Source organism: Borostomias antarcticus (assembly GCF_949987555.1).
Source record: "Borostomias antarcticus genome assembly, chromosome: 21".
NCBI lineage: Eukaryota > Metazoa > Chordata > Actinopteri > Stomiiformes > Stomiidae > Borostomias > Borostomias antarcticus.
The window spans coordinates 9,705,461-9,849,639 of NC_140254.1; the positions used below are offsets into that span (position 1 = coordinate 9,705,461).

The 144,179-nt window shown below is 45.2% G+C and overlaps 8 protein-coding genes across 8 annotated transcripts; 3 read left to right on the top strand and 5 right to left on the bottom strand.

Annotated features, from left to right (window-relative positions):
• Positions 1 to 594: 594 nt before the first annotated feature.
• On the bottom strand, positions 595 to 22,537 carry smarcc1b (SWI/SNF related BAF chromatin remodeling complex subunit C1b). The gene is made up of 28 exons (XM_084454916.1): positions 22,360 to 22,537; positions 21,962 to 22,081; positions 21,616 to 21,701; positions 21,271 to 21,352; positions 20,994 to 21,086; positions 19,193 to 19,262; positions 18,564 to 18,633; positions 18,390 to 18,465; positions 18,146 to 18,271; positions 16,118 to 16,203; positions 15,201 to 15,307; positions 13,873 to 13,932; positions 13,137 to 13,171; positions 12,770 to 12,885; positions 12,486 to 12,557; positions 12,021 to 12,134; positions 11,083 to 11,236; positions 10,042 to 10,152; positions 6,277 to 6,336; positions 5,814 to 6,072; positions 5,528 to 5,608; positions 5,190 to 5,245; positions 4,764 to 4,880; positions 4,502 to 4,633; positions 3,840 to 3,974; positions 3,470 to 3,602; positions 1,509 to 1,595; positions 595 to 847 (listed from the first exon to the last, which is right to left on the bottom strand). The coding sequence occupies exons 1-28, from the start codon at positions 22,516 to 22,518 to the stop codon at positions 774 to 776; spliced, it is 2,871 nt and encodes a 956-aa protein (XP_084311042.1). The 5' UTR covers positions 22,519 to 22,537; the 3' UTR covers positions 595 to 773.
• Positions 22,538 to 23,642: 1,105 nt separating this feature from the next.
• On the top strand, positions 23,643 to 28,696 carry aste1b (asteroid homolog 1b; the record flags this gene model as incomplete). Its single annotated transcript, XM_084454917.1, has 6 exons — positions 23,643 to 23,880; positions 24,440 to 24,706; positions 25,505 to 26,568; positions 27,354 to 27,564; positions 27,722 to 27,914; positions 28,136 to 28,696. The coding sequence occupies 6 exons, from the start codon at positions 23,643 to 23,645 to the stop codon at positions 28,446 to 28,448; spliced, it is 2,286 nt and encodes a 761-aa protein (XP_084311043.1). The 3' UTR covers positions 28,449 to 28,696.
• Positions 28,697 to 36,635: 7,939 nt separating this feature from the next.
• Positions 36,636 to 49,567, bottom strand: LOC311323523 (SH3 domain-binding protein 5-like). The gene is made up of 9 exons (XM_084455763.1): positions 49,254 to 49,567; positions 48,583 to 48,645; positions 45,628 to 45,756; positions 39,970 to 40,134; positions 39,008 to 39,138; positions 38,372 to 38,414; positions 37,994 to 38,216; positions 37,545 to 37,871; positions 36,636 to 37,385 (listed from the first exon to the last, which is right to left on the bottom strand). The coding sequence occupies exons 1-9, from the start codon at positions 49,332 to 49,334 to the stop codon at positions 37,210 to 37,212; spliced, it is 1,338 nt and encodes a 445-aa protein (XP_084311889.1). The 5' UTR covers positions 49,335 to 49,567; the 3' UTR covers positions 36,636 to 37,209.
• A 4,861-nt stretch (positions 49,568 to 54,428) lies between these two features.
• On the bottom strand, positions 54,429 to 59,137 carry LOC311322801 (low affinity immunoglobulin gamma Fc region receptor III-B-like; the record flags this gene model as incomplete). The annotated part of the gene is made up of 6 exons (XM_084454919.1): positions 54,429 to 55,494; positions 56,156 to 56,538; positions 57,723 to 57,772; positions 57,962 to 58,055; positions 58,605 to 58,850; positions 58,978 to 59,137. 5 exons carry the CDS (start codon positions 59,135 to 59,137, stop codon positions 56,471 to 56,473), a joined length of 618 nt encoding a protein of 205 aa, XP_084311045.1. The 3' UTR covers positions 54,429 to 55,494; positions 56,156 to 56,470.
• A 455-nt stretch (positions 59,138 to 59,592) lies between these two features.
• LOC311322802 (neurofascin-like) lies at positions 59,593 to 79,359 on the bottom strand (the record flags this gene model as incomplete). Its single annotated transcript, XM_084454920.1, has 24 exons — positions 59,593 to 59,608; positions 60,274 to 60,346; positions 62,174 to 62,344; positions 62,555 to 62,677; positions 63,277 to 63,487; positions 63,798 to 63,913; positions 64,030 to 64,252; positions 64,600 to 64,670; positions 64,850 to 65,044; positions 65,965 to 66,066; positions 67,514 to 67,638; positions 68,725 to 68,872; positions 70,213 to 70,373; positions 70,521 to 70,632; positions 71,106 to 71,249; positions 71,668 to 71,799; positions 71,963 to 72,144; positions 72,611 to 72,710; positions 73,626 to 73,676; positions 74,826 to 74,996; positions 75,787 to 75,909; positions 76,442 to 76,626; positions 77,543 to 77,648; positions 79,266 to 79,359. The coding sequence occupies 24 exons, from the start codon at positions 79,357 to 79,359 to the stop codon at positions 59,593 to 59,595; spliced, it is 3,135 nt and encodes a 1,044-aa protein (XP_084311046.1).
• Positions 79,360 to 89,558: 10,199 nt separating this feature from the next.
• ptpn2b (protein tyrosine phosphatase non-receptor type 2b) lies at positions 89,559 to 112,375 on the top strand. The gene is made up of 10 exons (XM_084455475.1): positions 89,559 to 89,693; positions 90,336 to 90,426; positions 91,385 to 91,485; positions 96,326 to 96,424; positions 98,613 to 98,750; positions 100,411 to 100,620; positions 101,634 to 101,795; positions 105,923 to 106,131; positions 106,299 to 106,400; positions 110,526 to 112,375. Exons 1-10 carry the CDS (start codon positions 89,637 to 89,639, stop codon positions 110,545 to 110,547), a joined length of 1,191 nt encoding a protein of 396 aa, XP_084311601.1. The 5' UTR covers positions 89,559 to 89,636; the 3' UTR covers positions 110,548 to 112,375.
• Positions 112,376 to 113,341: 966 nt separating this feature from the next.
• On the bottom strand, positions 113,342 to 116,707 carry psmg2 (proteasome (prosome, macropain) assembly chaperone 2). Its single transcript, XM_084455084.1, has 7 exons — positions 116,565 to 116,707; positions 116,143 to 116,314; positions 115,973 to 116,031; positions 115,638 to 115,756; positions 115,182 to 115,355; positions 114,571 to 114,691; positions 113,342 to 113,891 (listed from the first exon to the last, which is right to left on the bottom strand). Exons 1-7 carry the CDS (start codon positions 116,619 to 116,621, stop codon positions 113,811 to 113,813), a joined length of 783 nt encoding a protein of 260 aa, XP_084311210.1. The 5' UTR covers positions 116,622 to 116,707; the 3' UTR covers positions 113,342 to 113,810.
• Positions 116,708 to 126,156: 9,449 nt separating this feature from the next.
• ncaldb (neurocalcin delta b) lies at positions 126,157 to 143,510 on the top strand. The gene is made up of 4 exons (XM_084455727.1): positions 126,157 to 126,311; positions 139,572 to 139,969; positions 142,190 to 142,295; positions 143,340 to 143,510. The coding sequence occupies exons 2-4, from the start codon at positions 139,592 to 139,594 to the stop codon at positions 143,432 to 143,434; spliced, it is 579 nt and encodes a 192-aa protein (XP_084311853.1). The 5' UTR covers positions 126,157 to 126,311; positions 139,572 to 139,591; the 3' UTR covers positions 143,435 to 143,510.
• The last annotated feature ends 669 nt before the right edge of the window (positions 143,511 to 144,179 follow it).

The window sequence follows — 144,179 nt, forward strand, 5'->3', positions numbered from 1 at the left end:
GAGAGAGGGGACTGATTATCGCGTTGGGGCTAGCAAAAGGTAAAGCACATTAATATATCACTACAAAACGAAAATGAACATGTTTACTAATGTTAGCCAGTGGTCACATACCTGTAACATGCCCGTGTCTGCCTCAAAAAGACATTTACTCAACTGACTGACTCTCACAACTAGCAAGTGCTTGTCGCGTGCGCTTTGCAGGTGCGTGTATTTCGTGAGCAGGCGCATTTGTTTCGCTCACAGTGCGCGCGGTGCGGTAGCTAGGGAAACAAGAGAGGGTAGGTAGGGCATCGCACGAGAGTAACAAATTGTTTTCCAACCTGATATTTTGATTCAATCAAAATCTGCTCAACAGGAATTTATTTATTCAAAAAAGGTTTAACCTGCAGAAAAAAGGCACTTCTCTATGAGAGGCGAAAAAGGCAGGGTCTCTCGCAGCCCCCTTTGAGGTCTATGAGTACATGTGCCTGAACATCAACTTTTCCTTTACCCGGGCCATGGACTAGAAAGAGCAGACACAAAGTAACAGTTTCATATAAAACAATTTTAATGAGCTGAGTTCAATCCACAAATCTGGACAGATACAGACAGCTACATATACCGACAGGCCGAGCCACGGATGGCAAACAGAGTTAAGAGTGTGTGTGAGAGAGTTTGTTTATATGTGTGTATGTTAAAACATGGATACATGGACATCATGACAGCGACCAGTCACAGAAGAGACCTTTCAGATGGTGTGTGTGTGTGTGTGTGTGTGAGAGGACGACAAAGCCTCATGTTTCTCCCCGGTGTGACGTTGGAGGAGCGGTCTGTAGCGCCGTGGTCCCGTCCGGCTGTGACGAGGGGTCTGTAGAGACATGGTTCACCAGTAAGACACCAACTCTCTAGACTCAGCAGCCAGTCTCTTAACGCTGCACTATCGGACTTGTTCCAGTGACTGGCTTGTTTTTAAGGTCCCTCGAGCTAACACAGAGCTTGGCAGGACAGCGTTCTCGTATGCTGCTCCAAAGTCTTGTAATGACATTCAGTCTCAGTTGAAGATGGAGGTTCTCCCTTCAATCAGAGTAATTGTTTTATTTGATGTGCGATGTGATGTTTATTTGATGTGTGCACTGTTCACTCGGTGATGCTGTAAATGAGGTGCACGCACCTCAGTGTCCTTTTGAGTTTAAATAAAGGTTTGAATGAATGAATGAATGAATGAATGAATGAATGCACTCAACTAGAGACTGAAGACTTTCGTCCAGATACCTTCGCTACAGTAAAAGTGGGTGGAAACAATTTGAGATTGAAAAAACAACAATCCAAAGTCTTTAGGGCGGTCCTTCTTAATGGGGTGGTGAATGTTTTATTTTGATTCCCCACTCCAGTTTGTGGATACCAGGTAGAGACGTGGTTTATCAAAAATATTGTTATAATATCTTATCGATATGATGAACCCAATATGGCATATTGTCTGGTGAGATGAGTGTATAATCACGCCCCTGGCTGGGATAGGTGTTACTTACACATGCCGTTAGGGGCTCCAGCGTGGCGGGGGGCCATGGTCTGGCTGTTCCCCCCAGCGGGCATCATCCGACCGGGCATGGCCTGACCTGCCGAGGAGGGAGAGGGGAGCACTTACAACATGTGTGTGTGTTCCAACATGTTAAGTTGTTGTGTGTTTATATGTTTACTGGTGTGTGCGAGTGTCTGTGTTTTTGCCATGATTTTGCCGTGATGTGTGTGTGTGTGTTAGTGTTGCATGATGTATCGATACTAGAAAAGTACTGCGATACTCTGTCGTCAAAAAGGGTACAATACCCAACTTTAAAGTATCGATACTTTAAGAAAGACAGTGTTTTAATAAGAGGCGTATATATTGAGTCGCGTTCATGCGACAGTGAAGCCGTGTTTGTTTGTAGGCTAAGACCAAGGGTAACCGAGCTTTTGCGGTGGCTGGCCCAAAGCTCTGGAACAGCCTCCCTCCACACATTAGACACACACAGAACCTAGGGCTCTTTAAGTCTCAGCTTAAAATGCACTTGTTTTCACTGGCTTTTGAGGCCTGATAGCCTACATCCCTTGTCCCGTTTTGTGTCCTGTCCTTTTATTGTTCTGTGATTATGTGCACTTTATTCTGTTTTTTGTTTTAGTTTATTTTATATATTGTACAGCACTTTGGTGCAACTTCGGTTGATTTTAAACGTGCTTTATAAATAAAGTTGACCTTGACCTTGCTAATAGCGCTCTGCTTCTCTCTCCCAAGATCCCCGAGTCGCGGGGCAGTGCGTGTGTGGGTGTGCGCGCGTTCTCTCTCTCTCTCTCCTCGCTCTCTCACTCTGCAGCGAGCAGCGCAACAGTTTTTCCCCCTCATATGCACGCAGCATGTTCAAGAGGACGGTAGCTAACCTGAGATGGCTACAAGTACAAATGTCGACCATCCACAGCTTGTCGATAAAGCTGATGCAAGCAGCGAAATCTGGCATTATTTTGCTTACAGAGCCGACAGTGAGGGCAAGCCCACGGACATTACAAAGCCCATCTGTAAACGATGCTACAAATCTATACAAACCAAGGGAGCTAATACGACCAACCTGGCAAAGCATCTTGCAGACAGACATGCCGACTTACACAAACAATTCAAAGAGCGACAGGTTAGCGAATGTGATAGAAGATAAGACACACACAGCAGCAACACCAGTACTGTAACTGAATACAACCGAAGGATATTTAGCCTACCTTATGTTTGAATGTATGAATGCACAATACATTTATTTCACCAGATGATAGCTAGAGAAGCTAATTTTCTTCCGTAGCATGAGACTTTTAGCAAGCATAGCTGCAGCCTGGCTGCAAGCCTAGCTCTCTGCCTAGCGCACGTGTGACAAAAAAATCAATACCTGCTACGACCTCCTAGAGCGAGAGAACTGTTAACCGTGAGACAATTATCTCTTCTGATAATTTGGAATAGCAAAAATGCTTCAATAGGCCTGGGTTAATTAATAATAATAATAATAATAAGCTTTTCAAGTTCTTCTGATTATCTCACAGTTTGCAACAACATAGGCATAATTTATTGATTTCTCCCCACACAGACAAACAGACAGAAGCCAGCACAATCCCAAACCACCCAGTCGAGGCAGCCTTCCCTTCCAGCTGTGTTTGAAAGCTACAGGAAATATGATAAAGACTCAAAAGATGCAAAAAGACTGAACAGAGTACAAAAAAAAAGCCTACAATTTAAAGTTCCATGTTCTGTCATCTATTATTCCATTACTTTTCCTTATGTTTTAGATTTTCGCCGTGGTATCGTTTCGGTATCGGTATCGAGATATTTTGGGCAGATATCGTATCGAAGTCATAATTTTGTTATTGTGACAACACTAGTGTGTGTGTTGTGTGATGTGTGTGAGTGTGTTGTGTGATGTGTGTGAGTAGGTGTGTGTGAGTGTATGTGTGTGTGTGTGTGTTTGTGTGTGAGGCAGACCTGCGTGCTGTAGCGTGTACGGTGCTTGGCCCTGTGTCTCCCTCTGCTGGCGAACCTTCATCTCTACATGCTTCAGCTGCTCTGCATGGAAACTCTGCCTCTCCGATAGCAGCTGCTGACGCTGCTGCTCCAACTACACGCACACACACATACACACACGCACACACAAACACACACGCACACACGTGCTCACACGCGGACACACACAAGAAGAAAAACAGAGTACGTTAAACCAGAGGTCATTCATACAGTACATTTCTCTGATCACTTTTGAATCGATCACTCGGGACTGGATCTCGTCAGACCGGATCGCTCAACGACTGGCTCCCATAAACGGAGTTCCCCAGGCGGACGGACGGACAGGACTCACAGCCTCCTTCTCGCGGTCCATGATGGTCTCCAGCTCCTCAAAGTGTCTCAGCTTGATCTCCAGCTTCTTCATCTGGGTCTCCACCAGCAGGGCCACCAGGGACTTGATCTTCCTCTCCTCCACCGCCGCCAGGTGCTAGGGAGGGAGGGATGGAGGGAGAGAGGGAGGGATGGAGGGAGAGATGGAGGGGAGAGGGATGGAGGGAGAGAGAGGGAGGGATGGAGGGGTAGAGGGAAGGGAGAGGGATAGAGGGAGAGAGAGGGAGGGATGGAGGGGAGAAGGATGGAGGGAGAGAGAGGGAGGAGCAGGAAGAGATACGGAGAGGGGAAGAGAGAGAGATTAGAGGTCATGATTTAGAGATTAGAGGTATGATTTAGAGATAAGAGGTCAATATTTAGAGATTAGAGGTCAATATTTAGAGATGAAAGGTAAAGATTTAGAGATAAGAGGTCATGATGTAGAGATTAGGGGTCATGATTTAAAGATTAGAGGTCAAGATTTAGAGATTAGAGGTCATGATTTAGAGATTGGAGGCGCCTCATGCTGGAGAGTGTTTGCAGTAGACTCAGCGTCGACAGAATCACCCTACACAACCTTTGACCTTTTAAAACTCCTCTCGCTCTCAGTGTGTGGGCGTCACCGTTGGGGGGGGCGGGGCTTACCTTTGCCTTGGTCGCAGCCGAAGCCAGCGCGGCCGCCGCTGCCGTGGCGACGCTCGCCTCCACTAACTCTGCCTCCCCTCCTCTTGAGTCGTCGTCTTCTCCCGCCCTCCGCCCCACCCCCTCCTCCTCCTCCTCCTCCTCCTCCCGGCCTGGAGAGACCACAGAGAGACCTTCCATTAGTACCACACACAGCATCTGTGTGTTAAGTAAGAAAACAACCACACACACGCACACACTCACACACACTCCCACACACTCACACACCTCTGTCTCTCTCTTCCAGGACGGATATTTCGGCGCTCTCTCTCTTCACTCCTTGCCCCTCCTCTCTCTCTCCGCCTCCGGGCTCTGAGAGCTGCTGTCCGTCCATCCCTCCAACCTGGACCACCACAACACACACACACGCACGCACGCACACACAGACACACACACGCGCGCGCGCACACACACACACGCACACACCACAGATACATGCATACACACGCAGACGCACACAGACACACACACGCACACAGACACACAAACACGCACTCACACACGCATGCGCACACACACACACACACACACACACACGTAGCTTTAGCAGTGTGACAGAAGTTTACCACAGACTGAGTGGACAGGGTAAGCTATGAACTGCAGCGGCAGGACAACCAATCGGAATGTGCAACGAGTGGGGCAACTGTGTCACCTGCAGAGGTTGCTGGGAGTCGGAGTTCGTCTCCATTCTGTCAGCGTCCATTGATTCTACCGGAGAGAGAGGTCAAGTTTAGTAATGGTATTCTTTAATACTGGAACTCTTTAATACTGGTACTCTTTAAGAACTGGAACTCTTTAATACTGGAACTTTTTAAAACTGGAACTCTTTAAAACTGGAACTCTTTAATACTGGAACTCTTTAAAACTGGAACTCTTTAGTACTGGTACTCTTTGCTATTTGCAAACAAACACATTTGAACGCCAGAACACACACACGCACCACATACGGCCACACGCACGCACACACACACTTTGCTGCTGCCAGTCTACCTGTCTTCTCAGGCTGAATGGAGCCCTGGCCGGCCTCTGGGACTTTCTCAAAGGTCTCTTCCTGCACACGAGAGAACTCCTCTGGAGAGAGTGAGAAAGAGGGTTAACACACACACACACAAGCGAACACGCACGCACGCACACAATTCCACAACCGTATACAACCTCCTTCATGGCCAGCCATACCGGACCGGACAACCTCCTTCATGGCCAGCCATACCGGACCGGACCGGACCGGACCGGACCAGACCAGACCAGACCAGACCAGACCAGACCAGACACTCACCCAGAGCAGCCTTGGCGGCAGCGGAGGCAACCCGCGGGTCCACCACGGAGGCCAGGAACGCCACGGTGCTCATCACAGGATTTTCTGACTGGCTGAAAGGCACGGGCTGGTAGGCCAGCGGGCCCAGCGAGGAGGAGGAGTCCTCCAGGTAAGGGTCCTCTATCGGCAGACGCAGGAAGTGAAGGATACACTCGTCCTGGGTACGGGAGCCCACATGCTCCGACACCTTGTTCCAGTCATCTCTATATACCTCCAGGGCCTGATGGAGAGAGACAGAGAGACAGAGACAGAGACAGAGAGAGACAGACAGAGAGAGCGAGACAGAAACAGAGAGATAAGAGAGAGAGACGGAGAGGGAGAGGGAAGGGCGATGGCGTGAGTGGACACTGGACAGCATGTTATCAAACAGATCCATCCTGATTGGTGGAAGGGACAGTGGCGTCGTTCTGGTTGGCTGGTTCACCTCAAGCAGTAGCAGTGTCTCCTGTTCCGTCCACTCCCTACCTGCGCTCGCTCCCTTACTCTGAGAGAGAGAGAGAGAGAGAGTATTAACAGATGGTGGTAATACTGTTGTGGTTATAGGACTGTGCTGGAAGCATCAGAAACAGTTTAGAGAACTAGGCGGATGAAAACAGTCCAAACAGTCAGAAACACAGTGAACAACAGACTGGCTGAATGGCCTAAAAAATGTATTTGTCATGTCGCCAAGAGGATAATGGAAGGGAAATTATATTCGACTTTCTCTCTTAAATAGTTTCCAAAATAGAATATATTTGATTATTGGTATTTTTATATAGAAATTTGCATAGAAAATTATGCATATAATGGATGTAATCAGTAGCAGTACCAGCCACAAAAGGGCGCTCACCACCTGTCAAGAACAAGACAGACGGTAAGGTGAACTAATATAAACTAATATTTAGTGTCCGTCTCTGAAAACATTCAAGTGTTCATGGGATTCAAGTAACAGCCAGTCACCATGGGTGACAATTACTGAAAACAGGATCCCTTTATTAGGCCTATAGCCAACTGAAAACAAAACAAGAGGAATAGCCTATGCCCTATAGTTGGTCCTCTTGATCTGACTCAGGTACTAGCTAGTGTGTGTGTGTGTGTGTGTGTGTGTTTGTATGCGTGTGTGTGTGTATGCGTGTGTTTGTGTGGTGTATGTAGTGTGTGTTTTTATGGGAAAAACGAGTACATGTTTAACAGAACTGGTTTTGCAAGCACTTGACCGTTTTGCACACTGCCATTTTCTCAACAAGCAAACTTGTGAACGAGTGTGCAAGGCAATAAAATAACAGCGGTTGGCATGCAATTCAATTGAATTCAAAAACTTTATCAATCAAATGTTTGTGCACCACGATCGGACAGGACAGATAATGTGGGTGACCAGACGTCCCGATTGCCCGTGTCAAGCCGGTTGTACCGAGAAATATCTGTAGAACACTCGTTTTCAACATTCACTGCCAACGGTTTGTGTGTGTGTGCGTTTGTGGTGTATGTAGTGTGTGTGTGTGTGTGTGTGTGTGTGGTGCATGTAGTGTGTGTGTGTGTGTTTGTGGTGCATGTAGTGTGTGTGTGTGTGTTTGTGGTGCATGTAGTGTGTGTGTGTGTGTTTGTGGTGCATGTAGTGTGTGTGTGTGTGTGTGTGTGTGTGGTGCATGTAGTGTGTGTGTGTGGTGCATGTAGTGTGTGTGAGTGTGTGTGTGTGGTGCACAAGGCTCCGAACCGGTTCAAGGAACGGAAACGAAAACCGAAAACGAACGGTATTTTACGAGGAACAGAAACAGGAACGAAAACGAAATGGTCTTTAATTGTTCCAGAACAGAAACGTTAATTTGAAATCTTTAAAACCGGTTAATAACGTTATTTTTTCGTTCTTTCGTTCTACATCTTGTCCTGTTTTTGTAATGTAGCCTAGGCCCCTAAATCTGTTATTTCACAGTCAGGATCTTAAATGCTTGCTTAGCGAAATGAAGATATTTAGATGTTACAACACACCATAGCCTAGTTCAGACTAGGGATGTGCGCAGCGACTATTTTCACTGACGACTAGACGGTGGTTTTGTAACCGATTACATGACTAGTCTAAAAACAGGATTCCCAAGTTTCTACAACAAGTGCTATTTAGAAAAATTGAGGATGTTTCTCAAACTCTGTTAAGATGCATGACTATTCTTGATGTTTCCCAACCACTCAGCGGCAGACAATTTGCACGCGTTGCGCAGGGCTGTCACACACTCTCCTTTGTTTGCCAGTGCAAAACAGTAGTTCAGCCCGTCCTTACAGCTTATTACTTAGCAAAGATATCAATGTGATTTATTTTGTTTAATTGAAGAAGAGTAGGCTAGCCTATAGCCTGTGATGTTTCAGTAGGCTAAAACTAGATTTCACATAAAGACCGCGGATGTCAGAGTGGGCAATAACGTTCGAAGGCAAATTTATTCCAACATTGGTCCACAAAGAATGATGCAAATAATAAAGTGAAAGAAATAATAGCCTACTGTGCAATTATAATGTTTTATATGGACCTGCGTGTCTGCAATAAAGTTCCTCTATCTGTATAACCAACATTCAGCGGAAGCCAATTTTCACTCGTTGCGCATCTCGCTCCAAGTATGGTTTGGCTATTTAAAACACGGAGTACTTTGTGACAGTTGCTTGGATGTATACTAGTATGCATAAACCTATGTTTTGCGAATTTAATGGTCTGCCTCCTTCAGAGTTCTACTCGGCAATTAGGCTGTGAAAGCGAGCGCGCCTCTTGGAATCTAGTCATAGCCTATTGTTGCACAGATTTCCGTCACGTCTTGACTTTCACAAACCAAATGATTAGGCTACATTAAATAATATGAGCACACTTTAGTGACAATGTGCCGTGCAACCCTGATCATTGAATAGCATAAGTTAAATTACTATAATATTAAAGACCGCGGATGCCAGACGATAGGCTACGTATTACGCGTATAGGCGCCAAATCCGGAGCTCCCATACAAAAGGAACGCAGGATAAACATTAGGGATTGCGCAGATGAATGAATGAGGTGACTAATTATTTATAAATAACATAAAACATAAAACGAAATAAAAACAAACAATAGGCCTACAGGCGCAGAATAAAATAGCTTGCAGCAACAGTACAAGAAAATATTTTAAAAAGGATGATGAGCTATGATGAGGACTTCAGATAGATCTGCGCATAGTTTACGGTGTGGATTAAGGGCATAGGAATAGGACTAATGTTGCGTATTTCTTGTAAAATAATCAACAAGGCTACACTACAGCACACATCACCAAGGCTAATATTGTTGGCAATAAGGCCACCACAACCCTAGACTTGTTGATTAGGTTATAGCCTACCTTACAAGAAATACTGTAGGCCTATAGAGTCTTAATAGGCTAACACCCCCGGAACGGTGAACGGAACGTTATTTTTCGTTCTTAACCGGTTCAGGAACGCTATGTTGGTGGCGGAACACGAGAACGGAAACGTTAAATATGCTGGTTCTGCTCGGAGCGAACCGATTGAAAAATAATTTCGTTTTTAAGCCCTGGTGGTGCATGTAGTATGTGTGTGTGTGTGTGTGTGTGGTGCATGTAGTGTGTGTGTGTGTGTGTGTGTGTGTGTATGTGGTGCATGTAGTGTGTGTGTGTGTGTGTGTGGTGCATGTAGTGTGTGTGTGTGTGTGTGTGTGTGTGTGTGTGTGTGGTGCATGTAGTGTGTGTGTGTGTGTGGTGCATGTAGTGTGTGTGTGTGTGTGTGTGTGTGTGTGTGTGTGTGGTGCATGTAGTGTGTGTGTGTGTGTGTGTGTGTGTGGTGTATGTAGTGTGTGTGTGTGTGCGTGTTTGTGTGTGTGTTAGTGGTGTATGTAGTGTGTGTGTGTGTGTGGTGCATGTAGTGTGTGTGTGTGTGTGTGTGTGTGTGTGTGTGTGGTGCATGTAGTGTGTGTGTGTGTGTGTGTGGTGCATAAAGTGTGTGTGTGGTGCATATAGTGTGTGTGTCTGTGTGTGTGTTTGTGGTGTATGTAGTGTGTGTGTGTGTTTGTGGTGTATGTAGTGTGTGTGTGTGTGTGTGTGTGTGTGTTTGTGGTGTATGTAGTGTGTGTGTGTATGTGTGTGTGTGTGTGTTAGTGGTGTATGTAATGTGTGTGTGTGTGTGTGTGTGTGTGTGTGTGTGTGTGTGTGTCTGTGTTTGTGTGTATGTAGTGTGTGTGCGCCGGCCTCACCTTGGGGTGTTTCCTGGCGTAGATGTCGTTGCGGAGGCCAAAGCTCTGAGTGTCTGATGGCTTCTCTCTGCTCCTCTCTGGGAAATGCAGCATGTGCTGGGAGGCAGACACCTGGAGAGAGAGGGGAGGAGGGAGAGAGAGGAGGAGGAGGTGAGAGACAGGAGAGAAAGAGGAGGGGGAGAGAGAGAGAGAGAGAGAGAGAGAGAGAGAGAGAGAGAGAGGGTATCAGAGGGTAACTGCTCTGAACTTTATGCTGGGTGCAGACTACAGGATTTTAAGCCCGATTTTAGCTCAGATTCACCCCTCCCGACAATCAGGGGGGGGCGTTCCCGAATCAAGGCTTGTCGGAACCGATTACCTGCCCAAATAATCCTGTAGTGTGAGGTGTTTACCGATCTCATCTTAACGTTCTCGACTGATCGGAGTCTCACCGATTTTGAATCGTAAATATCAAACATGTTTGATAATTATCCTTGGGACAGCGATGGAATACTGAGTGGAAATCCACAATAGCCAATGAGAGAGCTGACTGGGAAGCGTCACCAAGATTGTTTGTAGCTAGGCGATAGAAGCATGGATGCCAATAACAATAACAAGAGAAGCTCTGTCTCTGTCTCCCGAGCTAGGTGGACAGTCCAAATGGAGGACAAGCTTGTTGAGAGAGAACACGAGTGCTTGTTCAACGTATCCTGCAAAACATACCATAACAGGACTGACAAAGAAGAGAGTTGGGCCGAAATATCCATGGTTTTGGATGTACCAGGTGAGCTAGCAAAAATGCTAAAGCTAACGTAGCTTTAAACGTTTAGCGCGGCAACGTTATGTGTGGTAGAGAGACATTTGTGTAAAGCCTTTATTACAAAACATTTCATTGCAGTTCAGGAAGTGGTTCAGATTTGAAAATCCTCTAGTCTGCACCCGGCATTAGATACAAAATAAATATTGCCAAATACTAAGAAAGGTTCATCATCCTAAACACCTTCTGTTTTCATGCTAGGACACACCAGTGTGTGTGTGTGTGTGTGTGTGTGTGTGTGTTACCTGCAGAGGTTTGTGCTGTAGCGGGGCCAGCCCGGAGGTGGTGTCGGACAGGACGTTGAAGTGTGGGGTGGGCGGGGGCCCCATGGGGAGGGGCCGGCTCTCGGCGTCCACCTGGTAGTTCACCAGGCCCCACTGCTCCAGCAACGCATGGACCCTGCACAGACGTAGGGGTTACACACACACACACACACACACACGTGCGCACACCAAGGTTATTATAGTTAACGAAAACTAACAAAAAAACGAAAACTAGGTGTGAAAAAGCATTTTAGTTAACTGAAATAAAAATTAAAACTAGGCTTTACAAAAAAACGATAACTAACTAAAACTGTATTGTGTGTTTACAAAACTAACTAAAATAAACTAAAATTATTGAGAAAATGTCCTTAGTTTTAGTCTTTTTCATTTCATACATAAGCCTAGTATTTTGGGTGGATATGAAATCTATGCTCCATTTTTCTTTAGCTGTGTCCCTGCGCAGAAGTAACCTGACGTGTGCGAGATGGTTTGTTTCACACGGAGTAAAATAATGTGAGCTCACAAGATCAGGATGGTCTCACGAGGCTAGCGCAGAAGAAAAAAAAACTCAAACTAATACTGAAACTAATAAAAACGAAACTTAAACTAAGCATTTTCAAAAAATAAAAACTAAACTAAACTAGCAAACCTGCTTTAAAACTAATCAAAACTAAACTGAAATTGAAAACAAAAAGTTAAAACGATATAAAAATAAAAACTAATGAAAAAAGCAAAACTATTATAACCTTGGCGCACACACAGACACACGCACGAATATACACACACACGCATATGTACACACACACACATGCACGCGTACACACACACACACGCACGCGTACACACACACACACACACACACACACACACACACGTGCGCACACACACACACGTGCGCACACACAGACACACATGCTTACCTCATGACTGCGCAGACATCTCCCGTCAGGTTGCGTCTGCAGGATGTGGAGCTGAGGTACTCTTGGGGGTTCAAGCGGTACGTGTCGATTATGAAGTTACGGTACGCCAGGTATCTGCGACAGACACACACACACACACACACACACACACACACACACACACACCCCACATCTACATGTAGTAGCAAAGCTGTACTGAAATGTGCAAAATAAATTATTACACACAGCAGTGGGATTAATCTCAAAAGCCATTTAAAGACCAGTGTGTGTGATATTAGTCCTAACTGACCAGTGTGTGTGATATTAGTCCTAACTGACCAGTGTGTGTGATATTAGTCCTAACTGACCAGTGTGTGTGATATTAGTCCTAACTGACCAGTGTGTGTGATATTAGTCCTAACTGACCAGTGTGTGTGATATTAGTCCTAACTGACCAGTGTGTGTGATATTAGTAACTTTACTCACATTTCTGGCGATTTGGATTTATTCTTTCCATTGAAGAATTCAGGCAGTGCTCGTTTCTCGATCTGGTGAATACTGGAACAGGTGCACACGCACACACGCGCGCACACACACACACACACACACACACACACGCGCACACACACGCGCACACACGCGCGCACACGCGCGCACACGCACACACACACACACACATTTAGGTTTAAAGCTGGCATTAATGGCATCATATACTCTATCTTAAAGGCTTAACATTAGTAAAAAAAGCCTGTGTGTGTGTGTGTTCTGACCTGTTGTAGTTGAACCAGGAGGAGTAGCTGGGTATGATGATGTGGTGAGTCTGTTCTGTGATGCTGTCCTCTCCCTCAGAAAGACGTGACATCTCTGCTCTGCCCTCTTCCTCTTCCTATGCACGCGCACACACACACACACACACACGCGCACACACACGCACACACACACACGCACGCGCACACACGCGCACACACGCGCACACACGCGCACACACGCACACACACGCACACACACGCACACACACGCACACACACGCACACGCACACGGTTCAGAGGGCGACATTTTTATGCCTGTGCAGTGTGACTGGGAACTGGACACTCGAAAATGACTGGTGAAATAGGAGGAAGTGAGGTCACGGTTACCCTTCCTCCAGGAAGTGGAAAGTCATCCTCTTCATCTGCAAGAGAAAGAGGGAGAGAGAGACAGAGAGGGAGGGAGAGAGAAAGATGATATCACAACGCCACACACATTGTACTGTACATATAGAACATCGCACACACATCACACTACACTCTGCGCACACACATTGTACTGTATATACTCTCACCACACCACACTCTGTATATATTGCATATTTTGCATGTGTGCTTTTCTTTTTATTATGGCTATTGTGGTTGTATTTTGTATTTGCACTGTCAAGTCTCTGACCTGCCCTGTCCTGCACCGTCTAATGTCTCCATCAGTGTATGCACCATCAGTGTATGCACCATCAGTGTATGCACCATTACCATAAACAAATTCCTAGTATGTGTGAACTATCAACTCTGGTTGTGGGCAGAAATAGGCTCTGATAGGGCGCTGTGATAGGGCGCTGTGATAGGGCGCTCTGATAGGGCGCTCTGATAGGGGGCTGTGATAGGGGGCTGTGATAGGGGGCTGTGATAGGGGGCTGTGATAGGGGGCTGTGATAGGGGGCTCTGATAGGGCGCTCTGATAGGGCGCTCTGATAGGGCGCTCTGATAGGGCGCTCTGATAGGGCGCTCTGATAGGGCGCTCTGATAGGGCGCTCTGATAGGGCGCTCTGATAGGGGACTGAGGGGCCGAGGGCAGCACAGCCGGACACGCTCGAGTCAGACAGACAGACAGGCTGGCACTCACCCAGGTCAGCCATGGTTCCTCCTTTGACAGGCGTGTTCTCACTGTCCTTCTTCAGGTTGACTGCAGAGGAGGAGAGAGGAACACATCAACCCCATCACACACTAGTTTAATACATCAACCCCATCACACACTAGTTTAATACATCAACCCCATCACACACTAGTTTAATACATCAACCCCATCACACACTAGTTTAATACATCAACCCCATCACACACTAGTTTAATACATCAACCCCATCACACACTAGTTTGCACCAACAACTGCATCAGTTGATGAAGTTTGTGTGTTAACCTGTGGATTATCACACATGTAAATTCACCCAATCAGCAGCGAGCTGGGCAGCTTCCTTACTTAATTGTGTAGCCTATCCAAAAACCATTGCACATTGCTGTCAATTTGAGGATTTATAATACTACTACTACAACTACTACTACTACTACTACTAATAATAATAGTAGTAATACATTATTTTACCTTCCATACAGAAACATTTATTATTGTGACAAGAAATTACCAAGTAACAAAATCTCATATGAGAGCTAACGCCTGTGTGAATGTAAAATATCCTATTTCAACCAGTAGGCCTATAGAACTGGTGTGTCAGGTTAAAAGCCTACCTCGCTCGCCCACTCCTCTCACCTCGGCTGAACTATAGTACGTGCATAGGACACATCTTCTAGAGCAGGGCACCAATATGACTGGCAAAGCTCTTATTTAAACAGCCTAAGTGACTGAGGCCTACCCATTGCTTTTCATTTGTTAATTTTAATTGCTAGTAATTATGTCGCCAGTACATTGATTGATTGGTGTAACATTCATTTTGCTTTCAGACTTGAAAGGCTGCATAGTCTAAGTAGGCTCAAAATGAAAGTGAAATTACTCTTACACCAAACACCTGTTTACCCCGCTACTTACAAACAATTGGAAAATACCCATTTATGTTATGGGATATATGACACATAGAAGAGGCCTTTACAAAATATAATATTTTTCCATAGGATGGGCTCCATATTGAAGTGATGAACAGGCTTATGTGGCTGCGCTGTATTTAGATGCCAGTCAGAATCAGTCTCATATTCTCAATCTTGCCACACGGTCTGAGACTTGTTGTGAGATCTGGTCTCAGTCTTTGCTCACGTCCAAATTGATAAATGTTGAACTTGGCGTGAAAATGACCGTACGCCCAGTTTTCTGTCCTACGATCGCTTAGTAAATGACGGCCACTGTGTTTGTGTACGTACACGTGTGTGTGTGTGTGTGTGTGTGTGTGTGTGTGTGTGTGTGTGTGTGTGTGAGTTTGTGTGTGAGAGAGAGTGTGTGTGTACCATTCTTGGGCAGTATGACCTCCTCCATGTTGGGTACAGGCGTGGGATCCTCCATGTCTTTGGTCAGGTCTTCCTCTAGCTCCTCCTCCTGATGGCCACGCCTCCTCCTGCAGATGAGACACACACACACACACACGCACACGAACAAACGTGCGTGATCAAAAACACATTGCTTCTCAATGATCTTAAACTAGTAATGAATGCACATAAAACCAATGTATGCTGTTCCCTAGCGCTAGAGGTGCGGGTAATAATAGGAACTTTCATATTTCCACTTCACAAGGATCCTATATTAAGCACGTTACTGAATATAAACACCTGGGTATTTGGATAGTCTGTATATCTATAAAGCCCTGATTGGAAAATGTACCTTCATATATCTCATCTAATTTATATCACAGTGGAATCTTTCAACTGGCTCTATGACAGACTGGTTCTTCAGTTACCTCATGCCAGGACTGATCTTGGCTTTTGGCATCAGTGCAGCTAATGTTTTTTATTTATTTATTGATCAGGAATAATACAATTCATGGAATCACTTGCAATGTGACTTAATACTGAAAGGGGCTTAATAGCTGTCCATTGTCTACCTGGAACTGTTTTCATTGATTTTGTCAATTAATCTGTATGATTTTATGCAATAACAGCTATTTTAACTTTTTTTTTTTTTACCCAAGTGTTTTTAATTGTATTCATACATATCTCAGCATCGATGTTGTAAATAAAGGTCACCCTCAATGATTTTCAGAGAAGCATAAATAAAGGTTGAATGAATACAGCCTATGAGCACTACCAAGCCACTAGAATAAATGATCCACACATATTTAAGCTCTACGTAGTGCGAGGATGCGTATATTAGGGGGACAGCCATGTGTGTAAGAAAGGCAGAAAGAGAGGAAGAAAGGTTTGAATTTTACCCTTTTTTCCCTCCCTTCTTTCTTCCTTCGGAGGGAGGAGGAGAGGGCGAACGTCTTCTCTTCTTCACGGGCGTCGATTTTCGGTCCTTGAGGGGCAGAGAGAGGTAAAAACACTTCCTGGATCGTGTGTGGGGATTCCAAAATGTGTATAGTTTATGAACTTTCACACATCTAACTAGGCTCATGAGTCAGTCTCTAAACGCTGTGCTCAACTAGAGACTGAAGAAATTCCTCCAGGTGTTGTTGCTAAAAGTGAGTGGAAACAATTTGAGAGATTGAAACCAGGCTTGTTTCTGTTCAGGACTGGTAGGACGGAAGCTAGTCATGCCACTGAAATAACTGTGAATTGAAATGACATGAAATAATGTCTGATAAATTAAGACATCAGTTCCAATGCTTCAAATGCTAATCCAGCACAATGAGAGCGGGATAGCCAGTAAGCTCATGAGCTCACAACAACTAGCAGCAGCTTCCATAACATTAATGGTAGCGGTCAGTGGCTAAACCAGTTACACTGATGATTCCTGTAACGCTATTTTGCTGCAATTGGTTCAACTTCTGTTTCTGGACAAAAGTCATTACCTGCTGTATGCACTTCCCTTTAGGTGGTGAATAAGTAGACAGTAATCTCTGAGAATGTCCCACGTGGGAGTCCAATGCTCTGACCACTACTCTACTTGTGGAATTTAGGTAAGGGATAAAAAGGTTGGAGTGAAAGATTGAACGTGTGGAGGCTTGGGGTATAGTCCCATAAAGTCATCCCCACCGGGTCGTGAACCCCGGTCTCCAGGGTGGGAGTCCAATGCTCTCACCACTACTCTACTTGTGCAGTGGAGATCGGCGGGTTGATTTTGGTGTCCTTCTTGATTTTGGTGTGCTGGCACTACTGCCTCTTGTGGTGCCAACAGAGAGATGCAGGCCAACATTGTCGGGTGGGAGGGAGGGAGTGAGTGAGGGAGGGAGGGAGGGAGGGAGTGAGGAAGGGAGGAAGGAAGGAAGGAAGGGAGAGAGGGAGGGAGTGATAAACCGACAAATGCTATACTAGCTGCGCGGCTTCCAGCCAAGCACAAGAACCTGCATTGCAGAACCAATCCAAAGTCTTTAGTGCGGTCCTTCCTGATGGGGCAGTGAATGTTTTGTTTTGATTCTCCACTCCAGTTTGTTTGGAGGACATCATTTCCGGTATCGTGGGCGTTTCACCCTATTGGAGTTGTTGTGTTTCGTAGCGTCGGTTTTCGGTGCTGTTCTAACAACGATTTTCAACAGCGATGTCTCCAGACTTTTGGAGGCGGAGATCTTGAAAGTCTGGTATCGCTAGACTAACATCTAACCTACAAACTACCCTACTGTGTATATATACACAAGATGATGAAGGTAGACTAACTAACCAACAGACCACCCTACTGTGTATATATAGAAGAAGATGAAGGTAGACTAACTAGAAAAAACAGACCACCCTACTGTGTGTGATGACTCCCAGTCCCCTGCTGTGGGTTGGGGGTAGGCTTGACCCCTTGAATCCAGCAGGGGGGGGCTGGAAGGGTCATCTCGGACCAACAAGGCGCACCTCTGGGGGGGTGTGTCTTGGCGGATAAGAGGCCAGACCAGCGAGCACTCGCTCTCTTCCCCCTCCAGCAGCATGTTGATTCTGTTCTGTAGTTTGATTTCCCACCATACAACACCTACACCCACTGTACCGTTTCCACTACATCCATGCACTGCTCTACACTACTGATTCTCTCATTATCACGCCACATCTTCTGTATGGTTCATTTGCTTAGCATAGGTTTATACTAAATTAATAGTTACATCTTGCTTTGGGCGGGGCGTGCGACTCCCTATTTGTTGAGGTCCTAAAGCAAGCTGGGCCTTAACATGTGTGTGTATATATACAAGAAGATACAGGTAGACTAACATGTAACCAACAGACCAGCTTACTGTGTTTCTACATATAAGATACAACTCTGTTCCTCTGTTGTGCCTTCTTCACATTAACATGGAGGTTGCTAGGTGACGGTGAACACACACCTGGTCGTCTCTGAGGCGGACACGGCGACGGAGCGCGAGCGGAGTGTGTGTCTCGTCCACCTGATAGTCTTCCTCATTCATCCACTCGTTGAACACACCCGTGTCCAGCACCCACCCCGCCTGAACCTGGACGCACACATGGCAAAACAGACAGAGCAGTTATGAACCGGGACATATGGAGTATTTTCTTTTAGAGTGCGCTGTGTGTGTGTGTGTGTGTGTGTGTGTGTGTGTGCTTGCTCACCCTCCAGGGTCTGTCTACGTGTGGCTGATCCTCCACATCCCCCTCCACATCACTAGAGGGCAGCCAGCTGTCATAGCTGCAGGAGAGACAAACATACTGTAGATCCAGATGCAAACAGAGTGTGTGTGCGCACGTGTGTGTGTGTGTGTGTGTGTGTGTGTGTGTGTTCCTCACCTGTCAGGGTGCATGCCCCAGTGCACTAGGACATGCTTGTCCTTCCTCATGATCGGACGCACCCATTCATCTGAAAACAAACAAAAGATCATAACCACAAACACACACAGGGTGAGAATTTCTTATTACTTGTATTTCTTTGATTTATTTATTGCTGACTGTATGTGAGGAGCTCTAATGTACGCATGACATTGTACCGAATGACAAATAAACCTACTTGAACTATAACGAGTTAACTACGACGAACCACACACAGCACCGCGACATATGACTTACACACACACACACACACACACACACACACACACACACACACACACATACACACATACACACACACACACACACACACACACACACACACACACACACACACACACACACACAGTAAATGGACTGCATATATAATGAAGGCCTCACATCCACCCATTCACACACCAATGGATGCAAGGTGCTAGCATGCTCATTGGGAGCAATTTGCGGTTCAGTGTCTTTGCCCAAGGACACTTCGGCCTGTGGAGAGGGGGAGGCGGGATTCGAACCGCCAACGCTACGATCACTGGACGACCTGCTCTACCTCCTGAGCCACAGCTGGCCCACACACACACACACACACCACACTCACTCACCTTGGTTAGTGGGGGCTGGTGGGGGGTAGAGAAGGTGAGTAGCCTGGGTCTGGTCCTCGGTCACGGAGCCCTAGCAGAGGCAACGACGTCACCACTACATCACAGCAGCACCACAATAACATTGTTATTATCCTTACTGTATTACTTTATTGTTTGTAAGCAGGGCACATCTGTAAAAGAAACATGGTCTCAGTATGTTCTTCCCTGTCTGAATAAAGGCATCTGCCTACCTACCTACCAACCTACCTACCTATCCACCAACCTACCTACCAACCTACCTACCCATCCACCCACCCACCCACCCACCCACCTACCTATCTACCTACCACCCACCAACCTACCTACCTACCCACCTACTTACCCACCCACCAACCAACCTACCCACCTACCTACCCATCCACCAAGCTACCCACCTACCTACCCACCCACCCACCTACCTACCCACCAACCAACCAACCTACCCACCTACCTACCCATCCACCAACCTACCCACCTACCTACCCACCCACCCACCTACCTACCCATCCACCAACCTACCCACCTACCTACCCACCCACCCACCCACCCACCTACTTACCCACCCACCAACCTACCTACCTATACATACTGTACATAAATGGAAGTGATCCAGCAGCACACAGCAGGAGAGATAGAAAAGACTGTTTAATAAGTAAAACGTTTGTGAACAACGCGTTTCGCTTGTGGCTTCCTCAGGTTCCCCCAACCATCCATCCATCCATCCATCCCTCCCTCCCTCCCTCCCTCCCTCCCTGCCTCCATCCACCCACCATCACCAAGTATAAGAAAAGGCTACATTCTGGATGCGACCACGGGCTACTTGTCCACTAGCGAGGTAGCCTACAAAGCAAACTAATAAAAACCTCTGGCAGATTTAGCCAGGCCAGTGAAGGAGACCAGGGGCCTCATGTACTAAGACTTGCGTGGGTTTCCTACTGAAACATGGCATACGCTCAAATCCAGAAAACGTCATACGCACACAAAAATCCAGATGAATGAAACGATGCGTAGGGATGAATCCAAGCACGTTTCCTTTGTACATCCCAATCAATGTGGAATTGAGCGCACAGGTGGAAGTACCAGACTCCTCCCTGTCCACGCCCACATTTAAATATGCAAATTCCTTTAATATGCCCTGCGTGTGTGATTCCGCTCCCGGCATGATCAGAAAAGAAACAAGCCATTAGCAAAACTGGAAAAAAGTGGAAAAAGAGTGCGAGTTGGAGACGCTGCTCAATGAAGCTGAGGCGTGTAAAACCATTGACAATATCTTCTAACAATGCTAAGGCAGCCATTGTTGTTAATGGTATTTCCCGCACCACTTTGCGCATGCTTTTATATCCATTCATCTAATTGCAGACATGTGGATGTGTTGATTGTTCATCAGTGTGTCTCTGATGTTGTTCTCACATGATTAACAGTTACCCAGCATCACCATGAAGTTGGCGTGGGGCACCGCACGTTTCCACAGTCATTTCTCTCGATACATCTGAACGTTTGCGTGGGAAAGGGTGTACGCAGCCTTTGTACATGCTAATCAAATCCCCTCGTCATGAAGAAAATATATTACCACCAGGTACTTGATTCGTTTCAAATACAACCTTATTGCGATTGTATTTGATCATTTTTGATCGTATTTGATCAGTACCCCTGTGCACCTGGTCACAAACCCTCTTGTACAGAGCATGCTGGCGAGGTGCTGGACCTTCAATACGACTAGACATAGAAAAGCCAACCTTGTTCAGATCATCTAGCGCCCGTGCGTTCTACTGGGGCAGTTCACCTGGTGTTTCAAGATGATGTCAGTGAGTCTGCTGGCTAGATCTCCATCCACCTCAGGGCCCAGGTACACCACGGGTTGTGTGAGGCAGTTATTCTGTCGGTACACATACACACACACACACATACACACATACACACATACACACACACATTACAGTACTTCATACACATCAGTGTGCCTCTTTGGTCCATATTGAGTGTGGTAATATTAATACTCTTGTGTGTGTGTGTGTGTGTGTGTGTGTGTGTGTGTGTGTATTCATGTTGCGGCCTGGTACCTGGACCAGTGTCTTCTCCAGGGAGACAAACATCTCTACATTGAGGTCGCTCCTGGAGGGATTGTGCAGGTCAAAGCGGCGCCTGGGCAGATGGAGCAGGAGGAGGAGGAAAAGGAGACAGGGGGTAAGGGGAGGGGGAGGAGGAGACAGAAGGAGGAGGAGGAGGAGACAGAAGGAGGAGGAGGAGACAGGGGGTAAGTGGAGGAGGGGTCACAGAAGACACCCCCCGAGATCACCAGTATCTGTACTACAGCCGCCCATCCTTCACAATTACTGAGTTTAAATCAGCTGCCGATTTGCCCCAGTCAGTGGAGCCAGGCCCTCCCCAGTCCCTCAGTCACTCACCAGCCCTGCTCAGTCTTGAACTTGTAGGCGGCACCGAGGATATGGCACAGTCCCCCCCCTGGCCGCAGGTCCAGGAAGCACTGTGTCTGAGGGGTTAGAACACACACACACACACACACACACACACACACACACACACACACACACACACACACACACACACACTCAGCTGAGTTGGTAGATCCATTTATAACCATGGTCTCAAGACAGCCCCCTACACTCCAAGGTCGTTTTAAGAGGGAAGGGTGGGGCGCGCGAGAGAAAACACAGAGAGAGAGAGAGAGAGAGAGAGAGAGAGAAAGAGAGAGAGAGAGAGAGAGAGAGAGAGAGAGAGAGAGAGACTCACAGGTAGTTTGGTGAGTGAGGGGTTGTTGGACCGTCTGCCGAAGGTATCTTCTTGGAACTGAAGAAGTTGCAGAATCAATGCGGCCAGGGCCTGACAAGTGGGAGGGTCGACCTGCACGTACTACACACACACACACACACACACACACACACACACACACACACACACACACACACACACACACACACACACACACACACACACACACACACACACACACACACACACACACAATTTGAATTTGCCTCCACAACAAAAGGTTTGCTAGCTGTAATCTTAGGCTCAAATCCCTAAGAGGTCTCAGTAACTCCATCAAGCAACTTAGGCGAGACAAGCATGCATTATTGATCCCAGCACTGTTTCCAACATTGTTGGCTACGTTAGCTTAGCTAGCGTACCTTTTTGTAGTGCTTCCCAATCCACTGTCGCACCGTCTCCAACTGCGCTACGGTCTCCGCGCTTTCCCAGTATCTCGAGGACGGACTGCCGTCTTTTTTCCGGTACATTGTTGTACCAATGCCCGACTGGTTGGGCCCGGGGTTAGGTCCACCAGACATTGTTAGTGGATAACGGGTATTGTTTATAGTTTGCGAGCTAGCCTAGTCTGTCTATCTGCTTGCTAGCTGCGAAATCCACGGCAGTTGCGAAATACTAAATCGTTTAGTGGGTTCTTGCCGCCCGGAGGTGTACAGACTGCATTTGATTACACGGCATGAGACCATGTGACCACCAGGCGGTCGGCAGTTCAGCAAAACGAATGTACCTACTGTGCGGGAACACTGCCGCTTGTGATTGGTACCTTTCAAAATAAATGCCCGTGTCATAATACTACCTCTTTGGTGTCCACATGACTGATTGAAGTTGTGTAATTTTTCACATATTGAAAATAAAATTATGCTGATTTGAGTGTCTCATTGTCAAGGGTGACACATATATCCCGGGTTGCACCAAGAAGCTAGATTGCGCCAGAAAAGATTAGGCCTACTCAAGTGGTAAGAATGCTTTTATTTTGAAGTTTCGAAATAGCAGAAATATTTTTTTTATAGTTAAATGATCTGTAGTGGGGAAGTGGGTAAGCGACCTTTAATTACTTAGATAAATAGCTAGTTTGCAAGATTTCTTCACTTCTAGTGTATTTATAGCTATATATTTGCCAATCCTGAATACAACGTGCAGTGTTTAACACAATCAACATCTAAATTAAACATGAATTGTAGTTGCCACGCTCTTGTCTTCCTTCCTGGCTTTAGATATTTCCTTGACCACACCTGATTCCAGCCACCAGCTGGCTAGCTTGCACAGGTAGCCTAGTTGGTGGGATTTCTAGATAGGTTTCTCCACACATACGTTGGATGTCAATCAATGTAACAATGTCGTTAATATACAGCAGGTCGTTAATAATACAGCAGATATTTGCATACCGTCTTGACTCTACACACTGTTCCAACGTCAGCCTCAGCCAGACTCAAAGGGTCAAAGAATAACCAAATAATATGAATATTCACAAGTAGATCACAGATCAGATAGTGGGAAATAACTGCTAGTAGGTGCCTATTTTAATTAGGTGTTCTATGGGTTAAATCCATGACCCCTTTGCCAACATCGTGCTAAACCACTCATAACCAGTACATCCTTAACCCCCTTCCTCACCCGTCTCTCTATCTCTCTTTCTAGGTCTGGTATGGGGGTGCGAGGACTGACCACCTATGTAGAGGGGAACAGACAGTTCTTCCAGGATGTGAAGTTAAGAGACACTCGACTGGTCATCGATGGGTGTAGTCTGTTTTTCCGCTTGTACTTTAACCACGGGCTGGACCAGCAACATGGAGGAGACTATGATAGCTTCTTTGGGCTGCTCTCCCAGTTCCTCTCTGCCCTGTCAGCCTGCAGTATACAGCCCTATGTGGTACTGGACGGAGGTAAAGACTCTGCACCTACAAAAACTTGGAATTCAAGACTTAGGGTCAATTCCATATTGATAGATACACTATAAGGACACAAGTATTGGGGCACCTACACATTACACCTACAGGAGCTTTTATGACATCCCACTCTAAATTCATAGGCATTAATATGGAGTTGGTCCCCCCTTTGCAGCTATAAGATAAGCTTCCCAGAAGGCAGAAGGATGGTAGGATGGTAGAAAAATACAAGAACAGTGACAGCATGCAGACAACAATGACAATGTACAAACTTAGTCAACAAATACAGTATCAGTGTACGAAAAATACAAAAGTAGTGACAACGTACAGGGGTACAGAGTAGAATGATTATTAAAGGAAATTAATTCTAGCTGTAGGGAATTACCGATTATAAGTCATCAATGCTTGTCCGTTTAGGAATTAAACTACACTCACATATTTACATCTGCTTTATCTGACCTGACATAAAATGTATGCCGTACTGTGTGATGTTATATATCTCAAAGCTGTTGAATTAAGTCAATAAAGTTTGTTCAATTCTGTTTTTGTTCATGAGGAATGGACCCCAGTGATAAGAAGTTTGCCACTCTGAGACAGCGGCTGCAGAGCAAGATTAAAGAGGCGGATTCTCTGGCCAGCGGTCGCCACGGCTCTGTGCTCCCCCTCCTCACGTCAGATGTCTTCATCCAGGTCCTCTCCCAGCAATGCGTGCCGTTGGTCCAGTGCACCGCAGAGGCAGACTGGGAGATCGCCTGTCTAGCCAATCAGTGGGGCTGTCCGGTTCTGACCAATGACAGTGACTTTTTCATCTTTGACCTGCCAGGTGGGTTCTCTACCCGGAAGTAAGGCAAGGCAAGGCAAGTTTATTTGTATAGCACATTTCAGCAACAAGGCAATTCAAAGTGCTTTACATAAGACATCATAAAACATCAAGACAAAGTGCAACACATAAAAGGTCATATAAAACGAAATGCAAAAAACAACACTCTTTTAGTAAAGTAAAACTCATAGTCGGCTTTGGTGATGTTTCCGTTCATCAACATTGGAGTGGTGTTGCACAATTACAGTTCTATAGTACAAGGCACTTGATACAGTGTAGATGCCTCAGCATGACAGGAGTTGCATCAATATGATCTAGAATTCCACTGACTGGAACTGAAGCGCAGATGGTATATTACAGCAGGCTGCCAGTATTGGATGTGCTCTGGGACCTTAAAAAGAGGAACACTTTCCCAAATACATGAGAAAAAAACATAACATAACAAGTTTGCATCTGAGACACATTCGATAGCTACATTAGCTGAACACATTTGTCTCAACACCAACAAATGTGATTGGTGTGGTGATATTCAAACATAACTGGTCATTGAAATTATGCATTTTAACTTGACATTTTTTATTTAAATGTTAATTCTTGAGTCCATTTAGATATTAAAATAACTAGCGTTGGAAATTATAAAACTTTTTTATTTTTTTATTAACCATTTGGCAGTAGGCTACCACTGCCTCCGTGGCCCACTGGATGACGCTCTGCGGACCACTGTTTGAGAATGGCTGCTCTGGGAGATCTATCCTAACAGTTGATTTCTATGTGTTCTTTCTGCTCTATGGGTCCTCCAAGGCGGGTACCTGCCATTTCGCTTCTTCCAGTGGACCGATGTTAGCGGGAAAGGGCCGGGCCGGTTCATCTCGGCTCGTCGGTACACCGTTAACGGACTGTGCATGCGCTTTGGCGGCATGAACCGGGAGCTGCTCCCGCTGTGCGCTGTGCTGGCCGGTAACGACTATGTGGCGCCCGCGGGCACGGAGACGCTCCTCTCTCTGCTGGACCTGACTGGTGCGGGGGGTAACAGGGGGAGACGGAAGACTCCCCCCTCTCTGATCGAGGGCCTCCTCCTCTGGCTGTCCTCCTTCCCAGGAGTTGGGGAGGCGCTGGAGGAGGTGGGGAGGGTGATGGGTGGGGGGGGTGGAGGGGGAGGACGAAGAGGAAGAAGAGGAGGTGAGAGAAGACAGCAGGATGGCCTCAGTTCCCTCCTGTGGACGGCTATGCAGGAGTACCATCTCACCCCAGACAGCTCTCTGGCTGGTTGGTTCTCTGGAGGTCTGGTGGAACCAGTGGGGCAGGCGGGCAGCCTTAACCCCGCACCAGAGTGGCTCTCCCGGGCTCTGTGGCAGGCGGCGCTGCCCCCTCTGGTGCTGGACGTGCTGGTGCTCCGCAGGGTCCTGCTCATGCCACAGGTGGAGAACAGCAGGTTACCCAGCAGCCACTGCAGCGCGAGGGCCATACGGCAGGTTTTGTACGGGATACTCCTTCAAGGAGTGGGAGCGAGGCGAGAAAAACAGGGGAAACGCGGACAAGGAGGTAGTGTTCAAGGGGTTGAGGGAACAAGAGGTGGCGTCAAGGAGACTCCAGGCCAAGGAAAGGATGTAAGGGAACAAGAGGTCTTAGGCCAAGGAATGAGGGGGAGGGGAGGGAGAGGGCAGGGTGGTGGTCAGGGGTGTCAGGGGCAAGAGGGACCAAGTAGTGGTTGGCTAGGGGTGGAGGGTGAAGGGATAGCAGGGGAGGGGAATGCTACCGCCCCTATCTGTGTCGAGGAGTATGATAGGCAGGATCTTAACCTCAGGCGGAGCCAGGTGGAGCCACAACCACCCAGAATGCAGCTGAATCTGGATACACTTGACAAGGTACAGTAACTACAGAAACTGACAGCTTTGATTTAGTCCGTTTTATTTTGAGGTGGAGCTGCTTCTAAACCTGAGACGTGTCCGTGTATCTGTCCATGTGTCTTTTGTAGCATGAGATTTAGACCAATCAGGAGTCACTAATACCATTGTTAGATACTGTATTTACACCAAATGAATCCTGGGAGCCAGATGAACATTTTGAGATAAAATATGTCTGTGTAGCTTAAAAATTGGTGACAAGTTAGAAAATGGTTATGAATTTGAAATTACCAACTGCCGCTAGAGTGGAATTCTGAACACTCCATCATTTGTGTGAATGGGGAGCATGGTTTTTGACCAACACTGAATATTTCAAAAACTATAAATGGCAGCATGGAAGCATGGAAATGATGGAAATGACAGCATGGAAATCTCAACATTTTGATGTGTAATATGTGTACTGTAAGTACTCTGAAAATTGTAGGAGTGGCCGTAGTTTACAAAATGTGTGGATATTAACACCAACTGCCACCAACAGAACAACTGAACATTCCTTCATTTATTTCAATGGGATCAAAACTATGAATAAAACTTAAGCGTAGCTGTTTCTATATGTGACGTGTGTCCACGTGTGTCATTCGTAGCATGAGATTTAGACTAACCAGGAGTAGCAAATACCGTTGCACACCAACAGGAGGGCAGTAGAGATTGCTCATAAACCTCCGCTTACTTCACCACCTGGATTACCTGAATTGACTGATTGACTTGTTATAACCTGTTACTGTTATATCCTGCATCTGTCCTAGGCTCCTCTGCAGATCCGTCTGGGGGTGCTGTTGGATGCCTTGGGGGTGAAGGAGTCTGTTCTCTACCGTCTACCCCCCCACTTCAGACTAGCTGTGGCGGTGACATGCTTTTGGATGAGAGAGGCCAGGCCCGTTCCCTCACCGCCCCAGCTACAGGCTCTGCTGCTGGGCATGGTTCATGGAGAGATGGCCCGCACCAACCTGCCTGGAGGTACGCACTAATTAGTCACAGCAGGGTTGCGTGTTTGTTTAAAGTGTAACTTCAGTTTTGGTTAATTTTGGCTTGCCAAAGTGCAAGTGCTATAAAATGCAAGTTTTGATTATTTGTTGTAATAATGCAATGTCCGACCCTTCCTGTACCTGGACAGCTGGTCAGACAGAGTGGGCTGCAGAGTGGGGCGTGAGGGCAGGGCTGGACCGACAGCGGGTGCGGCCGGGAGAAAGGCGAGGTTTGGACGTGGGAGCGGCTCACGCTTTTAGCCAATGGCAGGCCTGCCTCATGAGCGCCCTCTATCTCAACCAGCTGTTGTCGCTGCCCCTGCCTGAACCGTACATAGCATGGTAATACACACACACACACACACACACACACACACACACACACATGCACAACACACAAATTACATAACACTCATTGTCTCTCCATCTCCATCGCTTCCCTCCCTTCTTCACATCCTCATCCTACCATGCTTTCTCTATCCCTCCCTCTCTCCCTCTCCCCCTTTCTCTCTCTCACTCCCTCCCTCTCTCCCCTTTCTTCTGTCTCTCGGTCACTTTCCCAGGCTGTTCAGTGGCACATTGGTACATGGGTTGACGCGGTGCCTGGGAGGGGTTCGCCCTGCTGAGTCTTTCCTTGGTGGAGCTCCTCTCTCTGAGCAGCTCTACCACTCCCTGCTGGCTGGGCTGCGTAACTGCGACATCAGAACATCCCTCCCCTCCTCCTCCTCAGGGAGGGGCAGGAAGAGGGGGAGTCGTCGAGGGAGGAGGGGGAGAGGGGGAAGAAACGGAGAAGGAGAGAGAGGCTCGCCCACTCACGGGATCAGCAACCGGTTTGGTCTGCTGATGACAGAGGAAGAAGAGGAAGATGAAGAGTAACAGTGGCACTTCTTTATAGAACGTACTATCACCAATCAACATACTATCAATGTTTACATAGTTCAGGTACTCAGGGAATGCTGAATACTCTTGTACCAAAGCAGAAGCATTAAATGCATGTGTGGCATCTGATTTTCAGCACCACAAAAACAATTCTTGCCTTTTTAACGCCTATGAATGCCTGAAGTAAGGCTTTTATGGCAGCTGAGGTAATCTTACCAAGCATCTTACTTGATGTATTTTTTTAATCCAATAAACTTTCATTAAAAACAAACTAACAAGTGTAACTGAGTGAAACTGGGTTCTTGTGAGTCCTGAATAGGTAGTGAGTTGTTTGTTAAAGGATCAGTAAAGGGAAAATGCATGTTTAGTCCTGTTTTAAGGTTACTTATGATCATATACAATGGTTCAGATCAAAACGTTGACAAAACTAGCTTTTTCGAGAAAGTTGATAATTGCTCTACCACCGTTTTGGTCATACAATGGATGTGGATGGGCATCTTGAAAAATCATTCAAAAACATGTTAAACTTTCGATTTCAAAGACAAGAATCATAGGATATATGCTTAGATTGGGACTTTTGAACGCATCTTTTGGCCATGGATTGGATACCATTATGAATTCTTCGCTGTCAGATGCTGCAGCTTCGGCATACGTTTTGTGGCTATTGATTGCGACTAGGGCTGGGTTTTCATTAAGCATTACATTGGTCATTTTGGTTAACATATTTTGTAGTTCAGCAAAATAAAAAGCAACTCCAAAATCACTGTACTAAAGTATAAAGGTCTGGAACTTTGATCCAGAGTGGAAGTTGATAGTTGACCGTCAGGTCCATCTACCCACTTATCTACCCACTCACCCATCACTGGGGACAACTCTAAGCAACGAGCTCCTAATTAAACCAGTTATAATAATAGAACTCCAACAGCACATAAAACATCTCAAAGTAAAAGCCCCTGGTGAGGACAGAGTAGACAACCGTCTCATTAAAGAGGCATCACCAGAGTTTCTCTTACAACCTGGAGAGCTATATACGTGCTGCTTGAATTCAGGCTATTTCCCGAAGACATGGAAGTCTGTTTTGGTAACTATGGTCCCCAAACCAAACAAAGACCACCACTCACCTGCCAATTACAGACCCACTAGTTTACTGAGCAACCTTGGAAAGCTGCTGGAAAGAGTGCTGGCCGACAGACTCCAAACCCACTTCGACTCCATAGGAGTTCTGGGGGTGCATCAGGCCGGATTTAGGAAGAATAGATGTACTACTGATAATATACTACGTCTGGCAGAGGATGTCCAACAGAATTTCAACAAAAAAGAAATCACAGTCGCTGTTTTCTTTGATATTGAAAAGGCGTTTGATAAGATGTGGCATAAGGGACTTATGTACAGATTGCTCGAGAGTAACCGCCGCCTCTGAAAACAAATGGTGGTACTCTTAAACAGTTTTTTAAACCATAGACAGATTGCAGTGAGGGTGGGAGCCTCAACCTCCAACAGATTCAAGCCTGAAGCAGGGGTGCCACAAGGCTCAGCCCTCAGCCCACTACTGTTATTACTGTACATAAGCGACATATATTATCCACCACAAAGGGAAGGTCAGGTCTCCCAGTTTACTGACGACCTTTGTTACTGGGCCTCATCCAAAAACTTCTCTCATGCTCAAAAAAAGCTACAACGTAGCATTACAGAGATCGAGAATTGGGCAAACATGTGGAGAGTTAAGTTAAACCCCCTCAAAACTCAGTGTGTGCTGTTTTCAAGAACCCCACATAAAGAGAAGATAGTGCTCCAACTCTATGGTCAAACCCTGCAGGCCAGTCCTTCAGCAAAGTTCCTGGGAGTGATCTTCCAGGGAATAGAGAAAGACGCCAGAAAGAGACTAAACCATCTAAAAGTGCTCTGTAGGAAACATGGTGGGGCAAAACCAGCAACTGCTATCCGTGTCTATCAGTCATACATTAGACCGCTCTTTGAGTATGCAATACCTGCTTGGTGTAATATAGGACATCCCAGCTGAAAAAGCTGTAGACAGTACAAAACATCGCCATTAGAATGTCTTACAGGCTCTCTAAATACACCAGCTCTAACTACACCCATCATATATCTGGCTTGATGACACTAGAGGAAAGATGTGTGGTTTTGGAGCGGAGTTGAACCCATCATTCCAACCAGCGATCAGGGAAGAAAGATCAGACCCACCGAGATACCTTTGTATCACTCCACTGTCTTTTCTATTAAAATGCTAATGTAGTCTACATTTTATTCTATTTTAGTGATTTTAAGTTATTTTCAGCTGTTCAGGTGTGATGCATTTGACATTTCAGATTTTTCACATTCATGCATTTTCAGCAATGCTTTTGCTATTCCATTCAGCTGCTCAGCATTCACACACATTTTCTGCAGGAAATGCAATTTTCTAGTTTTATATGACCTTTATGTGTTGCACTTTGTCTTGATGCTTTTAATGTCTCATGTAAAGCACTTTGAATTGCCTTGTTGCTGAAATGTGCTATACAAATAAACTTGCCTTGCCTTATATTGCATTTATCCAATGTACTGTACAAGTATTCATTGGGTAATATTCTATTCTCTGTCCCCTTGCTTGAGTAAAGTTACACTTCAATAACGCACAGTAGGCCTTCAGTAGTCAAGACCCCCACTCTTTGTAGGAATGTAAAGTGACCTTGTTGACCTTTTGAGCTGTTTTGCAACTATGAGATGCTGTTGTCCCCTATGGAGTATCAGGGTATTAGAAGCATACTAGTATGAAGTTAGCTAACTTGGTAGGAATGTTAGATCATATGTAAATTGGATGGGACGTCCAAATGCAAATTGCCAAACAAAAAATGAGGAAAATAATTATATACACTTGAATGTAACATGGCCTCATGAAGCCAAAACATATATAAACAGTATTTTGAAGGTAGCGATTTAAATGTATCACACCAGTGTTTAATTGATGCTCTGAAAGATATTCATGCGGCAGCTGTGTATTGATTTTGGAGAATTATTTGGAGTGTTGTTTCATTTTGCAAGAGATTTGTGGAGTTATGACATAGTGATGTGTTGAGGTGGCGCAGGTTGATGATGTCAGAGTGTCTGTCATCACCAGCAGGTTGACCTCCCCACCTTGACCCTCCTTCAATGCTGCCATGCTGGGGAGAAGAGAGGAGGAGGGAGGAAAATAGGAGAGGAGGGGGTAGAAGAGGAGATCTATAGTTATAAACTCCTGTATATGTCATATTTTGAATCAAGACAAAGAGAAACATCTGACCGGGTATCAGTGGAATGTGTTTCCTTCTGAGAAAAATGCAGCTCCAACGACTCACCACTAGATGACAGTGGGCCACAGAATGCCACATAGAGCCTTATAACCCTCAATCCAGTCAATGTGGATCATCCTAAATCCAACGTCGATGTGGTTCTGAACATTCCAGAGGCTCTAACAACCCCCTCCCAGAGAAGGAGACTCCCAAAGATTCTTTATTCGTCATACAGCATGCACAAGCGCACTTGACTCAAACACACATGTAATATTGGGCGACACAAGGAACACACATGGATCACCAATGAAATGCTTCTCCCGCTCTTAACCCGTCCTCTCGTCCTTCCCCCAAGGGCAGCCGGGAGCAGACAGTAGGCAGTGTGTAGGGGACGCGCCCGCGCCTGTCAATCCAAGTGCTCCTATCCGTCTTCGTCAGGGACAGCAGCGTTAGCTGCATGCTTTTTATATTGGGTTCTTTATGGGAGAAACCCGAGTGAGCATGGGGAGAACATGCAAATTCGCCACAGAAAGGCCCGGTCGATGGCCCATGTGGGAATCAAACCCAGGACCTTCTTGCTGTGATGGGACTGACGGTGTAACGACCTGAGCCACCATGCCACCCACCAACACAACTGAGGAACAAATCAAGGCAGAGTCTGATGAAGAGGACTGTGGAGCACCAGAACCAGCCTGTGACTCTCAGCCCCCCTTTTGTAACACCAGACTGTCCTACAGCTCAGAGTTTAGAGGAGGAGGAGGAGAGAGGAGGACTGCTGCCTCAACTTAAGCCTGTCAAGTCAAAGAGAACCCAGGCTGGAAATAGGAAGTGGTGGGAATCCCTCCAGCACAGGTGAATGTGTGTTTTGGTAACTCCCATGTCTTCTCCTCATTTGGATAGTTGAAAGCATGTTGTAGCACAGAAGACAGACCTCCACCCTGCCGGTCACAGTGTGAGGTATTACTGTCTCCCTACAGGTTTCTTTCAGGTCAGAGCGGAGCTGCAGGAGACAGACGGTGTTGATGGTCCTCAGCCCAGCAGGTTCAGCTGCAGGAGGGAGACGGTGTTGATGGTCCTCAGCCTATCAGGTTCAGCTGCAGGAGGGAGACGGTGTTGATGGACCCCAGCCCAGCAGGTTCAGCTGCAGGAGACAGATGGTGTTGATGGACCCCAGCCCAGCAGGTTCAGCTGTAGGAGACAGACGGTGTTGATGGACCCCAGCCCAGCAGGTTCTGCTGCAGGAGACAGACAGTGTTGATGGTCTCCAGCCCAGCAGGTTCAGCTGCAGGAGACAGACAGTGTTGATGATCCCCAGCCCAGCAGGTTCAGCTGCAGGAGACAGACGGTGTTGATGGTCCCCAGCCCAGCAGGTTCAGCTGCAGAAGACAGACAGGGTTGATTTTCTCCAGCCCAGTAGGTTCAGCTGCAGCACCACAACACCACACACCTTTATAATCCATCATCTCACACCACTAGCAAAACATAGGCTCTTCCCAACTGATTACAACCCTGTTTATCTCCCCAGAATTAGAGGACCACAGGAGACAGCACAGACGGTCAATCCAGGGCAAAAGAGGCATTGGTGTCACCGCACGGCCGTTGGGCCGGCACTAAATATTCATTACAAATACTCAACCTTCCTCTAGCCACTGCTCTGGCTCACGCACACCTGCGGCGGCAACGCCATTGCCAGTGAACGGAGATGGGAGGAGAACAGGTGAGAGAGCATCCACCACACATCCACCACACATCCCCCAGACATCCACCACACATCCACCACACATCCCACAAACATCCACCACACACCCACCAGACATCCACCACACATCCACCACACATCCCCGAAACATCCACCACACACCCACCAGACATCCACCACACATCCACCACACACCCACCCACCAGACATCCACCACACATCCACCACACATCCACCCACCAGACATCCACCACACATCCACCAGACATCCACCACACATCCACCACACACCCACCAGACATCCACCACACATCCACCACACACCCACCCACCAGACATCCACCACACACCCACCAGACATCCACCACACACCCACCAGACATCCACCACACATCCACCACACACCCACCCACCAGACATCCACCACACACCCACCAGACATCCACCACACACCCACCCACCAGACATCCACCACACATCCACCAGACATCCACCAGACATCCACCACACATCCACCAAACATCCACCAGACATCCACCAGACATCCACCACACACCCACCAGACATCCACCACACATCCACCAGACATCCACCACACATCCACCAGACACCCACCAGACATCCACCAGACATCCACCAGACATCCACCACACACCCACCAGACATCCACCACACACCCACCAGACATCCACCACACATCCACCAGACATCCACCAGACATCCACCAGACATCCACCACACATCCACCAGACATCCACCACACACCCACCAGACATCCACCACACACCCACCAGACATCCACCACACATCCACCAGACACCCACCAGACATCCACCAGACATCCACCAGACATCCACCACACACCCACCAGACATCCACCACACACCCACCAGACATCCACCACACATCCACCAGACATCCACCAGACATCCACCAGACATCCACCACACATCCACCAGACATCCACCACACACCCACCAGACATCCACCACACACCCACCAGACATCCACCACACACCCACCACACATCCACCACACATCCACCACACACCCACCAGACATCCACCAGACATCCACCACACACCCACCAGACATCCACCACACACCCACCAGACATCCACCACACATCCACCAGACATCCACCACACATCCACCAGACACCCACCAGACATCCACCAGACATCCACCAGACATCCACCACACACCCACCAGACACCCACCAGACATCCACCACACACCCACCAGACATCCACCACACATCCACCAGACATCCACCAGACATCCACCACACATCCACCACACATCCACCAGACATCCCCCAGACATCCACCACACATCCACCAGACATCCACCACACATCCACCACACATCCCCCAGACATCCACCACACATCCACCACACATCCCACAAACATCCACCACACACCCACCAGACATCCACCACACATCCACCACACACCCACCCACCAGACATCCACCACACACCCACCAGACATCCACCACACACCCACCAGACATCCACCAGACATCCACCACACACCCACCAGACATCCACCACACACCCACCAGACATCCACCACACACCCACCAGACATCCACCACACACCCACCAGACATCCACCACACATCCACCACACACCCACCAGACATCCACCACACACCCACCAGACATCCACCACACATCCACCACACATCCACCAGACATCCACCACACATCCACCAGACATCCACCACACATCCACCAGACATCCACCACACATCCACCAGACATCCACCACACATCCACCAGACATCCACCACACACCCACCAGACATCCACCACACATCCACCAGACATCCACCACACATCCACCAGACATCCACCACACACCCACCAGACATCCACCACACATCCACCAGACATCCACCACACATCCACCAGACATCCACCACACACCCACCAGACATCCACCACACATCCACCAGACATCCACCACACATCCACCAGACATCCACCACACACCCACCAGACATCCACCACACACCCACCACACATCCACCAGACATCCACCACACACCCACCAGACATCAACCACACATCCACCACACATCCACCAGACAGCACACACATTCCCTAGACAGGATCGGCTGAGGAAGTTTGGGCCACATACCATTTCCAGTGGGAGGATGGCAGCATCTGAGAGATGGGCGATAATAGCCAAACCCTCTAATGTAGGGGTAATCCTGCAGGCTATTATGTACTAGATCTATATCGCTGTATTTTATACACTCATGTTCAAAGCACTCACTCACTCATACAATTCAATTTTTTATATAAAGTATATTTTATAAAATAGTAGGCTACTTGAAAGATTTTGAATGTTCAGATACCTTGAGGAAGTGACACATTTGGTCAGACTGATATGGCTTCAGACTTTCCAAGATGACATATGAGCTTCCGTATTGGTGTTCTGGCATACAGAATATGACGTGTGTGTGACGTGTGTGTGAGAGGGAGAGAGAGAGAGAGAGAGAGGTGGGGGGTGAGAATTTAGAGCAGTGTTCAGCTGGGCGTCTCAGCGGACTAAGTGGAGTCATGAGACGGCAGCTTCCCAGCTGAGCGCTCGCTGCGCAGCCCAGAGACAGACAGGAGTGTGCTGACAGGAGCACAACAACAAGGGGCAGCAGCTGGGGACCAGCCAATGGGTCTGTGTGTGTGTGTGTTAATCATTATGGCCGGGTTCAGGTGATTACCTCAGAGCAAGGTGGCCCCACTGCGACTCAACAAAGGAGGAGGAATAAAAAAAAGCTGAGCTAGAGATCACACATGCCGTGGCGTGCGTGTGACTAACCCTAAACCCACTATTATGACCTCCTTGGTGTCTGTGAGCGGGTCATGCCCTGGTGTGTCAGAGGCTCGGCTAGGGCAGTGAAACAGATCAGTGTTTGTGCGTCTTCTCCAGGCGTGTCGGGTTCCTCGCCACATTCTCCCCGTGGTTACTATAAATACACGCTCCCCCCCTGAAACATGGAGACCTCGTTGGGCGCTGCATTGACTTAAAGGGATAATTCACCTAAACTCGTTTCCGTCATCAAAGGGGTCTGTGCTCTTTGGTGGCGTGGCGTGACACGTGGCGTGATGTGGTCTTCAGAACAGAACGGGGATGGTGGAACGGAGACAGGGAGTAGCAGGAGTGACTCAAACTACAGTACAGGTTGGTGGATTGTAACTGAACAGGAGTTTATTTGTCTGAAAACGCAGACATGTGTTACATCATAATCAAATACAAAGTCGAGATACAGAAACTAGACACGGAGTATAAATATATAATACCTCTACAACATGAGAAAACCTCAAAACACACACACTCACACAGTCTAAGTATGAGACAGAATGCCACTGAACAAAGATGGGAGATCTTTGGGTTTCTGGAGTCCAGGTTCAGTCCTATCATGCTCTCTCTCTCTCTCTCTCTCTCTCTCTCTCTCTCTCCTACTGGCTCAGTTCCACCCAGACCCACCTTGGAATCCCAAAATGTCTGCTCTTCCATCCTGGGGTTTTGTTCCAAAACCCCTCGGTTCACTCGTATGTTACAACAAGGTGTCAGTCTGTTTAGAGTACAGGGAAGGGACAGGAGAGACTAAATACAAACGAGTCAAGTCTTAAGGAAATCTCCTCTTCCTGTATACTTTCAGGAACAATGACAGGAGACAAAAACACTGTAGTTGCCATCGTCCAGACCGGTGAGGGGGTTATAAGGTCCTCTGGGCTTTGGGGTCATAAGGTCAGTGGTGATAGGTGACAGGGCGGAGCTTTATGCGCTGTTGAGGAGGAGGATGGCGGGAGCCGGGCCGGAGGCGGAGAGCTCTGGGGTCACGGTGCAGGGGTCAACGTCAGGGTCGTTCCCAGAATCCTGTGCGTTCGGTGATGTCAGGGTCAGCCTGCTAAGACTGGCCTCCAGCTTTGCCTCGGCTCCCTCTGCTCTGTCGCCTGCAACACACACACATGCGCACGCACGCACACACACACACACACACACACGCGTGCACGTGTTACAGCTGGAAGGCGAACACAAATCCACTTCACATTGATTCAGTGAGGCAGAAAAACCATGAGTCAGCACGCACAGACACACACACACACACACACCTCTCTCCTGGTCGCAGTCCGGAGACGAGGCGCCACTACACTGGCTGCGGGGGCCCAGCAGGGGGGAGGTGTGCCCGGAACCACACAGCGAGCCCGGACTGCCAGAGCCACAGCTGCCGGGGAGCTCCAGAGCACCCGGACAGGAGGAGGAGAGGAGAGAAGGAGTGGGGGAGGAGGAGAGGTAGGAGCAGGGCCCGGGGGGGGACAAGGAGGAAGAAGAGCGAGGATGGGGGGGCACGCCCAGAGGGGAGGAGGGGGAGCGCGCGTCGCCGCCGTCCTCCGAGACGCCGTTGTGATCGGCCTCGTCGTCAAAGGTTACAGACGCCACTGGAAAACACACAAATGTTTGTGCACGTTAAACACACATTCCCGCACACACACACACAATGAAGATGGACTCGGTTGGGGAATGACTTGGTTGATAATGCAAATTCTACCCTCGGACTCACTGGATAGGCCGTCTGACTCCATCTTGAAGTTTGCGATGTCATCATTGGCTCCCTCCCCCTCCGCCCCCACGCCCCTCCCCCTGGCGCCCATGGAGGGGGAGTGTCGTCGTCGTCGGGCATGGATCTCCTCGGAGATGGACTCCAGGTTACGCAAGGCGGTGCGGTACGCGGCCTTGGCGGCCGCCAGCTTGGCCTGACGCTCGTCCACGTGCCGCTTCAGTTGCTGGGGGAGGAGAGATTGTGTGTTAAAAAAACAGCAACACGCACGCAACACACACACAACACACATTCAACACACACACAACACACATTCAACACACACACAAGTACACGTACACGCTCATGTACAAAGTGAAGTGTTAGTAACTTGATACATACCTCAAGCTGTAGATAATATTTTGCTTTCAGTTCAAAGTAGGGCCTATGGGGAGGGAGAGAGAGAGAGAGAGAGAGAGAGAGAGAGCAAGAGAGAGAGAGAGGCAGAGAAGAAGGGGGGGTGGGGGGGGGGTGTGAGTCAACCGTTCAAGCGAGGCACAGTTCCAATTGCTATGGCAACCCTGAACCTTTGGAAAAATAACACTCCTCGATGAACTGTGACATTCCATCAGCCCCGAAAGGAAAAAACACACACACACACACACACACACACACACAAAAACCAACCCCATGCGCCAACCAACCCGCCCAACATCTGGAGTATATCCGATGACATAGATGTAGACACACTCAAACACACACACACACACACACACACACACACACACACACACACTCTCTCAAACACGCACACACACACACACACACACTCAAACACACACACACACACACACACACACACACACACACACACACACACACACACACACACACACACACACACACACAGAAGACGCTGCAACAAGAGGCCCCAGAGCGTGGACTCTGATCCTCCCTCTTCTCCTGCTCCTATGTTGGTCATAGTTGCGCGCGCACACACACACACACACACAAGCACACACACACGCACACACACACCTGGACTTGTTGATGGTCCGTCTCAGTTTCTTCTCCAGCTGTTTCATGTGACCGATGCAGGTGTTGTAATTGGCCGCAGTCTGCTTGTGCTCCGCCTCGCAGCGTGTCCTGCTCTGCTCCGCCTCCATCACCTACAGCACAGAGGACGGCATGAAGCCCCGCCCACACCGCAGACCAAAGCGCCACCACGCGCCACCAAACCACCTTCCGACGATATAGCTCCCATTGTTTCCTATGGAGGCCCGTGCACTGGCGCCACGCCCACAGCGGCCGACGATGGCGCCCCAGGATTGATTTCGATTCGGCGCTATTTTCATGGATGGTGGCTGGCGGCCACATGATGTCACGGCTAATCGACAGCACTGGGAGTGGTCTTGTGCACTGGGAGTGGTCTTGTGCACTGGGAGTGGTCTTGTACCGTCGTTGTGGCTGTGGTTTGCGGGGGGCTTCAGTGTACGAGATGTCATTGGCTTGAGAGTTCACACACTCACACACACGCATCATCTCCATTAATAAAACAGCTAGTTCGGACCGTGCATTGTGATTGGCCAAGACGCATTCGGAGCCGTGCCAATAACCACGACATACCAACGGGCAAATCACCAGTTATCAGTCCGTAAACTCTGCCAGCTGCGTTAAGTTGCCGTAGCAACGGTAAACAAAGGGGAACTATTTTGGATCGTGGAGGGCTGAAACAACACAGTTTAGGGAAATTGAACACTACCAAACCATCTTTAAAAAATAAAACATTTTTAGCGCCAGTGCAGTGCTGTTGTGTAAATAACGTACTCCAGGTCGTGGTTCATTGTGGCTATTGGCTCGGCTGCGCTGGCTACGGTGCCAGTAGCCACGATAAACCACTCCCTCGTGTGTTACAGCTTAATTACCCAGCATCCAGCTATCCCCCCATGCCCCCGCCAGGCCAGCCCGCCCCCTTGTTCCCCTGGACGCCCCGTACGTACCCTCTGGGTGGCGTGGTTGAGCATCTCCTGCCAGGCGGAGTCGAACTGGCGGCTGTCCTCCTCCAGAAGCCTCTCCTCCGCCAGCGCGATGGTCTCCTTGGCCGCCCGCAGAATCTCCACCGCCCGCTGGAACTCCTGGGCGGCCCGCTGGGCCTCCACCTGAGCCTGGGGAACGGGTGGAGAGACGACCCGTCAGGACGCGCACCGAGGTGGGACGCAGCCGCAGGTTGAGACTGGGCCTCCAGGAGGGGTGAGTTAGTCAACTGGCTCCTCATGATTCAGTCGTTGACATTGACGGTCATTGTCATTATCATGTACTGTAGTATAATTGTCAATATCATGTATTATGTCATATGAAAGAAACTGTAAATGGGGGGGGGGGTCAATTGATGTGAGCTGCTTTCAAATGCAGCCACTACTGAAATATTAATGCTTTTATTAATACACACACACATCCACTCACACGCACGCACACACACACACACACACACACACACACACACACAGACAGACACACACACACACACTGGGAGACTTATGATAGCAGCTGTGCAGCTTTTCAGTTCATAAATCCCTTTATCTCTGGTTCGGAGTGCGGAACGTGAGAACGGGTCTACTCCTGGGAACTCAGATGTTCCCCACGGTGCTACCAAGGCCCAGGCATGGGAGAGGAGACGGAGGGAGAGAGAGAGAGAGAGAGAGAGAGGGAGAGAGAGAGAGAGAGGGAGGGAGAGAGAGACTGAGGAGGAAAGGAGAACAGAGCCACAAGATGATTCAAGAGGACAAATGTCATCACTTCACCACATTCACATGACAAAGAGCCTTTACTCATCCTCCTCTAACCACTGTTCTCTCCTGTGTGTGTGTGTGTGTGGGGGCGGGGGGGTGGTGTTTGTGTGTGGGGTGTGTGTGTATGAATGTGTCTTCCTAGATTTGACCTAGATTTCATCCCGGTGGAGCCCTGGCAGATTCTGACCACAGACAGACGTCACTCTCTCTCTCACACACACACACACACACACACACACACACACACACACACACACACACACACACACACACACACACACACACACACACACACACACACAGTGGAACAGCGCTGGGCTTTGACGGTGTCAGTGGGCCAGAGGGCTGAGCAGAGAGAGAAAGAACGAGAGATGAATCTCAGCATATCTCAGCCCACTCCAGCTCCAGGCGGACAGGCCCGGCTCTGTTGGGGATTAAGCCGCTGGCTCAGCTGACACACCGTCCAAGACGTCGCTGGCCTGTCTCTACACGCTGCCCACCGTCACTCGCTCTGAGTCACAAGGACTCGCCTGTCCTTTCTGACTCAGCCCGAAGGTGGACTGACCAGTAGAAAGGGAGGGAGAGTGGACAGTGGACGGGCCAGTTGGATTTTAACAAGGCTTTTTTTTTTTACATTTAATTTGTCATTTATCCAAAGCGACTTAGAATAATTGCAGTTAATGTAGGTAACCAGTGTACTGCTCCTCTCCAGAACTCACAAGTGCATCTCCCTTCTAAATAAGTGACTAAGAGCATAATCTAGGGCTGAGGGCAAAGTGCAAGAATAGCAAAACAGAAATACAATAAGTGCTTAAGAAGGAGGTTCCAGGTAGCACTTCTTGAAGAGGTGAGTTTTGAGCCTGCGGCGAAAGATGGTCAGCGCCTCTGCAGTCCTGACGTCAGTGGGCGGGTCGTTCCACCACGGTGGGCGCTGGGCCAGAGCGTTTCTGTCAGGGTGAGAGTGAGCAGATGACCTCCCTCAGCGTCAGCAGATCAGCGTCTCAGCCACGTTAGCGTTAGCGCCGGCGTAACCAGGCGGTTCTCCGGCGTAACCAGGCGGTTCTCACGGCTCTGCCCCTGCTCTGTTGAGATAACCCCCTGACCTCTGACCCCGGACAGTTAGGGGGCATATTTTCTACGATACAAGTTCCAGTCCTAATGAGAGAGAGAGAAAGTGTGTGTGTGTGTGTGTCTGTGTGTGTGTGTGTGTGTGTGGAGATTATGTGTCCCGGCAGGGTAATCTGTCCCAGCAGGGGGAGGCCTGGAGGGTCAACCAGAGGGGGTAGCCCTCTGACGCAACACCCCGAGGCTGGGGTGGGGGGTCGGGGGATAGCTGGACGACAGAGCCCTGGGTGGAACTCAGAGAGAGAGAGAGAGAGAGAGATGGAAGGGGAGAAAGATGGAGGGAGAGAGAGATGGAAGGAGAGAGAGGGAGATGGAGACGGAGGGAGAGAGAGGTGGAGGGAGAGAGAGGGAGAAAGAGATGGAGGGAGAGAGAGGGAGATAGAGATGGAGGGAGAGAGAGAGATGGAGGGAGAGAGAGAGAGATGGAGGGAGAGAGAGGGAGAGAGAGATGGAGGGAGAGAGAGGAGGAAGGGAGGAGGTGACGCTGGTTCCAGCACACCCTGCCAGCAACACAGAAAACCCCTCCCCCTCTTCACTGACCTACTTCCTGTGCTCTAACCACGGGCACAGCAGAGAACACATTCATATGATGATATGATGCATATTTTAGAATGAGAGACCGTCAAAAAGGATTAAGATGTTTTAATTATGTGCGCATGAGTCCCTGAATGGGCAAACCTTCACAACTATCGCACAAAAGTGCCTGTCCTCCCCCATACTTCCTGTCCATGTCCTATTAGGGGTGTGTGTGTGTGTGTGTGTGTGTGTGTGTGTGTCCAGGATGTGAAATCATTGAGTTGTGTTAAGAGGGATCAAAGCAGGTAATAGATTCAGTAGGTCAGAGAAAAGAGATTCATGTACCGTTTTTGCTTTTAGCATTGCTCACGCACACACACACACACACACACACACACACACACGCACACACACACCTTCTGTGATCAACGCTGATTTTGTGGATGATATATTTTGGATGTAGTCCCGCTAGTAGAACCTAGTTTAACGTTAAGGGCCTCCGGTATTCACTTCCTTCATTCAATCATACAATTACATTTCCCTCAGTCCAGCATCTATTTTTGTTCACCGCAAACTCCCTTTTCAGACCGTTCGCTTATGTTTGCAAAAATTCATGAAAAAGGCATGTTCTGTGAATTTGAACACACCCCTGTTTATCACCCTCTCTCTCTCTGTCTGTCTCTCTCTGTCAGTTCTGTTCATCTCAGAGAGGAGAGAGGAGACATGGCCTCAGAGATGGTAAATCTCCCTTCCTCCATCACAATGTTGAGAGAAAACATGGGAGGGGGGTTTGAGGGCCGTGGTTGGCTGGCTGGCTGGCTGGCTGGCTGGCTGATTGGTTGGTTGGTTGGCTGACTGGTTGGTTGGTTGGTTGGCTGACTGGTTGGTTGGTTGGTTGGTTGGCTGACTGGTTGGTTGGTTGGTTGGTTGGTTGGCTGGCTGATTGGTTGGTTGGTTGGTTGGTTGGTTGGTTGGTTGGTTGGTTGGCTGGTTGGTTGGTTGGCTGGCTGGTTGGTTGGCTGGTTGGTTGGTTGGCTGACTGGTTGGTTGGCTGGGCTCAGGGGGGCTAGACTAGGTTGTGGGCGGGGCTGACAGAATGGTGTGTGTTTATGTGTACACTCACTACAAACACACACACACAGAGCAGAGGGGAACTGGGAGGGTAAGATCGAGTGGGTGTGTGTTTGTGTATGAGAGAGAGAGTGTATGTGTGTATATGTTGATAGCATGAGTCTGTATGAGTGTGTGTATGTGTGTGTGTGTGTGTTCCCTCCTGCCCACATGCATATGTGCCTCTGGTAATCCCAACACTCGCATGCTGCTGGGGTCAAATACAGACAACTCTCCCCTGGCAAGCACAATAGTCGTGTTAAAACACACACACACAACACACACACACACACGCACACACACACACAGTCTGTGTGGCAGCTCAGATGTGACAGAATGGAAGCTACGCCAACGTGAAGGCACGGGCTGCCAAAGGGGAGTCATGGCCCTGTCCAATCAGAGAGGAGCGGGGAGGTTGGTTGTCCAATCAGAGAGGAGTGGGGAGGTTGGACGAGCAGACCAGGGTGGTGGAGCATACTACTGATCGTATTACAGCGCTCAGAGAAATGTCTTAGCTGTCTAATGTGTCCCAAGGGGACGTCGTCGACCCGGTCCCCAGGCCAGTCTCACAGTCTCAACATCAACATGGAGATGTCCATAGGAGTCAGTCAGTTCAGGGCCGATTAAGTGGTACAAAGAGGTACCCTCATCCACTTTGAAAGCACACATTACGTTACTGTGTGTGTGTGTGTGTGTGTGTGTGTGTGTGTGTGATCAGGCTGGATTAGTGAGTGGATGTGTGACAGGGTTATAAATGGAAACAACGTGACACCCTGGCCCTCCTCTAAGCATAGATGAGCTCTTTAACATTATCTTCTGCTCCGTTTCCCTCCATAACCCACGACTGTCTGCCACCTCTTTCACAAGCCCTGTTTGTGTATTTGTGTGTGTGTGTGTGTCTGTGTGTGTGTCTGTGAGTGAGTGTGTAGGTGTGTATGTATGAATGTGAGAGTATGTGTGAATATGAGTGTTTGTCTGTGTGTGTGTGCCCACGTGTGTTTGTGTGTCTGTGTGTTTATGTGTGTGTGTGTCTGTGTGTGTGTCTGTGAGTGAGTGTATGCATGTGTTTGTGTCTGTGTGTGTATGAATGTGAGAATATGTGTGAATGAGACCTGACGGCTGCCTATTACACCGTATGGCACCGCGGCCTCACCTGCAAGCTGCTCCGCCTGCTGCCGGACAGGCACATGGTCAGCATGATCATGGAGCTTGTCTGAAACAGCAGCTTCACCCTCACCACCGGTAGCGGACAGCGAAGCAGGTTGCGACGCCTTAAGAACGTTGTCCCCCAGGGATCTGTCCTGGCCCCCCTCCTTTATAACATCCACACCTACGACCTGCCGAACACAGTCTCCAGGAAGTATGCCTACGCAGACGACCTTGCGCCGGTGTACTCAGCCGGCGCAAAAACACTGCGTAGGGCAGCCCTAGCCCTGGTCTACTCCACCAGGGAATACTGCGCACCGGTGTGTCGCAGCGCTCACACCAGCCTCATCAATCCACCTATCAACGAAGCCTTGTGCATCGTGACAGGATGCCTGCGTCCCACTCCTGTGAACAACCTTTTGATCCTTGCAGGCATCCAGCCCGCTGGCCTCCGCTGCACAGGAACCACAGCACGTCTGGCCTGCCGGGCCATGGAGCCTAACCACCTGCTCCACGACAGTCTCACTGCAACAGCAGAGCCTCCCCGGCGTCTCAGGTCAAGACACCCTTTTGTGCTTGCCGCACGGGATCTCCTGCAGCAATGCAGAGATCTTAACATCAGCGAGGCAGGATGGGCAGATTATATCTGGCGTGCGGAATGGGGGGCAAAAACCTCCAGACTCCAGACCTTTATCCCGACCGCCGGTCCTTCCCCCCCTGGTCCTTCCCCTCACGCGTGTGCGTGAATGAATGTGAGAGTATGTGTGAATATGAGAGTGTGTGTGTGTGTGTGTGTATGTGTGTGTATGTGTGTATGTGTGTGTGTTTGTGTGTGTGAATGAATGTGAGAGTATGTGTGAATATGAGTGTGTGTGTGTGTGTGTGTGTGTGTGTGTGTGTGTGTGCGTGTTTGTGTGTGTGAATGAATGTGAGAGTATGTGTGAATATGAGAGAGAGAGTGTGTGTGTGTACCTGTCTGGCCACTCTCCGGGCCTCCCAGTATGGTTTGGAGTCGTCCACAGCGCGCCCGATCCTCTTCACCTGGTCGTCCAGCTTCACCGTGGCCTCCACCAGCACCGCGCGGAACCGCTGACGATAGTCCTGCAGACACCAAGGTTATAGTAGTTTTTCATTCGTTTTTATTTTTATATCGTTTTCACTTTTTGTTTTAGATTTGTTTAGTTTTAATTTGTTTTTAAAGCAGATTTGCTAGTTTAGTTTAGTTTTTCATTTTTGAAAATGCTTAGTGTTAGTTTAGTTTTTATTAGTTTTAGTTTTCTTTCTTCTGCGCTAGCCTCGTGAGACCATCCTGATCTCACAAGCTCACGTTGTTTCATTCCGTGTGAGAAACCATCTGGTGCAGGTCAGGTTACTTCGGGGCAGGAGCACAGCTAAAGAAATGGACGATAGATTTCATATCCACCTAGGCTTATGTATAAAGTGAAAAAGACTCAAACTAAAGACATTTTCTCTATAATTTTAGTTTATTTTAGTTAGTTTTGTAAATACACAATACAGTTTTAGTTAGTTATCGTTTTTTTGGAAAGTCTAGTTTTTATTTCAGTTAAAGCAATACATAGCGCTTTCTCGGAACTGCGCCCCCACAGGCTCTGCGAGTAAGTGCACTATCGTACTGTCGTAAAGTTATCAGATTGTCTTTTTATTTTTCTGGCTTCCTCCGTGATGTTTCGCTTAGGTTTTCTCACCTCTGCCATGATATAATTGAGCTAAAAAACGCATGATATCCATAGACGCCGGAATAGTTAACTACTACTGTGTTGTTTAAGCCCAACGTTGCGCATGCACACTTCGACTGAATGCTGCGTCCCGGGGGCGCGAGTTTTAAAAGGTAATAAATGCCAATGTATTATCTTTCTGAGTAGACTGTTTGGACGAATCAGCTTACTTTTAGTAAATCTAATTGGAGAATTAGCACCAGACACGTTTGTAAAGGTCCGAATATTGCGATGTATTGCTTTAACTAAAATGTTTTTTCACACCTAGTTTTCGTTTTTTAGTTAGTGTTCATTAACTACAATAACCTTGGCACCCAGACACACACCACACACACACATAAACACGTACATAAACACACACACGCACAGATTTAATCGATTTAACGTACATAATACAGTATGTCACCTTGACCAGAGAGAAGCTTTCAGAGGAAGAAAATAAAAAAGTGGTCTTTAGTGAAACTAGACCCCAGTGTGTAATCTCCCAGTTCCTGGCCAGCTCACAAGAACACAGCAATATTTAGCAGTGTGGTGGGAGCTATGGAACGCTCACATCTACACGGTGTGTGTGTGTGTGTGTGTCCCTTATATAAGTCTTGTTTTTCACGACAGCCGACAACCCAGTTCCCCCCAAAGAACTGTGATGAGTTGAGCTTTGTGCTTTCCTGAAAAGAGCTGTGTTGGCTAATTCAATATAATACTAATCTATTTAACACACACACACACACACACACACACACACACACTCACACACATGAACACACATGAACACAAGAACAGAACCAGTCAGGCCTTTTAATACTTCTAAGAGTCTAGTGCTAGCTTTCTGCTAAGCTAACTAGCGCTAGGTTTCTGCCTGAGATCTCGTGCATCCTGTCCCAAAAGTAGATCTGCTGTGACTAACCCACACACAGAGAGTGGGGTGGGGGGCTTCCTGTGACATCATAGCCTTTCCTGAAGTGTTCTCTTGAGCTGACAACTTGGTTAGTGTCACACACAAAAAATACTGGGGAATGATATCTGCTCAGTAGGGCACACAACACACCGTGACGCCTTTGTTTACAGTGTAAACAACCTCACATGACCACACGGGCCTGGTCTCCTGGGCCAGATGAACGCTTATCAACCCCGGGTTCAGAACACGAACACAAACACACAACAGCCTTGGGGCTCTGTCAATGCTCGCTTCTCTTCTCAACGTCCATGGCTCTGTCAGTGCTGGCTTCTCTTCTCAACGTCCACAGTTAACCTGGCTTCTCTTCTCAACGTCCACAGTTAACCTTGTTCTCTTTATCTATTCCTCTCTTTTTCTCTCTCTGGGTAATTCTCATTCTCTCTCTGTTGTTGTTGGAAAGGTGGAAGAGAGGGAGAGAGGGGAAGACATGCATCAAGATGCATGCATGCATCGAGGGCCGGATTCGAACCCACACCGCCACAGAAAGGACTAGCCTTTACATGGTAAGCGCCCCAGCCCGTTGAGCTACAGGGGCGCCCCTCTCTGTGGTTGTTAAACTCCGTTACCCCAGAGGGGAGTGTGGAGGAGAGCGCAGCTCTAATGAGAAATAGAAGAGGCCAGATGTAGGGAGGAGGAAGATGAGGACCAGCCCTGGAATGTTGCTTTTATTGGACTGATGCCTGCTGCTGTGGCGGACTAAAATACAGTGGAGTTCTCCGCTGTGCCTGCTCCTCCATATGGGAAAGAGAGATCCTTCACTAGCCAATGAACTGCCTGCTAGACTCTGACAAGAAAACTCTGTCTGTTTGTCAGAAGACTATGGAGCTGGGTGAGGGGGGGAGCTTAAATTAGCTGTATTGCACAGTGCACTTGCATTGCTAATTAGATAGAAAGGGGTTACTGGGTTTCTGACCAGGAACTCCTGATTTGGTGGCTTGTGGGAAAACAGCAAACGCTTAAGGGTGGAAATGCTTATAAGCAGTAATCAAATCAAATCAAACTTTATTTAAACGGTATACAGTAAAGATACCAACGCTCACGGAAACATCCATGGGGATTACTTATTGCTCAACGGCACGGGCAGCATAGCACGACAGGGAATGTTTCAAGACCCAAGGCTTTCCTTAGTGTTGTCATTCTTTAGACACACACACACACGCGCACACACACACACACACACACACACACACAACACACACACACACACACACACACACACACACACACACAGCCCACCTCTAATTCACTCTCCCAGCGGTTGATGTCATCTGTGGACTGGTTCAGCTTCTCCAGCTCACCCTGTTAAGAGAAAAGAGAGGAGAGAAAAAGGGGGTGAGGGGAGGAGAAGGAAGATAAGGACAAGGGGTTAGTAAAGGATATAGGGGGGGAGAGAGGGGTGAAGGAGTTTAAGCAGTCAGAAAGGAGGGGCAGCGTTAGCTTCAATCTGTCAGTGTGGAATACTAGTCCAAAACATCTGGAAGTTGTTAGGACTAGAGGGAGGTCTTTCACAGACCACTGTTGAAATCTCACTGTTGTTCACTAAGTCACTGACAATATCATACAAACAATATCACAGGTCTCACTCGAGATTGTACCTGTATTAAATCGGTGCTTGATACCCTACTAAACGAAGAGGTTTAGCCTATTGTGGACATTTCAAACCAATAAGGAAAAGTACAGGGCTGCGTTCTTTACATGTTGCACATGAACATTGTGTGCACGCGCGCGCGTGCCGCCAAATAACCTTAACCCCCCTTTTTTCAATTCCCATTTTAAATGAACAATTCATTAAACAAAACGAAAAAAGAAAGCAATATTTCCCCGACTGGCTGTCTTTGCCAACACCCATGAAAAGACCTTTCAATGTCACATTCTCTACCTTGCCTGTAACGCAACATGATTCTTACCTGAATTCTGGGGTCCACTTCTTCCTCCTTGGGAGATTCCGAGTCTTCGTCAGACGTGTTTCCCTTTTCTAAGTTGTCCATTTGTCGGTGTCTGTGTGCAACGGGTTCCTCCGGGCAAAACAAAGTGCTGACGTTACCCCCGCGATGTCGTTCGCCAAATATCTAGTCCCTCTTTAGATGAGTTGAAAATATTGCATTACGAAGAGGGTCCATGTCTGTATCAATCCGTTAGAAAGCTGAGAGAAGAAGAAGACTTGTCTGTGATTATTCACGGACATTCCTCGAGCACAACAGGCGATTCTGTGAGAGGCGCTCTGCACGCACAGGGGGCAGAGTGGACGTGTGGGTCTGGAGCATGGATGTATGAGAGAACCAGCTCGCCATACCCAGGGAGAGAGGGGAGGGGGACACCGGGACATGGGATTTATCCGCCCTCTGGTGGTTGACTGGGAAGGGGCACACGGGCGTGTGATTATTAGGCTAGTAGAGGAGGAAGAAGGGGTCCCAGTGCACCCCCGGAGATATACAGTACTTCTAATCAGTATATCTATATACTGTACTTCTAATCAGTATATCTCTATACTGTACTTCTAATCAGTCAGAGCTGGCCTTAACCATCTGGGGGCCCGTTTCAAGAGCAATTATAAGAAGAAAGAAAATGATAAAATAAAAGACCCATATTCAATGACCATTGACCCATATTCACAACATTGTGATTTATTTTAATTAAGGCATGCTTTGTTATTACTCATTTAGTTCAAACTAATTATTTGAACTGTAATTCAGATCACACAAGATGTTTTTGATGTTTGAAATGTGTTTTTCAACTTCGCAAGTCGCCAGGCCATGGCTGCACGCATTGACAACCCTACTAGCACAGTACGTAAAGCCGACGGGACACATTGGTCGTAGTTTGGTAACGACAACAGCGGACCTAGCTGACACGTGACTATACAGTCGCAAAATAACCAAAGTAACCGACCTCAGGGAGACTGTAGGGCAACGTAGCCGTCACTGCTGCTGAAATCCGTAACTACGATGTAATTAAATAACGTGACAATGCTGTTACATAACAGTCCCACCCTGACTTTATTGGAAATGTACATATGTCACAGTGGTCAGAACATTTGTAAATTACTTAGGCTAGGTTTTAAAATAAAGTCATAGTTACAGAATTGTAATAATGAGGAGCAATCCTGCATGTCTGTTTTGTGTGTAATTTCTAATTTACAGTTAATATTAACACTAAAGATTTACATTTGCATTACATCTTAAATGGTGTTGAGAGACTCGCGTTGAGGTATCTGATTAGCGGGAGAACATTTACGCTGAATTATTAACTATGGCAAATGTTAAAATTTAAAACATGTAAATAAAACATGTAAATAATGTAATGTAATGCATCATCCCCTACATAGGCGGCAGCAGTGAGTAAGCTAAACAAAGCAGAGAGCGCCGAATCGCCGGTAGAAGAAGACAGTCGATGCGCTGTGGATATTAGCCATTTAAGTGTACAAATTTGCCTTTTATTTGAAAGGTGGGGGACTACAAACAGTAGCGACCTCGGAGAAAAGGCTTTCATCTTTCCAACGATGTGTTTACTTTGGTGATTAACGAAACGGTTTTGATTGTAGACTCTCACGAGCGGGCCGAGGAAGCGCATTCAGGTAAATTGCATTGAGAGTAACGCGTTATCTGTAGGATATCGCCCTGGACCAGGTCTATGGGGAGCCTACCTACGCCCTAGCAGCACATCTCAATAAAGACTTTTTAACTTTTGGCAGTTGCTTTATTTTGAACAATGTCAAGATGGTATCTCCTTCTCCTCTCTCTCTCTCTCTGGACCACTGAGAGAGAGTCAGGGAGAGAGAGAGAGATGTCCTCTTCTCTCTCTCTCCTCTTCCATGGCTCGGAGGAGGAGGCGGTGGTGGTGGCAAATTATAAAAACTAAATAAAACATTTTTTTATAATAAAAACTGATTCTGATTCTGATTCTAATTGTAAGCTATAGTGATAAGATAAGATAAGATATCCATGTTAGCATATAGGAGTACTGTTATAGTTACTGTTAGCACTTCAAACTTCCACTGTGCCATCAGCTGCTGGCCCCTCTTCGCAGAGCAACCGACGTATTTTCAACCGGAGGTTTCGCGTCGCCCTGATTCAACCAGGTGTTATCATGGAGGTATAATATGGGTGTTATGCGGAATTCTTTGACCATCAGTGACCAGATCCGGTGGTCACTGATTTCCGCATGTACACCGACATCTGTGATCACATTCACACATCTGTGGTCTCACATTCCGGTGCGTTAATACACAGAATACAAAGTATTAATACACTTTGAAGCTTCAAAGCACCGCCACCACCACAGAAGAAGACTACCTCGGAAAAATAATTTCACTCGGACAGAACGCGTCTATATCTGACTTCGTAGTTTTGACCCAGATACAATTCCCTCTTTGGAGACCCTTTAGATAAGTAATTAAACTGTCATTTGAAACACTGGATGAACAACTGAAATTTGCTTTTCTATTCCACTTGAGACAAGTTCATAAGACATAAGCACACACAATGCTCCTCAAGAATGAGCGTTTAGTGGGAATTAATGAGCTGGAATACTAGATTAGTTGGAATGAGAGGCTACAATAGTTTGGTATGATATAGAATAGAATATTACTTAATTTGCCATGTGTTACAGGCATTGGAATTCTTGACATCGCTTGTCCTTACAGTATCAGTACTAGTCTTATCAGTTGGTACGCAGCTAGGTTCCCAACTGGTATTTAGCCTACTATCGATAGTCTAGAAGTCTATCATCCTCTGTTAGGATGCCATGCAAAACGTCCGCAGTGGTAGGACTGAAGCTAGGATGTGAAACCAGCAACCAAACCAGTAACCAAAGTAGCCTAATTCTCGCCGATTTAACAGGTGGGAGCGACTCCACTATAACATTTCCGTTCGAAATCAATGTCCTATGGTACAAATACACTGTTAACTATGCCCTCGCCAGTAGATGGCTGTATGTAGCTGTAAGACTGCTGTAAGAATGTACCGTGGTGGAGAAGAAGACATAGTTTCCCCGAATAATAACGTGCAACTTCGGGTATAAAAAGTATTATGTTTCTATCGCATTATTTGTCCTTTCCCGAATAACGTAGCCGATTCGGATCCGGGTACATGTGGCTTGTAAGTTGAATGACCGGCTCCTATTGCGGGTATGCGGCCGATCGAAATAAAAATAGATATTCAAAATACTCAAACAAATTATTGAACTAGACATGTCGGATCTACTGTAAAAAACAAACAAACAACGTTTTAACCTTATATATTAAATTGTGCTCAATTTAGACTGTTTTCTTTATAGACTATTTCCGAAATTCCGACAATTTACTAGTTCATATTTTTGACACCGTCAGTCATGTTTTTAGTGAGAGGAAAGGGGTGACTATCGAATTATAGTCGGGGGCCCTAGCGAGGGCCCGTTTCAGTTGAAACGGGTGAAACATGGCAAAGGCCGTCTATGTAATCAGTATATCTCTAGATTGGAAAAAAAATGTGTAGAAAATGATGAGCTATGTTAACAAGCTGAAAACATGTCCCACATGCCATTTTTATGCAAATTAGTGCCACCCAAACATGCAGCCGCCCATTGACCTCCATTCATTTATTAGACCAGGATTACGCAAAAACTACTGAGCCAATTTTCAACAAAAGTTGGTGGAGGTATGTAGTATGGGCCAATGTAAAACCCATTACATTTTGGTGCAGATCTGACTCACAGGTCCGGTCCAGCCTGCCCAAACATGCAAACATGGCTGCCCATTGACCTCCATTTATCTACTAGACCGATTTGCATGAAACCTGGTGGTCCAATTTACTAACCTAGAACCCATTCAATTTTACGCCAGCAAAAATTGCAGATATCTGATAAAGTAAGGTGTCTAAACCCATGTATTGAAGGTCGTATATCATAATAAAACCATATTCTGAAAAAAGACAACTCCCATTAAGGTGTGTCTAGACAGATTAGAAGTATATCTCCGGGGGGTGCACTGGGACCCCTTCCTCCTACTAGACTATATGATTAAGTTTGCCTTCTGGCATGAGCTAAGCTGGTATTGTATGGACGACTCTTGGAGTATAGAGGCTGATCACTGCGCCATCTGGGTTTGTCAACCCTTCTGAAAGGAAGTAGCTGCTGGCTCTCCCAGAAGTAGCTAGATGACGTGATCAGCTAATTTGCGTAATATGCAATTCTGAAAGAGACACAATGAATAGAAAAGGCTGACCAGGTAGTTTATAACTATTTAGTTCAGGGGCCAATCCATATTTTGGCACCACCTATTTTGGAATGATAACCCTGCCTATCTAGTATCTTAATGCTGGATCAAATACATTTTCTCAGCACCCTCACACAGAGTACCCCACTTACAGTACAACAGGCACTAGCACTAAATGTTAATACATCTTAACTTGATCCTGGATCAATGATCCATATGTTAAAAACGTACTTTATGGAATACCACTCCGAATGGATTTATTTACAAATAGCAATGTTTAATCAACCGGATTTACTACAGTAGCCAAAACACGCTAACAGAAGCCCTATGAGGAATGTAACAAACTGGACCAACTGGTCCAAGCAGCAGTGGGAAGAGTTGTTAAGATGAGTTATGATCATTAGATGAGTAATAATGTAGAGAACAAAACTGCAGTTCCTCATACATATTTTTTTTCATACCTAAAAAATGTAATGAGAAAAATGTAATGAGACCTTCCTAAATCAAACAAAGGAATGAAGCAGAGTCGATTAAGGTCACAACAGGTGATCATCAGATCAGAAAGGACAGAGAGGCTGGTGTTGACTTTCGTCTTTTATTATTGTCCTTATTCAGCTCTGCGTTGTTTTGATTTCAATAAAAGACGGCCCCCAATCTCTCACAAATACCACACAGTCCAGTGTCCCTTTTCCAGGTGTATTCCAAATGAATCTCTCCAACATGGGATTTGAGCGACAATCAAAAGCCGTTTATTACAGAAGGTTATAGCATACAAAAGACGATAGCATCTAGTCTAATGTCAGCTTGCCTGTCTGTATGGCTGTGTGCTCCAAAATCAAAGCATCGCAGCTTGAGCAAGGTTCTTATGTTTTGGGGGCGTTCCACCCCCCCTTCCCCCGATCAGACTGGTCTGGACTGGTCTGGTCTCTCTTGCAGCTTATGGCCTTGAGTCAAGATAACCTACGCCGCCTCGGCGCCCAGGTCTCTATCTTACCACAACAATTGGTGTCTGTCACAGAGTGTAAGAACCATAAGAATGTCATCTTTATCTCATATGGGATGTTTGTCTATGCGAAGGAAGACACTTTTCCTTCCAGAAAACTCCGGCCGACTGCCACACTCAGAGGTCAACAATCATAATTAGAGACAGCTAACAGGATCAGTTTAAACCAAGACATTTCTCTGAAAAACAGCCATTTTCATCAATACCCCCTAGATTATACGTGAACACGCAAAATCATAATGATCAAGAGAAATGTTGACTTCCCAAAACCTAAACCTGAACAGCCATTATGCAGAAAGAAAAAGAAGCAAACATGGAAACACGCCTAAGCTAAAACAGGTTAAAGGAGTAGTAAAGGGAAAAGGCATGTTTAGCCCTGTTTTAAGGTTACTTACTGTATGATCATATACAATGGTTCAGATCAAAACGTTGACAAAGCTAGCATTTTTGAGAAAGTTGATAATTGCTCTACCACCGTTTTGGTCATACAATGGATGTCGATGGGCATCTTGGATAAATCATTCAAAAACATCTCAATAAACTCTTGATTTCCCTAATTAAATTAAAATTTATGTGAGGCAGCAGGAGACCCGGGCAATTAATAATTCTGTTTTGCATTGAGTGGCTGGTAGACATACTGTATCATGGGTATTTTGATGTCTGATGAATCACATGCGTTCTCAATTTTTGCTCTTTTTTTATATGAAGGTGGCACCACAAAAAAATGAATTAAAAATGTTCAGGTCACATGAAGATTCTTCGCAGTCCGAGTTGATGTCACGACTGTACCGTCACTGCTGATGCGAGGAACAGCAGCTCAGTCTTGTCCAGGTTGAGCTTGAGGTGATGTGTCGCCATCCACTCCGAGATGTCAGCCAAGCACCCAGCTATGCGTGTCTCCACTTGTGTATCAGAAGGGGGAAATGACAGGACCAGCTGGGTGTGAATGACAGAACTGATGTAGTGTAGAGGGAGAAAAGAAGAGGTACAAGGACAGACCCTTACTGTACTTACTGTACTATACATTAGAAATATGATGTAAGTTCACATATACTATACATCAGTAATATGATGTAAATTAATGGGGATATACCAAATTCATACATAAGTATTATGATGTATTACTGATTACTACATCAGTATTATGATGTAATTAACATATACTATACAATACATCAGTAATATGCCGTAAATGAACACAGTACTACACATCATCTTGATGTAATTAACATACTATACATCAGTAATATGACATATTAACGTATATTACACATAAGTAATGTAACATATACTACACAAAATGGAGAACAGTCTTAAGCCGCCCGCAAACCGCAGTCGAAATGACAGCACAAGACGTTGCCCAGCACTGTGTCGATCAGCCCCACACACAGGAAACAACACATGACGCACTCTAGCCTCAAATCCCAAGCCATCAGCATAACGACAGCTGCCACCTTCCATAAAAATAGAGCCGAATTGAAATCAGTCCCAGGGCGACATTGTCATCTGCTGGTGGAACGACTCCAGGGTGCGGACTTCCATACAAAACAATGGGATTTATATCATTGGAATGTCGTGTCATGGCGCTTTCAGCTACGGTTTGCGAGGGGTTTTACCTGGCGTCGCTCCAGCTGCCACCTCTGAATACATGGTGTCATCCTTCTGGTCTGCTGGCTTCTCTGAGGAAGAACATATGCATCATAAACACATCATTTTGTGATTCTAAGATGCTACAGTACCATTCCACTGCAATAAAGTGAACCTTTGAATCCCCCAATATCAATCAGGCTTTCTGCAGGATGTAGATTGTTGGATGGTAAATTAGGTTGCTTTAGACTAAGATAGAGTGAGCTATTATAATACTGTATATTATAACGCTATTACTAAGTCATGTGTATTTCAAAGTATTAGATTGAATCGCCTGTCTGTCTCTAGGGTTTGCCCAGGTTGTTGAGCTCAATCTGGGAGTCGGTCACATCACTGGGTCCAGCGACTGTGTCTGAGACATGAAAAGAAAAAAACACAAGATCAAGAATACATGACTCAAATAATATTCAGTACAGATAGCTCCTAAAGAACATTGATAGTTATATGGCAGTAATTGCTCTTGAAGAGATGTAGCAGCAACTATAAGGAGGGAAAGTAATCTCATCGCCCCCTAGTGGTAGCGTTCCTAATACCGAGAGAATTAATGGGATTTCTCATAGACAAGTGTTTTGAAAAATCATATCTTGGTCGACACCGAAAAGTTAGTAGAATGCCTTAAACGGCAAATACTTGGAGACGGACTTTATTGATTCTGGTGATCATAGTTGATTTTCAATCACAATCCGAATTATGAAAATATTTTTCTTAAATTCCATTGACTTTGACTGGAGGAATGGAGCAATTTCGAAAATTTGAAAGAAGGCAAAATACTATTTGAAATTCTGCGCAGTTGTGCTTTTCTCATGTTTTAACCACGTGATTTGTTGACCCGGCCGCGTCCACCAAGTTCACACGTTCATGTGGATGTTTAATGCGCGTTCACCACTCTCCCCGCTGTATTGCATTTCCCTGCATTAGCATTGTTAAGTAATAAAAAATGATGCAAATAATAATTGCATGTAGACCTGGTCCAGGGCGATATCCTACGTATAACGGGTCGATTTAGCAAGAGGGCGCTGATTAAAACGTTTCAGGAAGTAAATCGCAGCCTGGCCCCTTGCACCAGAGGTACGTTACATGGTAAATGACCCAACCTGCTGGTCAGTGGGGAGAGAGAAATGTTGTGTTGAGATGTAGGGAATCTTTCCTACAGTAACTTAATTCAATTAGAAATACTTAATTTTTTTGTCACTGAGAAATCCTAATTGAATGGTCCCAACAAAAAAAATACATTTGGAAATTTAAGTGAATACTGTATATTGAGAACTGATTGAAACAGAATTAGTGTGTGTGTGTGTGTGTGTGTGTGTGTGTGTGTGTGTGTGTGTGTGTGTGTGTGTGTGTGTGTGTGTGTGTGTGTGTGTGTGGTGGGGGGGACTGGAAACTGGATTGTGTGTGGCTGTGTAGTCTGGGTGGAAATACTATTTGAAATAGCCTACTCAGTTTAAATTAAAGTATTTCAAATTGCATTTTGATACAGTTATGTTGCTTGCTTACACAGTATGGAGAGAGAATGTGATTGGCTGACAGACTGACCTTGATCATGCTGCAGAGGGTCCTGATTGGTGCTCTGGGGCTGGGGGGACCTGGGAAGAGAGAGGTCTTTTCACACTAATTCATTCCTTACGCATATTAATTTCTCTATTATAGTTTTACTGATCATACAGCGAGCTCAGCTCTGCTCAGCTCAGTAGTGTCAGAGGCACCGGTCAATCTACAGTCATAGTTGAGAGAGAGAGAGAGAGAGAGAGAGAGAGAGAGAGAGAGCAACTCACTTGGAGCTTCTGCCAGACAGCGTGATGATGACCAGTAGAGCCACAGTCACAACCAGCCCAACCACCAGTGGGGCGAGTCCACGACCTGCAGCAGCTGGAGAGACATACATCACACTGTCATTAGTGAGACATACAGAACACCACACTGTCATTAGAGAGACATACAGAACACCACACTGTCATTAGTGAGACATACAGAACACCACACTGTCATTAGAGAGACATACAGAACACCACACTGTTATTAGAGACATACAGAACACCACACTGTCATTAGAGAGACATACAGAACACCACACTGTCATTAGAGAGACATACAGAACACCACACTGTCATTAGAGACCAACAGAACAACAGTGTCATTAGAGAGACATAGAGAACAACACTGTCATTCGAGAGACAAACAGTCATTTTTGTGAAAGTACTTCTCAAAAGAGTCAACCGTGCACCGAGATGGGACTGAGGCTGCATTCATGAGTGTTTGTTAGCGTAATACCAGAACAGAAAATATTGACTCCTCCCACACTGTCAATAAAGAAAGGAAATGTCCGCACAATATACTGCTGCCCCATGCTTCATTCACCCATCAGACATAACACTTCACCCAGCAAGGGTTTCCATCAGATGACCTCTGTCCTCTCACCTCTCACTGTCAGCCAGCTCTCGGGAGACTCTCCGTGGTAGCGGAATTCACATGTGTAGAGGCCTTGGTCTGACTGGGACACTGCAGGGATGGTCATCTCTCCTGCGGTCTCGCTCCTGATCAGCTCACCATCTTTGTAGAAGTCCACCACAGGGTTTTGGGGGGGAGTTCTGTGTTTGCAGCGAAGAGTCACAGCCTCTCCCTCAGTGATAGCATGGACAGGGCTCTCCAGGATCACAGGGCCATCTGGAAAACAGGATCACATGACTATACACTGACCTATCAGTTGATTTATTAATTCAATTGATTCAGTCATTCTTAATTAAACCGAGTCAGAAATGAACAATGAGTAAATGAAGTAGCATGAACTCACAAGTCACTGTGATGTTGACAGCATTACTGAACTCTCCTGAGCCAGACTCACACCAGTATACTCCACTGTACCATGGCTGTAAAGTCCTGATGGTGCAGGTGGATCCTTTTATTGATGCCTTGTAATGTGAACATCCTGGCTCCACTTTGCCTGCGTACATCTTCAGTTTCAATTTAGTATAGTACCCCTTCAACTCACAGCTCAGAGAGAGAGACTCATGCCTCAGGTGTTGAGACCGGTTGGTGCTCACACTGAGAGAAACTGGAGAATCCAGAGCTGATGGATAGAGAGAGAGAGAGAGAGAGAGAGAGAGAATCAGAGTATGAGAATGTTAGTCAGCCCTACATTGTGTCACTGAGTCAGAGAGAGAGAGAGTTTGTTGTATGCTGTTGCTTTAGCAATGTGAATAAAGTGAATTGAAAGGAAGATGGACAGAGAGACAAATACAAGAACAGAAAAGGGAAGGCAGGCAGGCAGGCATCCAACAGGGGTAGAAAACCACAAACATACCTCCAGACCATTGGTTCTCAAGGCTACTTACTTTACTCACCTCCAGACCAGAGAAACTGTGGTTTGCTGTACCATGTGTGATGGACTTTCTCTACCCTCCCACCTCTACACACATATCTTCCTGTGAGAGCGGGACCAGCAGAGTTGAGAGTGTAGGAGTTCCCTGTCGTCCCGTTGCTGTCAGAGAGGAGCTCTAGAGAGAGGGATTTATCCCACAGAGAAGGTAGTCCAACTGTGTAGGGAACAGCTCTGTAGAAGTAGAACCTCCAACCTGTAGATGAGTCTTCAACCTCACAGAACAGAGTCACTGAGTCTCCAGGATTCACCCACGAGGAGGAGAATCTCAGGACAGGCCAGGGTAGATCTGGAAGAAATGACAGGTTCTAAACATTTATAACACATGACATCAATGAGAGACTGGCAAAATCTGTTGTGTTTTGTTAAGTATGACAGGCCTAGGTCCTGTGCAGTGGAATCTGTCTCATCATTAAACCATGACAAAATATTTCAGAGTTATTAAATATTATTGTGTTTTTGTTACAATTTACTCTCTTTTGAATGAATAAGCGATGAAGTGACTTACCTTCAACACTCAGTTGGAGAATAGCGCTCCACTCAGAATTAATTTGGTGTCTTCTGTGTTTACCTCTACACTTGTAGTCACCACCGTGAGACACACAAGCTTTGCTGATCCTGTATTCCTGAAGTCCCCTGCTTGGCTGTGTGGAGCTAGTTGTTGACCATTCATAGCCCCAGTCTGTGTCTACTGTCCCCTGTATGTCACACCTGAGGGTGACCCTCTCTCCTGAGAAGGTCTGGTCCCAGTTGGGCTGCTGGGTCACAACGGCATAGGGTCTCGCTGTTCAAACAAACACAGCATGAGGAAACACATTTACATCCTAACAATAATAATCATCATCATCATCATCATCATCATAATTAAGCATACGCATTATTGTATGCATACGAATTTTGGGGCTATTTATACCAACTGTATGTACCTCATCATAAACAGACATAAATATATACATTTTGTATTGTCATAAGCAGACATTTCTAATACAAATTTTAAAGATCACATTTTTAGCTTAGTCTATTTGTGAGTGGATTCTACAGCCTTCTTGGTGTGCAGGATTCTAGGGATTTGCTGTGCATGTGATGGAAGAATGCCACTGCACCGGTGATGGATAAATGCACAGTACAGGGTTGAAATTCAATAACATTTTCATTAAATCAGGTTGTTTTAACCAAGATCATGTTGCAAGATCTAGAATTGCATTTTATGTTTTTTTCCTGACTAGGCTACATTTAAGTTCCCTGCTATTGGGGTCTGTGGTGGTGTAGCGGTCTAATGCATTGTGTTCCAGTGCAACTGCCCACCGGGAACCGCTGGTCTCGCCAGATCCGAGTATGGCCGGATCCTAGAGGGAGGGGCTGGGGAGATGCCCCACCTGAGAACCTGACAGGGCTGGGGAGATGCCCCACCTGAGAACCTGACAGGGCTGGGGAGAGACCCCACCTGAGAACCTGATAGGGCTGGGGAGAGACCCCACCTGAGAACCTGACAGGGCTGGGGAGAGACCCACCTGAGAACCTGACAGGACTGGGGATATACCCCACCTGAGAACCTGACAGGACTGGGGAGAGACCCACCTGAGAACCTGACAGGACTGGGGATATACCCCACCTGAGAACCTGACAGGACTGGGGAGAGACCCACCTGAGAACAGGGCTGGGGAGATACCCCACCTGAGAACCTGACAGGACTGGGGAGAGACCCACCTGAGAACCTGACAGGGCTGGGGATATACCCCACCTGAGAACCTGACAGGGCTGGGGAGATACCCCACGTGAGAACCTGACTGGACTGGGGAGAGACCCCACCTGAGAACAGGGCTGAGGAGAACATCCACAGTGCCGATATGGTCCCAAGCGCAAATCAAACCCAGGATCTTCTTGCTGCAAAGCGACAGTGCTAAGTACTGCGCCACCGTGCCACAACGAGGTGATCTTTATAAAATACATCAACCTTTTCATCGCATATCACTAAAACACTATGCGCTTGTCTGTCTGCTACTGGCCACACTACAGGGTCATCAACACACACAGTCTCTTGTTCCCCTAATAACCACAAGCAACACTCTTTTAGAGTGTAGATCACGTGTCTGTTTAGACTCACCAGTAACATTGATGAGGACGGGGCTGCTGTACTGGGTGTAGTAGACTGGATCTCCTCTCCCTCCTCGGCACCAGAAGGGACCCCCCTCTGACTCACTGGCTGGGTTGAAAGTGTAGCTTGACTGAGCAGATGTTCTCTCAGGATCAGAGCCGCTCACATGTCTGTACCAGTAAAACCTCCACCCAGAGGAATCTCCCACAGCGCAGGTCAGAGTCACTTCCTCTCCTGTATAGATGTCTGTTTTGTCTGAACGGAGCGTGGCCAGTGGTTTAGCTGTTAGATCATAAAAAGAACATGGTGCTGTAATCATGTTGTGTAATCTTTCATCACGCATAGTCTTAAATAGAAATACAAAAACAGTCCAACCAGCAAACACACAGGAACTCACTAATACTCATGAGTATGAGTGCGTACATTCACTGTGGCAGAGAGAGACGGCTCTGTGTGTGTGTGTGTGTTTGTGCTTGTGTGTGTGTGTGTGTGTGCGTGTGTGTGTACGGGACACACCTTCATTGGCGCTGTGTGACTCCTCAGCGTAGACCTCCCCTGCCCCCACCTGTGTGTGCGCCGCCAGGAAGAACCTGTAGCGCGTGGAGCGATCGGGCAGACGAAGGGCGAACGCCGTCACGTTGGGCGGGAAGGTCTCTACCTGGAGACTGCCCATCCTCGACCCGTTCACTACCCGGCCCCCACACAGCACCATACACACACACACACACACACACACACACACACACACACACACACACACACACACACACGCACACACACACATGCGTCATCCAATCAGAGGAGTTCACCTGTCTGGTATTTGAGCATGTAGCACACACACACACACACACACACACACACACACCACACACACGTCATCCAATCAGAGGAGCTCACCTGTCTGGTATTTGAGCGTGTAGCCAATCAAAATGCCATTGGGATCCAGAGGTTTGTCCCACTCCAGGTCGATACTGTCTGGGCTCCTGTGGATTATCTTGAAGAAACTGGGTGTCGATGGCACTTTGGAGAGAGAGGGAGGGAGGGAGGGAGGGAGGGAGGGAGGGAGGGAGGGAGGGAGGGAGGGAGGGAGAGAGAGAGAGGGAGAGAGACAGACAGACAGACAGACAGACAGACAGACAGACAGACAGAAAGACAGGGAGAGAGAGAGTGAGACAGGGAGAGAGAGGGAGAGAGAGATGGAGAAAAAAGGGTACGAGAGTGAGCTACAATGTGAGGTAGGTTATACTGTTTAAAACTTGTGTAAAACTAGACTGCACTCGGGCCTGGTTCTGGGTTATCAGGTGTCTAGGTGTCCTGTTTCTGGGTTATCAGGTGTCTGGGTGTTCTGGTTCTGGGTGTCTAGGTGTCCTGGTTCTGGGTTATCAGGTGTCTGGGTGTTCTGGTTCTGGGTGTCTAGGTGTCCTGGTTCTGGGTGTCTAGGTGTCCTGGTTCTGGGTTACCAGGTGTCTGGGTGTTCTGGTTCTGGGTGTCTAGGTGTCATGGTTCTGGGTGTCTTGGTGTCCTGGTTCTGGGTTACCAGGTGTCTAGGTGTCCTGGTTCTGGGTTACCAGGTGTTTAGGTGTCCTGGTTCAGGGGTTGCGGTTGTGCCGTGGTCTCACCTCCCTCCCTGGTCTGGAAGTCCACCGTGTTGCTGGGCGGGCCCTGGTGCTGCCTGTTGACCACCACCATGAACATCCTGTAGTGGGAGTAGGGCACCAGGCCGGTCAGCAGGCCTGTGGGCTGGGCCTCCGTGCTGTTGAAGCCCCGGACTGTCTTCCGCTGGCTGACCTGCAGACCCTCCACCAGGCTGGCCTCACGCCAGCAGTACACCTGAGAGAGGGGAGAGGGGGGAGGAGAGGAGAGAGGGGGGAGAGAGAGGAATGAATGAGGAATGGGGTAGGGAGAGGAGAGGACAGGAAGAGAGGGAAGGGGTGACGGGGGTCAAAGATGGAAGGTGAGAGACGGAAGACAAGGGTGATCGAGGGATGAAGGAGGAGAAAGGAGGAGAGAAGCAGTGGGGAGGAGGAGGAGGAAAGGAAGGAGCAGGAGGAACAAGAGAAGCATGTCGTGTTTCAACCTCTGGAAGGTTCTGCAGACATGCACGGTAGACTGAAGGCGAGCAGCTGGATCCGGTTCTCACCCGGTACCCCCTGAACTCCCCGAGGACAGTCTTGGGATCCACGGGCGTCCAGTGGATGCTCACCCCGGTGGTGCTGACCTTAGACACGCGGAGGTCAGTAGGGGGCGCTGTGGGCTCTGGGCAGGACAGGGAGAGAGGACATGCATGGTGGGAATCATCTGTGTGTGTGTGTGTCTGTGTGTGTCTGCACGCGTTCGTTCGTTTGTGCATACGTGAGTGCGTGCATACTTACTGTCCTCCCCTGAATATCCAATGACGATGTCGGACTGAGGTCCAGTGCCAAAGCCGTTTCTGGCCTGTATTTTGATCTCGTAGGGCACGTAGGTCTCTGTATCATTGACCACGTGCTTTGCCTTCACCATGGCCGCGCTACGCCACTCCTCCTCCGTGTCCTTCCGCCTCCACCACACTCTGTAGTGCAGGTCAGGGCCGTTGCGCTCTCTGTCCAACAAGCACTACAGTATGTTGGGAAGTAAAAACATATACATACCTTGAGCTTGATAAGATAAAATAATGGTATTATACTTAAATAAGTAGAGCAGAATAGAGTATACTAGAGCAGAGTAGAATAGAGTAGAGCAGAGTAGAGCAGTGTAAAGCAGGGTAGAGCAGAATAGAGTAGAGCAGAATAGAGCAGAACAGAGTAGAGCAGAATAGAGTAGAGCAGAGTAGAGCAGTGTAAAGCAGGGTAGAGCAGAATAGAGTAGAGCAGAATAGAGCAGAACAGAGTAGAGCAGAATAGAGTAGAGCACAGTAGAGCAGAATAGAGTAGAGAAGAGTAGATAGTGAATCCCTGTCCTACCTTCCAAGTGATCTCCATGTTATTCTTCTTGGTGCCCCAGCCTCTCAACACTTCAGGTATGACATCAGGAGCTGCCACACACACACACAACACACACACACACACACACACACAAAGAGTGAGTAATTTTGATATTACAACAACTAGAGCCAACTTCACTGAGAGTCCCAGAGTTGTCCATGGCCAGGTTTCACGGCCTGACCAGACCCACACCTGGCCCCCCCTCCAGCCTGTCCCTCCCCCAACTCACGGGCTCCTCTGGTCCGGATGCGCGCCGAGGAGTGGCTGGGCTGGCTCGGACCCACAGAGTTGACGGCCATGACCCGGAACTGGTAGCTGATGTAGGGAGCCAGCGGCAGGACGGCAGAGTTAATGTTTCCTGGGTAACTGGACAGGTTCTGCCACTTTCCTGGTTCCCAATCGTCCTCAAACTGGACCTGGAACACTGGAGGGAGGGGAGAGAGAGTAGAGGGGACAGAGAGGGAGAGGGAGAGAGAGAGAGAGGGAGAGTAGAGGGGACAGAGAGGGAGAGGGAGGGGAGGGAGAGAGAGAGGGAGGGGAGGGAGAGAGAGAGAGACAGTAGAGGGTACAGAGAGAGGGAGAGAGAGAGAGAGAGAGAGAGAGAGGGAGAGAGAGAAGAGGGGACAGAGAGGAAGGGAGAGAGAGAGGGAGAGAGAGTAGAGGGGACAGAGAGGGAGGGAGAGAGAGAGAGGGAGAGAGAGGGAGAGGGGACAGAGAAAGGGAGAGAGAGGGAGAGAGAGAGAGAGAGAGAGAGAGAGAGAGTAGAGGGGACAGAGAGAGGGGAGAGGGTTGGAGCTGTCTTTTCTGAATGTGTACTGTATGTTGCGATGTGCCTGTGTTCAAATGTGTTGAGATTGTGTGTGTGTGTGTGTGTGTGTGTACCATTGTATCTACAGTGTAACTGGAAAAGGATACAATGTAACATACAAGCCAGAGTAGCCACTAACACTGTACCACAATATTATGTGTTAATGTGTTTAATATTAATGTGTTTATTCTGTTAATGTGTTTATTCCATTGTACTTCATTAACGTTGTGTGTATTACCAGTAATATCGTTAATAACGTTAACAGCCCAATATTTGAATGATGAGGCACGTGCGTGTGGCAGCTACAAATGAATATACTTGGGGAATCAGACCTGTGGATCTGTAATTATTTTTCTCTCCCCCCTGTTTAGGGGTGCTACATGTGCATGTGGTGTGGTGTATGCTGACATGTGACAGGGCTGTGGTGTGTGTGTGCTGACATGTGACAGGGCTGTGGTGTGTGTGTGCTGACATGTGACAGGGCTGTGGTGTGTGTGTGCTGACATGTGACAGGGCTGTGGTGTGTGTGTGCTGACATGTGACGGGGCTGTTGTGGTCGTTTCGAGGGGTCCAGCTGAGTCGAGCGCTGCGTTTCTGGTAGTCACCCACCCACAGGTTCCCAGGAGGGTCCGGACGGTCTGGACAAAGTTAGGGACATGCTGTCAGAGTCACACACACACACACACACACATTTGCACAGGCAGAAATACATACTGCACATTCATATTTTGCACATACGCTGAGGGAGAGAGACAGAGAGGGAGAGAGAGAGAGAGAGAGAGAGAGAGAGAGAGAGTTGGGATTTGATTTTGGGGACACTCTCTTTAAAGCAGGGGTGTCAAACTCTGGCCCGCGGGCCAAATTTGGCCCACAGTGTAATTATATTTGGCCCGCGAGGCAATACCAAATGACTACTAGAGCTGGCCCGCCAGTATTATACAGCGCATTCACCGCTAATACTACAAATCCCATAATGCTCTGCTGTTGTTTTGGCGCGTCAATCAAGACAGGACCCAGAAACGCCCTGTCTTCTGTGACAGTAGTAATAGCAATCTCATACTACAACTGTAACCGTGTTACCCCTTCTTAAAAATGGCAAAAAGAAAGGAAGAAAACAGAAGCTTTACGTTATGTAACGTCTGACTGTGATAGAGACACCTGTGTTGAACTAGCCGGCCACTGTATTTGCTCTGTTCCTGTTCATTCAATCCTGTGCCTTCTTGCCGGCCTGTCTGCTTGCCTGTCTGCCTGGCTGTCTGTCTGCATGCCGGCTGTCTGTCTGTCTGCCTGGCTGTAGGACAGTCAGGGTTTTACAAGCTTCTCTACTGAGCAGATGGAGCACCAACACTTGTGTCTGAGGGCGTATTCACATATGTTAGTGCACACCATTGATGCGCACCAAAAGCGAAAGTGATAAGTGCATATTCAATGTTAAAGCAAAACTTGTTTGGGTCCATATTAAAATTTTCATTTGTTCAATGTTGGCCCGCGACTTTGTTCAAGTTTTAAATTTTGGCCCACTGTGTATTTGAGTTTGACACCCTTGCTTTAAAGGTACAGAAACCCTTTTATGACTACTGTAGCATTTGTATTCCTACTTTAAGATAAAGTGATACAGAATATGTAAATATACTGTTAACCCTTACACTACTGTTAACCCACCCAAACACTACTGGTAACCCGTTTGTTTTCTTATCTCTATTGATGGTCTGGACTACTTTTCATGCTTTTTACTAATTTAGATACCATTCATACAGTTTTAAATCTATTTTTGATGTACTTGAGTTAATAGTAGCCTACTACAATATTACAGCTATGCAAACCTGCTTTCAGCAAGCACGGGTAGCATTCTAGTTATCATTATTATTAGAGATGGAAAAACTTTCTATCGTGTCTAACATGTTAATATCACCAACATGACTGAAGAGGACTGTGATAAGAAATGATTGCTAGTATGTGAGGCAGCAATATTTTCACACCCGTTCACAATCTTGACGTTGGACTCATAGTAATCATCATAGTGTGTGTATGTGTGTGTAGTTGTGTGTCTGCATGTGTAGACCGTAGGTGTGTGTGAGTGTGTACCTAACACGGTGAGTCGAGCTGAAGATGAGTCCTGGTCGAGCTCAGTCGTAACAGTGCAGGTGTACACCCCTCTGTCCTCCCTGTGGACGTCCTGGATGGACAGAGAGTCTTCATCCTGCGTTATCCTGCACACCAAAGAGAGAGAGAGAGAGAGAGAGAGAGGGAGAGAGGTGATAAAATAAGATCAAAATATAATCGTATAATCTTAGTTAATTTATCAAAAACAGACTATTTTAGTTGAGTGTAGGAAACTTAATCATGAATCTATTAGACTGAAGTGTTTTTACCTGCAGTTTTGCTGTGAGTGTGTGTCTCAGCTATCCTACTCTCTCAACTCATAGCGAGTAAGTGGTGACAGTAAGTGGGGATTAAGTGGGAACTTTGGAATTGCCAGTCGGCGGTGCCCAAAGCTGAGTTAATCTCAGGTTATGCATCCTCGCTCTCCCTCAACTTTCTTGCTCTCACCGAGACATGGATCACACCAGAGAACACTGCCACACCCGCAGCCCTGTCAGATGTGTACTCTTTCTCCCACACTCCCAGAGCTGTGAGGCGAGGTGGTGGTACAGGCCTGCTTATTTCCCCAAAATGGAAATACTCTTTCTTTTCTGTTTCACAGTTTTCCCCGCCCTCTTTTGAATCCCATGCTGTCTCTGTCACGTATCCAATAAAGCTCACCATTGCTGTTGTGTATCGCCCACCAGGCCCCCTTGGTGAGTTCCTGGAGGAGCTTGATACACTAGTTTCGCAATTCCCTGATGATGGGTCCGCACTCATCCTTCTTGGCAACTTCAACATCCAGAGTGAGGAATTGGAACCTCTTCTGTCTTTCCTCTCCTCCTTCGACCTTCACCTCTCCTCTTCTCTCTTTCCTCTCCTCCTTCGACCTTCACCTCTCCTCTTCTCCTACAGTACTCACAAAGCCGGCAACCAGCTGGATCTCATCTTCACTAGACACCGTTCCACCACTAACCTCTGTCACTCCCCTCCATCTCTCCGACCACTATTTAATGTCCTTCTCCCTCTCCCTCCCCTCTTCTCCCGTAACTCCTCCTCCTACCCACATGGTTACCACCCGTAGCCACCTCCGCTCGCTCTCCCCTACTGACCTTTCCTCTGCCGTTACCTCGCTTCCCCTGAACCCTTCTCTCTCCTACCCTGTGTGTGTGTGTGTGTGATCGTGCGTGTGTGTGTGTGTGTCTCCTCCCTACTTCTGGCCCAGTATGATGGTCTTTCCTGCCTTGAGCCAGGTGATGTTGGCGTGGAGGCTGGCGTCGGTCGTCACCCTGCAGTCCAGATGAGCCGTGGAGCCCCTGGTGACAGACTGGTCCTCTGGGGCTTTCACTATACGGGTGGGCTCTGAGGTAGACCACCGATGGAGGGAAACACTCACACACACACACACACACACACACACACACACACACACACAGACAGACACACAGACACACACAAACATCAAGCACACACACAGACACACATGCACAGGGACAACGTACACACACAATCACAGACACACACACACAAACAAACATCAAGCGCGTGCACACACACACACACACACACACACACACACACACACACACACACACACACACAGGCCAATGGGTGACATGGAGTACCTGTGGTTACCTCTTGTAATGTCAGTGTACAATAAAAGGTGGGTCTTCCTGGACCAGTGTGCCGATGACACATCACATCTTAGCTAAGGTGACAGTAAAGACACCATAGATAGATAGATAGATAGATAGATAGATAGATAGATAGATAGATAGATAGATAGATAGATAGATAGATAGATAGATAGATAGATAGATAGATAGATAGATAGATAGATAGATAGATAGATAGATAGATAGATAGATAGATAGATAGATAGATAGATAGATAGATAGTTCCTCGTGAAAAGGCAACATTCGGTAATTGAACTGTATTTGTCTCCATGTCTGAGGCTATTTTGCACTGGGGAGGAAGTCATACTGTGAGGTCAGAGTGTGATGTCATATACTGTGTTGTGTGCTGTAACGTGAAGAAACGGATCACGGAACGCCAGAATGCTTCCCAACAGTGTCATAGAACTACAATGTCACGTGAGCGTAGTACTTAGCGCTGAGGAATCGTGATCACAGCCAGGCGCACCTTTTCAAGCCGTTCTTGCAGCCTGTTGCAGCTCCGATGGTGGATTCTATATTAACTTCACTTCATGAGGATTATGCCCTGTCACAGTCCTGCAGCCAGCCTAACAGCACTGCAAACCACCTGCTCGGCCTGCGCATCCAAACTGCTACACATGGCTGAGTAGCCAATTGTGTGGACAATTGATGGCAAACTACTACTGCGGTGCCACTACAACTGCTGCTACTACAGAAGCTAAGTTATAGTTTAGAGAAGCTAGGTTTAGCTAAATTAGGTAGGCTAATTTTAAGGTGGGTTAGGTTAAGCTAAGCTAAGTTCAGGAATTGAGGTAATGTTACCGTTAGCTAATGCATTTGGGAAGGAGGCAACAATAGCTAAATCATTTAGATTGTCTCACCATGAAAAGTGCTTTATAAATATAATTTATTAGTAGTAGTGATGCGTGAAGTTTGGCCTGTGATGTATTGTGATGTCATACTGTTTGATTCCTGTGACCATGTGTGACCGTTGTAACCCGTAAGGTAGACCTACAGTATAATGACGTCATAGAGCAGAGGTCTGACCTTTGACCTCCAGTCGGACCTGGTTCTCGGCCTTTCCCAGGATGCTGCTGGCGACACAGGTATAGGAACCCTGGTCCTCTGGCAGCGCACGCCTGATCTCCAAAGTCCCGTTCACGTACACACTGTAGTTTCCTCTGTCCAACCCGCTACCCTGCCGTTCCCTACAGACACACACACACACACACATGCAGGCAAGCAAGCACAGACAGTCAAGACATGCCCCTAATGAGACATGTGTAGGCACAAACACGCGCACGCACGCACGCACGCACGCACACACACACACACACACACACGACCATCCTCACCAGTGTAGTTCAGGGAGAGGGGAACCAAAGAAAAGACAGTCCAGGAAAGTGTGACTGTTCTTGAGGACCTTGATCAGCTGGTTCTTAGGAGTCAGCATTGTGGGAGGCATGTCTACAAACACAGAGACACACCAACCTCATCATCATCATCATCATCATCATCATCATCATTATCATCCTCTTCACCCTCAACATCACAATCAACACCACACTCTAGGACAGTACCAGGTTCACATACAAACAGAGGAGATGCTAGTTTTAAGAACGCTTGTCTCATCGCGCGTGTTTCCAGAATGTTTGACAGGTTGAATCTTGAAAAAACAGCAGTTTTAGAACTTTAAACAATCCGAATGAAACAAAACAAAACAATCAAATTTAAGTTCTGAAACAGCATAAAATCATCTCGGCTATTGTGTGTGTGAACACGGCTTTACTCTAGTGAGTCCCACCCTCGCATCTTTCCATTGGCTTAGGGAAACCACACAGCGTCTGGACCAAAGCTTGCAGCGTGACCTCGACTGCGCGTTGATGGACGAACACATCGCTGTCATCATCCTCTATCAACCCCACCACCACCTGTCTTACACATTACAATCAGCACGGTGTTGGCCAGCAGGTAGCCATGGGGATTGGAGGCATTGCACTGGTAGACGGCGCTGCAGCCCTCGGGCGACGGACGGAAGACGATGGTGTCCCCCATCACCTGCCTGCCGGGTCTGGGGGAGGAGGCTGGAGAGATGGAGGGAGGGGAGGGGGAGAGGAGGGGGGAGGAGAGAAGGACAATAAGGTTGTTTGTTTTGCTGAGCTTGTTTTATAGAATTGTAGTCATGTTATACTGGTACAGTATGTAGTCATGTTAGAGTGCTGTGAGTGAGGTACTGGTATGTAGTCATGTTAGAGTGCTGTGAGTGAGGCACAGTATGTAGTCATGTTAGAGTGCTGTGAGTGAGGTACTGGTATGTAGTCATGTTAGTGCTGTGAGTGAGGTACTGGTATGTAGTCATGTTAGAGTGCTGTGAGTGAGGTACTGGTATGTAGTCATGTTAGAGTGCTGTGAGTGAGGTACTGGTATGTAGTCATGTTGGAGTGCTGTGAGTGAGGTACTGGTATGTATTCATGTTAGATGTTCTGAGTGAGGTTCTGGTACTTTCTATGGGTTCCCCGTTGATCAGCCATTGGATGTGTGGTTCAGGGTTCCCATTGGCCCGACATACCAGGCGCCCTTCCTCGTCAGGGGATAGCACCAGGTTGGACGGCTTTTCCAGCCAATAGGGGGCAGCTGTCGGACACAGGACACTGATTGGTCAGCTCAATCCTTGATAAAAACAACTGTGATTAAAATTTTTGAAAGCATAAACGTCTTAACCCCCCCTCCCGAACACGACAAAAACTACAACGCCCACCATGACCCCAGCCACATCCCAACGAAAGTCTCTCCTGACCTTTAACCTGGACGTAGATGGAGTGGCGTACGCTGCCTATCTTGTTGCTGGCCTCGCACACATACTCGCCGGCGTCCGCCTCGGACACGCTGGCGATGTGCAGCGTCTTGTTGTAGTTCTTCAGTGTCACCTGAGCAGACAGCTCGCCTCCACTCTTCAACCACTTGATTCTGGGGGTGGGACTAGGACGGGGGTTGGGAAGAGGAAGGGAATCAGTGTGTGTAAGGGGCTATTTATTAACAGTGAAGTTGTAAATGGTAAATGGACTGCACTTCTATAGCGCTTTTATCCAAAGCGCTTTACAATGAAGGCCTCTCATTTACCCATTCACACACACATACACACATGGGAGCTGCCATGCAAGGTGCTAGCCTGCTCATTGGGAGCAATTTGGGGTTCAGTGTCTTGCCCAAGGACACTTCAACATGAGGAGCCGGGATTCGAACCACCAACCCTACGATCATTGGACAACCCGCTCTACCTCCTGAGCTACAACCGCCAAAAAGTTGTAGTTAATCTAACCTCATGAAGGACTAACACTCCAATGCACGGTTACACCTGCAGGAATGTTTGGACATGAAGATTTCGAGTACAAAGGTGTGTGAGTTTGTGTATGTGTACATCAATGTGTGTGTGTACATCACTCACTATCCAGCACCAATACACTCTATGAGTAGCTTCCCTCCGCGTAGCACCATCTTGGAGCTGTCCAATCCGCTTGGAGACAGGAAGATAGGCAAGGTCTCTGCTATCACACACACACACACACACACACACAGCTTCATGTAACAGTACCATTGTTACTGTACATTCATACAATTTTAATAACAGTTGTATAAAAGCAATAAACCACTTGAGGCCGTGGGTTAGTGATTTTAGAACAGCTAGGGTGGGGGGGGGTAGGCACTCCACTTTGCATTGTGCCGAACAAGATCATGATATTCTCATATCACCATTGAGAGATGATTTATTCTTAAATGTAAGTAATTCTAATTAACCGTGTCTAAAAGGGAAAGTTTGATCGAAAATGCGATTCAGGGTCTGGAAAGCTCTCATCCAGAGCGATATATCTGATTGGAATTCCAACCAGGCCAATCAGCATCCTTTGAATGTCCTTTGAATCAAACTATGCAACGTGATTGGTTAGGGGGTGAACTAATCACTGAGGACTCCCTCTTCGGCAACACCCATCTCAGAAATCGGCAGCAAAGGGAGCTTGTTCAAACTGAATCATGAAGTAAAATGATAAACTTAGAACATTGGCATTCATCTCTCTCCTGAACTAGAAATCCTAGTAATATCCACGACAATGGAAACCAGGCTTTCCTCCCCTGAGGAGGACGAGAGGTTACCGCCCCTCTGTCTGGCCTTGGCTGACATACTTATTCGCATATTTAACCGAGTGAGTCCTACGTAGGTAGCAAGTTGGTTTAACTCACACCCCCAGTATGAACACCGTCAAGCCACGCTGATGAAGATATAGCTTAACATTGGCGTAGCTGGTTAAAATGCAGGTCTAATCACAGGTTCTGATCCCGCCTGACAATCAAGGATCACTGGCTGGTTAGCAGGCTAGGTTACAACACTACATGTAGCTGTGTTAGAGTGCAGACAGGGGTGACAGGAAGTTGACCTGACACTACAGGAGGTGGGTGTGACTCACCATGGAAGCGGTCTGCATCTTTAAGAGAGGAAGTGTCGTTACGCAGCTCCGCTGAAAACACAGGTACACATGACAGTCAGCCTGCAGAACACACACACACACACAGGTGTGCACACACAGACGTATACACAAACACACTTGCATGCACAGACATGTTATTTTGTATTTATTGGTTTATTTGTTAGCGACAATGCAGCGCACATTGTTACATACATGTTGTTGTAATAGATGTGTTGCATGAAATGTTTTTAGCCTATTGGCTAATTTGCAACCCCAGTCCCTAGTTAGGCTTTTCTAGAAAATTACAATTTAAAACAATTACATACATTACACAAAACATGCAGCAGCTAAAAACTACATCATACAATTATATCACATTACCACTTCACAGATCCATGACCACAACATAAACAGCATACAATTTTTTGTGCGTGTATGTGTAAACGTGTGTATACAAATGTGTGCGTGTGTGTGTACGTGTATGCATGTTCCTGTACATAGGGTCATTGATCAGTGGTTACATGTTTGTAACCAAGTACATAACATGCACTCCAATCTAAAGGCAACACAGACACACACACACACACACACACACACACACACACACACACATGCACACACACACTACTACATCCTGGTCTTTTACGGTTGGTGGGGTGCTGTGAGAAAGTGTGGAGCTTCTCCCGGGTTCCTGAGACAGAGAGCGTGACTGGAGGAGATCATATGCAACACAGCACACAGAGGGACTAAACAGGTGTCGATAAAACGCCATGTCTTAATACCGCCTCTAGATGGCAACACCTCATGGCTCATATTCAATTTCCTGGAGGCCCATACTTACTGTTGATACTCATATCAACCATGATTATATCTGTTTGAAATGGGCATTTAAGGTCATGCTTGAAGACTCTTCCAATCAGTGATTAAAGAAATCAAACAACATGCTCAGTATTCACTCTATATGTCTACATGCATGCCTGCTCTGCTGCACACCTTGTGTGTGTGTGTGTGTGTGTGTGTGTGTGTGTGTGTGTGTGTGTGTGTGTGTGTGGTTGTGTGTGTGTGTGCATTTGTGTGTGTGTGCATGTGTGTGTGCGTGGTTGTGTGTGTATGTTTGTGTGTGTGTGTGTGGTTGTGTGTGTGTGTGTGTGTGTGTTTGTGTGTGTGTGTGTGTGCGTGGTTGTGTGTGTGTCTACTCACGGGTCTGCACTATGAGTGTGAAGGGGCTCTTCAGCTGGAGGGTGCGTGTGAAGACGAAGCGTGCGATGCAGCTGTAGTCCTGGTGGGCATCGCTGGCCAGCACGTTAGAGAAGAACAGGTCTCCGTTCAGCCCCATGGACACACGCTCACTCTGGGATATAGGCATCATGGCTGCATGGGAGGGGGGGGGGGGGGGGGGGGGTGGAGAAGGAGAGGGAGAGAGAGACAGGGAGAGAGAGAGAGAGACAGGGAGAGAGAGAGAGAGGGAGGGAGAGACGGGGAGAGAGAGAGAGAGAGAGAGAGAGAGGGAGGGAGGGAGAGACGGGGAGAGAGAGAGGATGGATAACGACGGAAAGTGGAAAGTATACCAAGTTTCATACATTTTCATCCAATGGGGTGGAAATGGCAAGCATTGTATGCTAAAATGCTCATTATAGCGCCACCTATGGCAGAATCTGCAAATGCTTTGACGTGGTGCAACATAGTAGGGCCATATTTGTGTACAGTGAGTTTCATGTCCGTAGATTAATTGCAAAGTTGTTCCTCATGAGGAATGATGCACGTCTACCAAGTTTAATAGATTTCCGTCAATCAGGGCGGACATGGCAGCATCGTATGCTAAATTGCTTATTATAGCGCCACCTATGGGTGAATCATGGTGAGCCTTTGTGGCGTCGTTACGCATGGTCTGTAGTTGCGACATGCTGAGTTACAGCATTTTTGGTTGAGGACTTCAAGAGTTATTCAAGGGCGTTAAGGAAAATAATAAGAATACCAACAATTACAATAAGGTTTCCTTCGGTGCTTGACCCCTAATAATCAGAAATAGCAAATGTGACTTGCAAAGAGTGAATGTTTCTGTGTGTATGTATGTATGTGTGTGTGTGTGTGTGTGTGTGTGTGTGTGTGTGTGTGTGTGTGTGTGTGTGTGTGTGTGTGTGTGTGAAAGAGAGAGACTGACCACTGCTCATCCAGAAAGTGTATGGAGGTGGCAGGCCAGGAGGGGGGTTACAGGCCAGCACCAGGGGTGAGCCCTCCGTCACCACCACCGGCTCCAGAACCTCTTTGGGCCACACCGGAGTCTCTGGAGTGGGGTAGAGACACATCATCAGTCACATCATACTAGTGTGGATCTACTGTGTATAACAATGACAACTTTTGCACATCTGTATAATAGTATATGTCTTAGCGTAGATTGTATATCTTATTTGTAGATAGTATACAGTATCTATCCATACGGTATACCTTAGCTTTTTCATATCTCTATTCTATATAATTTATATTATAAATACATTACACTGCACTGCACTTTGCTGCTTCTGTTGCAGTTCTGGTTAGATGCAAAAGTGTATTTTGTTGTCCCAGTACTTGTACTCTGTGCAATAACAATAAAGTTGAATCTGCAGTAAACTCTACATACTGTATAGGCTACTGTACAGTATATACCTCCGTGTACTGGCGTACTGTATATATACACTCATAATTCATATTAAAACTGTGTGAATTCAGTCTGTATAACACAAGTGGATCGTCATCATTGTGTGTGTTTACGTCTGATACAGTATGTGTGTGTGTGTGTGTGTGTGTGTGTGTGTGTGTGTGTGTTGTGTCCTTACTGGCCATCCTGACCAGTATCTTGTCGGACAGCGCTGTCCCCAGGTCGTTAGAGGCGAAGCACTGGTACTCCCCCTCGTCCTCCAGACGGCCGCCGCTGATCTCCAGTGTTCCCGAGCCCTGGGCCACGCTCACCCGGGGGTCCCCTGCCACGTCGTAGAGCCTCCCGTTCCTTCGCCACGAGAACCTGGAAATAAACAGGAAGAGGAAATGTAATCGAGGTCAGAGACAGGGAGGAAGATGAAATTGACTGTTCCTTCTTTTTCTGATTTGATGCTGACAGGACCGGCAGCAGCTGTGTGGAGGAGCAAATGCTTTCACCTATCCAGTCATGTCAGAGATTATCGCTGTGGCATTCCAGGAAGTAAACAAAAAGCTATAAATCTGGTGGGCTACGTAGTTGCAGAAGTCTGCTGCTAAGCGACACTTGTTGACACATTTGTTCAACAAATATCAGCAGTGTTTTTCAGTACATATGAATGAATTAATTCATAAATAAATGAATAAATATGTACAGATGAATGAATGGAATGAGTATGAATGAATGAATGGAATGAGAATGAATGAATGAATATGAAAAGAGATTTGTGTTCCAGGGCAGGATCAGATGGTGCATCTGGGTCTGTTTGTTCCTGTTTGTTTGTGGTTATTGCTTGATTATTATTGCTTTTTTTGTTGTTGTTGTCTGTTTGTTGTCCTCACTGATTCCTTGATGCTGCTGTCTCCGACTGTTGCAGTGTTATTCTAGTAAACCAGCAGTGGATGATCGCAGTGTTCTTCTAGGAAACCAGCAGTGGATGATCGCAGTGTTCTTATAGTAAACCAGCAGTGGATGATCGCAGTGTTCTTCTAGGAAACCAGCAGTGGATGATCGCAGTGTTCTTATAGTAAACCAGCAGTGGATGATCGCAGTGTTCTTAAAGAATGAGAGTGAGTGAAGGAAGGGGGAGGGGGGCATTTATAAGAAAAGTGATAGATGACGAATGGATGATAGTGAGCAGTGTGTGTGTGGGGGGGTGCATATGTGTGTGTGTGTGTGTGTGTGTGTGTGTGTGTGTGTGTGTGTGTGTGTGTGTGTGTGTGGGCGAGTGCATCCAACTCACGTTGGCATGGGGTTGCCCTTGGCCTCGCACTCAATTCTGATGTCATCTCTGGGGTGAACAATGAGGTCCTTCAATGACTGTTTGACAATGGTGGGTGGCTGCTTCACTGTTCGGGGATAGAGAGGGGATGAGAGGTGACAGAGAAGAGAGGAGAGGGGAGGGGAGAGAGAGCGAGGAGAGAAGAGAGGAGAGGGAAGGAGAGAGAGTGGAGAGGAGAGGGAAGGAGAGAGAGTGGAGAGGAGAGGGAAGGAAAGAGAGCGAGGAGAGAAGAGAACAGAGAGGAGAGAGAAGAGGGAAGGAGAGAGAGTGGAGAAGAGAGGGAAGGATAGAGAGTGGAGAGGAGAGGGGAGGAGAGAGAAAGAGGGAGGGGAACAATGAAGCACGAGCAATTTATATTCTTGAACAGTATTTCAGTCCCAGGTTCCTATAGGCCGGCACTCAACAATCAACTCATCCTCAAATCATCATCAGGGTCAGGGTAGTATTTCTTCTTTTTAGCCAGATGGGCAGTGACTCCACTATCCTGACGTTGTTAGGCAGTTCGTTCCAGAAAAGAGACGTGACCAGTTTCGATTAGCCGCAGAGGCCTCGATGGGTTGACCAATCACCTGGAGGTCGGGATCCACTGCGCGCTCTGCCCAACCTTCCACCCCTGGAGGTCAGGATCCCCTGCGCGCTCTGCCCAACCTTCCACCCCTGGAGGTCAGGATCCCCTGCGCGCTCTGCCCAACCTTCCACCCCTGGAGGTCAGGATCCCCTGCGCGCTCTGCCCAACCTTCCACCCCTGGAGGTCAGGATCCCCTGCGCGCTCTGTCCAACCTTCCACCCCTGGGGGCTCTCTGAGAGCACGCCGACAGCGGCGCATCGGAACCAATCAACAATCAGCGCACCTGTCGGTGATGAGCTCCGGGTTCTACAAGAACAGAATCCAGCCAACTACAGTAGTCGTCTCAGCACCTCTCAGCACATCGGCCGTCGAGAACCGCTGATCCAAACGACTTCACAGGCAACTGTAGGCTACATCCTAGAGTCCTGAGGCTATACACCTGACGAATGTAAACTTCACACATTACTGGGTTCTGGAGATAATTGTGCCCCAGAAGGACGGCATTATAGTGATATCGTTGTGAAAAGAATGGTACTGTACCTTGTGCTTTTAGAATGGGAAGCAGAACACAATTACATTTCTCTCAATATTATAGTACACCATAGATACAAACATAGATAGTATTAGATACAAACATAGATAGTATTAGAATCAACTTAAAATAACCCGAAAAGTATGTTTTCTCAGCTTCATGACACAGACAAGTCTTTGGGTTGTGAGCAATACACCTGCCACATTTGAACTTCATACAGTGGGTAGTTGGGGAAATATTCAGGATACAGCATCGCACAGTAGGCCACTGACAGCTGATGAGGTCCCTTGCTCAGAAAGGATGTTTGAGGCACTGGTGAAAAGCCAGCGAGCAACTATACAGAAGGACATTGCACGTAAGAGAGTGGAGAGAGAAGGTTTCAGTATGCAAAAAAGAGTGTCCTTTTTTGCATTTCGTTTTATATGACCTTTTATGTGTTGCACTTTGTCTTGATGCTTTTAGTGTCTCATTTTAAGCACTTTGAATTGCCTTGTTGCTGAAATGTGCTATACAAATAAACTTGCCTTGCCTTGCCTTACAGGCATTTCTGAGATCAGCTTTGTGACAGCTACTTGGTACCTTACCGGCAATTGGGATCTCGATGGCTGACACCACCTGCCATAGGACCAGAAGTAGTGACATCACAGACATGGCGGAACACAAGCCCTGCGCCGACATCTTTCCCCTCCGATTGGCTGGCCACTCCCGTCACTGCTCCAGTACCTCCTCTGCTCAGCTGTGGGCCACGTCTCAGACCTGAGAGAGAGAGAGAGAGAGAGAGAGAGAGAGAGAGAGAGAGAAGGAGCAGAGAGGGAGGGACAGAGAGATGGATAGAGAGAGGGAGGGAGAGAGAGGGGGGAGAAAGAGAGGGGGAAAGTACCTTTTATCTTTTTCACCCTTGCCCTTTGTACTTCTACTATTTGCACATAGTTGAACACTGTACAGTTGACATGTTTAGATTATTGTTGAACACTGTACATTAGTAATAGAGTTAACATATTTAGATTATGAACACGGTACATTAGTAATAGAGTTAACATATTTAGATTATGAACACACTGTACATTAGTAATAGCGTTAACATATTTAGATTATGAACACACTGTACATTAGTAATAGAGTTAACATATGAGACAGAAGGATGTTGGAATGTTGAAATGGAGAGTATGTGCACATCTATGTGTGTATGTGCACGTGCTGACGTGTTTATGTGTGTGTGTGTGTGTGTGTGTGTGTGTGTGTGTGTGTGTGTGTGTGTGTGTGTGATGTTCACAAGTCTTTTTTTGCAAGTCCAAGTCAGGTCTCAAGTCTTTGACCTAGAGTCAAGTCTCAAGTCTTTGAGGGGCTCAAGTCTCAAGTCCAATTCAAGTCTCCAAGTTTTGTTGTCACAAGTCCAAGTCAAGACTCAAGTCTCTTATGGTTGTAATAAGCGTTCTATCTTCCGATGCTCTTTACAGTATCAGCATTGATAAGAATAGAATCGAATACAACACAAAATGTTTTATCTGCCATAAAAAAAACATGTTTACCTCAGCATCAGATAAGGTTAACTTGATTAGATTGGCGTTCCTAGTCTATATCAAGGAATCTAAAACGAAGGAAAGGACATCACTTGTGTAGCGCATGCAAGCCCATTGGTACCAAGAGTGAACTTTCAGGTCAGCTGTCATTGAAATGTATGGGATAGCCAGCTCCTCATTTACGACTTGTCATTTTAACATACTGTATCAAAACCCTAGAATCATTGGTAATTCGTTGTATTGTTAACTAGCTAACGTTTGATACTACTGTATATTAGTTTACCTGAAAACATTTAGCTATTGCGTTATACTGTACAGTATATCAAGGTGATGTTCGTTGGGGTTGCCAGCTATAGTTAGATCATCAAATCATGTTCAGCCCATTATAGCTCACACCAACAGCAATCTACCATCCATCACTTCGCAAGTTATCTGAGTCTGGAGTTTCTTGAGGAGGCCTACGAGTCTGAAGTCGAGTTTCAAGTGAGAGCGACTTAATTGTGACTTGAGTCCAACTCGCACACTCGAGTACCCATCTCTGGTGTGTAGCCTACTGTATGTGTGTGTGTACATACTGTATATGTATGTGAGTTTGTGCAATGTGTATGTAAGTATGCAGTGTGTGTGTGTGTGTGTGTGTGTGTGTGTGTGTGTGTGTGTGTGTGTGTGTGTATGCGTGTTTGTGTTGAGCTGGCCTACGTGCTCAACGCCACTGTTCATGCAGGCTTCTCGGGGCAGTGAACACAAGACAGATTGTACAAGACTAGCCTAGTGTAGGACTAGTAAGGCTGATAGCCTAGTGTAGGACTGGTACAGTAGTAGGCAAGACCGACCTGTTAACAAGTACATGTAGACTGCTGAAAATGTCTCCACTCATGGGCGAAGTCAAAACAAAACAATTTTTTATATTATACATTATTTTGACCCATATATGGCCTCGTCTATGGACAAAGAATGATTAAAGGTGCTCTGTTCGATTAACCGCACTTTTTGTAAAAATAAATAAATAAATCCAATATATGCAATAAATAGGTCCAGGAGAGTCATAACTATCTGTACAGAAAATATAGCCAACGGTGTAGTGCCTGTGGAGCAAATGCAGAATTTCTTTTTTATTATGAGCGAAGCCGGCCTGGCGCTGAGCCCCACCCCCCTGAGACACACAATGCTACAGTAATTAGCAGTTTGCCAGGGGTGCTCAACGATGCCTCCTGGTGGTTGGTGTGTGTCAAACCTCATTCACTCATAAAAATAAAGCAAAGAGATACATCTGCGGCTGCCCACAGAGAAGCTCTTGAGAGGAGAGAGGAGAGGACGGGGAAAGAGTGGACAGGGGAGAAGAGGGGAGGAAAGGAGGGAGAGATAGAGAGCGATAGAAAGGCTATACATCAAAATATGCCCAGTCCTACACAACCTACAGACGCACAGAAGCAGTACACCAGACCAAGACCAAACCAGTCGAGACCAGGACAACAGACCCGGGGGGGGGGGGGGGGGGTCCTCCCATAAAATTTTTAAGGCCTGGGGAAGTGGTGTCAGGGCAAACAAACAGGAGACAGTCTTTCCACTGTATAACACACAGGATCAAAATTCAGATTTCCCATGACAATGTCTTGAACAGAGAACACACTTATTTGAATTTATCTATTACACCAGTACAAGAGACCAGTACAAAAGACCCAGTCCATACCAATACAACAGACCAGACCAGTACAACACACCCAGACCAAACCAGTAGTCTACAACAGACCTAGACCAGACCAGTACAACAGACCCCAGAACCAGGGTACCGGTCCCTCACTCCTCTCAGGGTACCCTTACCTTGAGTGACGAAACGTCGGTATCTTTACAATAAATGGATTGGAGCAAATAGTAATCAGTCTTCCTTTACTACCGAGAGCTCAGACTATTGAGCACTGGTCACACCTCCTCGACTAACGTTTGGATGTGCGTCCCTCCTCCCTACAAAATTGTTATCATGAATACAAAAATAGACATTTAGAGGGGAGGTCTCGCTCCTCCCCCAACTCCCCCCACCAGGGCCGGACTGGGTGACAGGGGGGAGGGGGGGGGGGGGGGGCAGGCCGTTCACCGCGGGCCAGGCCAGTTGGCGCGCCAGGCCAAATTCCCGGTGCTCCCGATGGCCAGTCCGCCCCTGCCCCCCACCCCCCCACACATTCCTCCACATCCAGCGGTCCAGGAAGGACGCACACACATCCGGTGCAGTGTGTGGGAGAAGTCATCCGTCCCAGCGGTCACTACCAGTGTTCCGAACATCTGTAAGTGGAAACATGTGTGTCTTTCACCACAGTTCAAAGAGAAAGGGAGATATTGTGGAATCATTCTCCAGAGTTGATCGACTGCTCCCACGCATGTGCACACTGTCTGCTCTCGGCTGCCCTTGGGGGAAGGACGAAGGGATGGGTTAAGCGCAGAGAACATTTCATCTGCGACCCTGAATGCATGTGTGTGTGTGTGTGTGTGTGTTGTCGAAAGAGGTGAGAAATTGCAACCCCCAGACCCCCATCCTGCACTCCAAAGTCCTGAGTCCCATCCTTCTGACTCACGTAAAGAGAGGCCCTGAATATCGATCTTGTGAGACCAGGAGAGTGAAACCTCCGGTGACCTCAGTGACCATAGTCTCTTGGGGCCAAGCCAGTGGCTAAAGGAGGACGACGGAGGTCATCACCTGGACAACGGAAACCATCACCTGATCATAAGCGAGTGAAGTCTCCTGGAACCCGACCAAGGGCCTGAGCCCACTCCCCCTCAACGTACATCACGTGAACCCCGAGAGACTGCTAGGGTTGCACCTAGAGGGTCTGACTGGAGCGTGAGACCAGGTAAAAAGGGGTTATGGGAAACGTGACTGGTGCCCTAATTCTCAGAGAGAACCAACTTGCCCTTGTTTGGGGGACCCAGGCCCTGATAGGAGCAGCAGTCAGAGGAAGGTGGTTTCGCAATCACCTCACCACAAGAGCCCTCTCAGTCTAACACCAGGGAGATACAATGCAAAAACAGCAGGTCCCCAGGCACTCAAAAACAGAAGGCGAGGAAGGTAGGAGAAAAAAGCCTTTATTCAATCATCTACGGCTAAAAATCTAAAAACCAACATGTTTCGACCATACTGGTCTTAACTGGTCGAGTGCCTGGAGACCTGCTGTTTTTTCATTAAAGTTTCCCTCCCAAACCCCAAGAGCACCTGAAAGACTCCTATTACCTTGTTCTCACCTGAGCGCTAAGTTGAATCTGCTCTAGACCAGGGAGATACAACTGGACCCTGAGAATACAGTAGACTTGAGACTGGCTGCCTTGGAGAAATACCTAGATGACAAGAAGGCAGCTGATAAACTAGAGTAGATGCTCACAGCAAGTGGGGTTCTATTTCGTGGAGCTCCGCCCCACAGGGCTACAGTAGCTCCTATTGGCTTGTGAAACCTAGCCAGCTACAAGTGAGTGAAGAAAAAAAAAACATACACACACATGTGCCCAACCAGATCCAGTGCACCACTGTATATGCGGGCTTCAACTGCACATCTGCTCCTTGAAACTTTCAGCTTGCTGGAAGGCTGCAAATGATAAGAAGAAAGAAGATGAATTCGCAGCGCCTCACCGTGGAGCTGGCGGCGTCCTTCAGGGATCCCCAGCCAGGGCTACCCAGTCTACTGGACAGATTCTGCAGTCGTGGCACCCCCTATAGTGATGTGGAATATCAACTCTGCTCTGCTGCACGCGGCCGCAGGCGGGTGGGTCTGGTGCCGTCTCCTGACTGCCAGACCCGTGTTCAACATGAGCCTCTGAAGAGCATCAACCCGTGAAGACCATGTGTCTCTAGCCCACTCAAGGGCTGAGTTGTGGTGTCCGTGGCATGGTCAGTGGCGTGGTGGCGAGACTTCGCCCCCTCGGGTCAGAGCCGGTCATGGACAGTATAGGCTGCACCGGGCTACCCACCTGCCTTCACCAGTGAAGACCGTTTGTCTCTAGCCACCTCAGAGGCTGTTGAGGGCGTGATAGTGGATAGTGGCGTGATGGCGAGACTCCACCCCCTCGGGTCAGAGCAGGTCGCGGGCAGTGCAGTGATGTCCGGGCAATCTCCCTGCACCCACCAGTGAAGACCATGTGTCTGTAGCTCATTCAGGGTCTTAGTTGTGGTGTCTGTGGCGTGGATAGTGGCGTGGTGGCGAGACTCCGCCCCCTCGGGTCAGAGCTGGTTGAGGACAGTGTACTGCTCTCCGGGCCACCCACATGCTCCAGGCCACCTACATGCACGCAACTGTGAAAACTGTGTCTTTAGCCAACTCAGGGGCTGAGATGTGGGGACCGTGGCGTGGATAATGGCGTGATGGCGAGACTCCATCCCCTCGGGTCAGAGCCAGTCAGGAGCAGGACAGTGACCGCCAGGCCATCCCCATGCACCCCTCATTGGAGAATGTGTGTCTATAGCCCACTCTGTGGCCGAGCAGTAGCTGTGGAGGTGTTGTATGGAAGTTGAAGTGAGAAGCAGTAGCAGTGAGAAGCAGTGTTTGTTATAAGTACTGCTAGTACTACACTGAAAATTGATTTAACCACTCATCATAACTCATAGTTTTATTGAGTTCAATAGCTGAAAGAGGAGAAAAGGTATTAATACGAGTTTACAGCCTGAAAAAGAGTGTCATTCTGAATATGAGGAAGCTAGGAAGGAAGGAAGGAAGGATGGATGGAAGGATAGAAGGAAGGAATATGAATGCTACAACAGTAGTCATAAAAGGGTGCCTGTACAGAGAGCCTGCGTGTGTCCCCAAATTCTAATCCCATCTGACACTGAGCATCCTCTCATCCATTTCAAAGGAAAGGCATGCCGGCTTCAGACAGCTCTCTCTCAAAAAGTATAAAGGTCACAGCCTAGATATTAACACCGTAGGAATCCTGAGAAAATGCTGAACATTTTAGGCTATGATATGTCCATGTAGCTTAAAAACTATACACAACTATTGTTCATTATACACACTACACACAACTAATGTACCATTATATACACGCTTATGAGTTAAGGCTATAGCTCTGTTGTGCTTGGCATCTACAAACTATGCACTTGACAGAGTAAATAACAATAGTCCTGAATGTGTGGAGGTTCCAATTTGAAAAACTTGGATGTCTGATTGCCATAGAGGCAAGTGAGTGCATTCCTCAGTAAGGCTGGATTGAACACTACCCCTAGTCAAGTCTGGATTGAACACTACCCCTAGTCAAGTCTGGATTGAACACTACCCCTAGTCAAGTCTGGATTGAACACTACCCCTAGTCAAGTCTGGATTGAACACTACCCCTAGTCAAGTCTGGATTGAACACTACCCCTAGTCATGTCTGGATTGAACACTACCCCTAGTCAAGTCTGGATTGAACACTACCCCTAGTCATGTCTGAATTGAACACTACCCCTAGTCAAGTCTGGGTTGAACTCTACCAATAGTCATGTCTGGGTTGAACACTACCAATAGTCAAGTCTGGGTTGAACTCTACCAATAGTCATGTCTGGATTGAACACTACCCCTAGTCAAGTCTGGATTGAACACTACCCCTAGTCAAGTCTGGATTGAACACTACCAATAGTTATGTCTGGATTGAACACTACCCCTAGTCATGTCTGGATTGAACACTACCCCTAGTCAAGTCTGGATTGCACAAGAAGACAGGATGAGCTCAACCAGACAAGAGGAATACTTAATTCACACAGGAAGCTGCGCGCCTGGGGAGTGTGTAACACACAAACATGTCTCTCTCTCTCTCTCTCTCTCACACACATCCCTTACGTCTGGCTCAGTGTCAAGACTTATGTAACACACACACACACACACACCACATTCATTTCATATCTGTTTTTTTTCTCTGTGTGTGTGTGTGTGTTACGTAAGTCTTGACACTGAGCCAGACATTAATTTCATATCTGTTTTTTTCTGTGTGTGTGTGTGAGAGAGAGAGAGAGAGAGAGAGAGAGACGTCTGAATCTGTGTGTGTTTGTGTGTTACAGTAAGTCTGACATAGAGCCAGACATTTATTCCATGTCTGCTGTTTCAGGGTGTGTGTGTGTGTGTGTGTGTGTGCGTGTGTACATGTGAGTGTGCATGTGAGTGTGTGTGTGGTATTGGTAGAATAAGGGTTGGGATAGGATCCTGGGACAGGATCTGACCTATAAGGCAAAGGGTCAGATTTCATACAAGATGACTCCATTTCGTACATTATCCTAGGAGTCTGGAACTTTTGCCAGAGAGATGACACCAATCATTCAGTCAGGCAATTTCTGGAGGCGCATCAGTTCCAAGCTGCCATTCACCCTCCTCAAGCTACTCACATAAAGGGCCGATGCCTGGACCAGATATACATTAGATTCACCTCTCCAGGTGTACAGTGTATAACCACTTGTGTCAAAACGTGCTGCTACTCAGACCATGAACCAGTTTCAATTACACTTCAATTAGACCGTCAGATACTGTAGGTGAGAAGTCTCTTATGAGGGCTTACACTGGCTTCCTGTCTGTCAAATAATTGATTTTAAAATACTGCTGTTGATTTATAAAGCACTGAATGGTTTAGGGCTAAAATATATTTCTGATCTGCTTCTACGTTATGAACCATCCAGACCTCTCAGGTCATCTGGCACAGGCCTGCTTTCTGTCCCCAGAGTTAAAACAAAACATGAAGAAGCAGTGTTCAGTTTTTATGCTCCACATATCTGGAACAAACTTCCAGAAAACTGCAGGTCTGCTGCAACTCTCAGTTCTTTTAAATCAAGACTGAAGACTTTTCTTTTTGCCGCTGCTTTTTTATCAAATAATTATTCATCCGTACACTGCACTGTAACTTTTATTCCTGTATTTTATTTTTCCTGCATTTTGTTTTAAATGTCCTTTTTTTGCATTTCGTTTCATATGACCTTTTGTGTTTCTTGCACTTTGTCTTGATGCTTTTAATGTCTCATGCAAAGCACTTTGAATTGCCTTGTTGCTAATATTTGCTATACAAATAAACTTGCCTTGCCTAATGTAATACCTCAGACGGCCCCTAGAGGGCAGTGTTGCCTTGCCTTGTACTGTGTGTAGTGTTGCTTTGTCTGATCAAGTGAACCTCTGCAGCACTGACAGATGTGTATTTATGACTGACAGCTTGGTGATATGAGACAGGGGATCTCATTATAGGGGGATTTGATGTTAAGCCAAACTGTCAGATAGGTGCACAGTCCCCTGTAGGGGGTGGGTTAAGCTCAGGGGTATTAGGGGTCTCCCGGGGTGAGTCTGGGCTGGGGATAGGAGACCAGGTGGGGTTTAGACATTATCCAGGATGGGCGGGGATTGGGTTCTAATCATTTGAACCAAACATCTGATAGTGTGTCTACAATCAAAGGGTGAGAAGGGGTGGGGTGGGAGTACATGTATGCTATACGGTGTTGTCTCCCTCTCTCCTCCCTAGTGTCTCTCCATCTACTGTACTCTCTCTCAGCCTGTCTCTCCAGACCAATCCCACCCCACTACTGTGTAAGTCATGGGTTCCCAAACTGTGAGGCGGGCCTCCCCTGGGGGGCCCCAAAGAAATTCAGGGGAGGTGCGGAGGGATGGTTAGAAAAAAAAGGAAAAACATGTTTGTTTGTTTGTTTTTTTGTTTTTTTATGTCTATGGTTTTTATGAATGAAATGTGATTTTAAAGGTCAGAAGATCGAAATAAATAATGGGAGAGATGTATACTAAATGTGTGGATAGTGCAGAGAGAGCCTCCCCCCACAGGCATGAATGTATTGTGCGAAAACGTCATAACGTTAACTAGCAACATGTGCCACCAAGCTAACTTAGTTGCGTAACGTTATGGGCTAGCTAACGCTGCCTTGCAAAATGGAAAAATTTGGAGGGGCGCGGGTGTGTCACTGTTTTCAGAAGGGAGGCCCACATTGATGGAGTTTGGGAACCCATGGTATAAGTCAAGCACGAAATTACAGCTATATCTGAAAAGTGCTCACAAGACAGTAAGTGAAACCAATGCCTCAAACCAATTCTTGGATTACCTCAGTTTCTCACACTTGATTGCGTTTACCAATATGAGTTTCTTGTGTAGATGGCAATGGATTGGACAGGACAGAACACCCAAGATTAGGTGATTAATATGCCATCAACTCTACCTTTTATTAACAGGCAGTTCTCACACACACACATACACACACGTGTTGGTATTAGCCACCATATAAACACACATTCCATGTGTAGCGGACAGGCCTTGTTTGTCATGTATGTCAAGTACAATGGCAAAAAGAGAATTCTGATTCTGATGACTGACTCTGGTATTTTGTGATACCCCCTTTCTTTCAGGTCCTCCTACCTTTCCTGACATATCTCCATTACTTTCCTCTTAATCACTGCCTTTCCTTCTTTTTCCAAGTGGAACCAGTACTGTAATTTTCTTTAGCAACACCCCTTTAGCCAGTTCAGCACACTCATTCCCTGTCACCCCCTCATGTACCGGGACCCAACAGAACTGTACATCTATGCCACTTCTGTGAAGTCTAAACAAACTATGATACAGTTCAATAAGTAAATCTTCCCTGATGGATAATCTAGTGCTAAAGCCAAAGTGCAAGAGCAAAATATAATACAATAGGTGCTTAAATGGAAGGGTCAGGGTAGTACTTCTTGAAGAGTTTTGAGCCTGCGGCGAAAGATGAGTAGCGACTCTGCTGTCCTGACATCAGTGGGAAGTTCCACAGGAATGTAAATATAGTCACTGCTGCTGTCTGTCCCGCTGAAAATGATACAGATTAACAGTGCAGATTGGAACTATTGAGAGCTAGCCTACATGAACCATGTGATCACGTGGCGGCAAGACCTGTCTTTCAATGGTGCCGTCTTTCAATGGTGCTGTTTGGAAAGTGCCAAAATGGGCTGATTTTTTCCAGCTATCTTGAGAACCGCTGATCCAAACAACATGCATGTCCTTGGGTCTTGAGCAATACACCTGCCCCATATCAACTTCATACAGTGCCCAGTTGTCTAGCAAATCGAGATACAGAGACACGTCACACACGCATAGATGTGGCATTAGTGTATGAAGAAGATGATTAGTGTATGATGATGATGATGGTGACGATGATGATGATGATGATAAACTGATAGGAAGAGTAAACTTGCTAGGTTTAGGCCTAGAAAAGTGGCCGGATGTCTACTAGTCATCTCGTTTCATGTTGAACATCTGCGATGCTTGCTTGACAGGTACAGAAGGACCCCGTTTGGCGCACGCGCACATCGCTTTCATATTAGCTAGACGTCAACGAGTCGGGGCAACCATTCGACAAGCGATTTCTTTTGCGAATGGCTTTTTATAGCTAACAAGTAATGAGTTAGATAACGTTATAAGCGATTATAATTAATTTGAATACTAGCTAAACATTATTAGACGGGGTTTGTCGCTTTTAAAATGGACCAGGAATTTGAGGACATAGATTCAGAGGGCAGGTGGCACAATCTATACATAGTAAGTCTATTAGCTTGTGCTAGCTATGCTAACGTTAGTGCCAGACTAGCAAGGTAGATTAGCTTGCCTAGCAAGTTACGAGCTAGCCAACATCAGACTAGGCTAAAGTTATGCATTAAATATTGTTCATGGCTTAATATTGTTATCTGGCTAACGCTGTCTATATCGCTTTTTAAATATACTTTGTGATAATCCTTGTCTGGCCATTGATGTAACTCAAGAGCGCAAACATTTAACTAGCGAGGCCATAACAGGCTAGCTTAACGTTGGCTAGCTATCTAGTTCAACAACGTGCGCATACGTAGACTTTACTTATGTGACATTTTATCGTCTAACGAGTTGTTGCTTGCTTGCTAGTTAAGGTTAGCTAGTTAGTACCACAAAATTCCTCTTGATGACCGAAGCAAGCAGACAACCAACAATTTTCAACATCTGGAAAAAAAAGAAGAAAGATTCCTTTTACATAGCTAATACAGACAGAAAGCACTGTACAGCCAGGTCATAGCTTGGTACATATATATAGCAGAGAAAGGCAGGGTGTTAAAAGTGTTCTACAGGACTTTCATAACATAATTCTGATAACTGCCTTTATATATGCCTATAGCCTAAATGTCTCAACAAAATTACCCTTTATGTCCACAGGAAATTCGGAACCAGTCCCATGAATGTCCTTTCAAAGTTGCAAAATATCCAGAGAATCGGAACAGGAACAGATACAGAGATGTCAGCCCATGTAAGTCACTTTGACCCCTCACCATCTTACATCTTCACAATCTATTTACTAAGAAGACTTGAACCTAGCCCAATTAACAGTTGGATTCATTCTCCTTATCCCGTTCGACAATCCCCCCCCACCCTGGGATCAATAAACTACTCCGCTGGCAATGTTTTGTTGTGGTGGCCTGCTACGGCTAAATCATTGCTGCCACAGCAAAGGAAAAGGGAAAGCAAAGGGGAAAAATTAAATCCAAACATTTGCAAATATTATTTATGCCTCAAAGCGCTGTCAAAATAATTCCTTTGTCCACATATTTCTTTTGGTAGGCCGGGTAAATACTGTAATGGGGTGGCTGTCGCTCCGGAGGTAGAGCGTGTCGTCCAATGATCGTAGGGTTTGTGGTTCGAATCCCGACTCCTTTCTACATGTCGAAGTGTCCTTGGGCAAGACACTGAACCCCAAATTGCTCCCCATGAGCAGGCTACTACCTTGCATGACAGCGGCCGCCATTTGTGTGTGAATGTGTTTGAATGAGTGAATGAGACGCCATTGTAAAACACAGGATAAAAGTGCATACAATGTCCTAGTGTGGTTGCGGTGATCAAGTTTCTCAGCACTGCGCTTGGGCTGCACAATTAATCGTTATCATGATTTTGGCATCATAGAACCACCCAAACAAGGTTGCCCATTCACCTTCATTCATTTGGATTTGCTCAGGAGCCAAAATATCCGCATTAGATAGAACGATTGATCGAAAAGCCTTATTACATATATCCTGGCGATAAATAGTTACCATCCCAGTCTTGTATGGCTTTTTAAACTATGTAAAGAAAAGAAGACTACAATACCGTGATATCATACCGTTACCGTGCCGCCCCCCCCCCCCGAAATGGTACTGATACTGACTTTAGGCCATACCACCCAGTTCTAGTAGCTTAGTTCTCAAGGTTATCTCTCTGCTTTTTTCCTATAGTTGATCACAGTCGGGTCAAACTGGAGAACGTGGACAACGACTACATCAATGCAAGTTTAGTTCTGATGGAAGAAGCCCAAAGAAGTTACATTTTAACTCAGGTAAATTCTTTATTATCTTTAAGTTTTTATCTTCAATGGATGCTCCTGTTGAGTCCTTATTTGGTTACATCACACAGTTTGTAAAGGAACCAATGTGCAAGGGATGAGCATTGATGAACAGGTTCCATTTCCTGTTCTTGAATTCTATTCCGCTTCCTCAACTGTTCTGCTGTTGACTCCTAGGTTGAATGGGGGTATTTAAATCTTCATTAACCTGAATATAGTTGTACGCCTCTCATTAATGTACAGTACAGCAGTATGCTCCTAAGAGGAGGGCAGGGATCATGTTACTATGAAACTAGTTGCCCAGTCAGTGAAACTATTCTCATAATAAAACTATTTAGAAGAATAATTCTTTGTAATACAGTATGCTAGTGCTCTTGACTCAAAATGTATGGTATGGATGACACGGGGAACACAATTCTAAATCAAATCAAACTTTATATGACTTGACTTTGACTTCACTTTATACGTGAACGTACACAGAGGCTGAGGCAGGTGGCTAATAGCCGCAGCTGTCAACTCTCAGGCATTGAGTGGGAGACCCACGCAAATGACCCTCTTCACACTAGGTGTGCACAAATCCTTGGATAGCATGATTATGATTTAATTTTATTACACAGTTAATTCTGTGAACCAACCATTAAAAAAATCCATACCAGTTGTCCCACGCCAACATCGTACTTGTTGCTTGGCAATTAGCTAGCTAACTAGTAGGGATGGGAATTTCGACTAATTTTAAAACCGAGTAACCTAACCTGATCCTACTCGAGTAACCGATTACTCAAAAAAAAGATTACTCAAAAAAAGATACCGTCCAGACAGAGCGCATTTAACCCCGGCCCCCTCGGAGGGGAATACGTTTTTTTCCGCCGTTATTACCGTGGCGGTGCTTTCATGTCTCGTCCATGCCCTTGCAAATAAACATATTTAAAAGCTGATGTGTGGTTGGATGCATTACTTATCATCAGATTGAATAACCCATAGGTTTTCATGAAGCTATCGGAATCGAAAAACGCAGCCTTTTAATGTGGATGCACTGCCCAGCTCATAGCCTATTAAGCCTATCGTTAGGCTACTCTGAAAACTCTAAGCCTAGCCTACAATATGCAACCAATTTACTAATATAAATTAAGTATTAAACCAAGCCTTTACTGCCGATGCCAGATAACAAGTGAATTAATTTTTAGCGTTATCTAAAAAGCACCGCGGCACTCACTGCCTATTTCCAATTTATTGGACAATAATGGATGTTTTGGCGTCAAGCCTTCATTAGAGAAATGTCCATGCAAAACTAAATAGATTTATTGAACAACAGGCCTATTCATTCAATATGTATGTATAGCAGGCTGGAAAACTATAGGAGTAGGCTATACGCACATGGGCCTGTGCTGGTACTCGCTGTCTTTTTCAGCACCACCTCATTACCAACATGATTAGACTACCGCTAAATGATGGGAGTGCTGCATGGAGCCAGAGTACAAAGTCCACTCACACCACTGCCTACTATGCACAGTATACAGATAAACAAAACCAGAGACCCGGTACCAGCGTTTGATTGTCAAAACAAAACAAATGAAGTGGCATATACTGTATATAGGCTTAAGTCTATAGTTCTCTCATAGGCTACCTACGCTGTAACAGGTTTGAAAGTCCGAGGCTCGATCCATAAAATGCTTTAACACTATGCAAAACCACGGTGTAGTTTGATCCGAAAATGCTTAACAGTATGGAAAACCGAACCATGGACATCTAGCATTAGCAAGCCCATGGGCTAATTATTGCTAGTTTTTGTGACCACGTAACTTTGCACCCAAGAACTGTGTCCATGTAAATAAATATAGCTTTTAAAACGTAACCAGTTAGCTGGCTAGACAGTAATCAACTAGTAATCAGTCATCACTGCCCCTGACAACTGGCTGCATTTATTATTTTTACGATCGGTGCACTTTCAGATATTCCGTTTAATAGCCAGGCAGGGGTTCCCCCGGGATCCCCAGACAGCTGACGAGTCATGCCCTACCTAATATCTGATCAGGGGGTTCCCCCGGGATCCCCAGACAGCTGACGAGTCATGCCCTATCTAATATCTGATCATTGGTTGCCTGAAAGAGCCGCAGTGACGTTGGCAGCACCTTTCTGAAAAGTTGAGATGGCAATGTTTTCAAAAAGCCGGAGCGCTCGAAAAAAGACTCTGTATACAGCGCTTTTCTCCAGGCAGCCGCCAACGCTCTATCCTCTTTGGTAACAATTGAAAAAGGGCACAGGCGCTCAGAAATGCGCGCTTTCACGGCCAAACATGCCATATTGTATAGCCTTTAGATTAACCGAGTAGTATTTATTTTCCGACTAGCAGATTGCCTACTCGGGTACTCGAGAAATCGGTTAACCGTGCACATCCCTACTAACTAGAGTGACAGCAACTGTTGATATGGTCCCCAAGTAGGGCGAGATGTATTTTTAATTAATTTTTATTATTATTATTCTTTTTACAGACTATGAAAATGCAGACTAAACTTTCAAATTATTTACCATACATTGGAATCTGCAAATATTTGAAGATACGCATGCTTATTTGAATATTGGTACACCTAAAATGAACTAGCTGAAAAAAGTTCCAAAGACTGACCCAGTAGGGGCTACAGGTAGCCCCATTGTCCAGAAAAAAGGCCCTGGTCTGGGGCGATAAGAAGGCAGATGTCAAGCTTAGTCAACCGGCTTGCTTATTAAGTTTTTGTGCCATTGCTAATTGATCTATCTAGCTAATTAGCTAGCTGTAATTTTTTGGTTTTGTTTAGGTAATTGCATGAGCTGGCTGGCTAGTGTTTTCCATAGTTAACGTTATATCTGCGGAGCTGTCAATCAAAACACAATCCAAGTCATGGTCTTGAGAAATGGTCTAAACAGCAAAATGAACTGTTTTTTAACTGTTTTCTAAACGTTTATTTCCACCCCGAATTTTGTGGATGCTTAATGAGACCCTAAACTTTGATATCATATATGCATTTTTACTACTTCAAGCCAAGTTTCCTGTGGCTTTAAAGTCGCACTGAAATGAAAAAAGCATTCTGTCCCATTTTGGTTCACATAATTGGTCATAGTGTTGAAAATTACAAAATTCTACTTTTGTTGTAATCTTATATCAAAGTATATAATTTCTTACTTCCTGGAAAACGGTAGGTCATGTGCAATGACGACAACAGGTACCTTAGATTTTAGGCCAATAATCGCACGACATCCACCCATCAATCAACGCTATCCTTCTATCGAATCCGTCTAAAGTTCTTAAAACCCGTCCACTTGTCAATGTTCCAATCAAATTCCTCTAAACATATGTCCCACCCACATAGCTTGTTTGCGTCGGAAATACGTCAAACTACGGAAGTTAGATTATCTCAAACGTCCGTTTCAGTGCGACTTTAAATTGTATTTTCAGAAATCGCCAAAACTGGTTTGAACTCCCTACCATTAGTCACGGAGGGTGTTTTTTTAATGAAACAATGAGTCTGCTCAGTCTAGGGCTGTCCTGAAGACCATTTTACAGGCTTCGAATACTCTTTTGTGTGAACAAACGAATACCGAATCCTATTCGTTCTAAACCCCTAGGTGGCAATATTGCATTATCTATATTTACCAGTGACAAGCTGAGCCATACAGTCCTTTGTCCAACTTTTGCCTCCTGCTACTTGTGTATTGTAAGCTTGCTAGATTGTTTAACTTGCTATCTGACTATTTGTTCATGATTTAATCATGTGTGGGTTTATTTTATCATGGCTTGTGACTGTCAGTTTGCCCAAGTTTAGGTTTCACTTTCGTGTTCTGAGAAGTAGGAAGGTTTCATTTTCCCGTTCTGTCCATAAAATCCATAAATTCTTGAAAATCACTTCCAATTTGGTTTTATAAATAAATATAATAAACTAGAGGCTGATGGTAGCCTACCAAAATCAGTCAAAACTCGAAATGGCTTAAAAAAAAATGTTTGGCTGTTTGCTACCAAACGTAGGGTACGTCATCCTAGTCCACTCTTTGCTCTCAACTCAACTCTTGCCCCACCAGCATGCTTGTGTCACGTTTACAAAGGAAAAATAATATATGCTAGCAAATTAGCAAGCTAGTAGCTAGGTTAGGGCTGTCAATCTAAGAAGCATTTTAGCCTCTGTCTCTCCTCCCCTCAGGTACTGCCACACACAGGTGAGCGTGCGTGCGTGCGTGCGTGCGTGCGTGTGTGTGTGGCAGCAGCACCAGAGCATAGAGACCGAGGCAAAAATGCCCTAACCAGACACCGGCAGAGTGTGTTTTGAGGGCTTTACATATTGTGTATTCGCAAATAACCATTTGGTGTTGTATGAAAAATAGTTTGTAAGAAAAAGGCCTCAGTGGTGGTTTCACAGCAAGGGGAACTGTAACATCTCACATGTCAGGTTGTGGATTCTTTCATGAGGAATCGGGTTTGAGGAGGAAGCAGAGGTGTGTGGCTGACATGATTGGTGCTTCACACTGCAGATCAACACCCTCTTTTATTTCCTCTTTCTGTCAATTGAATAATTGTTATTTTTCCGTGAAGTAGCCCATCTTTTTTTTCATTTACATCAAAGATGATTTGGTAACTGGGAATATCAATGTCAAAATGGCACCATCGTCTTCCAATGCTGTAAAGCCAAATCAACTTTTTTATTTTGTATAACTTTATATTGGTTCCCAGAGTGACCGAAAATAGATTTTCATGAACCATTTATTACCCTGTACCACAATGTACATTGCAGTTAATATTAATGTACAGGTATTCTGCAAGGAAGTCATTGTTGTTGGTGTGTATGTGTTTGTGTGTCGTCACTGACAGGGCCCTCTGAGGAACACCTGCGGTCACTTCTGGTTGATGATTTGGGAGCAGAAGACCAAGGCGGTCATCATGCTCAACAGAGTGATAGAGAAAGGATCAGTGAGTAAATCTAACCACTGTTGCGCCTTATTCAATAATTACTAGGGATGCGAATTTGGGCTATTTTCTTTAACCCCTTGAATAAGACCGTCTCGCTGGCAACATTTTAAAATATAAAAAAAATATTTTTTTAAATCTTCTAAAAATATCTGAAAGCTGAGGAACTGTGCTTTCTAGTAATATAGGGGACATCCAATTCATATTCGGAATGTTGGAACTGTACAAAAATGGCTAACCGATAGTTGACCCTCATTAATCTGTTATTTTCGATTAACCGCTAAGCTTAACTAGTAGAATCACATAATTAGGTAATAAAAATGGAAGCAACTGTAAAACATGGAATATTGCAGAATTTTCCATTATTTGGCTATAATTTATCAAATAAACATCAAACATAAACAGACATGGCGACGAGCATTTGTAGCCTACTTACAGCCTCTTAAAAAGTTAAAGAAGGCTGAGGGCTGAGGCTCTAGACTCATGTTGTGGTACTACAAGTAGGTCTTAACCAGTCTTAAAAGAACCCAGAATAGTGTACAATCATCCTTTCGAAAGCAGAAAGAGGTGGCAGATGAGTGGAGTTATTTTGGGTCTTTGATATAGCTCCTTATTGCACTTGAAGTGTTTTAACAGTATGTCATTTTTTACGCAGATCCTTGAAAGTCAGAAGTACCTAATCATCATAGATATCTATGATTTTCCCTATACCTTTGTTGTCTGCCCATATCTTGAACTCTAGGTCATGAGTCCCCAGTACAAAACATCTGTTGCCCCATATAGGAGAAAAGCACACACATTTTGTATTTGTATCAAAGTATGTCTGTGCTTTAATCCTCCTTAATCTCCACTGTGTTCTTAACAAAGGGGTTTGTGTTGTTTACTTTAACTTATTAGGAGAGCCAGAATACAGGTAAAGATTTAGGGGCCAGGTAGCCCCTTGATTTATCCTTGAGGGGAAATAACGCTTTCATTGCAAAAAAATGTATTTACCTCCAACTCTCTGCAGAACAGACACTCGTCAATTTACAGGTCTCCGGCATGTGTTTTCAGAGAGATAGATAGCAATGGTATCCTAAATGTATTAATCCCCAAGGGGAAATTGTTAAAACCTACAGTAGTTAAGAGACCAGACAGACTCATCTCGGACTTGTGAATCATCTTGTACCTTGTGACCCTCGTGTCACCGATCAGCCATGTAGCGTGAGACTTCACCATACCTCATTTCAAGACAAAGTAGTCATGTACTGTGGTGTGTGCAGTACTGTGATCTGACGACTTTGAAAGTCATGTAGTCCGAACTTGTATGTTAAAATTAGCAAAAACATAATTTTTCCTTTTGGCGAATTTTGGTGCTCTCATTGACATTGATGTGGGGAGCGAGCTGCCTGAAATTCCGACTGTCAGCATAATTTGCAGATGACGGCGTACTAGAAAGATGCACACTATAGGAGGACGCAGCTGCCGATGGTGGTGTAGGTGGACGTTTCTTCTGTCAAGACTTGATATGTGCAGGGCTGGCGAGACGTCCACAGGCATTCATGAGGTCTATGAAGCGCTAACATGGCAAACAAATCCGATGTTAGGTTAAGTGTTAAGTGCAGTCCAAAGTAACTCACATTGCCCCTAAACTAGCAGTAATATTAAATTATTTGTTTATTTAATGTTATCCAATAGAACTGAAATTGTTAGGGTTTGAGCCTGGAGCAGGTAGGACCCAAAATGCAGACGGCAGGCAGGCAATGTACAGTAGAATGTACAATGTACACTACCAAAAAGGCCAGGCCAGGCCAGGAACAGGGGGTGAGCAGGGTGAACCGGGGGTCCGGGGCAGGGGCGAGGGTCCGGGACCAGGGGGTGAGCTGGGGAGAAAAAGGGCTTAAAGAGTCCAGGGGTAGGGATGAGCTTCCTCAGGGTCCAGGGGTAAGGGTCCAGGCCGTGAGCCGGGGGCAAACGACCCAGACCCTAACAGATATTTGTTACCAAATTTTTGGAGACGATTTGGTTCTACTTATTGATGTGATTCTATTGATAATAATAGGAACCAAAATAAAAAAAATAAAAAAAGTAATAAATAATTTTATTTATAAAGCATTGTGAGACAATCTCAAGGTTTGGTACCCAGCCCTATACACTGCTGTGATGGTTTTATGAATACAACTTAAATGCCTGTATGTCTTGTGTATGACAGGAAAAGTGTGCCCAGTACTGGCCGATGCAGGACGAGCGGGAGATGTCCTACAGAGACACGCGGTTCCTGGTGACACTGGTGTCAGAAGATGTCAAGTCCTACTACACCACCAGAGTGCTAGAGCTACAGAATGCTAATGTGAGTCTTCTACTTGTCATTCACCAGGGAAGTTCTATATATAAGTAGGTAGGTCTATATATAGTATCTTTTTCTCTCGGTCTAGAATGTTGTCATTGATTCCAATATAATGAACTTTCCATCCTCAGGCAGTAAAGCTAATTTAGAATGATCATGTGTGGGGAAAGATGTTTAAAGCCACAAGCTTGATAGTTATTGTCTCGAGCCTACTTCTAACTATGCAATTTAGGATCTTATGTACTATACATAATAGTAATCATCTGAAAGTATTAGAAGTTAGTTTCAATCCAAATTCTAAACCCTGATAGCGGGGTTGAATTGGGTCGTGGTTATGATTGGATTTTTTCATTTATGTAGATAATTCTGTGAACCAATCATAAAAAATCCACATCAGTTGGGCTTGTTGCTTGTATCTTGGCAATTAGCTAGCTAACTAGAGTGACAGCAACTGGTGATTTGGTCTCCAAGTAGGGCCTTTTTCACAGATTATGATTATCGTAAACTTTCAAATGATGTCATGCATTGAAATCTGCAAATATTAGAAGAAGATATAGGCTTATGTTGGTACACCTAAAATGAACTAGTAGAAAAAATTGCCACCCCCTCAAAGTTCCAAAGACTGATGCTCTAGGGGGATACACCTCGCCCCGTTGTCCAGAGATGAGGGCCTCTGCTGGTGCGGAGCAACAGCGGACCAAAAAAGCTAATTTTAGTCCCGCTGAAAACATGGGTCTCGGTTCACCTCAACTGAAGCCTGGTGCGCAGCATCACAGGTGTGAATGCAACCCAGAGTCCCCGGGACCAAATATAGGAAGTTCAAGTGAATAATGTTTCATTTTTAACATTATCAAAACGTTATCAAATGACAAGTCACTTCCAAGTTGCAGTGTGTAAACAATAACGTTAGCTAGGTGTTAGCTAGCTAGCTACTGATGTTAGCTCTTCAAAAGATGAGCGCGAGAATGACGTTACTAGCTAACGTCACGCATTGAGCGTGAGACACGCATTTCAGCCTCTTCCCACGCTCACGCGCCACACTTTACAATTCTCAGGTGGAGAAATGACCACCCGCGAAATACTAGCAGTTCAATGCCTATGGGACCTTTATTTTGAAATTACTTGAAAGTACTGGCGCTCCAGTCTGACTTCATGATCCTGCTTCTGTCCAATCGGCGAGCGACCGGTTTGAACACGTGACTTTGTTTGGAAAGTTTGGTGCACTTGAAAAGGCGCAATGTGAACGCAAACCAAATCAATCAAAAATGCAACAATGTTACAATTTCACCCACTTGGTCCGGACCTTGGTCCGCTGGCTTGTCAAGCTGTGTACCATTGCTAATTTATCCATCTGGCTGACTAGGTAGCTGGCAAAACCTTTTGACTAGATGATTGCATGAGATCGCATGTATTTCAGCATTGCTCGCCTAGTGGTCTAAACGGCAAAATTAGCTGTTTTTGAACTAAGTTTTCTAATAGCTCAGAATTATTGTTTTCACTCAGATTTGTGTGGATGCTTAATGAGACCGACACTAAACTTTGATATCATATATGCAATTTTACTATTTGAGCCAAGTTTCCTGTTAAAACCCCATCTACCATGCTACTTTCATTTACTATACAAATTATGTGACTCTTAAGTGATTTCACTCTTTTTACGCAGACGGGGGAGAAAAGAGAGATCTATCACTTTCATTACACAACGTGGCCAGACTTTGGAGTTCCAGAATCGCCAGCATCCTTCCTCAACTTCCTGTTCAAGGTGCGAGAGTCGGGCTCCCTGGGGGCGGACCACGGGCCGGCTGTGGTGCACTGCAGTGCTGGGATTGGTCGGTCAGGAACCTTCTCATTGGTGGACACCTGTCTTGTCCTGGTAAGACCCGTCCTCCTAGATTGGCATCATGTGGTGTCAGCTCTCACAAAGGTTCAAAGCTACTAGCTCTAACATATCGACTGTTTAAGACAAGGCCAGCGCCACTTATGCTCTCAAGCATCAGACTGGTTTGGTTACAATAGGATGACCATTTTTGTAGTAATATTCATGCGAGTTATCTCTTCATAGTTTGGTGGTGGCGATTGATGGAGGATGTTTTTAGAAAAGAAATTCCCTTCCCTCCAGGGTTCAAAATTAACATCCGCCAAGTGCCAAATGCAGGTATATTTTTCATTTGGCGTGTGTGTTTTGGAAGCCACCCGACACTTTGGCAGATGACATTTTTTGCAACAAAATATCAGCATTGATGGTTCAGTGCTTAACAAAATATCAGCCTTTGTGGATCATAGCACGGACAACATTTTTGCAATAAAAAACATTGACGCGGCGCAAGTAAGATCAGCCTGGGTGGCTCATACAGCGCAGTGAACGCACAAGTGAATGAACGGTGCTTGAAAAGAGCACTCTACTCTTGGTGGATCTGCTTGTTGTTGTACATCGAACGAAACAAGTTGTAAAATTATTTGGGGGCCTATCTCTAGCCTGCAAGGTACAGTTACTAGGCTACTAATTGTCTAACATTTCTGTTGAACCAACGTACATAGGCTATTTACAGCAAGCAAACTTGTCATATTTAACAATAGGTTGGCTACTCACTAGATCAATATTTTCAGTGGGGGACAGGACGACAACCCCACCTGTGCTGTGGAACTGTGGCACCAGGAATCTGCTCTGACCACTGTTTTTATTCACCACCATAACATGTTATTATGCAGATTAAATGTACTGTAGGCAACACAAAGGCTTTATATAAATGTTATTTTTGGTCTGGTAAAAAAAAGGTTTGGCGGGTACAATTTTTCATCTACCAGACATTTGGCTGGTGGGCTAAAAAGTTAATTTTGACCCCTGCTTCCCTCCACCCCTACCTTGAACCTGTTGTTTCCCTTCAGATGGAAATGAGGAAAGATCCGTCTTCTGTGGACATCAAGAGCATCCTGCTGGACATGAGAAAGTACCGCATGGGCCTGATCCAAACTCCCGACCAGCTGCGCTTCTCCTACATGGCTGTCCTAGAGGGAGCCAAATGCATCATGGGAGACTCCTCCGTACAGGTAGAATTTCATGTACCCAGAGTACCCGGATAGATAAGATTATTCGTAAGGTACAACAGATTACATGGATAAGAGAACATCTATATAGCACTATATAAGTGCAGTCCATTTACCATTCTTCACCAACATCTGTCGGCCTCAAATCTTCGGTCTCGAAAGTTTGCATTTTCTTTTTTCGTGTGGCCAGTCCTTTGTAGAGATGCACCGATCCACTTTTTTTCAGTTCTGATCTGATTCCGATACCAGAATTTGGGTATCTGACGATAGCAATACCAGCAGTCTTTTTTCTTGAATAATTTATCATTATAGTTTTTGTGCGTGGCTGTAAGCCAGCGCACCTAGGATAGCAAATGTCCAGTAGTTGTCACTCCCTGTTTCCCTCCCTGGCTTCCTCCCTGGTTCCCTCCCAGGCTGCCTCTTCCCCGTTGTTGACCTGCAGTTCTATGTTGCTACCACAAGAGGCAGTGGTCCCAGAACCTGCAGTTCTATGTTGCTACCACAAGAGCATTTACCATTTTCGGCCACAGAAGGGCAGCAACAGCTTTAGACAGTGGTTCCTTGTTCAGTTTCAGCAATTCAATGAGTATTTGAGTTAGGCTATTTAGTTTATTATAGTATAGACCCAATATGACGCGAGGGGGCGGAGTTTGCCACCACGCCACTGTCCATGCCACGGACCCCACAAATCAGCCCCTGAGAGGGCTAGAGAAACACGGTCTTCACCGGTAGGGGCAGATGGGTAGCCCAGAGAGGGCTCCACTGCCCCCGACCCAATATGACGCAAGGGGGCCGAGTCTCACCACCATGCCACGGACCCCACAACTCAGCCCTTGAGTGGGCTAGAGACACAGGGTCTTCACTGGTGGGGGCAGGTGGGTGGCCCGGAGAGAGGTACACTGTCCACGACCAGCTCTGACCTGAGGGGGTGGAGTCTCACCATCACGCCACTATCCACGCCACGGATCCCACAACTCAGCCCCTGAGTGGGCTAGAGACACATTTGTCTTCACCGGTGGGGGCAGGTGGGTAGCCCGGAGAGGGTTCCACTACCCCCTACCCAATATGACGCGAGGGGGCGGAGTCTTGCCACCACGCCACTGTCCATGCCACGGACCCCACAAATCAGCCCCTGGGTGGGCTAGAGACACACTTGTCTTCACCGGTGGGGGCAGGTGGGTAGCCCAGAGAGGGGTCCACAGCCCCCGAACAGCTCTGACCCGAGGGGCTGGAGTCTCGCCATCACGCCACTATCCACGCCACGGATCCCACAACTCAGCCCCTGAGTGGGCTAGAGACACACTTGTCTTCACCAGTGGGGGCAGGTGGGTAGCCCAGAGAGGGGTCCACAGCCCCCGACCCAATATGACACGAGGGGGCGGAGTCTTGCCACAAGGATCCCACAACTCAGCCCCTGAGTGGGCTAGAGACCCACGGTCTTCGCAAGTGGGTGCAAGGAGATTGCCTGGAAGTAACTGCACTACACCCGAACCGCTCTGAGGCGAGGGGGCGGAGTCTTGCCACCACGCCACGGACCCCACGGCCAATGGGCCTAGGATATAGACAATTAACTACCGGTGGAATGGTGGTGGAGCATCCATCAAGAACCCGCTGTAGGTCCGCTAGCCTTGTGTTATATTCCGCCGGAGGTCCGCCAACTCGTCCATCGGGGATCGGGGTTTATCCCTTACCTTTGTCCAGAAACAGAAGTTGAACCAATTGCAGCAAAATAGCTAACGTTACAGAAGCTGCTGCTAGTTGTTGTGAGCTCATGAGCTAACTGGCTATCTCGCTCTTATTGTGCAGGATTAGCATTGGAAGCATTGGAACTGATGTGTCCAGTCAACAAGACCTATCTTAATTTCAGACATAATTTAATGTAATTTCAATTCACAGTTATTTCAGTGGCTTGACGAGCTTCCGTCCTACCAGTCCTGAACAGAAACAAGCCAGCCACGCACATAAGCCAGACTGGACGGGGCCTGGTTGTTATTAGGATGTCTTTTATCTTGTTGTTGAGGAGCCAAAACATAATAATTTTACTCATCAATTTTACCCAACATATGGTTACTTGTATATTGGATGTAGGTCTAACAATGAAAGAATCCTTGAATCCTAGTCTATATATTCACTTTATCATATCAGCGCCTACTTTCATCAAATAAAAAGTTAATTTTAAAAGCTTGGGATGAGACCCTCTGTCTGCTCTGCTCTCCTGTCACTCACTCCGCACCTGCAACAGAGTAGGTCTCAGCCTCAGTAGAGAGCAACAGTGTCATATTTCACTGACAAGAGTAAGGAGAGGGAGAAATGGCTCTAGTTTACAGATTGCCTTATTAATGTTATCAGGTCCCCTATTAGCACTGACTTTAAATCCGAAATATTGCCAAATAGGTGCATTTACCGTCCGTCCGATGTTTGTTAATGCAATATCTCGGGAACGCATTGACGGAATTTCTTGCCCTTTGGTACAAATGTTCACTGGCACTCCAGGATGAATTGCTTAGATCGTGGGGGTCAAAGGTCAAAGTTCAAGGTCACTGTGACCTCACAAAATGTGTTTTTGGCCTGATGAACACAATATCTCAAAGACTTAACGGAATTTGTTCATATTTGGGTTAACTGTCCAGTTGGACTCAAGGATTAACTGATTACATTGTGGGGGCCAAAGGTCAAGGGTCACTGACCCCACAAAAGGTGTTTTTGGCCTGCTGAACACGATATCTCAAGAACCGCTTGACAGAATTTTTACATATTTGGCCAAATGTCCAGTTGGACTTAATTAGATTAATTGGATTCGATTTTGGTATTCAAATGTCAAAGGTCAAGGTCACCGTGACATCACAAAAGGCACTTTTGAACGCTGATGCTAGCTAGCTAATGCTAATGCTAGTGCTAGCTAGCTAATTCTAACACTAATGATAGCTTTAGCTAGCTTTAGCGTTAGCATTAGCGTTAGCATTAGCGTTAGCATTAGCGTTAGCGTTAGCATTAGCGTTAGCTAGCTAGCATTAGCGTTAGGGTTAGGTTAGCAGTTAGTCAGGGTTTGGGTTAGTTAGGTTAACTGCAACTGGCATTGTTGGGCGGAGGCATTTAGCCGCTACGTGGTTTTTCTAGTTTCAGCATGACATTTGTTTTTGCACCAAATGTTTGCAAACATAAGCAAACGGTCTGAAAGGTAGGCTATTTTTGTAGCCTATTGTGAATGATTGAATACCGGAGCTTTTTCACTTCATCTGGATCAGTAGGTTGGATCGGTGACCTCAGGCCGATACCCGATCCATGAACCACATCTGGATCGGAGCCCGATCCCGGTACCGGATCAGATCGGTCCCATCTCTAGATCTTTGCTCAGTGATATGGGCTTTGGCAGACTGCCCAGTTTATTCGTCTCTCGTATCTGTCAAGTGGATTAATGCCCTGAACAGACGTTTGCATTTGCAAAGTTGCCGGCAAATCATGTGTAGTAGGCAGCCAAAGCAAGACACTGGAGCTTTCATAAAGTCTGCACGTTTATTGCAGGGCGGTGACTGACGTTTCGACAAGCGTCTTCCTCGATTGCCAGTGTCTTGCTTCAGATAATCTTTTAGAAGTGCCCAGGTAAAAAGCTTTTTTGTGTGCAGTCAATTTACCATTCATTACCATATATTATGTTGAATGACTCTTTCAGAACTAAGTAACGGAAATGGATCAGGTTGTCATTGCGACTGCAGCACAAACAATACCACTTGGAAACACTTGGGCGGACTTGGGCGGAACGTTGAAAACTTGAAAACTTGTCAGTATCTTTTTAAAAGCTTAAAGCTGCATAAGAACTTTTTATTGTTAAATATTCTGGGTTTTCTGCTAATAGTTTATGAACTGTCCTTAGCAAGAAAAATCATTTTTGTGACATGAGACTGCATGAGACCCTGTGAATTTATTATTTTATTTCAGAATTTCAGTGTACCGGCTAGTAGACTATACTGTTAATATACTGCTAGTATACTGCTAGTGTACTACTAGTATTCTGCAGTTTTTATCACAACCAGAAGGGCCGCCAAAGTGCTGAGTTCTCATGCAGCATTAATTGTAAATCAGGCCACCAATATTGTTAATACCTCACTCCTTTCCTCTGCTTCTCCCTGCAGAAACGCTGGCGTGAGCTGTCCAAGGAGGACCAGGAGCCGGCGTCTGACTCGCCCCCGCCGGCCCACCCCCAGCCAGACAAGTGTCAGTCAGATAGGTACAATGGCATCCGGGGGTCCCACGGGGATGAAGGGGACGTCACTGAGGTGGGCCGCAAGGCTGTGGCAGAGGTCACCTGCAAGGAACAGGACTTAGATGGGGGCACAGCCAAGTGAGTGAGTGTGTAAGCGAGTGAAAGTGTTTGAGAGCACGCGTGTGTGAGCGTGAGCATTTTCTAAAATAACTCTTCGTCACTAATTAGTCTTTTTTCAAACAAATTTGTTTAGGCTAATGAATGATATAACCATTCATTTTACTCATTATTGACTTATCTCACAGTGCGCGTAAGAGACACAGAGACGAGAGGATGTCCAACTCGACACCCAAGACAACCCAGCAAACCAAGCCCAGGATAACTGACCCTGAAAAGAAGAGGAAAAGGTAACTATTTAACATATAAAGGAAACCCAAAACCCATTCATTTTTATAAAGGAAACTCAAAACCCATTCATTTTTATAAAGGTAACTCAACACCCATTCATTTTTTCCATGTGATTATCTGAGTACCCGAGAAGGTTGCCGTGGTTTTCGGTGACGCGGGTGTTCGGAGATACACCGGTCATACACCGTTGCATTACTTGCCCACCACCCCCACCATCTTCCTCTTCTCTGAACTACAGTATTGATCATATCACGGCATTTAACATTTCACATTGTGAAATGACCATTATTAACCATTGTCAGACAGTTGTCTTGCCATGTCACCCCCCTTTCCTTAAAAATACTAGTTAAATATTGATTACATAAGTCTTCATGTATCTTTACAAAGGCTAGGATTGCATTTTTATAGTAGGGCTGCACGATATTGACGAAAACAAACATTGCAGCAATATACTTTTTTTGCGATATATATTGCGATATGTATAACAAGGCGTGGGAGCCCCCGATTGTTTCTCGTCATTTTCTCTAATCTTGCTAATTGCTACTTGTGCTGTCGCCAGGCTTGATGTTACATCAGCCTTTTGGTAGCCGAAGTAACGCCAAATGTCAGACGTTGCCTTTCTTTTAACCACTAAATCGTCCCCTTTCTCTGTCATTTTCATTTTATTCGACTTGTGCTCGCCTTTCAGCGGGGCAGGGCAGGACTGCTGAGCATCATTTAAAAACTCAACTAAAACTAACTAAAATTGTGATTGGTCTGAATCATTCATGTTATGTCAGACAGACTACAGTATAGTGTTGTCACGATACCAAAATTACAACTTCGATACGATACCTGCTAAAAATATCTCGATACCTATACTGAAACGATAACACGGCACAAACGTAAAACATCAGGAAAAGTATGCTAATGGAATAATACAATGTCAGGTGTAGCCTACTGATCTCGGTGTTTGCTGTCTGCTGAGGTGGAGAAGGAATGTGAACTGTGAAACTAAATAAATTACATACATTTAATTGTATTATTTTATTCATTAAATTAATTTTAAAAAATCTTATTTGTAAAATAATGAGCTTGGGAGGCTACAATTATAAGCTGAAAGTGTCTGCTCCACTAGTCTGACACTCAGATTGAATTGCTATTCCGATTCAGGGGCGGGAGCCAGGCTACTGATGCTCTCCTTCACTCTGTCCGCGCGCAGCAGAGCGGGTCGCGGCCTCGCAGCACAGAGCAATGGTGTTCACGTTACGGCATGACGAACTCCTGAGTTTACAGATTGACTCATTGATGTTATGAGGTTCCCCAGCTATTAGCATTGGGTTTAAATCTGAAATATTGGCAAATAGGCACTTTTGCTTTTGGAAATCCTCCGCCGCCGTCTAGAGTAACCAACTGAGCAGCCCTCAGCCCTTTTACGTTCCTTCGCGAATGGTCTTTGCAAACTACAAAAAATAGACAAGACAAAAATAGGCAATATGCTATACAACATTGATAAAATGAGTTTCCTAATTATATGATTTATAAGACTGTGATGACTGATTGGTTCCATACATAGCCGCGAGAATGTATTTTGAGCAGGATGCTGCTGACCGAAGTCCATCCCAATCTCTCTAAAATGCACGGTTGCGCAGCATTGTAAAAAGTAGGCCTATCTGTATTTCATTTTGTTAGGATATTCTATTCGATTTGAATATGTTCTGCTATTCTAAGCTGTTCTATCTATGTTATTCTTTTATGCATTATAATAGTCAAAACGCAATTTCCAAAGGTCAGAGTAGAGAGATAGAAAAAGCCAGCTGGTATCGATAGTGCGGAAAGTATCAATAGCCTACTGTGGAAAATTAGTAGGCTATTGATTTTTTAATTATCATGACGTGTTTAAGTTTGACTACATAGCAGGAGAAAAATTGCAGGCCCAGCGATGTGACTATTGCGCAAGCACACATCGCAATGGCGATGAGTAAACGATATATCGTACAGCCCTATTTTATAGCCTATATTTACCATGAATAAAATATTTATATATTTAAAATATTAAACTGGATCTTATCCAGTTGCTTGTGACAAATTCCCTTTACCGGCAAATGACTTGTGGTTAAGAAGCCAAGTCTAGCCTATTTGATGATGTCATCAACTCGCTGTGTCTGGCTTGCTAGACCTGACAAAGTTCTTAGTTTCATTGATGGTGCCCCTTGAAAAACTGCTCAGTAGAGCATTTTCTAGGAAGGTTTTTTTGTTTTTGTTTTGTTTTTTGGCTGTGTGTGACTTGTGTTCCAGTAATAGAATTTGATCCAGGGTATTCTTGTTGTAAACCTTTTGTTGTCATTGTTCTCTTGGACAGTTTGGGCTGCATTTGCTGTACATGACCCTGAGTGCTGGCCAGTGGGGGTGCTGTAACTTTGTCCTTCTCTGGGACTGCGGCACCACGAAGACTTTGTAGAAAACCAGTTTACTCGCAGCTTTAAAAAAGAAGCCCAGACTTGTATGTTGGAGTGTTTCTCTTGGGTTTTTGCTGGTTTGCGTGTGATGGCTTGGGTGTTGTTGATGAGCTGTATCTGGAATGGGCTGCCCTGTAGCATGGAGTGTTTGAGTTTTTTGTATGCAGTCTCTTGGTTTAAACCCCAGTTAAAGGTGTAGTCCGTGGAATGTTGAATAACGAGGCTTGATTTTGCTCCCCAGCGGCCATGGAGATCAAACGGTTCCAGGCTAGATCAATGCCAGCAGCTTTGTGTGGTGTTGCTCAGTAGCCCATCTTTATAAACACAGCATGAGCGAGGCCTTTGGTATGCAAAACCACAAGTACTGTAGCAATGTCATTTATTTCTTAGCGCTCTGACAGGTGTTGTTATTTTCATTGTCATAAAGGAATTCCCTATTTCTTATGTAAATACCATTCTGGAGAAGAATGCAACAAAGTAATTTAGACCGAATTTGAGAATTTTGCCAGATCAACGGCTACCTAATTGGGTTACTTGTGGGCATTTGGTAAAGATAACTTGAGATGATGCATGTGAAAAAGCTGGCTATTTGAAGGACAGGTTTAGACTAAAGACTACTGTGACATTTTTAGGATTTGTTTAAACCATTTTATTGAACCGTATTCTTCCAGTCCCACAGACACTTTTACTGGTAGTTGTCCTTTAATGATCTACTCTTAACAAAATGTTGGTCAACTATATGGAACTCTGTTGTCTTGTGTGTGACTATACTGCATATTTCTGCAGTGTGCCCCTAAGTGTCACGTTCTCGGGGATTTAAGCATGTTAATGTTCGAAGGATGTTTTGTTTTTTTAAATTGCACCGCTTGTGTATAAGGTTTGGGAGTTGGCGTGTTGTTTTGATTGAAGACATTGCCCACCTCTATAGTGGCAGACAGCAACAGGATCAGCTTTCTTACAATGTATACACAATATATACACATGTAGTGGAGCGGCAACACGTTCCATCCATTTAGAGGTCTCGTGCTGATGGGTCCCGTGCTGACTCGACTGGAAATGGCACAAGAGTGGGCAAGCAGCAAATGATGGTGTTTATCCAGATACTGATGACGGTGATCCAATGATACCTCATGTTCTGTTCATCCACATAAACTCATTTTAAACTGTTCGGCTCACTCACTCAAAGATGAAGTTAGAACTTGATGCTGCATTCATTGATTTTATTTTACCACTAGATGGCAGTAAGGGACTCGCAGAAACTTGTTTACAAACAGATGGCTAAAACGAATGGCCAGAGCCATATACTGTAAGGCACAGCGGTGGAACAAAGGCACAGGCCAGCTATTGACAACAGGTAGAAATGCTGGAATAACAACAGCCAGGCGACCGGTAGGGGTGAGTCACTGAAGTAGGACGCTATTAGGATGCTATGGCTCAATGAAACAATCTGATATCAGGTGGTTTCTATTCGTTTTGACAATGTGAATAAAATAAATGAATGCAGCTTTACATAAGCATGGCAATTTGTAGTTACCAAGCTAAAACATTAATTTGGTTGTTCAGTCTCACCAGTTCCTTTGATCAGTTGTTACCAGTTGTGTCCATGCCGCTGATATTTTTTTAATTCCATTTTAAGTTTATATCTTGTTTGCATTTTCAGTTTGCCATGTTGTTTTTTTCTGACAGGGCAAGAACCACTGATGCCTAACTCACTCCACCAGCGGCCATACAAGAGCTCTGGCAGCAAAGATGACTTCGGCAGGGATCTCCAGCCCTACAGTACCCCAACCTGGTCCACCTTACTCCCAACCTGGTCCACCTCACTCCCAACCTGGTCCACCTCACTCCCAACCTGGTCCACCTCACTCCCAACCTGGTCCACCTCACTCCCAACCTGGTCCACCTCACTCCCAACCTGGTCCACCTCACTCCCAACCTGGTCCACCTTACTCCAAACCTGGTCCTATTCTTCTCTCTCCATCCCTAACCCAACCTTGGTCACCATACCCCCCAAAAAAGATCAGATTGTTCTCCCTTCATCCTTAACACAACCATGTCCAATTCCCAGTGTTGAACCATGACTATTGGGCCTAGGCCTTCAGTGGGACCAAAAATCCCACAAAACGTTGAAAACAACAAACACAGCATCAACAATGCTCACAATGTTAGATTTTGTGGTTGGACCATTCAGCTCAGGAAACAAAAGGCATTTTCAAGATATTAAATTAAACCAGTCCCGATTCGCACTACGGGTCAATTCTCGCGCTTGCTGCTAGCTAGTGTGACGTATGCCAGGGCCTTGGTGAAGGCACGGAAGTCATGGAAATATTGTGGAAAAAATGTCCCACCTTAAAAAAAATCAATGTGATAATCCACCTGTCATTCCACAAATCCGGTTTGATACACTTGAACGGCAAAGCCTTCAGTTGTGCCACTGAAGTCCTAGTCAAGAGCAGCCACAGTTAGCGACGTTATTCTACCCAGAGACAGCCAAATAAATCCTGATTGTGACTTTTTTCCTATTCGGTAAAAAAATTAACCCTTTTCTTTTCAAAACAACGTAAATCATAACCGAACCGATAAGATATAATTATATCTTCATTAAAGAATACATTTTAAGTTTTTATTTTATACTTTTGTCTTAGGCATGAAGGCTTAGAAAGCCTGATCAGTTCTCCTCTGCCAATTCCTCTCCTAACCTTATCTTACCCTCTCTGACACCTGTCCAATGGATTCAGCCGTACCCACAGCACCCTCCCTTCCCAGTCCTAACACCAACAATAGAGCTGGTGGGAATCGCAATTCATGTAAGAATCACAAAATCACGATTGTTGATCGATTCACAATTTGCGGAGAGGGATTACGTTCCCCCTTCCCTACCAAATTTTTTTAAACTATTTATTTTCGTATTTATCCCATTTTCACCCAATTTGGTTTTCAGTCCATTTTTTTGCACTTAAGTTAAGTTTTGTCAAAATGTGCTGGGAGTCCAACACAGGTGGAATACATTTGTGCTTGGGGTGTAATTTAATACTGTAGTCAAATAGTGGAAAAGTCATTGAAAATGATACTGTGTAAATCATCAATAATACATTATAATCGATAATCATCATTAATCAAAAATCATTTCGAAATCAGTCCATGACCCCAAGAATCGAAATTGAATTGTGATATCACTACCGATTCCCACCCTTACCAATACCCTCTCCCTTCTCAGCCCTACCTTAACACCCCACCCCCACTCTCCTCTCCCTCCCAACGTCATTCTTAACTGTTTACAGTACACACTTCAACATTCTTTGAAGGAAGAACATTTGAATAATGAACACACCAGCCTATTACCTGGCACTGCTCGTAGAGTGTGTCACAATAATGCGTCATCACAGTTTGGGATTTGGATTTCAATGCTTTATTATTTTCACTTTTTGTCATTCTATTTTGCTTTGCATTGACAAAGGCAGAACAAATTATCTGAAACTGGGGGCTATGCATTGCTTATTTGTAATGCTTGTTCATACCTGTATTTTTAGAGAATTTTTTTCAGAGGCAAAAATGAAATGTTATATTTTTTATAAGAAATTACTTGAAATTTCCTATTGTGTCAGAGTGAAAGCAGATTGCTCGCGCCATGTGCGAGGAATTCAGTGGCATGTGATGTTTCCATTATGTACTGTACATAGTGTTCTTTATAATGTGTAAGAAAATATTTTTGATTGTACAAAATGATGAAAAACAGACATTGTATTTGGTAGTAAAGATAACCAGCTTAATGACCTGTTTTCCTTTAAATGAAATTGTCAAGTCTTACCTTTCCCTTATCTTAGAGTGTAATCTAAGAATAAAACTGGTATTAACTCGTGACTGCTCTGTCCAGTGAGGTGTTTCAGAGAGCAGGATCAACGAGTTATACGTTTTCAAAAATACAACAGAGAAAGCAATCGGTATATAATCATGACACTTTCAAAACCCCATATGCGAGTTGCACTTTATTTGTCCAAGACTTAATAGCAGAAAAAGCTATGTATATGATTAAAGTAAGATGGCTAATTTGGTAATGTTTCGCCTGCACGGCACCTTGGTTCCATTCTCCAGATAGTAAATGTAATCACCAAGAAAAAAGAACAGCAAATACGTACTCTGCCTAGCAACAGTCTTGCCTGGTCTGGGAAACCCTCAGATTTACCATCAGAGGGTTACATCTATAAAAATAAATAAATCTTATCTGCAAAGAAATCTGAGCTGGCTACAGCACAACTTTAGGACAGTATCAGATTACAATGTTAATGCATCGGTGCCCGGAATCAAGTGGCAACAGGCCAAACCATTTTCTGTTAAATTAGGGTGGTGGGTGTGAATTTGCACTTACAGCACAAAGCAAGCTCTCTTAGGAATCATCTACAACACTGCATTATATGTATTATATTACATTGTATTGATTGATTCACTCTGGACACCAGTTAATTATTTTTATTACAAAATAGGATAACAACCAGTAAGCATTATTTCAAGACTGTTAGCCTAAGGGTATATGTGCAACACCATCATCCAGAATATGATAGCGGTTCATTTACATCCAGATCCCAAAGCCAACATCTATGTAGTAAACACTTTTAATAATTTTACAACAGTTTGGACAGCAGATCCACTGCGTTGATGGGAGGAATATGCTCTTTGGACTGCTGCTAAAACAGGGCCGAATGAGAATAAAAGTCTCTTTTTGGCGAACTGAGCAAAATGATCCAGCTCATGAAATACAAAGTTAAGATGGACTTCCAATCCTTTAAAAAGAAAAAGATGAAGAGTGCTGGTCAGTACTGTAGTTGAGACTAGTAGGTGCAGGTGCCAGGGGATGACTTCAGGTTTGTAGTCCATGTAGATGTGGTCTAACAGCTCCAGGGGATGAGGCTGTGTAAGCAGGAAGTAACATGTTCCAGCAGTTTACCTTTCTCAGGACTGTGCATCAGTGCGGGTTCAGAAGAGTGCAGGGGGGATGCCACTTCCAAACAGTAGCCTCCAGGAAGATGGAATCCTCCATTTCGGAGGAACCTGGGTCTGCAATGAAATTAAATGGCAGAAAATACTTTAATTTTTTCTCTAGACTAAACATGACTTGACACGAGTCCATCAGAACACTAGCAATTGTTGGAATCTGAAAGCCAAGCAGACCTTTAACGGTTGCCCGATGGCCTGGGGCCAGTAAACGGCTACGTCGGGCATGTAAAAATATAATTTTTTTCAATGCGTGTTTTCAAAAAAATAAAAAATAGACGTGTATACAGCGTAGTTTACTTTGAACATAAAAAGGTTTTTTGCCTGATTTGATTTGAATGTGCCATTCCGCCAATCAAGGTTGAGTAGCGACTAAAGAGTACGTGACATGTAGTGGTGACAGTCTTTCTCACAGAGTCAGACAACATGCCAACATGGAGGCGAATGCAAAATAAAAAAAAGTAAAAAATGACTTCTGATGAATATGATTTCTGACCCACTTGCCCGACCGGGCAAGTGAAAAAAAACCTTAGCGTTGAGCCCTGCCATAGTAAAGCTGCAGGGATAGTCAGTCAGCAGCGTGTATCTTGGAAACAGTTCTGATCATTGCACATATGATTGCTACAATGCCCCCAGACAGACTACTGAAGTCATGTTACCCTTTCAAATCTCATTGTTATCTCTGGGGGTAAGATTAGTGTTACTAAGGTTCTGGGCAAGTCCATGGTCTGATAGCACTTACAGGTGTGTCCACCAGGTGGAGCCATTCGTTGACATGGTTAAGAAGGGTGAAAGCATCTGGGATGTTGTCTCCCTCGGAGCAGAAGATCAACACCACGGCCAGAGGCAGGTTCTCCGCACAACTAAGTAGAGAGAGACAGATTCACTTATCCAAAGGTAGATTAGTTATCTACAGGTAGATCTACAGTCAGTTTCCTAGAGATGAACTGGATTAAGAACAGCTGTAAAGAGGAACATCATCTTTCAACTTGATCACAGATTTCTTAAGTGAGGAAGGAAGGACACATTTTGGAGCATACAATTATAATTGGGGATTAAGTCCGTTATATGTGTATATGTTCCGCCCCTCCATAACCCGAGATAGAAGTATCGAACTGGGCGCCATAGACAATAAATGGGGAAATATATTGCTCTTGAGCCCAAGTCCCAACAATGGTGGTCAACAGGCTGACTGAGGAAAATGAATCAGACAGAGATAGAGGCTTGCCCTTTACTATGTACAAATCAGACAAAGAATAACCACATTCCAGTGCACTGTAAGATGTATGGAGACAATATATCTCATCCACCAAAGTGTACTTTTCTTGTCTTTTCCTATATACCAGTTGGTACCTGTCGGTGAAGAGTCCCTTGGTTCCGCCCCCGCCAGGGATGTAGAGGCGCTGCTCAGAGTCTGAGACACCAGGGAAAGCCGACACTCTTTCCAGCTCCTTCCATTCCAGTTCCTTCAAATGATCCCCTATCACTTTCTTTAGGGCAGGTGTTGCCAGGTACCTCAGTGGGATTCTATAATAAAAGACAGGAAACATTACATTAAATATGTTGTGGAACTATACATTTGCAATGTAGTGACATTTACAATTTCCCAGCCATGAATTAAGACCAGTTTTAGACTAGATTAGAGTAGTTATTACAAGGCAGAACCAGACTTGATATTTAGACAAAATGTTCATTGTTATTACTTTTGTCTTTTGCCCTTCACACTCAGGCCTATTATGTGTGTTAATCATCAAGTGGTATGAACTCTAAAGACCACAGGAGCCAGATGAGAGGAGTAGAGCTGAATACCCCAGAAGTTGTTGGTCATCCCTCTGGTAGGCGTAGCTACTGGACAAGACCACTGTTTTACTGAAGCCACTGGCTTTGATCCACGACACTAGGAGCTTACAGAACTTCCTGGACTTGGTCTAAAGGAGAAAGGAAGAGCTCATTTAATGGGTAGTAAGCAACATACAGCGACATACTTATCACGTAGATCAGCTGAGAGACTATAGCATGATGACAATGACCACTAAGACTATGATGACCCGCACTGACTTTAAAGGTGATCACTTAGTTACAGCAAGGTCAGTGGGTGGAGTTACTTCAGAGCACAGCTCAGCTTTAATGTAAACAGAGTTGACCTGAATGACTGGAGTCCTTATCTGCAGAACTGCCAACTTCAACTCTGGTGCTGCGTACACTGTTGGAGAACAGGACACTGGTAATAATGATGATGGAATTGACTTTTGACAGAAGCCTCAGTCGCAGTATGTGATGGAGTCGCTTATTACATTGTAGACAGGCATCGTACCTTCTGCATTAGTGTGCAGTTCGTTTGCGTCCTCGGCAGACGTCGCATAGGGACTGTTCCCTGCCATCGGAATGAGACAGTCCGTATGGATGTATCCCACTCGACACATGTTGAGTGTGGAGATGATGAGGTCCGCTGCTAGTTGCCCCACATTACCAACTGATATCGCTGGCTGTAAAGGTATGTTTGTTACAGACTGTGCATCGTGGGGGGGGGGGGGGGGGGCGAATAAAGTATCTATCTTACATCAGTGATTATGAATAACAATACTAATAGTAATACTTTATTTGTACAGCACCTTTCATACAAATGAATGCAGCTCAAAGTGTTTTACTTTGATTATCTAAATAACTATAGGACCACTTTTCTTCGTCAAGCACATTGCATTACTTTGCTAGTCAATCTTGGGTTAGCCTACTCACCATAATTGCCGTAAAGTCTTTGAAAGACACTGGTGTGCATTCCGTCGAGACGAACATGTTGCTTATTTTGAATTCAAGCGGTTAAATAATAAACGTTGTACGTTATCCCCTAAAATAGTGTATGAATTCGCTGCTTTCGTTTCTTGCTCAATTGGGGCTTTTTGTTAGTGGTACCAAAGTCGATTTTCCTTTGCGTAATCGTTTCTAGCGTTCTCTTCAGATGCCTGAATGAAATTGTTACATTTATGAAATATCTCAAAGCCGTAAGATATCTAAACTTCAGCACCACCACAGATTGCAATGCATAGTTAATATGTATTCAAACTGACTACAAAAGCTCTAAAAATAAAATTAAAAATGATTCGATAGAACGCGGTGCTATCAAGGGATTTGCGCAGCCGACTCTAGCCTACTTGTCGCAGCTTAGCAAAGATATTTATTTGCGATGTGAGTGAAGATGTACAACTCTTACCAGAAAACCGTGTAGGAATCCTACTGAATGCTATGCTCTCTGGACTCGAACTTCAGATCAGGCATCTTTCTCATTTGGGGTCTACAAAAAGTGAGGATTACAGTGAATAGTATCCTTTCAAATTGTTGTCCAGTCCACTTCAGTCATCTCCGCTGAGAGGGTGATCGGTTGTAGACTGCCCTCCCATCCTGGCAGGAGACCATCGGGACTGGGTTCACGCGCCACAAAAACAGCTTCCCACGGCTATGAGACTCCTTAACAAGTGTCCCCCCGCCCCCCCCAACACACACACAAGTCTCGTGTGTAGCAAAATGAATGCAGTCTAATTCAACAGTCCTGTAATAGGTAGACTACATCTCTCTTCATGATTGTTATAATGATTGTTAATAATGTTCACAATAGGCCCGCCGTTCTCGCTTCACCGCGGATCTTCCTACAGTTCCTCTTTTCCTATTTTTCCAGTAATCCAAACTCCATATCCTATTCCTATTTAGATTTTTGATCATTGACTCACACACGAACAAACCAATTCCTTATTCGATGATCACAGATCTGTAGATCATGATTTCAGACTATTATTCCCAATTAAATTGACAACAGATTTGAGGGGTTATTTTGCAACCAGGCCAGGTCCAGACTGGCTTATGTGCGTGGCTGGCTTGTTTCTGTTCAGGACTGGTAGGACGGAAGCAGGCCGTAAAGTATACCCCCGCAGCCCCCTTGGTGCGGGGGCCTCGGAGTCAGTTTTTTGTTTTTGTTTTTAAGTACATGGGATGCAAGCTGTGGTCTTACCATCAACCCTTATATCTATAAAAATAAAAAGGGGGGGGGTAGCCCATCTGTATCCAATCATCACATGATTTGATGCACGCGATCAGTCACGACGTCACTCACTTATCACTTACATTACTAGCCCGGGAATCCAAACACGCGAGACAGCAAAATGAAGCGAAAATACCAAAGTGGAGCCCAAAAACGGCAACAGAACAGAAAGGAACAGAATATAGCAAAACTACCCAAGATATCATATTTTCTAACAAATCAAACTAATGCAGCAGCGATCATTGCTAGGAAGGATGCAGGTAGCACTAGCACGGAATCAGCCGTCGTTGGAGCTCCTGTTGGCGTTGCTAGCACTAACGTTACTGAGCCGGAGGACATGTCTGCAGCTTGCATGGTGCAGGCAGACCAGGCTGACCCTGCTACAGAAGAGGCCCCACCACCGATCTTTCGCCTGATTTTCCAGCACAGCTACGTTCCTTTAGAAATGCTCTGAAGTCAGAAATAAAACGTATTGAAAAAGGTTCCATCATCTGACCGACCTCCTGCTCCTGAGACGTATATCGATCCTGCCCAGTGTCAGAGACATTGCTACCGCGTTCAAACTCTTCTTAACTATACCAGTCACAGTGACAAGTGCTGAAAGATCTTTTTCGAAACTCAAAATCATCAAAAACTATCTGAGAAGCACCATGGCCCAGGACAGACTCTCCGGACTAGCCCTCAGCATCGAAAGCCAGCGCGCACACCAGATGGACTTAACAAGCATTGTTAAGGACTTCGCACAGACGAATGCAAGGAGGAGAGAACATTTGGTCACTGTTAAGGTAAGAATATATTATTTATTAATATAACTATGGTTGAAGTCTGTCGGTCTTCTCGTTTGTGTGTTGATTATTATGTGCCTATGTGTACAGGCCTGCATTCTGTTCGGAGAGGCTATGGCTGAGTCTGGCTAGGCTATGTCCGTCCCAATGGTTCTGATGGTTCTGATTTACTATATATATGGCATCCGTGTGCGGTAAACTTTCTTTTTACAAGTCTGTTGTAGGCCTACTGATGCAACGACAAGTTATACTTACAGCGTTATACTAGTGCTAGTATTAAAAGGTGGATTAATTCAGGTAGGACTGTGTGTATAGGTCTAGTAGCCTACCTATTTTTACGGTGTGCATATGAGGTGGTCCCCGAAAATTCTTGATTATAAATAGTGGTCCACATACACAAAAAGTTTGAAAACCCCTGGTCTAGGACTAGGGCTCGAAATACTGTTTCGTTGCAAAAGGCCCCCGCCTAATCCTTGCAGGGGGGCCCCGAGATATTGCGTTACGCCACTGGAAGGAAGCTAGTCATGCCACTGAAATAACTGTGAATTGAAATGACATGAAATGATGTCTGATAAATTAAAGGAGAATGCTCTTTTTCGAAAACCTGGACCTTATATACGGCATATTATAAGACGTTTGACTCACTGAGATAACTTTGGTGTAATTCGGAGGCCTGTAGAAGAAATTTAAAATTCAGCGCGAGCCAAGTATATCCATGTAATGGCGGCGGACGGGGCACCGAGAATGCAGCTTCTAAAAAATGTTTTTTCTGCCGCGAAACGGTTGTTTTCATCAATCTATTTTTATGAATCGCTAGTTGTGCTTCCATAGAACGAGGGCTTGTTGTGGTTTTCACATGCCTCGGTAATATGATCTTTAGAAACGTCTTTAGAAACGAAATACAGCTTCCCCACTTGCTCCAGCACGCATGCGCACAGTGCGCAGACTGGCTATTCTCCATCTGTAGGCTACACTCACGGCTCACATTCTCTACGCTACGATTGGCTTGTTGGTGCCTGGAATATTGTGTGCAATATGGCTGAATATTTATCAGATTTTGAGGATATAGAAGATAACTTAGAATATGATGGAAGCTGATCGTAGCGTAGAGACTGTGAGCCGCGAGTGTAGCCTACAGACGGAGAATAGCCAGTCCTCTGGATTTTAAATTTCTTCTACAGGTCTCTGAATTACACCAAAGTTATCTCTGGAATATGTAGAGGTGGGTCGTATGCCCACCTCCCTTGTTCTCTGTAAAGCGCATTGTGTTGCCTCTGGGTATGAAATGCGCTATACAAATAAAGCTTTGATTGAATTAATTGATTGAGTGAGTGAGTCAAACGTCTTATAATATGCCGTAAATAAGGTCCAGGTTGTCGAAAAAGAGCATTCTCCTTTAAGAAAGGTCTTGTCGCCTGGACACATCACTTCCAATGCTTCCAATGCTAATCCTGCACAATAAGAGCGAAAATAGCAAGAGTTTCTGTTCTGTTTCTGGACAAAGGTAAGGGATAAACCCAGATAACACAAGGTTAGCGGACCTACAACGGGTCCCCAATGGACGAGTTGGCGTGGTGGCGCTTGGGTCAGAGCTGATTGAGCGCAGTACAGTGACCTCTGGGCAATCTCCTTGCACCCACTGGCGAAGACCGCGGGTCTCTAGCCCACTCAGGGGCTGAGTTGTGGGATCCTTGGCGTGGATAGTGGCGTGATGGCGAGACACTGCCCCCTTCGGTCAGAGCTGGTCATGGACAGTGTACCTCTCTCCGGGCCACCCACCTGCCCCCACCAGTGAAGACCCTGTGTCTTTATCCCACTCGAGGGCTGAGTTGTGGGGTCTGTGGTGTGGTAGCGAGACTCTGCCCCCTCGCATCATATTGGGTCGGGGGAAGTGGAGCCCTCTCCGGGCTACCCACCTGCCCCCACGAGTGAAGACCGTGTTTCTCTAGCCCTCTCAGGGGCTGATTTGTGGGGTCCGTGGCATGGACAGTTGTGTAGTTGACAACTTGAGGAGAGATTTTACTGTCACGCCGAGATTTAAAACACCTAGACTCCTTTTAAAAAATGGACAATGGATTGCTGGAATCAGAATTGCTAGAAGCTCAGAAGTTACTCTGGACATCATTGGTAAGTTGAGTTGTTTCATATTCATTCATTTTTAAATCTGTATCAAAATCTGTCTCCTTAATTTGTGTTGGTAGGCTATAGTCAGTCACACATTGCTTGCACTTCTAGTTTGTTGTGTGTGGCTTGATTATGTGGCTTGATTGTGTACTAGGCTATGGCTGTGTATGAGAATCCAACAATCACATGTTAAATTGTAAAGTCCCTGGCGCTGACCATGATGCTTAAAGCAATACATAGCGTTTTCTCCGGTTTTCTCGGAACTGCGCCCCCACAGGCTCTGCAAGTAAGTGCACTGTCGTACTGTCGTAAAGTTATCAGATTGTCTTTTCTTTTTCTGGCTTCCTCTGTGATGTTTCGCTTCGGTTTTCTCACCTCCGCCATGATATCATTGAGCTAAAAAACGCATGATATCCGTAGACGCCGGAATAGTTAGCTACTACTGTGTTGTTTAAGCACAACATTTGCACGTAAATTAGACTCAGTAGCCTACAGTCATATAGGGGCCCACTACAAGGTCTCGCCCCCCATGCAATGAACCATTAGCTCCGCCACTGCGTAGTACTCTGGCCCAATCTCAAACCACCCCCTAAGCCCTCGCCCTATCCACTCCCCCTCCGTTTGCGCGTTCACGCCAGCTTCGCCATGTTAAGGGCTGTCTCAAACCAATTAGCGCGGAGTGCGCTTGGAGTGCGAGTGGGCTGTCAACCCCTTAAATAGCAAGCCTGCATCGGTGCAAGCTCCCGATAGCCGAAGCAGGAAGTGCACGTGCCAAAGAGATGCCGCAGGAAACCGCATATAAATAAAGTTCCGTCTTCCTACACTGTCAATTATTTTAGATTATTTTACAGCACTCAAACATTTTCTCACACTGATTTCACTGCCTCAAACAAAATCGCAGAATGTGGTGTCAAAAGATAAAACCAAAAATAGGAGAACATCACTTTATCCCTAGATCACTTGACTTGTAGCAAACTCTTAAAAGCCTGTATTCATAGCCGACATAAAATAAATCTAAATAGGCCTAGGGCTACGTCAAATGTACATCATATATTACATTATTTACAGGGGCAATGGAACAGACAAAGCAGCTGATTAGGCTGCGATATGCAAATGCATCTTCACAAAAGAAGGAATGCTGCCAAAGAAGCATGGGAGTAAGTTATTAATTGATTTATGTATTTGTCTCGGGACAGTGTTATAGTAGGCCTATTCATATAGTTAGAGTTCATAAGCAAAAACATATTTGCGTTTGGATTTTTGACCATTTCTCATCATACATGGATTTAATTATAGTGATTTATATTTGTATTATAAATCCTAAATTTTTTTCCCATAAATCACCTAAACATGCCATGGTGACGGCCCTGTCCCGGTCGGTTCCGGTGGAGTGGGGAGTCCGTCCCACATTTGGCTTTCCATTTATATACCCTCCCCCTCGATTGAGAGTGCCCTCCACAGCTGCGAGTGACACTTCATTTGGAGGGACACTCGGTGGCGGAGTGGGAGTGGGTATGGGGTGGTTTGGGATTGGGCCCCTGTCTCATTTCCGCTTTCGGCTTTAATGGATTTAGTATTTGTATTTCTACTGCTAATTTGCACTGTCCCGTCTCGTCCCTGCACCATGTCCAATGTTGTCTCCATGTTATGCACCAGCTTCTTTTTAATGGATGCAAATAGCAAGTGCAATTTTTTTGATCGCCATTTACAAGCAATGTGCAGCTGTTTTCTAAAGTAGACAGTAAATTGTTCGCTGAATTGATCATCCAGATGGTCAGATTCAAAAGACTGAATGATTGCCACTACAAATTATGCATTGACACATTGTGTATGCACGCATGCATAATGCAGTGCATGGGTGAAACAGAGGTTACCCTTTCAGGTACTCAACCAGATTGGCACCCAATCTATGTGTTGTGAACTTGATGTCACAACAGACCTAACATGCAAGGTGCTGGATGTTCAGCTCAGGTCCTCCTTTCACACTGCTGTACCTTTGCCAGAAATAGACTGACTGCAGCATGGCCTGGTTAGGTAACAGATAATCACATAGTGCTATTAGCTTAGCCTGTTCTGTGTTGTCTTGTGTCCCCTCCATGCAGCGATAGCTAATTAGCTAGCTGTGTTGACTTTCGTTGTCTTTTATTTATTATGTCCTTATTCAGCCCTGCGTTGTGTTTTGATTTCAATAAAAGACAGCCCCCAATGTCTCACAAATACCACACAGTTCAGTGTTCCTTCGTTCTGATGTATCCCAAAAATGAGTCCCTCCAACATGGGATTTGAGCGACAATCAAAAGCTGTTTATTACAGGAGGTTTATAGCGTACAAAAGACGATGGCATCTAGTCTAATGTCAGCTTGCCTGCCTGTGGCTGTCTGGCTCAAGTTAAACAATAATTTCAGACAATAGATGCTAACTCAAGAACACACAGAGTCAGTTTTCAAAGGAATTGTGTTTGTCATTCAAAAAACATTAGCTTGTCTGTAGGTTGGAGTAGGGAGCGGAGTTTGCGTCTTTAAAGGGGGTTTGCGCCAGCTTCCACTGCCTCGTCCAGTCCCACTGGCAAGACATCTCGCGAGAGAGTTTTGAGAACATGTGGAGAGGAAGTCAAACAGTTTTTAAAACATTCCTTTTTTAAACTTGAAACACACATAAGACTTTTAAACAAAACAAACATGCATACTGACTGTTTCTTACAGACATCTTTTTTTTTTATTTGTATGCCTCCTTGCCGATGTCCGTTGAGATCCTTCCGTTTTCCTCCGTCTGATCCCTTAACACCCGTCCAATCCTTTGGCACCCGTCTGATGGCACCCGTCTGATCCTTTAACACCTGTCTGATGGCACCCATAGGAATGTCCTTTGTCCGATCAGTCCGGTAGATTGTAGAAGCAAAACACACGTTCCCAAAGCACAAGTCATACCTACAAGCTATAGTAGCCTAAAGATTTTTTTTTCATTCACAAACTGTATATTTCCACCCACTACAGGAATCACAATATTTAAAACAGTTTTAATAAACTTTACTGCATAAGCGCCTACCATAATTTGTACTCACACTGGTTCCCCAGCCTCCACAGCGCACACATCACAAGAATGGTCCATATTTGTCATGTTTTGTGATTGAAATGTCAAAATCATGACACCAAACAAATGTAATCAAGTGTCCTCTGTCCATAATTTATTCTTTTAACATGGTACCTCCATATTTAGGCTACATTCAGAAAAAAAAACATCAGATCACGTCATTCAGCCAGTTTATAAACAACAATACTGCAGCAGCTGAATACGTCTTACACTAGACAGCAGTTAATTGAAAAAGGTCAAAGAGTGCCGAAATGCAGTTTTATTTACAAAACTGGCATTTCTCCCTGCCACTTCCTGTAGGTTCTAGGCTACATACAGTGATGTGCACAGCCTGCATGTAAAGAGTCACCATTGCCAGCACTGTTGTCGGTAACCTCCCCTTGTCTTCGGGACCACGGGAACCACATTTTGCAGAACCTGGCGCTGCTGCAGAACAAGCCCGAATGACACCATAAACCAATCTCCATCCAAAAGCAAATGAAACGGTTCATTGTCTGAAATTAAACTAACCACAATCTCATTGGCATGATCAAGGTAATTAAATATGTTTACCAATGGGAAGTCTGGAACTAGCAGGATTTTGCCTACCCATGTGTAAGGCTGGAGACTCCAGCTACACATCCAAGCTGGCTCTGGCTGTCATCCTTATCATCACTACCGTGCTGGCTGCTCTGGCTGCTGTCTTACATTTGAATGCTCTGATTTACTTTCATATTGTAAATAGTTGCATGACACACATCACTTTATAACACATTTCAGGGATGATAACTCATCTGGGATGAAAAAGGTGACAAAGAGCAAACCCATACACAAATCAAACAAATGACCAATTTTGGATTAAAAAAACAGCCAATTCATCCCCTCCACCCACCTTTGAGTGTGAGTAGCAGCTGCATACTACTATCGATCTGATGACAAAATGGAGTATCATACTCCGAGTTCAATTCTAGTCCCACTCCCATGACAGGACAGCAGATTACCTTAAATTTAGCCTAGCAATCAGAAAAACTTTCGTTTTTGTAACATGTTTTTCATGAAGGCTAATGTGCATTTCAGCTAGCTAGCTAGCTATCATAACGCTGACTTAAGATTTACAAGCAAGTGGAGAGACGATGATGACACTAGCTAGCTTTCATTAAATCGTTACAAATAAAATAACTATGTTTAAACGTTTTAACTACTGACACACTCAAAAAAACATCTTTCTGAGGGGGAGTTAAAGAATATGTGAGACAGCCAAGTTCAAATACCTTCTAGTAAAGTTAGCTAACTGCTTGCTCCTGCAGAAAGCAGTGTCCTTAAGCTTCTGTGGTGGACTAAACCATTTTGTACATTTTGTTAAGGGGTGTGTAGGAGGCTCAACTATTTAGGGGATTAAAGATCAGTCTCTCAGACTATATTTTCAATCAATTTTAATTTAGTTATGACACTGACTCATTCATTAGAAATGACACAAATACAGACAAAATCACAGTCGCCTGTCTGGTCGCGAGACCAGACATGTCCAATCGACAGGGATAGCCTGGATGTACACCTGTGGGCGTGGTCAGTTGATTGACACATACAACACACGCCAGTCTAATGATAAAGGCTTTATCGTTAGAGTGGTGTGTGTTGGGAAAGGGCAAAAGCACAGTCTAATGACAAAAGTGCAAGCACACTGTAATGATAAACACGCACTCTAATGATGAAAGCACACTCTAATGATAAAAGCACACGCTAATGATAAAAGTGCAGTTTAATGATAAAAGCACACTCTAATGATAAAAGCACACTCTTAATGATAAAAGCACACTCTAATGATAAAAGTGCAGTTTAACGATTAATTTAATTAATAATTTAATTATTAATTTAATTAATAATTGAATTTGATTGCATTTTAATCATTCACACATTTAATTCGATTGCATTTTAATCGACCACATATTGATTAATTAATTTTTGTTACTTCCACCCCTCATAATCTGGTGCGTTTGGCCAGAACAATCAAAATAACAGCTGTGGCCTACTGTAGTCCATCAGCCTAAGTCATGCAGGCTGGCCTGATTTTGCACTGGTTATTCACTTTTCAGTCTGTATGCGTTTTTGTGTGACAGGCATCCATCCCATCCCATCCCATGCAATCACAAAATGCTGGGTTCTTCTTGTTGCCAAGGAGACGCTGGCCTCCATTGGCTCCTGTACCACGTGACCAGGGGCTTTGACGTCAGCGTGACAGGCAGGGTGAGCTGAATGCGGGCTTAGCGCAGGGTTCGTGGTTCCAAAGAGTCTTGTGGAGTTTTGAGTTTAAGCAGCCGGTTCCTCCTCGGTATAGCTCCTGCAACCTGTTGCAATTCGACTCATAACTGTCCACCGAAAGTTCTTGTAGCTGCAAAAACTTTCAGCTTGGGACGCCCCAGGTTATGGACTATTAGAAACTTGCTGAACATCCGTACTACAACAACAGCACGTACGGTGAGTCATTGGCCACCGTTCCCGTCTTTTTCGCTTCCTGTGCATTTCTTTGAATTGTAAGATGTCTTGCTTGCATGTTGCAAAACTAAGTTCTGCGTTGCATGGGGGAAATACGTATTGTGTGTGAGAAACTCCATGCATTCGGTACAACTTTGCAGCCTTTAAATGTACAATTGTGTAGCCAACTGCATGCTGCAACTTTGTAGCCCATCTGTCGAAGACGGCGAACGCAGCAGATCAGGCTTAAGCTAAATTTAGTCTACCAATTATAGCCTACATCTCTAGAGGATGAAGTCACTTCTGTTGGCTCATACCTATAGAAATAAACACACAACGCAAATAGTTTATTTCCTGTATTCAACTTGTGAACAGCAGGAAGTGAGAGAAGCTGCTCGGTGCTTGCCCAGAAAAGTGGAGGTTGACTACTGAACACACGAGAAGTGAATCTCATCTTTGCAGTAGTCAAGCTCTTCATTAAGAATTATATAGGCTATAAACTTTACAAACTTTGTCAGCCAAGTTCAGCCTATGTTGAGGTAAATAAAATAGTGTTTTCACGTAGACTATGCATAAACCACCTTGAACCTTGCAATCTCCATTTTGCGGCCCACTTTTAAGCCTATGATATTCCGTGCATTAATAAGGGATAATAACAATCCTACATGGCACCATTACGTGACTGTAAACCAAACCGTCACCAAGATAAGCTTTTTGTATTGTTTTGTTGTTTGGCTACAGAAGGTCAATTCAATCTGTCATCATTGCGTGCTGCCTGTCTTACCCCAGGGACAAGGAAGAAAATGATGATCACAGTCAGCATTGGGAGTGAAAGAAGACAGCAGGCATGACCAGACGATGCTGGGGAAGTAACAGGAGGTCGTGGTGAATTAGAAACATCAGAGAGATGGACAGAGAGAGAGCAGGGATGGGCAAAGTGAGAGAGCAGGAGGTGGAGGGATGCAGAGAGAAGTGTAAAGGAAGCGGATGCAATATGCACACAACACTGAACACAAATTAAGGGAGAGACATGAGGGAGAGACATGACAAAGAAAGAGGATAGATTATGAGGAACTGGGGGTGCAGGAGAGACAAACAGCGACAAAAACTGTAGGACAAGTAATAAACATGTGCGTGTCCACAAAACATCTCGTTAGTAGGATAATAATCTGTTTGGCCCTGAGCTACTTCAATGCATGACGTGGTCTCCAGCCGTGCCCCTTCCTGTTCTCAGCAGCCTGTAAGAAAAAGGCTGGCCAGAGAGTTAAAAGACCAGGTGGGGAGATCATGCAGGGTTGGAGCAAATCGAATGACACCTCTTTGTGGTGGTACCACCCAAACACCACAGAGTAAGGCCTTGTGTATTTGGTTAGTTGTGTGGGAGTTTTCTCTTATACTTGTTACTGTATAGTGTTTGAAATAGAAATGAGAGGGGAAAGTAAAGGAGTTAGAAATAGTGTTAGAGGGGAAAATAAATGTGTGTGTGTGTGTGTGTGTGTGTGTGTGTGTGTGTGTGTGTGTGTGTGTGTGTGTGTGTGTGTGTGTGTGTGTGTGTGTGTGTGTGTGTGTGTGTGTGAGAGAGAGAAAGAAACTGATTGACAGACATGTATAGAAAGCCACATATCAAACTGCAACAGGATGGACTCAAACAGGTGCTATTTCGTTATTCAAACAGGGTTGGTTTCAGGGACATAACTAACCTCCTACTCTTATTTTATGCTAGTGTCTCGTTTCATCTCCTCTGGGTGCAGAAGCAGCATGTTGAGACACTACGTGCAGTCAGTGACAGTTTTAAGCGCTTGTATGGGTCTCAGCGAGTCTGTCTTTCTTTGACAGAGCTTTTAAATCCAACCTCCCACACTCTCTCATTATGGTTGCTCTGTCATCTTGATACCCAGCAGTGCATTGACACAAAGCTTGGTGATAATCAGCAAGTGGCTAATGTATGCAGCATTTTCTTTGTGTACCTTGAACTCTCGAGTGGTTGGTGGGTTTTAATGAAGGCTTGAGAAAAAGACAGGGGGAAAGCAAAAGAGGTAGAACAACCAAAGACCAGTCTTTCACTATGAATTATACTGGCGTTGGCTATTGAATGAGCACTGCCATTACCCCTATGGAGACGAGTGGAGCATGATTTTGTGCTGCTAAAATGCTACAGGTAACTTGACTTTGGATGACTTGGTTTTTTGGTGACTTTTCATTTTAAAAGATTGTTTAATGTGTCAAAAGAAATGAATGATGACATTTGTCATGGTGATAAAATTGGCCCCAGGGTTATATGATTAATATGAAACGTAGTACTCTACACACCAGGAAGTGTGAGGGGGAAATTGGCTGTTCCTTTAGCTGTTGATACAAGGTTGTGATGAAGAAGAATACTGATCCTTAGGTAAAAAAAGGATTATCGATCTATATGGCACTGTAAAACAGAAAGGTTCTACAAATGTGTCCATCTGCTTCCCAATGGTACTTCCTGTTTCACTGTTCTAGGGTCATATAATCTCCTTGATATCTGGCAAAACGCAAACGAACTTTAGGTCAATAGGATTAAGAGGAAACATTGTTCTTGGCCTTACTGTAGGTCAAATAGCATTTGAAATTATTTGAACTTAATGTGGGGTTTTTACTATTCCATTAGGTAACAAACAAGCTCAATCAAACACAGTTAAATTATTTAAAACTATTTGAATCTCAGTTGATTCAAGCTTTGTTGTTGATGTTGTTGTGACATAAATTAATGGTCCAAAGGGGTCACTGCTGTGGTGTGTTGTATTGTTAGTATTCAGAACAGTAGATCAAGTCAGAGGTTAAGTTGGGACATTGGAATCATGGTTTGAGCTAATTTTAGCATTTGATTTACCGCCTGGGACTTTTGTTTGGATTGAAAATGTGCCATTGGTACAATATGTCTTGCTCCCTCTCAACTTAACGATGTTGTTGCAGTCTCGGGAAGCCAGTTAGAAATTTGGTAGCTTCAGGTTGTTGGCCAGAAACTCTGACCTCACTAAATGTCGAGGACAGATATGATTGCTGTGAGATACTCATAGACTGAGCTAGCCAGCATGTTTTGTGTAATTTGGCTTACTCACAATACTTGAAACATGAGTAAAGGCCCCTTGAAACATATACACATATGTTCTAAATTCTGAACAAAATCTTACTGAACAGGTATTAGTCCTATACATTGTTTAATATGACAAGCTATAGTAATAGTACAATAGTATAGTATAATAGTATAGTTTAGGCCTTATTGGTTGGTATTTGAGATACAGACCAATCCAATGGAGTTGATTTTTCCTAAAAGGTTAAAGTTGTAGGTGTACTATAGGCTATAGGTGCAGTGTTTCTCATTTCTGTAGATTTAAAGGACAGGTGGGCTGCCCTCTTACTTCAGGACTTATATTCCTACCCAATGCAGGTTCTGTGACAGGACTCTTATGAGTCATATCAGGTCATTTGACCTTTGCTGGAAGAAGTGACTGCATATTATGCAATATGAGATGGCTTCCTTTTTTCACGGGCCCCGGGCCCTGACAGGCATACATAGCAACGTGCAGAACAACACGACGGGCGTCATACTATAATGGAAGGAGGGGCGCAACTATGTCATGGCAAGTGCATGGGCACTTTGCACTATTTTATTCAACCCGATATTAGTGCTAGTTTGGTATACTATTAAGTGGTCCGATTCTAAATATGTGTGATAGCCACCAGATGAGTCATCACGGAGCCAAATGTACAGGTTCCCCACCCCTGGTCTAGATGGTTCAGACCTGCTTCAATCTTTTTTAAGTAAAATGTTATTAACATAAGTTGTTCAGCCATACAACAATTGACATGTCAGGGGGGCAAAATTATAGGCCAATAGTATTACATTTTATGTTGTTTTTATAATATTAATTCCCCTACCCCTTCCCAGTTGGTCTTTCTCTAAGTAATATTTAGCAGGATGCTTTTAAACACATTACTACATAATATAGTCTAGTCTAACCCTCTAGTCTTACACATACGCACTCATTTGCATAGCAGTCAAAAACAAAGGAAAACAATCTGATTAATGATAATAACAATTGTGACAAGACCTGCTCAATCTTAACTCTGCTGGGTCTAAAGAGATTCACTTGTGGAAGATAGATATATGCAAGGTTTCAGATTCTAAGACAGACTGATAATTGCCTGTTGGGTGATAAATGGATGTTCCCAACTCTTCAACATCCTCACAGTTTGACCTTGTGTCACCACGAATTAATGATTCATTCAACCCTCGATCCCTCTTTCTCTCTCAACTGTCTATTTCTCCATCTTCACTCTTCACTTTTCCTTTGCTCATCTCTCACTCCCCTATTTTCTCTCTTACATCTTCTCTCTCTCTACTTTGCCCCCCCTCCCTCTATCCTGGCCGGTTGGATTAACCAGGGGACTGTAAGGCTAAGCATTACCTGTGGGATATAAATGGAGACCATCTTTTACATAAGAGGGACACAACATCCTGGACACCTTGCAGGAGGCCTTTAATCCAACCTGAGCACTGATGTTAAGTTGTAGAGGTTCAGTTCTTCTCAGAGTTGTTCCAATACCGATTAGGGATGCAAACAATCGAAAATCGATTCATTGATCGTTAAGGATTTGTTCGAGCACGTGAAATTTACTCGATCACCTATCAAACAATGGGGTAGCGAAGCAGCCATCTCGGGAGAAATGCAGAGAAATCAACAGCGGCATATTTTGAAAAATTAAGCGGGCCAAGCAAAGCATTGTGTGGGACCACTTCGAAAAGAAAGGACAAGTAGCCACTTGCAAATATTGTGATGCCGTGTACGTGTACAACTCGACGACAACAGCAATGCTCTATCACTTGAAGAACGTTCACTCTGATAAGTTGGCTCTCCTCCTCATCTCACCTGCGGCAAACCCACCATCAGCTCAGTGTTTTTGAGGAGGAGCTGTGACGCGCAGCACGCAGAAAAAAATAACCCAGTGCGTCCGTAATAAAGCGTTGATTAAGAAAAAAAAAAGCTTTTGGTACAGTTTGGAAATGTTGGTATTTTAATTACAATTAATCGATTGATTGATCATTAACATTACCAATGATCGATTCATGGACGTGCCTACAATTTGCAACCCTTATACCGATACAGCCTAAAATGCTGGATATCGGATATCGGCGAGTACACAAGTTTACAGTATGTACTGAGCCGAAACTAGCTAGCTATCAAACTAGCTAGCATGATAACATAATTGTGCATGACTGGTAATAGTGTGGCCCCTCACTCGACTTGGCAGTCCTAAACTACCTGGGACTTGGTGTGAAGAGCACAGCTAGAGCGATAGCTACCTATTAAACTAACCAGTGGTGTAAGTATTGAAGCCAGGGCCCAGAAGCTGTCAAGGACACATGTAGGAAGGCAAAAAGAGTAGGAAGGTAATGTTTCCACCTTTTTATTGTAGGTGAGCCTTCTCACCCATTGACCGGTTCACACAGTCTTCAAAGTAGCGATAATGCTAAATTAGCTCACCATTGCTGCCTAACTCCACAAGAAACACTCAGTAGATTGGCTGTATAATGGTTGTGTATGCGACCAACCACTTTGGTCGCACTCCCGAGCCCTGTTGTGCAAAAAGTTTTACAAAAGCACAGACATCCAAATGCAATTAACTCTAGGTGCTGGAGAGAAGTACAAGTGAATTGGAAAAATAGAATCCGCACACTAGATATGCCCACTAGATGTGCTCCAATGAGCATTCCACCTTGGAGTGATGTTTCTGGTGCAAGCTTTTACTCCGAGGTGGAAATAAATGTTCATGGGAGCATAAGAGCATAATCTAGATTTCGGATCCTATCAAGCCTGGTTGTGGGCGTGATTCGCACGCATGTTTTGCCTCACGCACGTTCAGAGGTACGTCCCCCGCCCCCCTAAGTTGTCATGAGATCTGTGCGCCTGTAGCTTGGTTTATAGCTGGCAAGCTATATTCTAATATAATGGGGACTATCCAAAACTGCCAAAGGTTGTGGTGACAGAAGCAACTTTTGTGTGGTAAAACAAATACTGGGCACTGTAGGCTTGGGCTATTTAGGCGCAGTGCCCTTTGTTGGGAAGTCACACAAAGCAAAGTGAGCACAGCATGTCATAGAAATGAGTGAGACGTTGATGCACCACCGTTAGGATGGCATTAACGAGGTGGGATGATGGAGCCTATTTTTCTGCCTATGTAACAATTACACATCTGAAATGCCCTTTCAAAAAAGTGTTGGGCTACGGAAACTTGATTGCATGTTTGTGTTCTTTTTTAGTTATGACTGATTGTCAAATTACATAATAAAACATTACATTATGGCATTCATTCTCTGTATGCATTTGTTCATATTTTACAAAGGGCCAAGCCATACAACAATGATGGCAATCATATCACATACATACAGGGTTATGGGTTAGTAGTACACAGCTGTTAAAATAATATAATTATAAAATATCTTCAGATTTTTACTAGAAGATGTAGCCTAGTATTTTGTTAATTGGATGAATACCATATTAGGCCTGAAATTATTTAGATTTATACAACAGTTAGTTCTGACACCGCATTGTGATTGGCCAAGATGATTCGGCGCCATGCCGATAACCACGATATACCAACGGCAAATCACCGGTAAAAGTGATTTGAGGCTGTGCTTTATTGTGGTACTGGCACTGGTATTGGCATGGCTGTGCTGGCTACGACACTCGAGCTGCGCTTTCGTGCCTACAACCGCAGCACAGTCGTGCCAATAACCACAATAAAGGCAATTAATATTGCCTCAGGATGGATTTCATAGCACACTGCAAACCTGACAAGGTGGGGTTGAAACCACCTTGCCAGGTTCGCATTTTGAAACCAATGTTAATGCTTTAACACCCTTGAGAAACATTCATGCTGTGTATAGTGTCCTTGCATTTTCCGTTTTTGTGATATAGCCCTAGCATGGTCTGCTTGTTAATGATTTTTGTAGTATCTATATTAGGCCTTATAAAGGGTTTGTCAAGCCCATAAAGCTGAAAATGCCATAGATCCTCTGTGTGTAGCCATCTCGAAGAACTTTACAAATTATTTTGAAGATCGATGTCTGTCTGTCAAACATGCTCCTTAGAAATCAAAAGTGACAGTACGTTCTAATATACCTGACCCTGCTAATTCCTTCTTCGTGCTCAGGTCACTTCAGCCAACTTAAGCCAATTCCCTTTTCAGACACAGAGAGAGAGAGCGTTTAAATCCCCAATCCTCATGGTCACCTGTTCCTGTCTCTGGGGACGGCTGGTGATGTCCACCTGTGTCCTCCTGCCTCTCCTTTGTTACATAACGGTGCCATCACTGCATGCTCAGCAGGGCTGGATAAGAGCCTTAGAGATACTTGGAGACAGTGATCTTTGAGCAGGGGCCTCGAATAGCCCCGGGTCCATGGATGTGGCCCTCTTATCTCCTGCCTCCTACCCAAAGGCATTCCATGTCCTTAAAAATACCCATAAGCCCCTTAGAGTCTCTCTCAGGAAGAGAGGGGGGTGTAAACAGTCGGGATCTAGGGTGATGTCGTCTGACAGCAGTGAACAGCACAGAGGTAATGGTGAACAGGAGCACTTTGAGACACAGGTTATTGGACACTGAGTACCCGAGTTAGAATGAGATACAGTAGCATATCATATTTTGGACAGTAGCAGTGGACCATTTCTGCATGAAGGGCACTAAGTAGGTCATACAATATTAGCTAGAAACGTCACCGAATGTTCTAAAAAGGCATTAATATGGCTCATGGTCAAACCTTCAGTTAGTTAGTCAACTACTGTTTGACTGTGTGTGTATCAAACACACCTGTACTAAATCATAATGTTCCTGGCCCCGAGTGGTTTAAAGGTCCCATGTCCTTTGTCCTTTAGAACATGTCTATATATACCGTGCATGCTTCTTCTTTTTTATGCCTCCGCCAGGCGTACAAATGTTCACTGGCACTCAAGGATGAACTGCTTAGATCATGGGGTTTAAAGGTCAAGGATCACTGTGACCTCCCAAAAGGCGTTTTTGGCCTAGTGAACACGATATCTCAGGAATGGCTTGACAGAATATGTTCATATTTGGCCAAAATGTCCAGTTGGACTGAACTGATTAGATTTTGGTGGTCAAAGGTCAAAGTTCACGGTCACTGTTAACTCACAAAATGTGTTTTTGGCCTGATGAACACTATCTCAAGAAAGGCTTAACGGAATTTGTTCATATTTGGGTAAAATGTCCAGTTGGATTCAAGGATTAACTGATTGCATTGTGGGGGTCAAAGGTCAAGGGTCACTGACCTCACAAAAGGTGTTTTTGGCCTGCTATATCTCACGATATCTCAAGAACGGCTTGACAGAATGTATACATATTTGGCCAAAATGTCCCGTTGGACTTAATTAGATTAATTGGATTAGATTTTGGTATTCAAATGTCAAAGGTCAACTGAATATTAACTGCAACTTGCATTGTTGGGCGGAGGCATTTAGCTGCTATGCGGTTTTTCTAGTTTACATTAGAAATCATTTGAAAGTATTTTTATCAAATATTTTAACCAAAGTTAGCAACAATTCCAAGACACATTTTAATGTTTATGCAAACAAAAATTACATAGTGCTGCTAATTTTATTTGCGGTTTTCAATATAAAACTTTTAACAATTTAACAATACCACAATAATACTGATAAATGTGATCATTTTGGTCACTATAATTGTAAAAGTTAGATCTCTAGCTGCAATACAACCGTACTGATTTGACCCAAAGTCCAATCCTGAGGTGGAGGAAAAACCCATGCGCTAATTGATTGCCACACACAGATTGAAAGCCACAGTATGCAATAATGGATTTGCTAACCCCCCCCCCCCCCCCCCCCGCCATAAAGGACAGTTTACTCAGGCTGTCACCATGGCAACATAGAGAAGCAGCCTATGCAAATTCCCCCCAAATACACTGCATACACAATACACAACAATTAGAATGGAGCTTGTTGGCTTTGTGGCAATTAGCACCGACCTGTCGCTTGCACCTAGCAACACAAAGAGGAAAGGCTGTAGGAATTGAATGGGTGTGCAGTCCTTGTGTTATTGTTCCGACATGACTAAGCTATGTTCAGACTGCAGGCTAAAGTAGCCCAAGACAGTTTGTTTTGCTCATAAAGGTATGTGAGATCTGTTTCTGCATAACAGTGTGAACAACACAAATCACATGGAATCTGATCTTTTCAATTCTGATTTGGGCCACTTCGGCTGCGTTCATTCGATTGGTTGGTATTCGAAGTGCAATTCAGTATTCAGAACTTTGTTTGTTTTTTTGCAACAAAACTGCAAAAAACTAGCTCAAACTACAATAGTATTGGTATCGGAGCCAATACTGCGCTCATGTACTCGTAACAATGTCCCAGTATTCCAAACCGATATCAATTTTGTCATAACGTTACACTGAGTGACTTGTGAAAGTGCACCTGAACGGAATCAGTATGATTGAAAAGACTGCTTGTGTTTCCTCCATCACAGCAAAAGACTTTCACTCTCTCCATCTCAGAGCAGAGGCTCCTTGCTCGCATGTGTGGCAGGCTGTTGTGCAACACAGGTTCCAAATTGGAGCAGGGGAGACAGATGTCTCTTCTGATGATTAGGAATAGCGAAGCTACTTTTTAGATGAATGTTAACCTTATTGCAATTTAGAAACAGAGTTGGAGAGATAAAAGGTGCAAGATAACGTTTTATAGCCTAACTTAAGATAGCTAGCTACAGTAGCTACGTTAGATTACGTTATAACATTAGCCAGCATTGTTGGATAGCTTTGAGTGCTTCACTGAATCAAACCTGTGTGAGTTGACAGACTTAACCTCGCTGGATTTTTGTTTTTAGAACAAGTACTCGAGTACTCGTTCGGAAACACCAAAGAGTATTCAAAGCCTGTAAAATGGTATTCGGGACAGCCCTAGTTCATACTGCAGTCCTTAGTGCTCCATGCAGATTTATGGCTCACATCAGAGTTTTTGTTTGGCTGTTCACACTGAGGTTGCATTGCAAAACAGGGCCACATATGGAAGTGGCGCAAATCTGATTTAAAGTTTCATTTCAAAAGTCTCATGAGCAAAAAAATCTGATTTGGGCCACTTTTGATTACAATGTGAATAGGCATATGTGGTCTTAAATCAGATACAAGTCAGATTTTTTGCAATGCGACCTCAACAGTCATATCAGAATTCATGCGACCTTTACGTTACTCTAGATCAACATTTGTCACAATTCTGCGCTGGCAGGAGTCACTTGGTGAACATGGAAGACGGCTGCGATGGAGGCAGTCAGTGGAGGGACAGTGAGGTGTTAGTATTTGGGATGACACTTCTATGCAAGCAAAACTTGAGGGGTGGTATCATAACCGGTCTGTGTTTGAAAGCTTATTGAAACAAACTGCCAAACGGGGCCATGTGGCTACAGTGTCAGAGAAAAGTGAAGAGCCTTAAAGCCAAGTTTAAAGAAGCTAAAGATTCAAACCAACATCCGCGGTTTATACATGAAATATAAACCAAATTAATAAACTTGCTGAGGCTCTAGACTCGTTATGTGACAAGTAGGGCTGGGATAAACGATTATTTTGGTAATCGACTAATCTGACGCTAATTTTTTCAATTAGTCACGATTAATCATTTGTTCCGGTCATGCCTTGAATCACTGCTTTCTGTAGGCACTGCTCCTCTTCCGGCCACTAGCTAGAGTATTCCTTCAATAATTCACTTAATTGGTTATCTTATCTACAATCTACACCATCCATTAATTGTTTTTATCTTTTAATCATGAAATGCTATATAAATTCTCCCTTTTTACTATTTTCAGTCATGATATTTGATATTTATCATGATATTTATTGAAGCCTAATCATTTATTGTGCACTGAGATAACCTGTGCTACAATCTCCTTTTGTTTACTTTGACTAAAAATAGGTAAAGATAAAAACAGAAAAATGTATTAAACATCTATGCTAGAGTATTCCTTCTATAATTCACTGTGCTGCAGCATGCACAAAACTGGAATAACGTTAGCGTATAAGGTGGTTTTAACGCACTCGGGAGGGGCGGTCGGAACTCCCAAACGCAGTGACAAGACTGATTTCTGGGGTTGTGTTGAGACATTTTAAACTGCAAACGGAAAAGTAACCGACTCCTACAATTACTTATCATAGAGTCTAACTACATATTTTCAGCTTGCTATGTGCATATTTAGTTATATAAAAACGACCACAAATCATCACTATGAATTCTGTGAAGTGTCGCCCTTAAAATATTACATAGCGATGCCTCGTCATTGTATGAGAATTCCATATTACTGTACCAATGTTACTGTACATATGAGTTGGTGGAATGGGAGTTAACGCAGCCCCCCTCCAGGATTTAAGTCACAGCGCGATTGTCAAAATTAGCAACCCAGTATAAAACCGACACAACGCCGCTAGATTTGAAAAACGGAATTGTTTAGAGGACACTTTGAGCTACAAAGTAAGCTAAATTGTTATCACCAAATGTTGTCTGGTTGTATACATTTACAGTTTTTGTGACGTTGTCACCTCAGAGTGGGTGTTAACGTAGCCCCCTCATAGCGTTCTCTTGCGATGCAAACTATACAAAAACAAATGAGCATTGTGTAGCATCAGTTAGCATCGTGTACTTTTGAACTTCTCACATTAGAACCGACTTCATCGACACATACATTTTTGACCCCATTGCTCTGTTGCGAGCATGCGATTTACACTGCCTGCAGAGAGGGGAGCAGAGCAGACACTTTCAGTTTATAATTGTAGCGTCCGTTGTGACCGGTGTATGCCATCAAGTAAAACTGGTAGCACCAATAACCGTGGCAACCCTAGTTCACACTGGAATCTGATATTGACCACATTTAAAAAATAATGTGAATGGCCAAACAAAAAAATGGACCTGGCAATACATCCGAATTAAGAGTTAGTATTTTTTTTATTGATGATACTGTCATGTAACTGTAGTCTGTTGTTTAGGCTACACATTGTCAATGCAGCTGTTGTTTTTGTTTCTTGATTATGTGTGTCTCAATGCTTCATTGTTACTGACAGACAATTGACATCGAAGTAGCCATATGATAGTTGGGTGCACAACACATAGGCCATTCTCAATTGCTCTTAACCAAGAATAATTGGCAATCTACTGAATGGAAATTGATGAAGGGCTGAAACATGTTTGTTGTTGTATGCTACTCTGCATTAAAAAAAAAGAAGAAAAAAACGTATTTTGTGAGTGCAGGTTTTGATTCTGCATGTTTTAGAATCTGCTATGAATCCAAGTCTTGTGAGTTGAGCGTGCCAAATCTACTTTGTACCAGATCTACTGAATGAACATTCCGCTATACTGGATGGATATTTGACTTAACTTCTCGTTTACTACTAGAATAGTAATTTAGTGCTAGGTATATTTGATGTAAGCATTTTGTTCATTGTGTTTGTCTTGTCTAAATTTAAAGAGAATGACTGAGAGGATCGTGAAAGGACAAGCTGCCTGTTTGCAATGGCCTGGCCTGACATTGGCCTTTTGGTCCTTATCCCCCTCTAAGCTTCTCGCTGTCTTAGCTTGACCTAAAAGACTAACACTGCTGGACTTGGTGAATCCTCAAATAAACATTACCTCAACCTGCATATTAACTGTTGGTGTGTAATTTGAAGAGTTAGATCCTCCTCTCTCTCTTCCCACTATAAACCCACTTATTCAAGGAGAGCAATCTGGGATACACTAAAACAGGTGATTTTTCATTCATTAACAACATTGTAATTTAACATCCCATAGACCATGAAGTTGGTGTTTGGTTCAGTATTGGTGGATCTTGGACTGGATTCGCAATGGGGATATCACAATACCAGAAATTGAGTAGGTACTCTTGGGTACACACACAAGAAGCCTAATTCTCCTGTAAAATAATGTTTACAATTGGGTAGGCAAACAAATATGCAATAATTAAGATCAGTGTATATGATGGAATAGTGGCACTAGAATGTGCCAGAGGCCACCAAATTTGAGCTTTCACAGCCGAGCATGCCCCTGGACCACCCTAGCTGGCAACTTTTCCCCCTCCATATCCTTGTGGAAGGCCCTGCCTATCAGTTCATCTTTGTCCATAGCTCTCTTTTTCTCTCCACCTAGCTCTATAGATCAGATGAACAAACACTAACCTCGATAGTAACTTCTCTCTCTTTCTATTCCTCCATCCCTTCTTCTCTGACAGATCCAACTAAAGCAGCCAAAATGGGTAAACAGAACAGCAAGCTGCGCCCTGAGATCATGCAGGACCTGATGGAGAACACAGATTTTACCGAACAGGAGATCACAGAGTGGTACAAGGGCTTCCTGAGGGACTGCCCCAGCGGTGCCCTGTCAATGGAGGAGTTCAAGAAGATCTATGGAAACTTCTTCCCCTACGGAGATGCCTCTAAGTTCGCTGAGCATGTGTTCCGCACCTTCGATACCAACAATGACGGCACAATAGACTTCAGGGAGTTCATCATCGCGCTGAGTGTGACGTCACGCGGCCGCCTGGACCAGAAGCTCAAGTGGGCCTTCAGCATGTACGACCTGGACGGTAATGGCTACATCAGCAAGGCCGAGATGCTGGAGATCGTACAGGTGGGTCTGGTAGAGGATTGAGTTTTTGTCGGTGTGTCTCTGTATTCGTCCCTCTCACTCTCCCTTTATCTCTCTTTCTCTGAGTCAATCTGTCAGTCTGTCTGTCTCTGTCTGTTTCCATCTCTGTCTTGTCAGTCCGACTTGTCTTGAGACCGTGTGTACTCTTGCAAATTGTATGACCCTCTGCAATTCACACACAGTTAAGAGCCGTCAAGGCACCATTTTGCTCTTTCATCCACAGCAGCTATAAACTACATCCATCTGGTTCCATTCTGCATCACTTCACTCCTCTGAGTATAAACTCAAATGTATATTTTTAGAAAGCAGTGGTCTCCTTCAGGTCCTCTTCTGGCTCTGCACCAGATTCAGCCAGTGTGTAATTGTAGCGACCAATGTGTAATTGTAGATGGCGGTAGGTAGCCCAGAAGCGCTAGCCTGGCTCCAGATCCTGAATTTTAATTTTCTAATTTTAGAAATGAATGCAAACTAGGCTCTCATCCAGTGAGATTTCTCAGTTGGAATTCCAACCAGGACAATCGGCGTCCTTTGAATGTGATGACGGAATTAAACTGCGCAACATGATTGGTTAGGGGGTGAACTAATCGCTGAGGACTCCTTCGGCAACGCCCATCTCAGAAAACAGCTGCAATGGGAGCCTGTTCAGACTGAATAATGAAGTGAAACAAAAGGACATTTCGGTCTGAGTGTCGGGTTACAGAAGCGCGGTTCGGTAGCCCAGTGGTGAGAGCCCCTGACCAGTAAGGGAAAGGTTGCTGGTTTGAGACCAGGCAAGGCCATTGGACAAGTGATTTCCCATCCATCATTGCCTATCATTGTGGCACTTAACCCCAACACTAGCTCATGGTTGTAAATTTTTTGGATTAAAGATTAAAGTCTGCTAAATGGTCCTCCTATAAGTATAAAACAGCTATAACACAGTGCAGCGAGTGTGTATTGCAAGCAACACAGGCATTTTACATTCATATTTACATGTAGTAAGAAATCAACATGTGAATGTAATTTTGCTCCTCTCTTTATTTTTCCACAAACTCCAAAATAACCTTTGATAAATAAAACTAGACTTTTCCAAGAATTCTGTATAGCCTACCAAACTAAACGTTTTCAAGAGAAAAGACAGCCAAAGAGCATGACAAGTTATTTAACCTTCATCAACAACAAAAGAAGTGGAGGACAAGTGTCTTTTTGGCCGGTAAAAGTTATTTAAGCTTTTTCAACAACAAAAGAAGTGACAAGCATCTTTTTGGCCGGTGGGACAATGAGTTCAGTCTTTCAGACTCCTGACCCAACTAATAATAATATCTACTCTTATAGGGTGGGATTTCCATGTTAACTCAAATAATCCAATAGATCATTCCACAGATAGAATGAATATGCAAATCTACAACTGTGTCATTTGCTGTCTGGTTTTAGCAGCCTGACAGATGGAAACAGAAATGGTAACCGTTCCCACGAGTACGGAGCAGCGTGGAACGGCATGAAGCCCTCCTGGTAACCATTCAGCCCTACCGTGGAAAACCAATTATTGTCGTGCCTAGCAATGAGGCCCTGCCCGTTTTCTTAGCTAAAGAGTTATCCTCATTACTAAGTTTGTCTAGGCAACTCCTCTATCTAGGGATTTTTAGCACTAGTTAGGAGACGTCATAGTGATTCTCTAAGATTCTTTTTGAGTTCAGCCCCTGATAGAGGGTAACGTGGCTGGCGATTCGTACTGTCACCCCTGATATATCTATGGTCTCTGAGAGGGAGAAAGAGAGGGTGGAATAAATATTCTGTTGGATTATGGGAGTATGGGAGAGAAAAACCAAGTCAGAGGGTGGATGTGACCGGCTGTCCTAAAGTTCTATTTATACATGCTCCTCTAAAAACAGTAATCAGATACCAATCCTTGTTCTTGGCAGGCAAATGCATCCTCACAGGCCCCAGAATTTTTTCAGGGATCTTTTTTTTTTTCTTTGTGTCAGTCTGTAAAGAAATGCAGATCCAGAGCTAAAAGCCTCTTGTGGCAGATATGAGGGGGTTTTCCTTTGGAACTGTGATGACAGTGAAGGCGATACTTTGCCCGAAACAACTCTTGGTATTCTTGATGATGATTTGTTATTGTCAGCGTCATACACAGGGTTAATTGCTTCTAAAATGTTAGAGATATTTGTCTCTACGTCTCTCAACCTTTCTGTTGTTCTCACTCTCCACTCTCTCCAGGCTATCTACAGGATGGTGTCCTCAGTGATGAAGATGCCTGAGGATGAGTCCACACCAGAGAAGCGCACAGACAAGATCTTCCGACAGATGGACACAAATCGTGATGGTAGGTTTCCCAGACAGAGAAGCATTATAACATAGCCTGGCTACGCCAGACACAATACACAAAAATGCAAAATGTCTGGTAATTCTCAGTTAATTTTCAATTTCCAAGGGGTGTTATCAAAAGTTGCAGACCAAAATGCCTCTGAATGCAATTGGATAGATCTACAACCAATCAGAGCAATGGAATGTGGGGTAGTCATCATATCAAACTCGCCCCATATTAGATCAACGGCTGTGATTGGCCCAGTCGAGAACAGACCGGGTGGAAATGTGTGAATTGTAAAAAGAAACCTGAAACCCAAGATATGGCAACTGATCTGCCACCAATTTAAAGTCAAAATTCTTATATTGGTAGTGTTGACGGATAACACCAAGAGTACCGAAACCCACCTTTGATGGTGTGTGGAGATGTTTCAAATGTTTTGAAAAATTGTGATGTATTCTTACACCAACAAATTGAGAGCTTTAAAACACATTTCAAAGATTTAGAAGTTTTAAGACATTTACAACCCATATTGGTGAGTTGATTGATGGAGAACATTTTCAGCTGATTCCATGCTGTCTCTTGTTCTGGTGTTAGCAACTTTCTAATGCTAGTGCAATCGAACCGAAATTGCTAGCATTCAAAGAAAAACTCACTTATAAGCAATCCACAAAATTAAGGATCGGATGATCAGATCAGATAAACTACTGTAAACTCATCAAAGTAAGACATATCCCTTTTGAACGTGGCCAAGTGGTCGCGAGTGGTAGTGCAGCTGCGGCAAAATGCCGCAGGGAATTTGCCAAGTAGAAGCGGGACCAACTGTATTTTATAACATGTTGCTATAGAGCCAGCAACCTAGGGACAATTTTCCGTAGCTGAAGCCAACCTGCTTTATTTTTTGTGCTGAGGCTACAAACTAAACAGCATATGTATATATATATTTATTTTTTTTCCCCAATAATAACCGGCTGGCTGTACCTTATCCCTTACGCAACAACGTAGAATGTCTGGTATTTGGGATTTGAATAAAATGTGTCCTTCGATTTGTGTCTCCCTCAGGTAAACTGTCCCTGGAGGAGTTTGTAGAGGGAGCCAAGAATGACCCATCCATCGTCCGACTTCTTCAGTGTGACCCCAGCAGTGCCGGGCAGTAGAGACAGACTACTATCCCTATGATTTCTATTTAGTCAGTCATTTCAAAACACCCTCTCTCATTTTGACCCAGCAATGTCTGTCAGCACAAGAGTACCAAGATGGATCTGATCTATGGAGTAGACTGTCTTGGAGAGAGGCACAGGCATATATATATATATATATATATATATATATATATATACATACACACACACACACACACACACCACATGCATGTATTTGCACATATATACACACACACACAACCTAAATTACACACAGACAAGAATATCCACTCATTGACTGACGTGTGTGCCCCTCTTTGACTGTTCAAAGCCCTGGTCTCCCAACAACATGGCAGGGTCCTAAATACGGTACACACTATAAGACCAAGGGTTGAATTCCCATCAAAGACTTTATCATTCCAAATCTAAAATACTCTCTTCAGAATGAGAGCAAAATAGCAAAAATGATTCAACAAATATTTTGGGTATTTTCCACAACCCCCTAAGAGTGGCATTCACATGTGGAAGTTCACAATGTTTTACATCTGAACAACATTATTATTTTCAAGAATTTCTTCTGAAATTAATGTGTATTGACATGTCCAAGGGAGAAATGAGGGGTCCCCTGGTTTGCAATTATCGTGCAATGTCATTCTGTCGAACACTGGATATACTGATCTGAATGAGCCTTTGACGGTGATATGCTACTGTACGATAGGCGGCATTGCCAGACCAATTCGCAATGGGAATTAGTCTGGAA

Excerpts from the sequence above, each read along its gene's own strand:
- ptpn2b (XM_084455475.1), top strand. The coding sequence starts at position 89,637 with ATGGACCAGGAATTTGAGGACATAGATTCAGAGGGCAGGTGGCACAAT. Across the intron at positions 89,694-90,335 it reads GGTGGCACAATCTATACATA|GAAATTCGGAACCAGTCCCA; the intron begins GTAAGTCTATTA and ends TTATGTCCACAG. Across the intron at positions 90,427-91,384 it reads ATACAGAGATGTCAGCCCAT|TTGATCACAGTCGGGTCAAA; the intron begins GTAAGTCACTTT and ends TTTTTCCTATAG.
- ncaldb (XM_084455727.1), top strand. The coding sequence starts at position 139,592 with ATGGGTAAACAGAACAGCAAGCTGCGCCCTGAGATCATGCAGGACCTG. Across the intron at positions 139,970-142,189 it reads AGATGCTGGAGATCGTACAG|GCTATCTACAGGATGGTGTC; the intron begins GTGGGTCTGGTA and ends CACTCTCTCCAG. Across the intron at positions 142,296-143,339 it reads GATGGACACAAATCGTGATG|GTAAACTGTCCCTGGAGGAG; the intron begins GTAGGTTTCCCA and ends TGTCTCCCTCAG.
- psmg2 (XM_084455084.1), bottom strand. The coding sequence starts at position 116,621 with ATGTTCGTCTCGACGGAATGCACACCAGTGTCTTTCAAAGACTTTACG. Across the intron at positions 114,692-115,181 it reads AAGGGACTCTTCACCGACAG|TTGTGCGGAGAACCTGCCTC; the intron begins GTACCAACTGGT and ends CTCTCTACTTAG. Across the intron at positions 113,892-114,570 it reads TCCACCTGGTGGACACACCT|ACCCAGGTTCCTCCGAAATG; the intron begins GTAAGTGCTATC and ends ATTTCATTGCAG.
- LOC311323523 (XM_084455763.1), bottom strand. The coding sequence starts at position 49,334 with ATGGACAACTTAGAAAAGGGAAACACGTCTGACGAAGACTCGGAATCT. Across the intron at positions 40,135-45,627 it reads CCCGGAGAGTGGCCAGACAG|GCTCAGGTGGAGGCCCAGCG; the intron begins GTACACACACAC and ends CCCGTTCCCCAG. Across the intron at positions 38,415-39,007 it reads CGGACCATCAACAAGTCCAG|GCCCTACTTTGAACTGAAAG; the intron begins GTGTGTGTGTGC and ends CCCTCCCCATAG.
- smarcc1b (XM_084454916.1), bottom strand. The coding sequence starts at position 22,518 with ATGTCTGGTGGACCTAACCCCGGGCCCAACCAGTCGGGCATTGGTACA. Across the intron at positions 19,263-20,993 it reads ACATCATCTTGAAACACCAG|GGCTCCGTGACCGAGGACCA; the intron begins GTGAACTGCCCC and ends TGCCTCTGCTAG. Across the intron at positions 1,596-3,469 it reads GTACACGCTACAGCACGCAG|GTCAGGCCATGCCCGGTCGG; the intron begins GTCTGCCTCACA and ends CCTCCTCGGCAG.